This window comes from Taurulus bubalis (assembly GCF_910589615.1).
Source record: "Taurulus bubalis genome assembly, chromosome: 3".
Classification (NCBI taxonomy): Eukaryota; Metazoa; Chordata; class Actinopteri; order Perciformes; family Cottidae; genus Taurulus; species Taurulus bubalis.
Genome location: NC_136591.1, coordinates 32,979,378 through 33,105,177, shown reverse-complemented (window position 1 = coordinate 33,105,177; position 125,800 = coordinate 32,979,378). Strand labels below are relative to the sequence as shown.

At 42.6% G+C, this 125,800-nt stretch overlaps 1 protein-coding gene across 1 annotated transcript; it reads right to left on the bottom strand.

Moving 5' to 3' along the window:
- Positions 1–4,119: 4,119 nt before the first annotated feature.
- On the bottom strand, positions 4,120–116,341 carry man1a1 (mannosidase, alpha, class 1A, member 1; the record flags this gene model as incomplete). Its single annotated transcript, XM_079216299.1, has 12 exons — positions 4,120–4,246; positions 8,047–8,162; positions 8,504–8,676; positions 9,674–9,893; positions 12,775–12,890; positions 16,768–16,861; positions 17,403–17,526; positions 28,575–28,669; positions 60,382–60,462; positions 66,073–66,184; positions 83,689–83,789; positions 115,832–116,341. The coding sequence occupies 12 exons, from the start codon at positions 116,339–116,341 to the stop codon at positions 4,120–4,122; spliced, it is 1,869 nt and encodes a 622-aa protein (XP_079072425.1).
- Between the last annotated feature and the right edge of the window lie 9,459 nt (positions 116,342–125,800).

Sequence of the window (125,800 nt, the reverse complement as noted above, 5' to 3'; positions counted from 1 at the left end):
TTTGAGCTCATGGAAACAGTTGGCATTCCCCTTTAATATTCCCCAATAAACCGGCATTGGAACGCAACAGTTGATCAACACAATATTCAGAAAATCACCAAAAACAATTCAACTGTGTTGGAAACAAAATTAAATTAAATTCTGCATATGGAAATGAGCAGACGCCCAACGTTGCACCCTGAAGCTAAAGCAGATCTCACGCCCACGGGAAAAGAACCAACAATATTCTGCCTTTCCTTCCTATTCAGGTGGAGAAACGACCGCGTCAGCGACAACAACAAGTCGCGTCCTTTTCAGGGACACCAGCAGCTCCAACGGGAGGAAAGCCACCGGACGTCGTGTGAAGACTCCGATTCCCGTGAGGACTTTAAGTCGACGTTACAAGGCACAAACCAGAGTGATGTTTCTAAGCCTGCGCGGTTCCCAAATAGAGGGTTTGTTACTTTAACGTCTTTATAATCCCCAAAGTGCCCTAAAAGTCTAATTTCAAAAAGTAGTTGCTCCAACAAACCTATGCTCTAAAAGGAAAACAACACATATAAACGCCTCCACTACAATCTTTGGAAGATTATAAATAGATTTATCTTTAAATTAAGTTCTGGTTTTCAAACCGCGAAGGAAGGAACACCACCGACCAGGAAGCTGCTCGATGACTTCCACCCACCGAGAATACACTCCATCACCATCACTCCTCCATCACCATCACCACACCATCACTCCTCCATCACCACTCCATCACCCCTGAAGTAGCATTCACTACAGCAGCAGTCTAACTATCTATCATTTTATTATTTAACTTTCCATCTGGACCACAAAACCTTTCTAACGTCCGACTTAAAGGCTAACAACTTCAGGCCTCAATAAAACTTAACGCGGCCCCGGTTGATAACCGGATTTAGATTATTTTCTTTTAGCCTGTGCGATGAACACAGGTGGTTGTACTTTGTTGCTGTATGTCCATGTTTACGTGTCGGAAATGGAAACAATGAAATGTAAGATGTGCCTCATGTGGCGGATTTGGATCGTTTCCCACGTTAACGGCGTGTCGTCTCGGCGGAAACTGAAGACGTTTTTCCGCCTGCGTTCATCGATTCCCCTTTTTGTGCTTTCCAAGATGACAGAAGAAAAATAAGAACAGGCAAAAAATAAGCACAGACATGTGAACACAAGAAGACAAAAAAAAATAAAAATGCATATAAAATATTCTTCACTTCACATTGGATGGTACATTCATTCGATTTCTATCCTCCCGTAATGTTTTTTGACTCCCAGTTCCCTCTTTCTGCCTTTAAACCACATGTTTTTGCTCACACCCTTTAAAAGTACCATGTGTCGCATTTTTTAACACCTATAATTCATTGCCAATAGCGTGGATGTTATATATATATCATTACGATAAGACCATTATGGTAACTTAACATCATTGATGTTAAAAAATGCAAGACCTATAGGACCTTTAAATTCATTTCAGGATGTCTTCTTTTGGTGGACAAATACGCAATTACAACACACAAAGTAACGGGTCTCGTCATGAATCAGTAAACCCACAGCGACCCCTGGGGGTCAGCTCCAAAACCCTCCAAGTCCTATGATGAGTGCTACAGAATAAATTAACAGTCAGCAAAAATCAACCATTACAAGACGACATCACACGGATAATAAATGCCTCTAAACCAACGCCTAAACTAAACAAAAACACAGATTAAACTCGAGGACACCGTAGTCTGTACAGTGGCGTGAAGCGCAGAGGGATTTCCTCACAGCTCAGAATCTCCAAACTATATTAAAGTGGAAGGGACTGATATGTCTGTGTTGGTAGTTTAGCCTTTTACTAAAATATTACAACCAGGTAGAAGTAAACGTTTGTTGGATTTAAAACCAACATTAGCTCAAACGCTTTGTGTTGCTCTTATGATACGTGGGACAAACGTCTTTAAACCTGCAAAAAGGAACCGAATAGATCATTTTTTAAAGACCGAGGGTTGCAGATATTGGATTGAGGGATTCAACCCTTTTTTTAGCACTCTGGGAAATCAAGCACGTGATGCGATAGTTACTGATAAACACGCCACCAACACGTTTGACTGCAGTCATTCAGCCCAGGTCCCATTTGGGCTGTAACAGGAAGATCTCACCACTAGATGGCAGTGTTGTCCAAAAAATGACTGGTGACTGGCACTCCTACTGGTCTCAAACCAGTTCCTGACAGACGTTGGCCTCGGGATAAATCAAATAATTACTATTTAATTATGATATTATTTCAAGTGATCCTCAGATGGCTACTTTCAAGCCAAAGTTACAAAAAGCGGACTTACTTACTTCAAGCTCCATTTAAAACTCAAATCTTTTGTGTTTGTGTGAGCTGCTTTTCCCTCCTGCTCCTCGTGAACAGTGAAGGCACTAGCTTGAAGACTGAACGGGGTTTTATCTGCTACTGTTCTGTGTGGCAAAGAGAAATCTTTCCCATAAAAATCAAACTCAATAACCGACTTTGACGAGCTCTTAACTGTGATGAAAATGTACAACGGGAAGAAGAACACAATGTGTATCGACAGCGACGGAACGGTGAAGCTGTTTTGAGTCAGTATGGCTTCTCGTGCGCGTGAAGGTGAAGCGTACCAGCGGAGACAAGAGTCTCCTCACAGAGGAGAGAAGATCCGACAGGCTGGAGCCGGAGGACGGAGACGGGAAGACGCGGAGAAACACCCACGAGCGGATTGGCTGACGAATGAGGTCCAAACTTTCATTTAGGCATATTAACATTTGCAGAGGAGAATTCTTCTGGAGAATCAAAACTACATTTCTTAATTTCAATGGCAAAAATATGTAAAAAAAAAACAAAATAAAACTAACCAAAGGTCCACTTAATATTTTTCTTTCCAAGGATTCGACTGCATCTTCCAGTCTAACCTTCTTCATGCTCCACTACAGCTGAGAAAACCATTAAAAGTGGACCTGGAGGTCAGATTTCTTTTGTATTTTTGTACTTTCAAAACCCTGTAATCGCTGACTGGGTTGTTTTTATAGCAACGAATGAAATCTCGCGGGGGAAAACTGAAAAAAAAATATACTAGATTTAGAATTGTTTTCATCAGTTTTGTAAAACAAAACAACAACAACCCTGTATCGGTCAATCCCCAGACATATCGGTTGCAAATGGGAGGAAGAGAATAAAATCCAGGACCCAAAAAGCCAGACGAAGATACAGATGAACCAGAGATGAGACGAGCTGAAGGACAGCGACAGCTCTGTGTAAACTGTCAGGTAGAGCGCTGGAGCGGAGGGTCGCTCTGCCCCACACTCGGGAGGAAGGGAGAAGCAGTCGGCTGTTCAAGGTCATGACAGAGCGGGATCAGAGGTCTTTTAAAGTTCTGCGGGTTTATAAAAAGAGGCTTGGGCTGCCCTCCACAGAGACAACCACATGTTTTTAGAAAACAGATACTGCCTCTCTGAAGACTGCAGGCGGAGGTGTTCGGCACCAGCTTTGGGGGCGGGGATAGCGGTGCTTTGTCCAGAAACTGAAGCGGTGCAGCACAAGGAAAAAGAAGCGTTCTGGGCGTCCCTTTAGCTCACTCGGTCGGCCTTGTAATCCTCGGGCGGGAGCCGCAGTCTTTCTGGGTTTTGGCGCCAGGAGCTCAGGTCCAAAATGATCCACGTCTGGTTTCCGATCCGCCAGCGTTCTCCTTTGCAAAAAGCCGTAGCCACTAACAACAAAGCGATGGTCCGAGCGCCACTCTGGATGAGTTTAAAACAACTACAAGTGTAAGAAACAGCCGCGTGATGCAATGACGTCGCCAGAGAGGACCGCTTTCACAATGCGAGCACGTTACCGACTCACGATACCTGTGTGGTGTCACACTCTTGAGTTATTACGTTATCCGGCAGTAAATGTGTTGGTTCAGGTCAGCGGTGACAGAAGCAAAACAAAATAAATAAACTGGATTCTACAGCAAGAATTCAGGTTTGATTTCTGTTTTGATCCCATTTGAAGAAAAAAGAAAGAAAAAAAAAGAGGTGAAATCCCAATCAAGAGGCACCTGGCACCTAAACTGTTGTCAGGCAGACAGCTGGAGGCTCAGGCGTACAGGAGCAGAGGTTCGCGCACTTGTTTGGGGTCCACTACTCCACCTCGTTGGGGATGTCCGTCTTGTCCTTCCTGAGGACGGGCAGAGGGTGAGCCTCGGTGTTGAAGACCCAGTGGTCGAACGGGAGGTGGTCGTCGTCGGAGAAGAGCAGGTAGAGGTACCTGGAGGAGACAGAGGGGTCGGTTACTACAATAGCGGCTGCATTTGGACACGCCCACAACAAAAACCACGACAAACTAGAATGCCTCATCCAAACCAGTCAAGTTACAGTTTACATCCATGTCTGTCCTAAATAACATTCATGTCAAATTGTCAAAATTTGACATGCGAATTTCAAATGCGAATTTTGACAATTTGACATTAATATTATTTAGGTGGAAATTTAATCACAAAGGTCCACCTGGACTCAAGCATGAACTGATTTAGAGGTGTGTATATATATTAAAAACTCAGAAATTCATATGCTAATTTTGACAGTTTCACATAAAAGTTACTTAGGACAGACATCCATCACACACACACACACACACACACACGCACACACACACACACACACACACACACACACACACACACACACACACACACACACCTCTAAATCAGTTCATGCCTGAGTCCAGGTGGACGTTTGTGCCTAATTTGAAGACGTTCCCTCCAGGTGTTCAACCGGTACGTGACCTTAATATTTAAAACACGAGTAGCGTGGCTCTGCAAGCGTGAGACTAATTATGTGGAAGTGTATTAAAGAGTACGGTCTTGGCAAAGACGCATGTGTTTGGAGAAGTCGTGAGCACACGCCTGGGTAACTGAGCCTTGGATTAAACTGCACCGGGCTTGTAAACTGATGTTTTGAAATAGTTTAGCGGTTGTTAAACGCCCCATTGCCATCAAGACTTTTTTACTCTTCTTCTCCGTTCACCGTAGGGGCGCGTTTTAAAAAAACAGTTTTACTCAAGAACTCAAGCGAACACAGAGCGATTGATATACAAAGCATCATTTTGAGGGGGAAGTATTCCCTTAAGTGTCTGAATTGTGTATAAAAAGCATCACTTCCATCACTCCATGAGCGGGAAAAAAGCAGTAACAAGCTTACAAATGATGATGTTACGGAAGGTTCCCACCCGATAAAGTCTAGTTTAATGTTGCTATGACTGAAGAGATGATAACTGAGAAAAACACAAGTGAATAGCTCTGGAGGAAAATGTGTAAGTGGATTTAAAGTTAAGATTTTGTTTTTTTTTGCTGTCAAATTATACTAATAAATAAACAATAAGCTGAAGATGACTCATTTTGGGATCTAAACCGTTCACTGCTCAGTGGTTTTTATAGATTTCGAGATGTTATTTCTGTGCTCAGCTTTTGCAATATTTATCGGCGGTCCTGCCAAAAGAGATATGAAACAGATGTGGAACGGAGAGAGAGAGGGAGAGACGACGGGTGTGGCTCAGACTCAGACCAGCTTATGAAACCTGAAGTGATGAAACGCTGCAGTTCAATGTCATCAGAGCTTATTAAAACAAGGAGTGCTACGAGAGCGCGTAAACAAGGGGAGTGTTTGGACAGTTGAGATTTCATCATGACGAGCGAGATCAATAAGAAGAAAGTTATTGAAGGAGCGTACGTGGAGGGAAAAACTAAATCGGGGCGACATGAGCGTCGTCAGACCGAAGAGGCCCCGCTCTCTCTCTGAGTGATTGAAGGCCGACAGCGGCGTGAGGTACGGCCGTGTCCTTGGCAGCGGCGGTAGAGATGGATACTGGAAGCGGCTCAGCACGATGCCAAGATCCCCGGCTGACATTAGGAGGATTAGACTCGTGGCTCTGCCGCTAAATGGGATTGATATTTCCAGGTCCGTCTACGCCATCGAGGATGTGACTGATGAGGCAATCGCTGCGTCGCTGTGTCCAGGCTGGTGGTCAATTGCCTTCGCATGGATAACATATCATCAAGCAAGCCTATATAAGATATTCAGAGCTCGCTTTTTACTTTTTTATGCTCAGTGGGTTTTCTTTTTCTTTTTCAGAAGACCAAACACTGTGTCTGTGTGTCACCGCCTGATGGACCTCGCGGGAATCCAGACATCTCACTTAGAGCGCTTGTGCGGTGTAATCCAGCGGCCGCTTGTTAAAATGTACTGCCGATGAAAATAAAAAGATGCATTGGATGGCACTCCGCCCCCATCAGGTCCTCCACTAACCTTGACTTCATGTCAACGGCTGTCTGGTGCGGGGGAGGGAATAAAACATGATTGAAGAGGAAGAGGCCGTACGCATTTCGATGATGGCAGAGGGAAACAGAGAGGACGATGAGTTGGGAGGAAGAGCGGAGGGCAGAAGATTTGTTGCTGCATCACAAATGGATTCGATGTAATCCACGGGATCATAAGCTTTTTCTTTTTTCCTTTCATGAGACGCCTGACGATTTATAGTAACGTGCCATAAAAACACCACTTCTGACATGCAGCCGGGTGTGAAAGGAGGTTCGATGTGGCAACAACAGGACGTGGCGGTTAGATGACCAATTAATAATACATTAGAGTCATCAAATAAACTACCTACAAATCTGTTCTGGTTCAAAATGTTAATACTCGCTGGTTTTCTGGAGCCAATTGAATGTGTTTGGGTTTTGGACGGCCAAAAGACGACGTTTGGAGACGTCACCTTTGTGTTCACACTTTTCAAAGTTCATGTAACACAGACTTGTTTCACACTTGTTAAACTGTAGTTACTTGTTTTAGAACAGTCATCTTTGAGGGAAAGCCTTTCGGGCCCCAATATATCACACCATGTTGAAAACAGTCGAGCCAAAACCAAGCACCGGAGCAAACTATTTTTTTCACATATGATCTTTGTCATGTACTGCTGTCAGGATTTAGTGACAGTCTGAGTCTAAGTTATTGTTCTTAAAGTTAGCAACTGTAGCTGTAAAGTCATTTGAAGTCTCGTTTGTCTGATCACCACTGTCTACTGTCGAGTAAAGACTTAATACCCCAAATACTTAAAGCAATGTTTACTAACCCCTGATTTAAAGCTGCCCTTTCCTCTCGTTTCTTGTTTGAATATTATTTTAATAGCATTTTACAAAAACAAAAAGCCAACATGAGAGAAAAGGAAATTAAAATGTTATAATATTGTGAAGCAGAGCTGGAGTTATTTTGCTATTATTTTAACCCTCTTACAACCCCTGAAAAGTCTTTACTTTTCAGGGGTTGTAAGAGGGTTGGGAATCAGTAATTAAGAGTTGATATTTAAAAGTACTGATTCGAACCAGAAACATGAGCAGCTGAAATCCAGAGATTTGCCATGGTGCCGGCAGTGCAGATCCCGTGGCCAGTAGCTCCCCGTGAACATCGCTACATTTTGGTTTTAATTGTCTCTCTTTATTAATGCACCACGTGAGGAGTGCGGCAGCGTTGCACTCATCAACGTCGGAGAAGGAAGAAGCGGTGCAGCGGAATCTGCTCGAACATCGATGGACGATGATTCCCTGGTGCAGAATATTTTGAATGTGAAGATGTCGGCCAGATTTTCTCCCCAGCAGTTGTTTTGTTGCTGCTGTTTACATTCCTCCTGATGCAAGTTCAGAAAATGCCCCGCAGGAATGAACTTCAGTGTTTGTTTTTTTCATGTTTCTTCATGCGTGGCGTGAATAGACGAGGCGACAACTGCACTTTGTTGAGCGAGGATGACAATAAATGATCCTTGAAAAGTCTCTAAGATTCACTCAATGTGTTTGTGTGGGAGAAGCCTTGCCGGTGACCTTAGCAAACTCTCTGAAGCTCAGTCTGAATGAATGACAACACCATCGTACTGAGTGTGTGCGCGTGCGTGCGTGTGTGTGTGTGAGAGACATATCTCTGTCGGTTTGGGGATGCAGGGACCTTGTCCCCCCATGAAGTGCAATGACAGCAAAATCATGAGAGGACATAAGTGAAGGGAGTGTGTGTGTGTGTGTGTCTTACTTGAGCGTCTCGGCCAAGTAGAAGCTCTGCTGCACGTCGTCGTGGTTGGGGGTTGAAGCGTACACGTCTCTGACGCCGCTGTAGCCTCCTTCTACTCTACAGTGCTGCTCTAGCGCCTGAGAGGAGACGGCGGCGCACAGCAGGAGGAGAGAAAGACATCAGTCAAACTCTTCATGTACTTAAAATATCGCTCAACCTCAGGGCGGATATTTGCTAAATATAAAAACAAGTTAAATAAATGGACCTCCTGTAAGCTTCAGTCCCGATTCGTGTGTTTTTTTTTTCATGTGAGAAACTGACAACCCGCTCAATGTTATCTGAAAGGACTTACTTTACTTCACCGACATTACATCTCAAATTAAAAGCCGTGTGTGTGTGAGAGAACATTTCTTTCAACGTTGCCATGCTCTTTGCTAAATGCAATATGCCAAAAAAAGCTAGTAAACAAATGTTTTACCTGAACAGCCTCCCAGCCCCACTCCCTGTACTTGGGGTCGTGCGTGAACCTCCACATGTACATGTACGTCTCTATGACCTCGGGACGGAGGATGAAGTATTTCTCGTTCTGCCGGGTGGCGATGGCCTCAACTCCTCCGTCAAAACGAAAGGCTTCTGGTCCCAGCTTCAAAGCTAGAGAGGCGACATTATGATATGTATGTAAAGCAGCATAAAATCAGATTTTACCCTTATTACATACAGTATAACACTTAAAGTTACTACGAGGAACTTTGAACTGGTTATGAAACAGTCTCTATCTAATACTGATGCCTCTTTATCAACGTGACCATAAGCGAGGAGGATTTTGTCTACTCCTACATATTTAGTCAGTCAGATTCCCACGAAATCAGAAGAAACAATTCACGGCCCGCATCCGAAACTCCTCCAGCTCAGACTCCAGAGAGCTGTGTTTTCATCCAAATAAGAATATTGAATTACAGCGGGTTTTCTTTCTTTTAAAGTTATTGTTTGTACTATTTACATTCATCCATATTTTTACATAACGTTACACTTATGTCAAGGTTCCCTTGAAAAAATAAATTCTCCATTCTCCAGGGCTGCATTTAAATCATGGTCACTTATAATTTGACTTGAGAAAAATACAGTAATTGGGTGAAAAATAAAACAATTGGTATATGGCATTGGATTAAAACGTTATTCTTTTAAATAAGAACGCTTATCTTTGCATTAATGCTTATTTAATGACAAATGTATCCACAGCATTCAAAAACCTGACATCCTTACTTTAGAGGAGAAGATGCTGTCAGTATTATAATATATATATATATATATATATATATATATATATATATATATATATATATATATATATATATATATATAGAACAGGCCAGTATTAAGAAACATATTTAGTTCCAAGTACTTACTCCATGGAGCAACTGTGCATCTGAATATTAATAGGACTTTTAAATTTGCCTAAAACCACCATTTCTGATTTACTCTGTTCATTTATCCTCTGAATAGGATAAAAAAAGAAGAAAATGGGGGCAAACTTGCAACTGCTGCTACTAAATCAAAACAGGCTGTCAAACTTAAAACCAGAGCGACCAATTAAAAGGACAACATGTAACGTTTAAGTGCTCTTTGTCCTCTGTGTCTGCGTATTTACCGGTTCGGGCGTAAGACTCGTGACAGGTCCGGGCGATCTCGGCAGCCTGCTCCATCTGGTGGCCCGTCTTGTCGTTGGGCGCGCCGTCAGCACCCAGAGCGATCATGCCTCCCGCGAAGCAGGTCAGGTGACCCATCTTGTGCTCCAGCAGCCCGCCCTTCCACTCCGCGATGTAGGTCAGCCCGCCGCTCGACTTCCTTATCAGGTTGGTCTCTATCGCCTGGAAGACAAAGAGTGACCGAGGGTTTCATCAGACGTGGGTCAGGTGAATCCTACAAGTGAAGTGATGTGGTAAATCTATTTACATTGGAGAAAATATTTCCATTACATGAAGTGAAGACGAATGCTTTACTATTTAAAAAAAGGCCAGGCTCACGGATGGTTGCTTAAAAAATAAAATAAAACTAATTAAACCTCCTAACCAGACGGCCATTTACACCACGTAGTTTTGAGATATCTGCCAGTGTTAGTCACTGTTAATGCCAGTCAGGTTTTAGTGAATGCATGTGTTTGGGAAGTCGTGCGTATGAGACTTAATGAATTAGACTTGGATTACACTGCACGAGTTGTGTGACAGTTGGTTTGTAAACTTTTCCCCCATTGACTCCAATTCATTAAGACTTGTCGCCGTTTATTTGAGTCTTCTTTCACTGTGAATTCAAGCTCTGGAATTAAAAAGGTCACACAGGGTGAGCAGATGACATACAAATGGTCTTTTTCTGGATCAAGCATTCCTTTCACAGCACTCGGTTTATGGGGCTCAAAGTAAGATTTATTTATTTGTTTTAAATTCCAGAAATTGTGACAGCAGATTAACATTTATAATTATGTGCAAATAAATAAATATGATCGTGCCTGGTGGACTGGGGATGTGTCTAAATCCCAAATCTGCTCATAGTACCTCTACTAGAGGTATTGTGGGTGTACTGACCCTTTAACACAGCCCAGACTATATAGAACCAGCGTAGGTGATCATATAATTTGATCATTTATGACTCAGATAATCACCCTGCTGCTGCTGCTGCTCTCTCGCTTCCCAGGCTTCTCCTTGGCAAATAAATCAAGAAGGCCTATAATCCTTGAAGATCAGGAGGGATTATAGGTAAAGAATCCCTGCATGGTTAATGCTGCGCTTTAGTTGCCATGTAATATATTTGCTCCCCAGAGTGTTACAGAGAAACAATTGGAGCGTCGGCTCTCTCCAGCTGAGACCTGCCGCTTGTCACCACAACTTAAGTTGACAATTTGTTTTCAACAGAGAAAAGCTGTCTGCGGGTCTGCGTAGTCACTTTAGGAGGCTGTTGATTCATCTGCTCCATGTCTCTGCCTTCTCACATTAAAAGTGTTTTTCTCCGTTTCCGCCATCATCTCTCATCTGCTCAAACTCACCATCTGGCTCCCACAGAGAGGATTAAAGAATGGCAGTGGTCGAAGTGATGGAAGCTAAATCACAATATTTCCACTTGAAGCTAAATAAGAAGCCACATGAGTCAAACAGGAACTTCATTTAGCCAAACACCAGTCACAATTTCAGTCGACCCAGAAATTATTTATGGTGATTACGTGTCATCATGTAAATTATTGCTCTTATTATCTCGTGCTTCAGCAGCTTCAAGGTTATTCGGGCGGCTGGATTCCTTTAATATCTCCCCTGCGGCGAGGAATAAATACAACGCTCCACTTTTCAATCTCCGAAGCCGACCTCATGTTTGTTGTCCGCTATTATCATCATTATCAAGCAGCTTTTTATCCTCCACGCAGCCCTGGTCTGTAAACACCATGTTCAAACCCTCCCTTATGATATATATTCATAGTTTTCCAGTGTAATGTTTACATTTTCACATCTTAATCGGTTGATGGTGAAATTGAAATACACGGCGACGTTAGATCTCTTTCAGCCATGCAACAGACTTCTCAGAGGTAGAAGTGCAACAGATTGGAAATTACAGCTCATGGAAATCAGCGCTCCAACATAATGTGATGGTCGGGACAGAGGCGGTGCTTAACACCATTCGCAGATGGTGCGTTTAGGGACCTGCAGACAGGTGACGGATGATTATTTCTCTTCTCAATTGTACTATTACAGCTGTCCCGAGAGAAAACTCACACAGAAGAAGGGTTTTCTCAATCAATACTAAGTAAAAAGCTCTTGAACCTTCTCATGCTCTATATTATTAGTATTCCAGCTGACTGACTTTGTAATATAAAAGGATGGCAACAAAACCCTGATATCCCATTTGCAGAGGAGAAGCTTTCATTAATTTTACGAGACAGGAGAAAATAATAATAAAAAGAAACTTGCTACAGGCATTGAATAATATAATGACATCGTTATTTCAGGGAGGAAGATGCTGTCACTAAAGTATTTAACAAAAAGAAAAGAATATCAATCTCTAGGTACTGGTCACATATTTTGCTAATGTCAGACATCATGTGTCCAGACTTCACATGCGACAATCGCAATTTAGAAAGTGTAGATCAACAGTAACACAAATGTGTTCTCACAAAGGAATATCTAATCTTTCTTTCTTCCCAATCCAGATGAATCGGACACAAAGTCAATGATACTCTGGTGAGGTTGATGTTTGAACAACGAATATGGTACAACTATATATAATACAATAGTGAGAGTACTGGGAACAGGTGAAGTCTTAGGCGCGTTGTAATTGTTTTAAATAGCTTTTTGCGTTGCTCAAGGTGAGCGCCTCACCTTTCCCCCGCTATACGCGCCTCATGTGTTGACGTGTAGGATAACACTTCGAGCTCAACGAAAATTCAACTCGGGGAGGGAAAGCGATTTTATTCCTCATTCCAGCGACTTTGGCTGGATGCCTGGAGCTATACGACAGTACCAACCGTAGTTACCATGATCTGAACAGAAATAGGCTGGAGGCACATTAGTGCGGTACGAGCAAAAAGGTAAATTGTTTTCATGAATTTAAACTGTAGTATTTCAACGAATCGTTGCAGCTCCGGGGAAGTCTGTGACTGAAGGCAAGAATATTTCTGCCTCCAGTTTAATCCTGGAAGGAGTCAAAGTCACCTTGACCCTGAGTGAAGAGATTTCTGTGTGTGTGTGTGTGTGTGTGTGTGTGTGTTACCTGCAGGGCGTCATAATACATCTTCTTGCCCTCTTCGTCAGTCTTGTCAGACATCAGCCAGGCCTTGAGCAGGTACTCATAGAAACTGTCACCGAGGCCCCCCACGGACACGTGATCTGCAACACACCGACAAACAAAGATTATAACACACACACACACACACACACACACACACGTATGCTGCCTTAGATTACAACCGCTGGACCATGCATCGATCACCCTCACAGGGCCAGACATGTGTGTGCAATACAAACAGAGCACACCTGTGCAGCCCGTGACATTATAACGGTGTTATTATGCGTGCGTGCTATCGAGCCTCCAGCCGGCCGAGCGGCGCTTCTGTATTCGCTCCCCTTCTGATCGTCAGTGACGGCTCATCCATATGCATGTGTCATTAACAAGAGTCCAGCCCCGTTTGTGCAGCGCAGAGATTAAATGTCAGCAGTGATCATCTCGAAGGGAAAAGAAATGAGGCAGGTGGCGGAGATGGGCTGGCGCCGGGCCAATAGGAGAACCTGACCTCCTGCGGGTTTAATATTAAAACAATATTGAAACAAGGGCGCCGCGAGATCCGGAGAGACGCACGCACGGTGATTTCAGTGGAAATTCACGCGTAAACGCATTTCTGATGCAAATTTTGAAGCAGGGAGAGGGTGGAAACCATGACTCAGCATGTCTTCACCACACATGGCAACGTAACGGCTGTTTGGCTAAAGCGTATAAAAAAAACCTGAAACATGACTCGGTTTTCCCCGTGTGTGTGCGGCACATGAAAGACACAGCGGCATTTCTGTGAGGCCGTGGTGGAGAGATCTTTTTCAGACAACATTAGGCTGCAAACATCCGTGGGTCATAATTTATTTAACAAATGCATTCCCATCGCTATTGCGTAATGTCTTTGTAGATGAAAAACCCTCTCTGGCTAAGACAAGCATAAAAGAGTTTTTTATTTATTTTTCCTGTTGAAACTCGCTGTTTCTATTCAACATTCCTAACCGGATGTGTCATCATTTGCATAAAGCACTTGGATGAAAACACAGCTACTGGCTGTGGTTAAGAGTGTCAGCTAAATGCCAACAATTATAACCGTGGATGCGCTTTCAGTAGCTTCATCCAACGTTTCATGCATCAGATAATAAAAGCAAGTAGACCAGAGGTGCAGGTCCATATTTAACCATCACAGATATAAACAGCCCACAAATCAAGGGCTGGGTATCAAAAACAACTCGAGACAGAACTCTAATAAACTCTGATGCATATGAATGGATATAAAAGCCTTAATAATAAAAATGGATCAAAAGATTTCTAATTTAATGCCACAACGGGTTCTTTTTGTTGTGGGAATCAAGGGAAATGTGCCCTGATTTTATGTAGAACAGTGACTGGTCTGAAGAAACACAACACCTCGACAAGGTGAAATGGCTATTAAAGCAAATTGAGCAAGAAAAGTTATTAAGTTGCACTCATTTCAAATGACACCTTCGGCTGATTTTCATTTCCTTTTCCACCTCTGCGTGTGTCCTTTCCTATTGATTCAAACACCACAGTCTGACAACTATAAATTACAAAAGAACGTTATGTTTCTCTTCTACTTTGCATGCAAAACACCGCCTCAAACAAAGTCAGTTGAGAATCCATTGTTGGTCTACTTTGCCTCATCTCTGCACTTCTTGGTAGGCGGCAGGAAGGAAGTCGCAGCAGCAATAACTGTTTATCTGATGTTTCGGATGTCGTGTTTAGGTGACAACCCAACCGGTGGAGGCAGAGCCTGGTTCTGCCCGTTTAAAAGGCCACTGTTGCCAAGAGATTGCTCGTGGTCTCTGTGGATTATAAAGAGACGTACGGACCAGACCTGCTCTATATGCAAAGTGCACTGCTATAACTTCGGTTAGGATTTGGCACTATGTAAATAGATTAGCTTGAGGTCCCTGGGGCTCCATCGTTATTGGCCACTATTTGGTCAAAGCCCACAACAGGCCCACCCAGAAATGTGTTCACAAATTTAAATGAAACCTTTATACTTTTAGACATTTTGGGAAACGTGCGACAAAGAAAATCAACAACACTCTCGGCCTCTTGAGAATATCAGTACTACTACTCTTATGTCAGTTGATAAGATGTTAGCATAGCTCAGCATGAAGACTGGAAACAGCGCCTCTAAAGTTGCCAAACTGACATGTTATATATCATTTGTTCTGAACAAAAGCCTAATAATCTGTGGGTTTTGGACTATTTCTCTGCTGTCTCAGGTGACGATGACAAGAGCCAATTGTCTTCTGGCTGAAGCTTCAAAGTAACCGTACAGATAAGAAAGTGGTGTCAATCTTCTCATCCAACTCTCTGCAAGAAAGAATTTCCCAAAAAACTAATCCTTTGAGAACCTGATGATTTGAAATATAAGCTTGTCACTTTGAGTTTGTTCTGAAGTCACATTTTTGCTCTCTAGAGGTCACAAATCACTTTAAGCTGCCTTAAGAATGGGTTGAAAATGGATCTTGATATGCAGCCCTTCTCTTGTCAGTGTCACTTTAATTATATCTACTCAGCTGCAGTTTTCTCCGACGTGTGACAAGTGGATTTTCTTTCCCAAAGTATACCGTATACCTTGTTGAATTATACACCATCTGTCTCTCTTTAACTCCATATGTTCCTCTCCTTTTTCCTGAGCGCTCATCAATTATCATCATTACCCGTTACATGGTTTGAAGAGTCTGATAATCGATTCACGATTGTACCCTATAATCACAATCTGTGAGACAGGTGAGCGGACACGCGAGCTAAAAGATAGAGATCGGCGTGGAGTAGCTTTAATTTAGACCTCAAAAAACAAATGCCACTTTTCAGAGAGACAAGAAATAAATTTAAAAAAAAATTACAGATGTATAAAACTGGGAACGATAGTATGAGAGGGACGAGAGGGACGAGAGCAAGCTAAACAAAATGACATCATTATTATTACATAACTGCAAAAATAAATATCCCAAGTCTGAATATTCAAAAACTAACTAATTAAACTGCTGACTATATGTTTTTAGTATTTATTGTTCTGTCCATTACATTTAATAAAAATAGGGAAACATATATTTGTCAGAAAAGATCACATTTTTTATGATAGAAGTTGAAAAAAAGCAGTTTAAAATTCACACTATAAAAGCTAAAATAGCAAATGTTAGGCTTAAAAAAGACCTGGGGGTAAATTGATCATCAGAATAGTTAGCAATCAAATTTGTATCTACTAACTAATCAATTTATCAACTTATCCTTTCAGCTCGACTCAACAGAGACGGTTCTTAATAAAAAGTAGTCAGTGGATCTGAGAGCTCTAATAAGGAGCTCGAGAAATTACGGCAGGAGATTATGTATGTACAATAATTGGGGTCAACTTCGTCAAAGTTTAAAAGTGTAATAGAGGATCAGGAGCCTGGGAAGTCATTGTAACATCAGAAGGATATTTGCATTTCTGGTCTTCGTCAGAACAAATTACAGGTGTGGAACTTTTCTTTGAAAGAGCAGCATTAAGCACATTGCCGGAATCCAGACAAGTAGTAATTTTCAGGCATTAGTGTCTCAGCGTCATCTTGGGAAAAGAAAGGTCGAACCTCTGTGATATTCTTCAAGAGACAAATGCTAATTTCTATAAATGTTTCTGATAGCCTCAAATTCGAGGTTATGATCAACCCAAAGATTTCATCCTGTTATTTTCATGGTAATCACCATGTATTCATGCACCGCTTTCTCTTTCACCATGAGCCGATCCTGCGTTTGTGTTCTTTTGGCCACACTGATGTGTGTCGCAGTTGAGAGGTGATGTTAAAACACACACATTCAATGTTTACTCTCTCTGCAACCGGTGACGGGCCAAAGAACCGATTTTACTTCCAGTTCATACAGAAGTACACTGTATTAAAAGCAACACTAAGGAGTTTCCCAAAACACGTTGTGGATGAAGAAGAAATTGAGTGGGCTGTGATGAGGATGGTGAAGAGGACTTACGTTGGCCCCACTGGCCGCTGTTGGGGTTCAGGTAGTTGGGGTACAGCCCCTGTGGTTTGTCCAGACGATTCAGTACTTTCCGGATGTTCATCACCTATTGATTAAAGAGAGAGCACAAACGCAACAAGAAACGTTTAAATAGCTCTGCTGCTGCAGATTCCAACTATATTTTAGTTGTTCACATTGTAGCACTATCAAGGAAATAACCGGCTGCATGAGATTGTTTAACCCGCAGGTGTTTAGTCATAGTTTGCTCGTTTTGGGCAGGATGCACAGATCAAGTAGGCTCAACAATCTGATAAATGATATGATGACATGACATTGGATCAGCGAGTAGACTTGCTGACTCGCCATTATCCGATCCAGAATTTTAGGCTGCATGTGGCTGCATTCAGATACTCGTATTTCAAAACATCACAAGCGGAAACGTCTGTAAAAGGTTTGTATGAAGCACTCTAAACAGACAGAAACTGTTTCATATTTGATGTAATCAATATATCTATGGAGCAATAAGGTAAAGGGGTGAACAGTCTGGTTTGAACTGCACTTATTGTTGCTTCCAGGAAACGCCTTCAAAGTGCAAAGTGCGTGGAAAGCCAGCGCCATGCCTCCATGAACTCAAGCGTGTCGGTTACCTTCTGTGCAAATTCAGGATTCCCAGAAAGTTTGCTGAGGTGCATGAACTCCAGATGCAGGGTGCCGTACTCTGCCAGGATGCTGCTGCCGCCTGAAGCCCAGGGCCAGTTTCTGCCAATACCGCTGGACAAAGAGAAAAGAGGAGAGGGTTCTGGTTAAGACACAGCACAACGAGACAACAAGACTGCCGCACAGCTGCTTAACGCGTCACATTTTTCTGTGCAGTTTTGTAAATGATCCGACAGCGATCTTGTGCTCAGCAACAAGCAGACTTGTTTTCACAAGTGTTTATTTCGTAATAATTTGTACTAATTCCCACGAGCGCTTTGATCGCAAAGACACAAGAATCCACTATGAGTCACGCCTGCTCTTCTCGATATGAAACTGACAGCTGAACAGAGGCGGTAAATCCTCAAAAAGTCAGCCTCTCGGTGACTCAGCGGTCATACTTTGAATTGTGAAGACGACTAAAATGTTCTTGTGATTTACACGGCGTTTCAGAAAGACGTCTTTTGCTTGAGTGACATTTATCCTTAAAATGGATACGGACCGACTTACATTAACGACACTACCTCGCTCTCCATCTGTCATATTAATGGGTGCCATTTGTTCACACACACACACACATCCCCTTGCTGTGTCTCTCGGTCAGTCAGTCAGACCCCAACCCTGCCGCTGCCTGTAGTGACGATGAAGCCGCCTGGACCCTCCGACCATATGTGAGAGTTGGCACGTTCAACCAGGACAGAATACCTAGCAACAGGGTGTGTGTGAGTGTGTGTGTGAGCGAGATCATTAGAGCTACTGACGGATCACTTCCAGCCTAAAGATTGATGACTCTGGTGGCGATGCTTCAAGCAACTACTCATGAATACATATTACCAATTCTCGACACTGAAACACACACCAGGATGTGTGCACTGCAACAATTACATGTGGACATGCGCTGGAGACACACACACGGGAGACATCCCCTAAATAAGAAAAAGGAGGAGGAGGAGGAGTGTGAATTAGGAGTAAGTGCCATATATAAAGAGGTGGGTGAACATACTAATTATTCCCCCTTCAACTCATCATGCTGCTCAAGCCATAATTTGTTTCCCATTACACCTTGGATTTAATCAAGTCAACCAGACAGAGAAGACCACCATCAGGCAGTGATCAGATCAGGGTCAGAGCACATAACATGGTGGGGGGAAATCCCATCACTGTGGATCTGATTAAGATTGTGGCTGCGTGTTGGTTGGATTTAGACTGATGCAGTCATTAAAATAGGATAGTAAAGTCCATGACTACCTGCCCAAAAAGTTGAAAAGACAGCTGGATTGCTTTCCGTTTTCCTCAGAGCCTCGTAAACACCGACAACACAGGACACGCCGCATTTTGTTTTGCAGTCACTTTGGTTGGACCCCCATCTGCCAACCCGTCTACTGGGGATAGTAACTGCAAAAAACGCACATGGAAAGCTACCGAGGAAAAGAAAAACGCCAGTATATATATTTTTTAAACAATCTAAACGCCTGTGCTGTTATTATTCCACGCTGCTGGATTGCTGGACCCACTGGAGGGAGGCATGGTAGACCCACAACCAGGACAGAGCGGGTCAGGCGGTCAGACCCTGCTGCAGTAACAGGAGAGGTTTTCTAAAAGGTGCTCAGGAAAACACTCCCACTTTTGCCCACATGGACGGCCAAAATCAACACAAGCTGAAAGTTCTTCGTTGTGCTTTGAATCCAAACTATACAGTGTCTTTTAGTGTTCCAGCTACTTCCCAAAGAGCAGTATTCCTTTGACTCCACAACACCCTCCACTTCCCCTCAGTCAACATGATCTGTCTATCCATCTTTTTCAGTCCTTTTATAAACCCTGTGATGAACGATAAATCCCTTCCCTCGGTAGAGTGGAGGCATGGCGGTAAACACACATCTTTCCAAGTCGCCCCTGTTCAGTCCGATCCCTCCCAAAGCCCCGCTGTGAGGAAAAAACAAAACCGTAAAGGAGAACAAAACAACAGACAGCAGAGAAAAGCTGCTGTGGAAACCAAACACACAAACCAATGAAGGGCAGATAGAAATGAAATCCTCAGAGAGGGATGGATAAGGAGGGTGTGTGAGGAGGAATATTATCAATCTGGCCAGGGGTTCTGCATGTTTAAGAAAGATAAATATGAAACTAATCACAGCTATTGAAATTATTAAACTACTTAAAATATGACACTGAGAATTTGCTTCCAGCAATAATATGTAACTTTTCATAGATATAAAACACTCTTCCTCTTACAAATGACAGTTAAAGCAATAAGATGTACCCTCGAAGGGTTAGAAATAATGAGGAAATACAGATATGACCACTAGCATAAAGTGGCTGACACATAGGGCTTTATAGCTGACATTATTATGTAGTATTAACCTGTAATTGTCACTTGTGACCATCGTTCATCAGAGACAAAAAGTCTTTGTTAAGTAAAGCCGACTGCATATACAGTCTGATAGTTGCTTTCAAATTAACTTGAACTCATTACTTAAAGTGACATCCCACTGACTATGATCCCTGTAATGTATAAACACCACCTATGAGATTAGCGAGCTGTACTCCCATAGTAAACACAACTGACAACAGGAAGAGACAAACCAAATGGACCCAAACCCACAATCACCATTGCTGTTGGAGCGATGGGGAGTGATTTTTATTTGAAATAAAATGCACCGACTCCTCGCTCGCAATAACAGCCCGCAGTAAATGACCCGCGATTGGAAAATTACATTAATGCTGGTAAACCCAATGACATCGTTGGGTCAGCAAGCTGCCGCTGCTCCATTTTGGGTGAAACGTTTCAAGAGCTCCTGAAGGGCACTCGTGCCCGTTTCATGATGGAAACCCTTTGTTGTTCCAGTCACATCCCGTACTATGATTGGAAACTGGCATTCATCCATTGACATACAGCACAACACAACTGTATCGGTCCATCTGATGGGAGTCCACTGCTGTCCTGGTGGCCCACTTTCCAAGGCAACCAGCACGCTCCACATCCCCTTTCTCGGATGGGATGTAATGAGTGTTATTACAAGCTCTGAGCTATAAAACCACTGTTTGGTTTACGTATTATTCTCGCACAACAGACCGTGCCGCAATAAAGTGGTCAACGTTTGAGCTCATCTTTGATCAGCCGACTCAACGGGTGATTCAAACTCATTTGAAGACGTCATCTGGCAAAGATAAAGCGGTGATAGCTCATTCAAAATGCGAATGAATTTTTCCTGTTGACTGTTTTATGATCTCAGTTGGTTTCATTTTTCAGTCAGGGGTATAAAGATTCATATCAAAAGCTAGCTGAATAAAAAGTCCCTGTTTATTCAATGTACTAACAGGAGGCAGATTGGTGTCTCTCTCTGTCCTCATGCTGTATACCAAGCCGTGGCAATGTAATGCGGCACGCTTGAAAAGCACACTGCTATGGTGACCTAGAGGTAGGACTCTCTTCACGAGAATAGAATATGACTAAAATATCAAAGCAGATATTGAGCTTTGATTATAAATCAAGAGATCAGCCGCCATCATCCACCTGTGATCGGACTGATATGATGCATTTTGTTTAGCTAAAAGGATACAGGCCATGCGAAAGCTTTTCATTAATTTGCTTAGCCAACATATAATCCTGTTTCATAACGGTATAAGGACAATGTGAAATCAGGCCAGACAAAATTGAATTAATGATGTTTGAAAAAAATATTTGGGTACAATCTTTTGATTTAAATTTTTAAGCCAAAACGGACATCATCAAAAATAGCTTTGTGCATGTTGGCAGAAGAAGTGGCGTTTTGCCCCAGCCATCCAGACGAGTGAGAACGTATTAAAACTGTTTACAGCATCAACATCGCTGGATGTTGCATGTGTGCGTGTCAGGAACAATAATCCAAAAGCGGGCTTAAATTCTACGGCATTCCGACAGGGTAACAGTGTTTCAGTTTAACGAGTCACCGCGTTAACTGGTGACTTTCAGCCAAATGCGTCCGCCGTCGCTGGTAGAAGTGTTACATAAATGGTTGGCGCAGGTGATAAACACAGATGAGTATGTAGTTAAAATTGATTGGAGCCTTTTTGTGTTTTCAACAGCTGCTGTCATTACAAGCAGCCACAGACACGTTCTGCTAGCACCGTCACTTATTACACCGAAACGCAGATAGCTTCTCGCTATTATTAGCTTTGTCATGGTATTTTAAGCTATGCACCTCATTATTCTACCCACTCACTAATAGCACACATATCTGGAAAGTCTAATTGTTTAGGTTGCGTTGGTGATCTTTGGAGGTTAATACCCCTGCATTGCAGTATGTCTGACCGAGCTGCTGTGAAGAGACCTACAGTAAAGGAATTCTGGGGCACCTGGGAGACATAACTAAAAAGTTAACATTCTTATAATTCTCAGACACATCTGGATCGATGCCATTTTGAATTATAAAGGTTTTGCATGAGAGGACAAAATCTCATCCTCTTGCTGTCTATCTTGTTTGTTCTTTTGGGGCTGTCCAATCTTTTTCTTATTCAACCTGTGAAATGAAAAATCCTAGCCGGCATCTTATATACCCTCCAGTCCATTCTGCAGTGACTACAACAGTGATTTTAATTCGGTGATGCCAAGCGGTAACCTGAAAAAAAAACGAAAAGGCAAATCCATCTCCATAAATTAGCATGTCACACCAGGAAGTGCCCTCTCACGCTCCTCTGGTACTCCTCCAATTAATTTGAAGTCTATATTTAAGCCAACTTTTTGTGTGTCTGTCCTCCTCAAACATGCCATGACCTCTGTTTCCCTCCTGCTCCCCTCAATATCTCTTCCTCTCTTGTCTTAAAATCTATTGTACTTCTCCTCCAGGCGCAAAGAAAATGTGAATTGCGATAGATGCACAGTTAGCAACTTAATTAGAGGCCTTAAATCATGGCTGCCTTCCACTGAGAAGTGTATTTGCTTTCAAAATAAATCAGTGAGACAGTGTTACTACCAATACTGGGATTGTGTGGCTGCTGTTTGTACATGTGTGTACTCAGAACTGTAGCCATGGTGAGAACACCTTTTGGCCGTTGTGTAGAAACGACCTAGAAGCATCCTTAGTTCCCCTAAAAAAGCATATAATTTAAACTTGAAAATTAAGGCCACAAATTACTACTAAAATAACTCATTAGAGCCCTGATTCGTCACCTGATATTATCTGTGATATCATGACTATCGCTGTATATGTCAGGTGATGAGTCATCATTTTGAAACTGTGTCGACATTGAATAGTTAATCCACCAGAGAGCTCCGAAAAACTCTTCACTGTACCTCAGTGCATACTGTATCTCGGTCACAAAATTGAAGGGGTCCTAATGAAAAGTATCAGATTTTTGTTTATGTTAAAGTAAAAACAAAAAATTTGAGATGATTTGTGATCAGACTTTCATGTTAATAAGTTTACAATGGTATCTCTCTGAACATCTGGTTCTAAACACCCTGCCAAAAGCCTTGCAGGACTAAATCTGAACCCATTAATCATCAGAAGCAGAATTAAACAACAGCATTCAGTGCCCGAAGAAGCTTTACTGTACTGCAACGTGTGAAAGTGTATTGCTGGGACACACGCTGTTCCTCTGCAATACATCCTACCACTCTGTTTTGCTCAGGGTGGAGACCACACAAAAACTATCTGGTAACGAAACTTATAACAGAAGGTTTAGTTGTTTACAGGACTAGTGACTGCAGCAGTGGTATTCTGGAAATGAGATCCCGTTACCATGAGGAAATAAACCATCAGAGCCCAATTAGAACTTCAATCGATTTTGTTCATGACGTTTGACATTTTACGACTTCTTCTTCAGCTGCTGCTACGCTCCCTTTTACTTTCCTGTTGTAAACACTAAGCACTAAGGCCATATTCTGCTGTTGCACTTTTTCACGGCTCTAAATAAAAATACAAACCAGCTGCCCTAAATGTTAATAAGCCGACATCAGTTTGTTCTAAGCACAGCAAGTTCATTTCCCCCTCACGGCTAGAATAAAAGGCTTCATGACAGAGAGCCACTTCATAGGGTCACCCAGTGTGACAACCTCCCTAGTCTGTACTAATAGAGCCGTTCTCCATCTACGCCTATTAATCAAACTCCAAGACCCCAATAGTTGAGGATTGATTGCTTTAGCCTCAGAGCCCGTCGCTGAAGGACTAAATCTGTCTCACATTTTTTTTTACATTTCATTCTGTGAGATAAGAAGAAAAAAAAGTTTGCTTTAACAATGCAGCGCCATTCAGATGATGACATCGTCTTAATCCATGCTGAGACTTTATTTGAGTTAAGTACAATCTGTCATGGTAGGTGACGGTGGGCAGCTAACTTACAGTGAGCGTGTGTATGTGTGTGTGTGTGTGTGTGTGTGTGTGTGTGTGTGTGTGTGTGTGTGTGTCGGCTCATCACCGGGATGCCTGTAGAGAAGAATGAACAGTTAATTTCTGGGCGTAGCACAGATCCAGACACCTCCACACAACCCAAAACACCCACCCACACACACACACACACACACACACACCCTCATCATATTAAGGAAAGTCAGTATGCAGTGCAGTGCGAGTGATTTGCAAGAGCTTTATCAGTCTGAATGTTAATAGAAGAGCTATGGGACATACTGGCTGAAGCCGATAACGGCCGGGTAACGAGTGTGTGTGTATCTGTGTGTGTGTTTGTGGGGAAAAGTGAGTGACAGAAAGTGTCAGAGGAAATAGGATAGCAGTTAGTCTGAATCGCAACAACTCAATATTGAAGGAAGCTACATCTGTACGGTACAGAAAGGTACAATTTCTACTTTTACCATGTTTCAATTACTTTATATATGAAGTTTGAGCTATTACATAAGGTTTTTGTTTACTTTAAACTGTTACTTTTAGGGCATCAATTGTATAAGAGCATCCAATTTAATGAATGAGTGAAAATGTTTTGATGAGTTTTGACATGTTCCCCAATAATTGCTGACTTTGCCCAAACCGTTTCTTGTTACTCTAACATTATTCATATTGATTAAATTACTCAAAAGGCAACTGACATTACTCACAGTCTTTCCCAAGGTAAAGAAGTAGCATTTAATTCACTGATATTGATTGGGTATTCTCTGTTGCCTACTTTTGGATTTAATACCAATCATTTAAAACGGATTCACCATTTCATCTGAACTGCAACTTCTTTTGATTGAATGTATTGAATTAAATATACTGTATTTGTGCTCGAAGAATATTCTACTTTCAAAAAATAATAATCCTCGAGTCATTTAGGAATAAATGGAGAGCAGAGAAGACGCAAAAATCGAACAGGAACGTTTTCTCTAATAGTGTTCATTCAACAGAATATTTCACTGAATCTCGACTGTCTCAGAGATGTTAATCTTTGCCTTGGTAATTATTTTACTCCAATTATCAGAGCGAAATTCGGGGGGAAATGTTCCACTGTCTATCTGTCCGCAGAGACAACAGACTTGCTCTGGCGAGGCCGGAGTCTGTGGCAGATCAATTGGGCAACTCAATCGGATCTTAACAGCATTTTATGCTCAGTTAGTGTCAATCAATGGGTTGAAGCACACAGAGAGAGATAGAGAGACAGGGAGAGAGAGAGAAACAGAGCGCGAGAAATAGAAGGAGAGCGAAAGACAGAGAGCGAGAGAAAAAGATAGAGAAAGAGAGCGACACAGAGAAAGAGAGAGAGAGAGGTCTATGAGTTCAGGTCCAGCCTGTGAACCTTTCTGAGGTGATGTCATGATTTGTTAGACCTCACGAGGCCAAGAGGCTGTTTCAAATTTCTTCTGGAGATAAATCAACTCCATCAAGATGAGATTCTCTAATGAATAATTCTGTGGAGATTTTCTATTTTAATTTATTTCCATCCTGACTAATTCAGAGTGCTACCATATATCTATTTATACATATTGTATATATATATATCACCTGGAACTAAGATTCGTTGTGTTTCCGTGAGTTTAGAAGGAGCCGTTTACATCCACATGGTGACGGGTCCTCTTCCACGGAGTCCGGCGTGTTTTCTACAGCGAGCCCACAGCGGAACAAACTGAAACTGGCTCTGCCTTTGACCTTTTTTAAGTTACCTAAAAAGGCAGAGATGCCGCCTGAAACCCGGTCTTAAACAGGGCCCCGGAGCTAAACTATTAAAGACTTGAGTTGAAAACAACTACACCGGTCTAAGCACCTAATGCTGTTAAATGAGTCTTTGAAGATCCTATAGCAAGCTAAAGAGCCGGTAATACGGTGTCAATCACATGGGACACTTGGTTTCCAAAATACTCACAGACAAGTATCTACCCACCTGGCTTGTTACTGGCTTAACTCAACACCTCTCGAAGCAGTCTGGTTTAGGTTATTTCAGATTAAGTTAATGTGGGCTGTGTTTCCAATCAGAAACAAACTAAACTACATGTTTGTCTTTTTGTCCGGACAAAATTGAAGCTCATACAGACAGGGACTTGCTTTAATGACATTTATCTTGTTCTCTGAAATGAGCACAGAGCCGTTGAGCAAACCAGGTTTACTTGGTGTCGAAGCAATAACAGGTTTTAAACTGTGGCCTTGTTTCTCGTCGCCTCTCTTGGTTTTTCTTTTTTTTTTAGCTAGCTAGAGGGCAGAGAGATGAGAAACTGTGGAGAGGGAATACAGCGAACAAGGCCATGGAGTGGACCCACGGCACGATGTCCTGAAAACTGAAGAAGATACTGGGTCACTCGAGGTAAGATGGATGGACTGAGGGAGGACGGAGAGGGAATACAGGAGAGGGATGAGAAAAAGAAGGTTTTTGTTGTTGGAAAATGGAGAAGAAAGGAACTGAGAGTAAAAGAGTGAAAGATAGGGGAGAGATGATAATTGGGCCTCATTTGCAAGTGTGTCTGGGTGTTTTACAGATTTACTCCACTTCAATCTGGGTCAAGGTTGTGTAGCCAGTCTAACAGCTCCTAACTACACGGCTTGAGAAGTCTGTGAGGAACCTTCTAGAAGTCTCTCCTCCATCCCTCTCTATATATATATTCAAACTGGGACACTTAATAAGTGTGTTTAGTTCAACTTGAATTGTTTTACATACGACATAAACTGTTTTCACGTCAATGAAGAAAGCGATAGACAACTTATTGGTCTGTGTCCGCTTGTATTCCTTTAAGTTATAATCACCCCATTTTCCTTAAATTAGCATTTTATTGAGAACTGGTGCTTTGTGATGTGGAGCACTACTGTACGAGCTATGAGTGTGTCACGTTGGTAGCCAGGTGGAAGCCAGCGGGACACACTCAGGACCATCTTGGACATCACTTGCATTTCGCTGTATCGCCGCTCTCTTTCATAGAGCTTGTAAGTCATTGTTCCGGGCGACCATACTGTAAACATACATGTGCAGGGACGCATGTGTAACCGGCAATTTAGGTGAAGGCAAAAGTGCAGTGGGTCTAAATGTTGCTCCCAAAAAAAGCCATTTCCTGGAATAGAAAAACATGCATTTAACCAAATGACTGGTTTGTTCCATCTGTACATGTCACACATAGAAGAAAACTTTCAGCTGGTAACAGGAGTTAAAGTTACCCGGTGCTGCGTGTGTGTGCATGGGAACGCGCGCGCGTGTGTGTGTGTGTGTGTGTGTGTGTGTGTGTGTGTTTCCAAGCTATCATAGCGCATTCATGCAGGTGAAGTCATCATCACCAGCAATCTGTTCAGGACTCCAGGCGATGATGCACACACACACACACACACACACACACACACACACACACACACACACACACACACACACACACACACACACAGTCTCTCCCTGGGGGGTGTTTCTCCCTCCAGAGAGGAGGACAAGAGGGGGTGCAGAGTCCATTCACCCGTACAGACAGAAAGAAAATTAATTTGTCACAGCACGTTTATCGCCATGACAACCTGCCTTTTAATTAAGGTCTGACAAACAGCAGAGTGTCGCGTCTCTCTCCGGGGGAAGACCGATACGAAAGGAAATGGAGGAAGAAAGGAAAAGTGCTCTGCTCATCACCTGTGATTGACAGAGGAAGTGGAGGATGGCGGACCTACGTGCTTCCGCTTTGATACCCGTATTGTGTGTGTGTGTGTGTGTGTGTGTGTGTGTGTGTGTGTGTGTGTGTGTGTGTGTGTTCGTTAAATAGTTCAGAGCATCGCTACGTTCAGCCAACTAAAAAGAAAAAAGAAAAGATTATCGTCACACAGCAGTCATAGTTGGTCGGAGCTTGGCTGCAAATTCTGGTTCCTGCGTCTAGAAAGGAGGCCTTAATGTTAACGGCCTTTGTTTTTGAACGATTTATATTATATATTTTTAAGTGATTGATTAATGTACGTAAAAACTTCTTAATGACAACCGTTCTTGGCTGTACAACTCATAATTTACTCTCAATTTACTACTAAGTTGCCTTTTAGTCTTTTTTATATACTTTGATAAAAAATAAAAAGGAAGGTGAATGAAGTAGTGCAGTGTTTGATAATGTAATCGTGGCCAATGCAAGTAGTCTTGGGTTTACCATCTCTGCATTGTATTGTTGTCCTCCAATGCACCATTTTTTCAACTTGAATGCCATCCTGCAGATAAAAATCTGTTTCCACTTTAATAGGCATACATTTCACAATAAATATATCATCAATCAGGCTGAATCCTATCCAACATCACAAAAGGACAAAGCGGCTTTATATCTCCATTATCAAAATTGCGTGTGTTGCTGCATGTGTGTGTGTGTGTGTGTGCAGCAGTCAAACCCAGCGGCAGCCCCTTGACAGCGTGTCACAGTGCATTAATAAAAGGCCGACTGCGGCCTATAACCCTGTCAGAGTACTCAGAAACTTTCGGTTTGTCTTTTGAGTGGTAGCTGGGTTTCAGAGCCAGCCGCCGGCATTTAGTCCTGGATGAAAAACCAAAGCACTTCTGTCCGACAAGCCCGCTCTGTCATGTAAAACTAAAACATCTCAGCTCGGCCGTGTGAGCGAGGAACAGAGAGAAGCTTGTGCTCATCCGGCTCACAGAAGGACCACACAGCTCTTTAAAGCATCAAACCATAAAAACAGACCTGCTGCCTCAAATACCACCCGAGTGAAAGAGCGTGCGGGTGTGTGTGTGTGTGTGTGTGTGTGTGTGTGTGTGTGTGTGTGTTCCACCTCTTGAGGTTAAGCAGAGCCCAGGGGATGCCGGTGGGCGTTTTGAAGGCTGGCAGCAGCTTTTCACCCAGTTCCACCGCCTTCCTCCGATATACCTGAGAAAGAAAGAAAGACAGACAGACAGCATCTCATTAGAGGAGGCTTTTACTTCTCATTCTCTTGAGCAACCAACTGAGAAAGAAACTGCATCCCACAAAGGAAAAAGAAAAGCCCCGAGCACAGCACACGGCAACATTCAGTATCCGACCCATTACTCAAGATACTTTGGGTTGTTATTTGACCGCGTAGACATACAACATCACTTCGCTCTTAACTCAGGGAAGCCGTGGATTTTTAATCCTTATATGTCTACGAGTATTGATTATCTTCATTATGGATTCATCTGACAACTCATTGCTATCAAAAGGCCTGCGGTCATGTGTCCAGATTACATTTTTTCAACCAGCCCAAACATATTCAGGATATTATTATGTAGGAATTACAACAAAATATTTCGAAATAATCAATTATCAAAATAATTGCTTTTGACTGCTTGTTATAAATCTAAATTGTTACCAACGGCGGCTATAATTATAATCCTTGTTACGTGTCGCTCTGCCACAATCTCACACGCGCTTTTACTTGTAGTTATTTTGGAACTGAAGAAAGTGACAAATACAAAGGAAATTCATCTGGAAAGTGACCTTTTGATAAATAAATTACGTATCTGGCACAGAATGCAAGAAAACAGGAAATTGAAGCATATTTTTTCCATGAAATATTGGCTTCTAGTCTTGCGAAATGTTTTTAAAAGAACTACTAGGAGGAACCAAACCCCAGCATCAAGGACATCTACACAAGTAGAGTCAAAGTTCAGAGCTCCATAAACCTTGATTTCCAATGCCAATATAATACTCTCCTTTTATTGATGTGTACAATACTTTTATAGCTTAGTGTAGCTAAGTCCCCCCTCCTTCATTCCACTCGTTTATCCCTTTATTCCCTCCTTCCTGTCGTCCTTTAATCTTTTGCCAATATCATTCCCTGGATGCCTTGTTGTCTCTTGCAGCTGCATTTATATTTCCCGTCTGTAATTTGAGGACAATAACAGAGATTCCTCATCCCGTTTGGTTTTTGGTAAGGTGCACTCAAGATGACATTTTAAGATACCTTCCAGCAAAAGGGTTTAAAACTCAAAATAACAACGTAAGGAGAAGTTAAGTCTGGAGCTGAAGAAGAAGCGTTTCTGCCACTCACACATGGACCTTTGGTACAATGCAGCAGTTTAACACCAATTTAATGCTCAAACAAAATGGATTTTGGACCAATTCAGCAATGAAAGTAAACACGTCCGGACACGTCATTACCCAAACTTCTTCAGAGTAGGATATACAACTACCTCTATCTCTGCTGCTAACAATGACAATGAATTAAACTAGGATGCTGAATAATTCTCTCCGAGTAAAACAAAACTGAACCTCGCACTTGAGAGTAAAATACAAAACTTCTCCAAAACAAGCAAGCCTTGCATTTGATGTTCTCATTACTTTGCATCTTTCAGAACGGGACAGGCTGAGCTGGTAAACAAGAGCGTGCACATTACAACACTGACGTCAATTTACATTTTTTTGGAGTGGTGAAGTTATTTCTTTTGGAAACAAGAGCAAAACTGAACATATACCTGGATGGAGGGCCTGTATAAAACTAGGTGGTGATTTCCTATAAAAGTGAATAGCTGTAAAATGTGTGCCATGCTTTTTGACTGTTGTCTCATGAGATCTTTTGCATATATATGATTTGTATTGTATTTTCTTGTATATGTGGCACTTTTTTGTCATTTGAGGTACTATTTAGAAGACAAGTAATGCCTGATGCTCATAATCCCACCATTTGACCTTTGGCCAATTGGTGTTAATCTTGTTATTGGTTTCATTCAGTAAGAGTTACTTATTTTAGTTATTGGAAAACCATTTTGGGGGAATTGGCATCCAAGTCTTGGCCTTTGGTTGCCATAGGTGGAAACCACTTTTTAAAATATAAGAAATAACGAGAAAACAGCAAAAGGTACAGCCAAGACTCCTGATCTGTGTGAGAGGGGATCCATCTGTCAGCAGAGATTGGAGGTCATCTCTGAAAGAAGAAATAACAGACAAGCTGATGTTGGTGTCACCTCAGGGACCCACAATAGGAGACTTGGACTTCTGGTATTTTTTTATACCAAGTATTGATGTTGGATAGGTTAACTGCTGTCACTTCAGATTCAAATTCTGTAAGGTATCAGATCAAAAAACAAACTAGAAAACTACAAAAATAGTTTGGCTACTTAATTAAAGCTTTTATGTCCCATTTTCATTATTAAGCTGCCGTGAGAGTAGACTAAAAATGGCAACCATATATTCAGTTTCGGCATCCAAAAGCTGATGCCTGGTCTCCAGCCTGGCAAACACTTTATAAAAGGTAGCAGTGAGCTCGGCTGTTTCTGCTGCAATGGGAAACCACATTTGTTTCCCCTTGAATAACACAATAACTCCATAATCCTGGTTCAAGCTTTTGTGTTTGCATATCTGACCGGACAGCTTTGTAGCTGTTTTAACAGTGGGGTGATGGTGTCTCTTAGGTGTCTGATTTTGTTGGCTGTAAAAGTGAAGTACTTCCATATTTGGCTCCAGGCTCGAGTTTAGTCAAGCAGTTACGATAGAACGGGGTTTGGCCAAAGACGTGATGGACTGTTTGACACCGTTGCCAAGGCTGTTGTCCGCTGACAAGAGCGAGAATGACGTTATGTCCGTTTTAGTTTCTCTGTTAACTACTGCAGTCTACATGTACACGGCCAATTCCTTCATCACTGACCCTTAAAGTAGAGTGGGAGTGCTCCTGTGGCACCAATGTAGTTCACTACAGAGGACAAAGTAAACAACTGAAATGATTTGATGATTTTAGAATAAAAAAAAATGACCAAACCTGTCATCACACAGAAACACACAACAGCACATAACAGCCTGCAAGATAAGATAAGCGTTTTGAAGCTTATCAAAGGAAACAAGTTCACTTGTTCAAGAGAGGACGTCTTCCAGATCCAGTTACACATTTGGAGGAGGCAAAGACTTCTCAATCCAAAATATAAATGCAGGAAACCAAGCAAAACCTCTCAACAGTTTGCTTATTTCGCCAAAAAAAAACAAGAAAACCCCCAAAAACGTTTAAGTCTTTCTTGATTGTCTTTGCAAATCAAACGCAGCACTGATCTGACGCGGCTGAGAAGGCAGCCTTAATCCAAAAACCTGCCGTAACTACGCCGCATTATCTCCCAAAGGGAGCGAGCACCAACCGTTTCTCATTCTCGAATTGTGTTCAATTACACAGGACTATTTTCATTCCATATATACACACACGCTTTAAATATTTAAGTGCCATGCGGCCGCCAGCCTCATAACCAATTCTAAAACTTTCTGCGTGAATATAGTCGATAACGTTTCTCCTTCTTAGTCAAAGCGAGCCGTAACAAACGCACCCATTCAGCTGTTAACTGAAGTCAACAACACTACTCCCCTCTGTGCCTCGTTTCTTATGAGTGCACGCATGCAGTCCTCTCTTTTGTTGCCATCCCTCCATTATTCTTTTCCAATGGTGTAGAAACACCTGTCATATACACACACACAGGCACACAGAGGTGGTGCAGAGGCATTACAATAGCAGTGTCAGCAAGCTGGCAGTTCAGTTCCCAAAGGATCTGCCACACTGAAGGGTGTGAGAGAAGGGCGGCTCGGGAGGCTGCTTGTCAAAACAATATGGCAACTTGACAGCCTTTTGCTTCAAAAGTCTGAGGCAGGGAAAGGTTACCGAGAGCTGGACGAGGAACAGAGGGAAGAGGAATGTGGTATTCGTGTGGAATGAGGATACACGCCCGAAAATGACAGTTTGGAATTTAACATGGTGAGCCAAAAGAAGAAATGTCAAAAAGACCATTTGTTTTAAACTTGTAAAGATGCCAGGACTCATGTTCTCCATGGACTTTGGTAGCTCATTTCACGTCTTCTGCACCTGATGTTAAACAGGGTTCATACACAATTTGACCACTGGATTTCCATGACTTTGAACCAAATTTCCACGACCAAACATTTTGTGAAATCTTGTTGTATACATGAAAAAGTGAGACATTTAAACAAACAATGAGAATTCCAAAGCATACATTATACCAATGAGAGACAATAGTTTGATTTATATAGATGCCTGTATGTATGCCTGCTTATATTTTGAGCGTCTTTCTTTTAAAAGCATATTCATTATTTCAAACTCAGCGTAAATGAACGTCATGAACATATGAATATAACACATTTCAATGACTTTTCCAAAACCTTTGGGATTCATATTCCAGGGTCTCCATGACTGTAAGAACCCTGTTAAAGTCAACTACTTCTTGTGCCGTCACTGGTGGAATTAGAAAGCTAGACGGCAAACTCACGGCTAGCTAGCTAGTTCCGCCATGCTTTAATGTTACACCGTGTTCACACCGGACGCGACGCGAATTTGCGGCGCGACCAGTTTACATGTTAAGTCAATCCACAGACGCGCTGCGGCGCGAATTTGCAGCGAGATAGACGCGTTGGAGGCGGCGCGAACAGAACGTTTGACCTGGGGCGAACAAAGCGAAGGACGCGGCGCGAATTCGCGTGAGTTGAATTATCCCAACTCTGGCGGAGAAATCGCGTGACGCAAAGTTGCGGCAGCCAATAAGCGTTGAGAATCAGCGTTGAGAATCAGTGTTGAGAAGCTCCGCCCGTCACCACCGCCGTCTCCCCGTTGCTGAATGAAACTACTGCTGCTGCTCCGCCTGAACCAGCGCTGGTAGCGGCTTCATTGAGACGCTGTTGTGGGACTACTGATAATATTATGAACCCAGACACCATGGAGTTTGATGTTCCGACATATGTGGAGTTTACACAAAAAGTATGAAGCAGAACTGGTGGTTATTTCCATGGTGGATGACATAATCGGTATCGTTTTACGGAGATACGCAAGACGCAGTTCTTGGAGGAGTCGGTGAAATTCACCGAGCTGTGTGCGACTACGGATGATGCTATGAACCCAAATACGAGGGCGTTTCATGTTCCGACATGTTTGGGACTTCCACAACAAGTATAAAGCAGAACTAGTGGTTGTTTATTCCATGGTCGATAGCGGAAATGAAAGCTTCGTCGCTTGTCTCTCACAGAGGCAAGCAACAGAGCTAAGCCACGCCCCTTTGGTCGCGCCGCGAATTCTCGTTTGGTGTGAACACCCTCTTTCTACTCGCGCGAGTAAACTTCCGCGGTGGACGCGGCGCCGCAAATTCGCGTCGCGTCCGGTGTGAACACGGCATTACACCGGTTACAGAAAAGAAGCTAAACAGCGGGCTGGTGGCCAGCGGCAGGTGTTACTGTCCACGCTGGACGGCTTGTGTCCATGTTTGTGGCAAACAACGATATAACATTAACGACTTAGTTCACCGTGAGGTCAATAGGGCATGCAATAAGTCAAGCTGAAAGCGAATGTTAAAAAGGCCTCCTGCAGGATCACAAGGGACACTACTACAAACAGTCTGTCGCTCATAGACTGTACATTTCAGGTCATTGTAGTTCAAATATTAACTACGTTCAAATGAATGTTGGAAGTTCTGGAAAAGTGACAGCCCTAAAACCTCCCTTACAAAATATCATCTTGGATGTTATGAATTGTTGTGTTGACTTTAATCTCATGAAATGTTGAGGATGAATATATTGAGACGCTCCCTAACACACACACACACACACACACACACACACACACACACACACACACACACACACACACACACACACACACACACACACACACACACACTATCTAATATCATTTCAAAAGGACTTCCAAAAAATAGGGTTTTCAAGGTAAGATTTGTGGCGACACCAAATTACCTCACTGTGTGTGTGTGTGTGTGTGTGTGTGTGTGTGTGTGTGTGTGTGTGTTTCAGGCTCCACTGCGGTAGTGTGGGAGCAGTGTCGTAACAAGGCATCACATCCCATTGATTAATGCCTTTAATAATGCCAGGAGCACACTGAGGGGGAAAATAAGAAACACTTCCAGGGACGCACAGAAGAATAAATTAAACACGCCCTATGTCCAAGGCCATCAAGCAAACTGCCAACAGGCTTTAATGAGCAATTGAATTATACACAAACCGAGGAGAACACACACACAAAGCTTGTGGCTGATATCATTAGTAAAAACTGATTTTAATAATCACATTTCACACTTGGGCACTTGTGACAAAATAGCCGTCAGGAAAATGAACTACCTTAGCGTTGTGTATTTATGCGTAAAATACTTAAGAGAGAGAGAAAGTGTGCATGATTATTACTTTTGGCCTCCGAGTATATCTGTCATGCTACGATCAGGACGGCCGAAGAAGTTTCATAATACGGGAGCAGATGAAGAGAAGTGAAAGCAGGAAGACTTGTGCGCTGTCATCATACGTGCTGAGCAATGAGGAAATGAATGATCAAAACATAACTTTCACTGGAACAATTTGATCTACACCCTTTTAAAAGGTGATATGTGATGCTGCCAAATGACGGATCACTTTCTCCCATTACATTGATATTTGGTTATTTACGGTCACTTTCTGTAGGCTCAATCTTGTTTATGGATGAGATGATACCAGAAATTAAGTAGTCAATACAAATACCAGTCAAATGCTAACGTTAGCTTACTATGCAATTTCAACGAGGACTTTTAGGGAAAAATAGGATACAGGACGCATCAAGAGGGAGTTTACTACGTCCGGTCAGATTTAAGACGCCGCTAGTCTCCAGCGTCTGGTTTAACCGAGGCATACTGCTCAGATTACCTCCAGGCCTGTATGAAAAATAACCCTTCATTTTTTATTTATTTTTTTAGAAACAGCCGAACTAATGGAGATGATTCAGGTCAGAGAATGATCACAAAGACAAAGAGGGACAGGATGGGTTAAAGCTCCCGAGACCAGAGGGGAAAAGAACAAGTAGAACGAGAGGGAGAACGTTTGCTTTGCCTTCCCTCCCCTTGAAGGTTTGGCCATTGTGTTTGCCCTCCAAAAACTCACTTAATCCACAGAGTGAGAAGAACGTGTGTTCTACAGAGATACAGAGACCAAGAGGAAAGGAGAGAGGAAACAGACATAAAAAAACAACGGATGAGTCTATTTACGATTCAGTTACACTCATGCAACTTGTTTTCGTGTTTACTGTGTTTGCATTAATTAGAGACATTTCAGCCTATATTTTCTTGCATTGTCATGCTACTATTTTAGTTTAGGGGTAAACTCTAGATTCAGGATTAGACAGTGAGGTTGTGGTTTCAAGATATTTTCAGAACAAGGAACATAAGAGTCAATCACTCAATATTTTCAATAGAAAACATCAGAATGTAGTGGCTCAGGGGTCAAATATTGGTTTCTAGACTGGAGACACATAATAAAGTACAGTCTCTGGAGTCCAGACAATGTGGGACATTTGCTAAATGAAGTGTAAGCAAGGGATGACGGTTGAGGGAGGGCGAGTACATCAGATAAGCACACAGCTTTTGCACAAACATGACAGGTGTGCTTCCACAGCGTGTAGATCGGTTCTTCTCAACACCGTCAACAATGCGGCCAACTTTCATTGAGGCGTTAAACACAACACATGTATTTACTGACAAATCTGTTTTGTCTTTCCTGTTTGAACGTATTCAAATTTCAGAAAAAGAAAAGCAAGATGGTTCTGGCACTCATTTAACGGTCTCAGAAAGACTCTGAACAAGAGTCAACTGATCTACTGTATATCTATATCCTATAGAAGTACAAAAGCCATGTTTGGACATAATGGAAAATATGTGCTTTTAGCAGCTCAGATAAAAACTACTACTGTAAAGTTTAATCTTATTTTGAGCATTAATGTTTAAGTGGTGAATAACCTACAGGTGGAACCCTGCCCTCCCTCTGCTCCACTTTCATTATGCTACTGAGCACAGATGACAGGTGTCGGTACAAGTGTATGTATTGGCCCCTACGAAGATAAATTACATGAATTAAGGCTTAAATTAGGGTCAAAGTCGTGGATATAATTTGGTTTAGGTCCTGTTTAGAGTGAGGGGATGGACGTGGAAGGTCCCTACAAGGGTATTAACATTTTAACTATGTGGGAACGGGGAGGTTTTTTTAGTGTGTGTGTTCACCCAATCAAGTTTCCAGGTCCAGCTCTCCGACCATAAATGTTGGCAGCGTGTGTGTGTGTGTGTGTGTGTGTGTGTGTTTGATTATGTGATGCAGTCTGCAGAGAGTCGCTTGGACAGCTCCCTAACTAAGATGAATGACCCTGCAGGCCTTGTGGGACACGTGGCCCAGAATACAGCCCCGTCTATGGGGACAGAGCGAGCCCCGCATGCTGACACCTCCTCCACCCCTCCCTTCATCCCTCCTTCCATCCCTCCCTCTCCCTCCTCCCTACTCCTCAACAAGCTGCCCTCTTCTTCCTTCTCCTCCCTCCTCGTTTCATTGACCCCACCTCCTCCTCCTCTCATCACTCCGGGGGCCTCCTGGAACTCTTTCCTCCTCCTCCTCCTCCTCTTTCACACTCTTGCCCTTCAATTCTCACTTGTCCTCACCCATCTATGAAACTTGTCTTTTCTCTCCACTTCCTTTAATGGCCATCCAATTGGAAAATCTATTTATAAGATCCCTACCCAGTTATATTTATATGCACATGGCTAACTGCTATTTTTTCTTCTTCAACTTTAAGATATTTTTTGTTGAATTTTCCAAGGTTCATTCTGGCCTCTCTTCAATATTTTTGTCAATAAAGACTCATGCCTACCGATCTGCTTCTTGAATGCACCCTTTTAAGTGTTCCAGTACCATACAACATGACCTTCATATGGGCTGCCAGCACCGCCAGCACCACCAGTACCACCTAACAGGCATGAACTACATGTTTATATGTTGGCATCATAACCTCATTTATGATTATTATTATTTATTATTATTAAGTACTATCTTTCGCACACTCATAGAAAAATATGCACTCAAGGATGCTTCAAGAAAAGTATCCAAAGATGCTTCCAGGTGCAAAGATACATTAATGACAGGTGCTTTTCCTCTAAACTGAGCACTAAGGGGCACATTGGGTAACTTTGCAGGGGGATAGGGCTGATGTATGACTGTAACTGATTCTAACTCATTATGTATACAGTTTACTTTAATTTTCACTTTCTGGTATGTTATAGTCAGTCAGGACAAGCAATGTGTTTATTATGGTCATGATGAACGGTAGACTGGCTAAAAAACTATATTTTTGAGCTTTCTACCTTCACAGACAACGAGCTCAACAACTGGTCTCTTATCGACCCACTCAAGCACAAACTCAAACACCCACGGCTAACAGCCAAATGCCCTACGTCATGAGCCACAGCCACGCATTTAATTATGTTTATTTCAAGCGCAAATTTGAAAAGGGGTCCAGAAGTTCACTTCCTGAATGAACGAGTCTGTGCAGGAAGAACTGAATGATGAGTGCAGGAGAAAGGTGGAAAGGTTGAGCCAGTGTACGACATCTCGGTGTTGGCTGAATAACCCCACACCACCACCCACACACACCCCCACCCACACACCCACACCCACTAACAGAAGCCTGCTGTTATTTGAATGGTTGCTCTTGTCCTCCTCTCCACTGTCAAAGTCGTTCCCTCACTGTCACTCCGGTGCGTTTAGGTTTGATCATTTGCTTCAGGGAGGGAAAACAAAGGATGAAGGGTGGCAGAACACTGAACATCAATCAATCCTTGGCTTGAGGAGACAAATTAGCAATGATTAAAGCAGAGCATACGGCAAGCGAGGAGAGGAAAGGAGGAGGCAGGAAAGCTAAGGAAAAGAGAGGAAAGGAAAGAAAAGGAGAAAATAAAGTAAAAGGAAGAGGGGAAAAGAGAGGAAACAGGAGAGGAGAGGGAAGCAAAGGACATTAAAGAAAAGAGGGACGAGGAAAGGACGAAAGAGACAGGAGAGGAAAAGAGAAGACAAAAAGCAAGAGGAAGGGAGAGATAGGCAAGCAAGGGGTGAAAAAGACAGGAGAGGAAAGTAGGAAAGACAATGACAAGAAAGGAGAAACTGTTGAACACAGCCAAGGCCTGTATGTATCAATGTTGATTTATATGTTGTCTGATATGTACATTCGAGAAAACCAGTACAAAATGCAGAACAAGGAGCATCATATAACTTACAATAGATTCGTCTTTACATAATTTGTCCAGCAGAAATGATTCATACTCATAACTGCCACTTATAGCAGGAGAGAGGTATGCCGCTATGCAAATGTAAGACGTGACATGCAATATTAAAAAAAATCCCCGGCAGAACGACTCAGTGAGGACCATTCACCAAGGTGACGGCCGGCTTTACATGGAAGCCACATACTTCGGAAGAATATGGAAACGATATCAACCTCAGCATTTGCCTGCTGAGGTTTTTTTCAGAACAGCCGAATGCGTTTCGTTTTTCCTGGGTACCTCACTGCGGTTTTAAAAAGGCCTCCCAAGGGTACATTTTACCGTGCAAAATAATTAAACCCTGACACCCCCTCAACTACCAGAGACTGCAGCAGGTGAAGCCGTTTGATTGCTAATGAGACTGGATGAAAAGAGAGAGAGAGAGAGAGAGAGAGAAAGAGAGATACGGACACGCCATTATAGAGCTGAAAGACAATAAGTTGTCTAATTTTTTATAATTATAATTTGCTGGTTAATGAGTACAATCCAACACAACTACAAAGTGCAGCTTGAAAAACCAAAGTGTTCACGTCATTGTGTTCCCATCATGCATTTGGTCAAGTCACATAAATTGCATCAACTCCGCCTTGTGCTAAACACTCTCGTCCTTGACCCGGCTACGAACTTGTGCTCATTATTTAAGAGCGTAGAACTGCTTCACCTATCCAACGATCCAATATTCAAAGTTATACAGAAATGTATCCCCGTCGAGGTATCGTCAGTCAAACGGCGATAACGCGACGACAGGGATGTCAGAACCTCCAGATCTCCTTTGGAGTTCACGTTGGAAGCATTTCCTCAATTTGACAGTCGTCTGGCTGAGTGAGGAAAAAAACACTCTCTAAGAAAAGGGCAAAAAAAACTTCACGTTTTAATATTAGCAATCCGTGCCTCGCTTTTTGCGTTTGCATATCAATACACACACATGTGCGTGCACACGCGACGATGGGCATCAACTCCCGATATCATTTCCTCGCCTCTCCGGTCGGCGCTGACTCGGCACACTTTTGACAGTCAGCTCTTTTGACGGCGCCGCTATGGAGATGAAGAAGGCCGGGCAAAGCGAATTTACATAGAAAATTGCCGCCTCGGTAGGAAAGTTATAAGGGGAGGAGTGCAGGTGTGGTTGGGCTGGGGAAAAAAGTGCACCGTGGGCAACAAGTAGAGAGTCCATTTTGTCGTAATACACATCAGTTCACCTTAGCATCAGCTCATCGTATCCTTTAGAAAACTACCTTAGCAGTTGGACGTCTGAACCTCAAAGCCACGGGAACTTGCACGTTCTCTTGCAGCGCGAGTGTGCAATTAGGCGTCCGGTCAGGTGGGAGAGTGGGAATCTCTTCAGAGCGAACACCTCATATCCAAATTGTGTCTCGATCCAGCTGAGACAGATTGCAGTTGCACACCTGACATTTAGATGCATCTCAAATGCATCTCGTGTGGCCACTCGTGATTGGATTTTTGTGCTTCCTGGCTCGCCTTTGATTCGATCTTTGTGTGTGTGTGGGAAAAAAATTGGAGAGAAAAAAAAAAGGCTGACAAAACAGAAAACTACACCTGTGCGCTCCGGCCGAGCAGCTCGAGAGGAGGATTGCGGTGGGAATTTGCGTATGGGGAAAAAAGTACGATGGAAAACGATTTTTCCTCCGTGATGAAGAAAATTATTTTGGACGGGAGGCACAGGAGCATTTGAAACCTCACCTGAAACTCCTCCACAGCGCAAGAAAAATGGATGCGTGGCGAAGCTCGCTGGTAATAAGTGTGAGTGGTCAGGAGCCAGAGACGCCGAACTCATGGGCTTGGAAGCAGTTGCGATGGAAACATAATTATCAGACAATGACAAAATGGAAGCCGACACATTCGGGATCAAAGAAAGCTGAAATAATGAAAGGTTTTCCTGCTCAGTACTCCTCAGTTAACCTCCTAGAAACGGTTTGATGATCGGTCGATGAGATGAAACCTCCAGAATAAAAAAGCATTCAGATTACCATATAGTTAGGAACGATGTCTTCAGTCCACTGAAACATTTTAGTTTCAAACAACTCCAAGAAGGCCACTTCTGCCGTCATACTGGGAGTTATCCAGAAGGGTAGAGCCACAAATATAGCCCACAGTCAATGAACTGATGCTAACAATAATGAATATTTCAGGAGAATATACCTCCTGAAACAACGGACTTTAAGTGGAAATGAGAAAGACGAGTGAATGAGTGTACGGTGGAAGGAGAGAGGGAGTGAAGTGCCATTCAAGTGTCCCAGTGGAGAGTCCGTGTTGTCAGACAACAATCCTGAGCTGGAAGGCTTTCAATCTGAAGGAAAATGTCAAATATTCACTTAAATAGTTCAACAAGGCCAAAGACTCCTCCCCCCCACCTGGCAAAGCTAAAACAGACCCAAACCTGCATCACAGCATCGCCCCCGTATCTTATTTGGTGCGTTTCACACGCAGGTTGTGAAGAGCTGGCAGGAGAGGTTAGGTAACCTGGGTTGATGCGCGTTTAAATCAGTTTCGTGACCAATCAGTAACAGACCTCATTTTCAAAAAAAGGCAGGAAATTAATCCAAACTTTAAAAAAGTGACGATTTTGGTTCTAAATGTCAGTCACTGCAAAAGGTCTGTAGATGAGGCCTTCTTGTTAAAGGAAAAAAAAATGTAGCTCTCAAGTCTAAAAGGCCTTTGCAAACCGGGGGCATGACGAATAAACCACACAGAAATGCCTCAAATAAAGAAACGTGTCTTGTTCGTTCATGTTGTACACCACAGCGTACGCTTGGATACGGCGATGGGTTGATGCCTTTATTCGAGGTGTAAACGCTCAGAAAAATCTAACCTGTTCCATACAAAAAGATTCACGACTTTGCCTCGCAATATTCCCATTCTGTGTGAAAGACCAAATAATTGCACAGATTTAAAAAACAAAAACTACGTGTAACTACGGGTCGCCCTTTTAGACATAGTTGATAAAAAGGTGGATGTGTGGGTCATCTCTGCAATGGCTTTTCCAACCAATTTTATAAGTTACTGCATGTGTGTGTGTATTAATATCTCATTGAAATCTACTAAAACAGTCTACACAGCCAGGAAGTTATCACTCGGTGAGTTTTTGCCTTTTTTGTATCTTCAAAACATGTGCCGACAAAAAACACAAGCGGCTTTTATAGAGGAAGAATTTACAAGTGACAGATTGAGTCTAAGAGAACGGTTTTTGTTTGGACGCAGACGACTGGTAAATTTAGACAAAAGGCAACAAAATCAATATGGCTTAAAGAATGTAATGTCTCTGCCTTTGGGCTGTTTTGAAAACACAACAGCTCTGAGGAATTTACTTTCAATTGTCAACACAAGCATGTCAAGCCAAAAAGGATATAATCAGTGTGTGCGCAAGAAAGAGATTTTGTCACAGCTATAACACTTAATTGTTACTTCAACTGACTGATGGGAATGGCGAGGTAGCAACATGCGAGTGAAACTCATGAATAAAACCCTCTGTGTGCAACATAAGAGCAAAGTGGAACGTTCTGAACATTACTGTAAGTTTTGTGTTGCTTTGTTAGTGAATCCAGCACACCTGCTTTGTGTGAAATCTCTTTCAGAAGCATGTCTCCGGTATCAGTCCATTATTACTACAGGTACAAAGAATAAAAAACACAGCAACCGATTCAAATACTTTAAGGCTTTCAGAATTTTGGAAATATATTGTTCATGAGAAAAATAATATTTCTTTATGTGTAAGAATAGGATACATGCTTTCACTCGGAACAGCACGTTATATCATGTGAATAAACTAGGTATATTATTTGTTAACTTTCCAAGCCACTTTGAGGCCGCAGAATGAGCCGTTACCACAACATTACAACAGTATCACCATATAAAGTTAATATGGTGAACTTCTTCACATCAGTTGCCTATTTAGACAAGCAGCAGACGGAGAAAAAACTCAAACAACAATAATGCAGTTGATTGCAAGTGCCTTGAGTCTAGATTAAAAACAGAAACAGAGTGACAGGGAGAGCTTTCCTGATGAATTTAAGAACAGTATTCGCTCTGGTTTCAGCTCGGTTTTGGTCTCCACCACATACCCAAATTATCAGTGTATTTAGCTGCTAAATGTTCCACTATATTTCTCCGGCTCGTCGAGAACTTTGTTTCTCTGTTGCTCGGCGCTGAGCAGGTGGGTACAGTGTGTTTATATAATATTTAACCGCTATCTGCTACCGATAAAAGCACGGTTGATGAGCGCGGCGAGCGTGAACCAGGTCAGGACAACTTGTTACAGGTTTCGTCCACAGTCAGTGAGAATGCAAAGGTGCTTGCACGTTTGCATTTTAATAAATTACAAACGTGCAACACAGACAAGGCGGCAGACAGAGACAATGAAACAGGTACATTTGTTCAAAATAAATGAATAAATAAAGAGAAAAACAAAGAACTATTGTTGTGTGAAAAATTAAAAAACAGGGGCTGTTAGGCAGTCAGACAGACAAGCTGAGTGGAGAACAAAGACCTTTAAGGCGGCGTGCAGCACAAGTGTTAAACAAAGCTACCTGTCACAGTGCTGTCTGCAGGAAGGGAAAAAAAGGACAAAAAAAACTCTCAGATCTCCACAGCTAGATGGCACACACACACACACACACACTTTTCCTTCTCTTTCAAAGCCAGGTTAGACATGTTAGAAAGACGGGCCGCTGTGTCAGCCCTTAAAAGCACCAGTCGGACATCAAAAAGACATAAGGGACTGCAGATGCACATACATACATACGTACACACACACACACACACACACACACACACACACACACACACACACACACACACACACACACACACACACACACACACACAGGCCTGATAACCAATCCTGGCTGATAGCTGATGTAATTGGACTGTAAGTCCCATAGAGCAGTGAGGTGCCTGGTGAGGAGTTTGGAGGCATTCGACGCTGGGCATTAATATTGAGGAGAGAGCCGCGGGGCACGCCGCACTTTCACCCGACCGAATCTAGATTATTTTTGTCTGCCAGGACAGATGTGACATTACGGACACGGTCGGGCCCGACCCATAGAGATCTGCGTCTGGAGCCAGCTGAGTCCATGTGAAAAGGGATGCGAGCAGAGGAAGCGAGGCGGAAAGAGGAGTTGTGGCAACAGACATTTTCACAAAATAAGACACATTTGCCTCGGTGGAGTCATTTCAAAGCAAGCTTCAGTTCAATACGACGTGGGGGGCCACATCTCTCCATCGGGTGTCGGCTGGCTCGGCCCTCCTCACGGGCTGCCGGAAAAGACTTACGCAGAGAATACACCGGTGTATCCTCGCTAAGACCTCCTGAATTCTAGGATGGAACGCTGAGATCGATTTTAGGGTCTCAAGTCGCCGAGCTCAAGGGGCGAGGAGACGGAGGAGGCACAAAATCAATGAGAAGAGCCCCAAAAAGTACTTAGCATTAGTTCGTCTGACACTTTCCCCACTTTCAGCTTTAAACCCAGTCTTCCCTAATGAAGATATTCCTCTTTCGTTAGTTGGGGACTGTTTGTAGTAGAGGTTAATACACATGTGGAGCACTAATTAGCGTTTATGGGAAATACATGGCCACATTTTATGGTAATGAAAGAGCCGTGGCTCACTCATGTGTTTTTAACAATACCCCTGTAGCCTCGCCCAAGGAAACTCTTGGTCTTTTCGTGCCGCTGAGCAGAGCAAAGGACAGCTACATTTGAATGCCACATTTATGGCACGGAAGCTGGAGCTGCAATTTAAAAAAGTACTAAAAGAGTGCGCCACGCCGACATTCATCACATCCAGTCAGTGCAGCGGGGAAAAAAGGGAAGCCGTTTGGGTCGATAGCTTTTTAATCAAAGCATTTGCCGGAACTTTTTTGTCCAAAAGCCTTGAGGCAGACCTACAACACGGGGCTGCGTGGAGTGCACTGGCAAAACACGTTTGTTACCGGCATTGGTTTTCAAAATGGGCATTCAGCGGCCATCAGGACGCCACTGGAGCCACCTTCTTATTTGCAAACTCACTAAACCACAGCCACCTCTGATGCAGTAATGATTCACTCGACAATACATGCCGTCTGCAACTAATCTAATCCCTTTTGTCAGAGGCAAACACACACAAAAAGAAGCACCTTTTCATTATTTTTAGGACAAAATGAAACACAACAAAACAAAACATGTATTCAACGCGCACAAACAGAGGAGAAATGACCGGATTAGAAAATAAGATACAAAAATGTAAAAAAAGACAAAAAATAAAAAAGACAAGAGGATGAATGACAGGCGAACAAGTTCGAGATATGAGCGGAGAGAAAGGCGAACAAAAGGCATGCCAGAGTCAACCGCTAATCTGCGATTAGATAGCAGCGCGGTGACTCAAATGTGAGAGCGGAGGGAGAGACTCTTGTTCTGTCACTCAGAGTGTGTGTGTGTGTGAGTGTGAGAGTATATTAACAAGGCAAATTGCTTATTTGCCTTATCTCCCTTGCAGAGGTGAGATATGGTCCAACGAGAGCGAGGTCTCTGAAGCAGCCTGACTCCCTTCAGGCCAGCTGACAGGAAGAAGGAACAAAGCCAGATGTGAACATTTCAGTGTTTCTAATAATAACCGCTGCCGATCAACACACTCCCTGGACCTATATGCATACACAGTGGGTTTAATAATATCACCCACGGTGTCCCCAGATACTCCAAAAGAGAATGTTCCATGATTTCCACAAATGACGGTCTGTAATGCATTCAAAGAATGTAGTCAAGAAAACAGCGCAGTGTCCCTTTAAGGGCCCTGCCGAGTGTAAAAGACAAAAGGTCATGAATAAATCACAGGAACATAAACACCGACTGCTGGTGCGAAACAGGAAGTGGTCTTACTTCCCGCCACTCGCCCCGAGTGTTGCATCATCGGGATAAAAATACTGCAGCTACGTTTATCTTAAGAATGCAAATGCTATGCTAAAGCAGAGTGCATCATTTTCACACCACGCTGCTGCCTCTTCACCTGCTGCAGCATCGATGCTGGAACAGGATTTCTGTGAAAGACCCTTTTTATGTGTTTTCTCACAAATCTACACACAACTCACAACTACAAGGGAAGATAAGAAGATGGCAAAAACTAACATGGCAGCTTTTTTGTTTTGTTCCAGCCTAAAGCCGCTTTTTCTTTGAGCTCTGAAACTCTTTAATCCTTCACTGCACACGTCTTATTCTGTAGTTGAAAGATATCGTGTGCTGCTTTTAGAAGGACTGAGGCACTCTGATAATATTTCAGATATTAAAACATTTAAATTGTTTTTGCGCACCCCCACCACCTTTGTCTGTCCTGTGGCTCACACACAAAAAAAACGAAATAAATCATCCACCAAACTCAGTGAATAAATGATACCTGGGCTCTGGGTATCCGCCGGTGCGGAGTACTGGACTCAAACCAGAGTTTAATTATTAAGCTGTACTCTTCTGTAGAAGTGATTGGGATTGTTATTGTATGTGGAAGGCAACAACAGACTTGATTTAAAAGTTACTTTCTTGTTGAAAAAACACATTGAAACTAAATAAATACATAGATATATATTTACTGAATTGTTATTTATCAATCAAATACTAAAATCGCATAACAGCGATTTCGTAAATAAAATAAAAAGAATCTTCAAAATGAACAGGAAAAATATATTTTTTTGTAATGTAGCAATTCCGGTGTAATCCATGTACAAAAGAAGAGATGTAAGGCCTCTAAAACATCATCTTCCTGTTACTTTACCACTTTTGGAGCGACAGTTTCAGTCCTGAGTGATAAATGCTGGATCATGAAATTGACATGGCCAGAAATTGTCAGGACGGAGGGGAGGGGCGAACATTTCAATATCATCCTCATGGAGAAGAGTTACTCTTACTTCTGGTGATAAACGTCACCTGTCAACAGTCACATATTACATGCCTACATGTTTAATTGTTAAAAAGACACTAGTTATGGCCGTACAGCTGCTCTTCTTCAGGCTTCTAGCTTTAATCCAGGAGCAAGTTAGCCTTGTTGAGTTTTTATGCTATTCTTCCACTCAAGGAAAGATGTTCAGATACAGATGCAGATATGATGCTGTCAAGTGTGCGGCATGGATGACGTATTTTTGTAAGCCAACCCGGAATAGCGTCGCTCTGGTTCACTCGACAAAACAAAGTTAAATGGAATGCTTCCATTGGATTTTGAATTGATGCACACACACACAAAAAAAAAGCTTTGTGGCAAACACAAGTTTATGATACATGTTTTGTTCAGCAGGATAATCTTAAAAACATGACTTTTGAAGCTTAAATATGAAGAAGTCAGTCAGGCGTACTGCACCACGGTGGCGTTAGTGAGAAGATAAACATAACGAAATTGTAGAAACGGACTTGTGTTCGTTCAGCCACTTGTTAGCAACCGCCTTTCTCTAGACACGTCAAAGCTTCAGAATTCACAAGAGGGGTAGAACAAAACATGAGAATCTCTTCAGCTCCTGTTCACCACAGACCTTATTAACCAAAGCCCCGTTCGAGACCAGGCAACCAGAAGTGCTAAAAACATGGACTCATTTCTGTGTTTTAGGACTCGGCATTCTATTGCAGCCCGAAAGAAGAAGGTCCTGGAGGAGTGTTGTGCTGGACTCGTGAACAAATCCTCTCCTTTGGTGGCCCTGAACACAGCACCGCTTCTTCCCTTCTGTCGTTTTTTGGGGTTTGTTTGCGATTCAAATGGTACACAGCATGAATGACTTATATGTACCAATATGGACTCCTGCCCTGTGTGTGTGTGTGTTTAAAGATACAGGACAAAAGGGGAGAGAGGGGAAAATAAAGCAGAGTGTGCTGTGGCAATTACAGTCTGTCAAAGCAAGGCGGGAGGAACGGCTTGGTTCCTCTTCTGACCGAGTGTGTGTATAGTAGCTACTTAGGAGGGTACAAAGTCTGGAACACACACACACACACACACACACACACACAAAATCGTGATAAAGGCTTTGGTAAGCAACGGGAAAGAAGGAGGGCTCAGCCCATGTGTGACCCTGTTGACCAAACCAATTTTCTCCCTGTCAAGCAGTCTACTGCTGTGGGAGGCGGTGTGTTTCTGGCTGTGCGTGTCTTTGAGACAGAATGTAGTTAAGGAGTGTGTACCAATTATGGACTGCAGGGACAATGCAACCGACTGGTGCGAAGGGAATACCACACATGGCCATAGACGCACAGATAACCAGGATTGAAAGCGGTGTGTGTGTGTGTGTGTGTGTGTGTGTGTGTGTGTGTGTGTGTGTGTGTGTGTGTGTGTGTGTGTGTGTATAACACAACGTGGATTATTACAGGCCCATTTGCGGTCTGCTCAGTAGGCTAATCCCATTACATCATGAACAGGGCCTATGGGCACTGACATGGCCAATGAGATTAGGTGCAACTAGCCAAATTCTATCGAAATGAAAAACTACATTACTGGAAGCCGTACTGCAGCTGCAGAGGGTGGTTTTGTACGTGAGTGAGTGTACATCCTGACTAAAATGTAACTTTGCGTTCAATATCATTTAGCACCACTCGGTACAAACTGGACTGAAAACGCTTTCATTGGACCATTGTGGCAGATGATTCAAGGTATCTGTTTGAAAAGCCATATTGTAGATATTAAAGATGCATATAATGGTAGCTGTCAAAGCCAGCATATTTCAGAGAGAACGTACTGTATCCACCGAAAGCTCTCCAACTACACACAAAGAGACTGAATAAGGAAATCAGGAAATTAATTGTTAATGGGCTGTGTAAAAGCAAGTGGAAGTCTTATGACGCTACTAACCTTGTGCTGAACTCAGATTCATTTGATTTATGCATAACAAAGGAAATACACACAAAAAAAACCTTGGATTTCTTTTTTCTTTAAAAAAAAAGGTCAACTACACTGTTACCCCGTTCAAAAGCTGTTCTAGCGGATAAGAATAGACAGCTCTAACATCGTAATCCTCAAGACTTTATCCGTCATGACACAAATGTTATTACTCTGATAGCATGTGTGCTGTGTGCAGTCTGGATCTCGCTGATTTAAATATGGGCAATTTTGAGATGTTTTTGGAGCAAAAATTGGGAAACAACTGCTTTACAACCACGTCATAAACAATCTGCAAAGCAGTAATACATGAGGATCAGGTTAAGTGTTACAATGAACAATCCACACTACAATCTGGAAATATACTGAAAGGACTCAAATGATCACAACACATCTGGAAATGTATATATACTGTATATATTTGCACAATATATTCGTTGTGTCCGAAGCTGTGCGTGTGTGTTTGGGAGTATAACCGAGGCATCAGCCAATGCATGGAATTGTGCGTTTGAGATAAAAATATTAAATTTAAGCTGATTCCAAGGTGCCTTCAGGGTCAGGGGGTTAACACGTTTCATTACATATGTCCTGCTTATTGTAGTTTAATTGTTTGTTGGTGACATTTTATTCTTGTTTCTCAAAAGGTGCAGAATACAGAATTCAGAGCATATCTATTGCCTCCACATGGCTCTCAACATGGCGGCGGCTGAGTTGTGCTCGCAGCACAAACAGTGTAACTAACGGCAAAAGAGCTGACAGAGGTGGGAACCGTAGGGTGGGTCGGTCGGTACAGCGTCATCATTGTTAACTGTCGTGTGAGTGGCCATTATCCTAATCCAGCCGTATCACAAAATAGTTTAAAAAAAAAAAAACGGTAGAAGAGTGCGACATATTTAAACATACGCACGTTCACATGCAGCAAAATGTCTCTCGCTCCATTTAATTGCTGTTCCCTTTTATGGCCTTGTGTGATCAGTGATCCAATCAATGTAATCTCTGCATGACCTTTCCAATATCAAACCTGTGTGTGTGTGTGTGTGTGTGTGTGTGTGTGTGTGTGTGTGTGTGTGTGTGTGTGTGTGTGTGTGTGTGTGTGTGTGTGTGTGTGTGTCTCTTCCATCTCCGTCTACTGATCCACTGAGCAGAGTTTCTTATCTAAAAGTAGTTTTGGTCAGCCTCAGAAGGAAATACAACCTTGTGGCAGTTTTGCAAGTGCACAGCCTCAAAGCACTGCGTGACCAGTCTACCTTTCACGTATGTCTGAAGTGTGTGACTTATGACACACAACAATTAATTAAAACAGTCTACAACCACTAAACACACACAATGATGGAGATATTTGATAATACACTGCTGTATTTGCATTGCTAAATTACGTCGGTAGCTTTTACAACGTGGTATGTATTGCGTATTCCCAGTTTCCATACAAACTCCCTGACTGTCCCTAGCTTTGTCAGCGTCTTTTTTTCTTTCATTCATATTTAGTTGGTCGTGTTTCAACAGCAGCACAGAATAAACCCCGACAGTGAGTTGTTCATTGCGGCCTCTGCAGACAGACTTTCCCCTGGCTCTAGGAGTACAAAGCTCTATATTAGACTGGATTTACTCTTTGAAGCTACTGTGATATGGGCTTTGTACTGTTGTGGGGACACTACAAACACCAGCCTTTGCTTATTTCAATATTAATAATAATTGAGACACAGGTCACCTTGTACTCCTTTAATTAAACCAGCTGATTTTTTTTATGTTCATCACTTCAATCCACACTATTTAAATGAATTTCATTTCTGGCATGGAAATATAACGGTGGGTGGGTGGTGCCGAAACGATTTATTGATTTCTGGACATTTCTCACTTAAAGTTGAGGATTTTTCCCCTTTCTCCTCCTGCACATCGTGAAACATTTGTTTGTTTTTTTTCCTTCTTTTTTAAAAAACTTCTCAGACCAACCCAGCAATTTGAATACATTATATTGAGCCCTACGGTAGGATAACATCAAGGGCGTATTTCACCATATACTCTGAAAGAAGTGGAACAATAATGCTGTTCATTCAAGTATTTTTTGTAATTTTGTAATCAGTCTAACATTGTTCATTCACTCATGTTTTTCAAGTCATAGGATATGTTTATACCACAGTTCAGTGCATTTTACAGTGAAAAACATCTCTATGAAATTATTATTGTAGGGAAAACCTCCCATCATGCACCGGTACAAGTGACTCGCGAACATGCAGCGACTCCGTTGTTGCTGCCGCTACAGTGTTTTACATCGTGCTCCGCAAAGTTTTCACTACTCGACAATAAACTCAGCAATAAAGGACGGAGTGACTGTGTGCGTCACGTTGGTCAGACCAAACCATTTCCTCCTCTGTCCTCAATCCTTCTCCTTCCATCTGTAGCCCTGCTCCCTTCTCCTCAGAACAGATTAGACCAGTATAAAAAGAGATTAAGATAGATATCCAGAAAATTCATTCTCCACGGCTGGTAAATAACCTTTACTTGGCCGTGTGTGTGTGTAAGGCGCTTTACGCGGGCACTGCAGGAGGATAGCAGAGATGGCCCAGAGGGGCAAAGGGATGGGGGCGGTTGTTTTTCTCTTTTTGTCCCTCCAGCAAAGCCAATTTTCTCACCGACTGAATGGGATTTCCTGCGGATAGCTTTCCGTCGGCTCCGCCCAACGCGCTGCGACATGTGTGTGTGTGCCCGTATTTGTGTGTGTGTATTTGGCTAAGCTTTCAGTGATCAGGAGTGCAGGTCGTTGTGCTGACCTGTGGAGCCAGAGGTCCGAGATGGGATTAGACTCTGGGCGGCTATGTGTCGATGAGTGAGAGAGTGCGTTTGTATCGGAGCCAGGCGTTGATAGAAAGTTGGTTAAATAGCTTCATATAGAGGGACCCATCCATCGCTATCAAATCCATAGAAATTGTGAAATCATCATTTGTAACAGACCGTAGTCGATCCGTACAAAAGGTGTGATATGGGGGGTGACAGTGCACATTTGCAGAGAGTCTCTCGTAGAAAACACTCATTTGGTTGTGCACACAAATAAATAGTTGTGTAACAAATGAAGAGAGAGGGGAGTTCAAAATCTCTGCATACAGCTGGCCAATCGCGGCGTGAAGTGGGCGTTATGTCAGACTGTTGTTTTCCCGGAATAAATTCATCATCATGTATATACTGTATAGTCTGATTGCATCTACATCTCGTTGACAGAGCCGGCATTTAACTATCGACCTCTAGAAGTCAGAGCTTTCTCAACTCGCTGTGAAACCTCGTCGGGAAAAAACCTCAGGCTAATTTTTTCCTGTCGGTCTTTTGAATTACATTCGCACTCCTACGCTCCCATTTTTAGACATCTCAGTGTGGGTATCTGGTGCCTCCTGGGTTTCAACTGCATTGTTCACAAGGTAAAAACTGAAGCAAAGGACGGAAATCTTCCACAGATCCATCTGTCTACAGAGTCCCTTTGTAGTTCTTTTCAGGAACATGGGCGGACTGGAGCCAATCTCTACCCACACTCTCGACAGGTCACCCGTCTATGAACATGGACCAGTGTGCAGTATGTGCACTTTGAAGTCATCGGTTCATCAGAGTCGCATGTTCAACCACTCTGGGAGGAAAACCGAAAACATCCAAAAAGGGAATCCTCAACATGGGGAGGAACTATATTTTGTCGGGATACGTTAAAGCCCTGCGTCCATATTTGTGAACAAGAAACCTTTATGACAGTCATACAAGATTCCACCATTTGGTGGATGCTTTTAGGTCTAAAGTAATCTACAGCTGCGCTTGGCTTGCATGTATTTTTAGCATAACGGGTCCTGACGGAAATCAAACCCCGTTTGTAAGTGCCTTGCTCCATCCTCCGAGAACACAGAATAAATACAACCGAGAACGAACGAAACAAGCAGTTAAATGTCAAGATCTCAGGAGGCGGTCTGGTCTGTCACTGAGGGTTGCTCTTGGCTGCTTCTTTGTTCATGCATGTGTGAGTCCGTTATCTCGAATGTGCTTGTGCGATTCTGCCTGTAGGGGTCCACCCGACATTCAGTTCAAGCTCAGGATTAAGAGGAGCCTCTTGTCTGAGTCCTACCGCGATTAGTATCAGCCTTGCAGAGAGGAAACATATTCATGTACACTGAAAAGTAATGATGAAAATACTTTGAACGCTGGACGTCCGCACCAAAGAAATATTGGTGCTGCATTTCACCTCTAGTCTAACTGTAGTCCACAGTCTACATTTTCTAAATTCTAAAAAAAACAAAAGGGGTCATGTCCAGTTTAAGGTCAAAAGTAAAAAAACAACAGACAACAGCTTTGATGATATAGATAGAGTCAGCATGCCATTCCCTTGCAGCTTCCCGTCTCACTCAATCCTCATCTTGCGAAGTCATTCCTCCTCCCTTCAATGTAAAAAACACTTTCCACGCCAGCCATCCACTTATTGTCGTACACATTGTCTTATCTTGATGCTGTATCTTCCCTTATCTGAGCCACTGGCCCACATTCTTCTTTCTTCATGCCTCTTAGATAATTCCCTCGCACGTCTCATTTGGTGTTCTCAGCACAGCCTCCCGATGCGGTTTGGGATCTCCAGGCACATGTGCATGTAGATTCTGTGTTTTTTTTTTCCTTTATTTGGCGGCTCTGTCTAATTACATTGTGATGCATGTTAATTGAGGACAAATGAGGGCAACCGAGACAGAACAGACAGAATACATTTCAATGTGTCAGAAACCGTTTTCCCTCCTATAATTCCAGCTTGTGCTCTTGGTGCTCTTTGGTGTAGTTGCACAGAGATTTGTATTTTTTGTTGAGTCACGGTCACTCATTACGAGCATTATTATGTAGTTCCAGAGGCGTGCTGGTTATGGGTATTTTTAACACCTCCATATAGAGCCAGAGGTGAACACATATTATAAGCAGTTTGTATCTGTGGTGGTGGACCGAGGAGGCCGGCTCTCAGGGCTTGTCACATTAAGGCTTTTTTTGTTTTAAACCATGGGCTGATTCCCAGGCTGGAGAAAACTCACAGTTAGATAAATCTCATGTTATTCATCACTCATTCACTCAGGGCTAACCGATATGAATGACACGTTAACATTAACGAGAAGAAAGTGTGGACACCACGCAACTTGTTTCCAGTTGTTTTGACGTGAAACATTCAACTGGTTCCATTCTTGCTTCACACTAGTAAACCCAACCCTCCAGGTGAAAGGTCATTCATGTGTACATCACATGCACATGTTGTTGTTGCCAAGTTGGACATAGTGAAGCAAATCTGGCTGTTCCTTACTTTCATGAAATCCTAAGAAAGCACTTGTGGGAAAAGGAAGTAAAGGAGCGAGCAGCTGCTGGAGTTGCCACCCAGTCAGCCATATGGCGCAGCGAGATATCAAAACCCTGAGTGTGTCTCGAGTCCCTGCTGATTCTCAAACTTCCGTGCGAGAACTGTTTACCTGTCTGTCAAACTGTCAGTCACAATCCACCCTCTTGGTTTCTCTGCATTGATCTTTGCTCATCTCTTTGTGCGTTTGATGCTGATTTGTTTTTATCTTAGACTACACTGACTATGAATGCAAGCTATTGACTGGGAGATGCACATCATCATATAATACAAACGCCTTACTTGTCGTAATGAGTCATTATTACGTGGTCGATAATTTGTAGACTCTGGTATCGCGTGTCATCAAGCACTACAGAGGTCAGATCTATCCTATAAAAATAACATCGGGACTGCAGAGAAACACGGATGAACGTGAGAGTGGAAAAACAACACACAAGATCCTCTCAACACGTTGACATACCTGGTTGGCACCTCATCAAAGTCTAATCACATCGGGCTGCAGCAGTAGCAGCAGGATCACTAGTGTCTTTTAATGAGCCTGGAATCATTGGCGAGACTGAATCCTAATCAGTTCTGAACACTTCAAGGACCCCTTTCAAAAGTCCACTCACAGTCCATTTTAAAACCGGATTAGTAATCAGTAATTGTATGATTTTTATCATGAAGGCCAAGTATAACGGCGAAAGATGAATGGTTGCCTGGTTGTGGATCAAGAGTGTGCCACGGTTTGTGAAATACACAACTCGGGAAATACAAGCTCAATGGAAACCAATCAATTAGCCGAAGGGATTGGCGAAGACGTGCGGCGCTGGCATGAGCCTCCTTGTGCCATCTGAGTAATCGCTGACGAATAAAAAGAAAACGAATGAAGGAAGTTCAGCTAATTCCTGTTCTTCGCGCCACGGAAATCCCCGGGACAACCAAAGAGTGCCAAAACTAATCAGTCAAGTGTAGATCTGTCCAGTGGTCCAGTGGCAAGGAAAGCCAGATTCTGTTCCTCCAGACGAATCCAACCGCAATTACAAAGCACGCCGCATAGAGTGGCACTGTCTGCCAACAGCCATTCATTATCTAACTAGACAGCGGACCAGCAGTTAGTGGCAAAGTATATGTTCCCCGTCTTTTTTCATGCACGTCATGATTGATAAATTCCGACATTTCATCTTGCATGTATCATTTCATTAGTAGGAAAGGTCCGAGTTAGCCGTATCACGAGGATGTCTTTGTACAAACTGGAACTAATGAGGTGCTGGCACATCAGATTTAAAAACAATCTAATGCTCATATTGTTCCTGACCGTGGCCGTACCTGCTGTGGGCTGACAGAAGCAGGATCCGTTGTGATTTAAAGTGTTGACACCCTCAGCACTAAAGTCATTCGCTGGAATTTTACCAAAAAGAAAAGCTGTAGCCTCTGTCAAAGCAGACGATGGGATCATTAATAACGTCTGCAGTTCATGCTCCTAATTCTGTCTCCTCCTCAAACCCTTGATTTTTTAAATTCAGATTGAATATCCCTGCAGATCCCTTGTCACCGTGTCTTTGCATTGCTGTGTCTGAAGGAGGTCCATGAGACACCTGAGAATAGAGCCCCTGCTTTGGCTCTCCAGTGACAGGTTTTTCCCTTTAATCTGCGTGGCTCTGAGGCATGAGGCGGGCAGCTGGGACACTCATCCATGCCAGCACCAGATTACTCTGTCAGACACAACTAAAGGAGATTGGGATTAGTTTTCATCACAATCAAGCATCAGCATTGTTGTTCATTATAATCATTCCAGAATTAAGGGTTTGGATGGAGGCTGAAATCCTCCTCTTACAATGAATGACGGGGAATTGTTAATGCAGATCTTCAGTGAGGATCTGTTGGAATTGTACGCATTACAATCCCTTCATGAAGGAATGACTAGAGGGTTTCATTGTGTTTAATGTGACTATACATATATGTTTTATTGCTTCCTGCCTTGATTTCTTCAAATTGACCATTTTGTTCTCTCTCTGTCTCTGAAGCACTGGTTTGACAGGTTGAACTTCAACTCAAACACTCACACAACATTCTGAAATGAATTTGGAGAACGGACGGTGATTTTTTCAAGTGTGCATTTCCAATTGTAGTTTACCTGCCAAGATGGAATAAAATCAATACATATTGATCATATAAAACTATCATCATTTACCAGTTACTATTAATAACATTATTAGGGGATAATCTTAAGTTTACATGCATCACATTTTTACTCTCTACTCGTCTTTTCAATTATGGCCTTTCAAGTTCCCTTTTTATTTAACTCCTTTTTTGCTTAATCCCAAATGTTTATGTTATGTTGAACGTCCTAGCTGTATCCTAAATCCACACCACACACCTATTCTCCGAAGGTTATGACTACATAGTTTGTTCACACTGGATTTTTATTTTAAATATACTCAAAACAGTAAATTCATACTGGCAGCAGATGTAAAAAGTTGCAGTTTTGATTGACGTCGAACAAGTATTATATTGTCACTGCTACTAAAGGACTTACTGCAAAAACCATAGACAATAAAGATTAGTTCCTCTTCAATTCCTTTCCTCCGTCAATCATCACCTTCCTCCATACTTCTTTCAGGTTTCCTCCTTCTCTTCCCAGACAATATCGTCCTTCCTACATCCTTTTCCGTCTTTCTCTCCGTCTGCCGTCTGTCCCGTCTCTGTTCTTTCCCTCCTTGAAGCGCTTCCCTTTGATAGCGAGGGAACTGAAAACCTTTCATTTTATTTATCTCTCCGTACATTGTTTACCTCCCACCTTCTTGCGGTCCGTCTCTTCCTGAGCGGATGAGGTTACATGCTGTGGTCGTTGAAAGCCCGGCAGTGAGGCGCGTACAGCCAGTAGCGGCTGTAAGTTTCATCAAAAAGGCGCGGCTCTCTTTGAGCCAGAGCCACACCAGGGCCGACCCAGAGAGAGACAGTGACGCCTCGACCTGCTCCTCCTGCCCGTCCCAAAACACCCCTTTACCTCGTGATCGCTTATCCTCATTGAACCAGAAACTCCCCGTAGTTCCAACATTCGACTTGTAAACACAACTACTAGAACCAGATGATGCTCGGTGAGACCGAGGACGGTGTGGCGGTAGACTGTGACCTCTCTGGCTATTTCCAGCGTTCACTTCAAATACTTGGAGTGCTTCAACTTCAGCTGACACGTTCAGATGCTTTCAGTGCTTCGAATATAAACCCGTTACTGCCATTCAACAATCAACACTTTTAAGATATTTACCTTTTTGCAGTGTTTGCACCTGCAGTTTTTGGTGTATTCAAGGACACGTCGGCCTTTTGTGGTTGCAATATTTTTATTATTAAGACGTTTAATGTTTTTTTAATCATTTAAGCACTTAATACGTCTGCAGTCTGCATCCATTCTCAATTCAGACAGCAATAGAATGAGGAACAAAGAAAACATTAAGGGGCTGAATAGTTTCTAAGGTCTCATACAATCTGTTCCCTCTCTCCCGTGTGGCCTCTTTGGGTTTGAGGGTCGGGCATCTCAGCAGGTCAGGTACAGTCTCTTCTAAAAGATGAGGCCCACTCCAAAATGCAGAGTTACATAATGCCTGACCAGTGTTCAATTAGTCCATTTTTTTTAAATACCAGGCCACACACAATGTACCTGCAGTAGAGCTTCACTTTACGTGCAAGAGCTTTTATCAGAAGTGTGCTTCCAAAAGCACTGGTTTTACATGTTGAACTTCAGCATGTGAAAGAAGAATAGAAGTTGAGTGCTCATCTGAAAAACAAAATAATGGATTTCACTGGTGTGACTAAGTGCGCACATTCAAATTGTGGTTCACCTGTCATGTAATCAAGACAAGATTCAAGCAAAGAAATAATAACAACATGGATGACGATCATAGAAAACTGAACGATTAGTAAATGGACACAAAATTAATCAGCAACTATTTTGGTAATGGATAATTAATTTATCTTCCAAACACAAATATACCCAGTTCCACCTTTTGATTGGTTGGTGAAAACAAGCGAATTTCAAGTCACTGGACCCAGCAGGCATCGATGGTGTTTGTTCTTTCACCACAAGAAAACCCCTTCAGCGCCGCCCAGCAGCCTTTGAGTCTGAAATCATCGGCCCATCAGAGGCACACCACAGGCAACATTCAGTCATCTTGTCCGCCAACAGCCTCCCGTCCTCCGAGGCCACCAATCAGACATCAATCTACCTCCTCTATCATTCAGGGGACTCTGACCTTCAGCTGAAAGAGAGCGACCTCTCAAGGCTCCAGTGCAATACAGGAGGAGATCTCGAACTGAGTGACTCTCATACAAATAAAAACAATAAAAAGACAGTGAACTCAGAGGGACTGCTGAGAAATAATGAGTCACAGTTGGCCTCCAGCGTTTCACACTCATCAAACACTTCAGATGATCCGCAGGCAGTGTTGTCTTTTTGAACAAGCTGTTGTATTGCCGTTTGCGTTGTATTGCGGTGTTGTATCGCGTTATAAATTGTTCACCGCTCACTTTCTTTTGTCCGCCAAGGAGGCTGTGTTTTCGGTTCGGTTAACCTATTTGTCAGCAGGACTACGGAGAAACTACTCGTCCCGATCGTCTTGAAACTGGGACGGGTGGAGCGCGGCCCAAGGAATCAAGTCATTCAATATTGGAGCGCATTGCCCTCGGCGGAGGTCTCCGGGTGCCCTTCTGGTTTTTAGGCGTGTGATTGGCTGGTTGAGCAAACCAAGCTCGATTGAGACTTCATCACATGGCTAACAATGGAGAAAGCGGAGCCAGTGATCCCCTCACATTGATCTCACAGATGAATCGTAATTTTTCCAATCAAAATGTGCTTCTTTTCTTTCTCTCTTGTCTTTATGTGAGAGTAAACTGGATTTCTTCTGGTTCGTACTTTCAGCCAGACAAAACAACAAACATTATATAAACCAAAATCAATATATTTAAGGCACACTTGAAGATTCGTTTAGGTTTGAAATGATTGTGGAGAGACACAGATATTTGAGTCTATAGGATTTGTTTTACATGGTCTCAACATTGTGACTTTAGGCGTTACTGAAAATCATGACTGAATAATAGACTTCAGCTTAATATTTACTTAATACAATTCTCATTTTACAACTTTTCTTTCGTGAGCGACAACAACTACTGTTCCTGTTAGTGTTATTATCACCGTTGCCAAAATTAAGCCGCAGCCCCAACGTGCAGCCCATGACAAATCAGAAATAATGCTCCTCCAGATTCTCTGCGTGTCGGGAAGCGCTGAAGCGCTCATTGAGGTTGGAGATGGGTTTTGCTGCAGGAGAACTCCCAGTGTGACTCTCACTGCTAATAAAGAAGCACTTAGCATCGCAACTTCTGGTTTGCTCACCGCCACCTTGATGCTATAGATTAGGACACCGTGTTTATCTGTAGCTATCTATCTGTAGCTATCTATCTATCTATCTATCTATCTATCTATCTATCTATCTATCTATCTATCTATCTATCTGTGTGTGTGTGTGTGTGTGTGTGTGTGTGCTACAGCAGTGAAGATGAACGTGAGAAAACAGAAATAGACTCTGAAGATCTTTTCTGTTTTCAAAAAAATACTTTGCAGGTACCAGGTTTTAATTGTAAGAATTCTTTGGTTGGGTCTTATCACATATTAAGAGTCTTTTAGTCGTGTAATTAAAAGACAGAAAGGAGAAGTGAGATTAACAGAAAATCTCTGCAGAGTGGAACGGGATGTGAATGTAACACCCTTGATGAAGTCACGTTCACAGCCTCTTGTCACTAAGTTGATTCACATATGCACTCGCACATTGTGCCAGACTGCCGCTATGAGGAGAGTGAGAAGACCCGCTGAATGTCTCTCTTTCCTGAATACAAAGCAAGCCTGGAAGGAGTATTTTCACACATCAGGACGTAGTCTTACACGCAAAGCCGATGGAGTACCACCTTTCTTTTCCCTTTTACTTCAAAAAAAGAAGTATTTTAATATCCTTCATTTTACCAAAGATCTTGTCAACATGCAAGGACATTCCTGTGGAGGAAAAAAAATTAAAGAAACTGATAGTCTATTGAGTTGTTCCGCCCCCCCGCCCCCATAGATATAAATGTGCATCCACTACATAATTCAGGAACTAAGATAAACAACATTTCAGGGCGGCCGTCTTCAAGTACACACTGTGTGTTCAACCTAATTGGTATCGAACTAAAAAAGAGAGCGTATCTTGGCCCCCGCTAATGGGATACATTAATCTGCGCGAGCTATAAAAAGGGGATATTACGAAAGATGTCGAGTACATGAAAGCACCCATTCGATCACTCAATCTCCAGCACCCTTCCCACTCACGGGGCTTCGGTACGTTTCTTACCTCTTTCCCAGACAGGTAGTAGGCGGACAGCAGACCTCCAACGAACCGGATGTTCACCTCAAACACGGAAACTTCTGCATTCTGCAGCAGGGAACAAAGACAACAAAATATATATATGAGAGGAGGAACACTTACAGAAGCAATGCAAACGAATACAAATTCATCCTCCTACAAAGTGTGGAACAGGAAAGCACAAACTCGATACAGAAATGTTCCGGCGTCCCATTTCACTTCAGCGAGGATTAGATCGACGTGGGCTTTCCACTGTTCAGATGTTTTTGGATTGTAGCAGCAAACCGTTGATACTCGTTGGTTTAGAACCAGGATACACATATTATAAATGTGCATGTGTGCATAGTTTGTGCATGTTTTCACAGTGTATGTGGAGTTTTTAATTCTGCATCCTGGGTGTTTTTGTGATCATCACGACACAGAACGTTACAACTGTTTGATGAATTGCTGTGAAATGCTGCACAAACCGTTCACGACTCCCAAATAATGATTCGTAATCACAGCGGAGACCCCTCGGCGATCCATCCAAAAATGTTGCCGTTCCCGTGACTCAGCTATACTTTGTGTTTCGTGCTAACGAGCAACATACACCAAGGTGATGAACGCGGTAACATTGTAGTTGCTGGGACATCAGCAGGCTAGATGTGTCCTTTAACATTGAGCTCCGAGCACCGCTGTGCCCGAACACTGCCCTCACAGAGCTGCTAGCACGGCTGTAGACACTGAAAAATAGTTATGGATGTATGTGCCAGATTTGGAGTTATTCTGTCGATCAGCAGATATTTTTTAAAGGGTTTATAAAAATAAGAAGTAAATGCTGATGGCCGCTTGTTGGGCACTCTTATTCCAATCTGTCACCGAGCAGTGAAGGGCTTCACGTCCCCCAAAGTACAAAAAATAAAAGAATCCCTCGATACCAAACATTGCCTTAAATGGCAGTGATAAAGTGCGGCGCATCTAAAAATACAATGCCTCTATTTCTAGACAGTTTTTGGCAGAGGGAATGGGACAAATAATGACGGAAAATGTAAGTTTGTAAAGCCATTTGTCTCAGCAACAAAACAATAGAAGCCTCCTCTCTCCCTCTCTGCGTCTTTATGAACAGATTCCTGAGTCAGATGAAGTTTTTGTGCTTGACTGACAGCTCTCATAAGTCACTGCTGTCGACCAGAGATAGGACAATAGAAGCCGTCTGCGGAAAAACAAATTATAAACCAGACAAAATGTGTCCTGTCATCCCCACCCCTCCCCTAAGTCTGGATGACTGATTGAGTAGTTTGATTGTGTTGCTAATTCTTCCTAATTAAAACATAATTATTTCCTCAGCAACGCTCCGAAATGCAAAAGGACACACTTATTTCTACCTGCTATCTACGAGTGCCGTCTAAATGAAGAGTGAAACCGAAACATTTCAGCTTCATTATAACAGTGCAGACTCTGCTTTTGGCGACCCATCAGCGCTTCACAATGACCCTGCAGTCGCATGAGTCAGCAGTTGTGCGACGTTATCTCGTTCCTGCAAGGAGGCTCGACGAAGTTGGCAGGCGAGGAGTCAAGTCTCCTGATGTTGCAACGTTAAATCCATTACAGGAAGCCCAGGAAACTGAATGAGCACAGCCTTTTCCTAACAGAGCTAATTAAGGGGCTACAGCGAGATGAATCGATGAGATAATCGCCCGAGTAGACCTCTTTAGATTAGAGTTTATCTTATGATCTTTTTATTGAGGGGGGGTACTTGTTAAGTGCCACCAGACAAACTGTATTTGCTGATCTTAGAGCTTTAAAAAAAAAAAAAGCAACCTGCACCTATATTTTTCCCAGAAGAGAAAATTCATGCGTTTCCTTTTTTTCCCCCCGAAGCCCCCGCTCTTTGTAGCTTATGATCGCGAGTTGTGTTTCAGAGCGTTTGAGTCTCAGGGGTGATATCAACCTTGTACACTTGCTCTCTCCCTTTAAATAGAGCCAAAAGGTGTTGCATAGCTGCTTGTGTAGGATTAAATGTGAGCGTGACCCGTGTGGATCCTGCAGTGGGACTCTTGAGTGAGGTGTCGGGGCTGCACTCCTATTTTGTTGGATTCGAGATGAAGGGAAAAAACACCGTCTCAGTCATCGGCCCTAGAAGAGCAGAGAGTAACGCTGAAGTCATGTAAGCTACGGTTTTGATGAGTAACTCAGGGGGTGTGTGCAGGTTAACTGATGCGTATCAGGAAGCCAAAGCAGACGGAGATCACTGTAACACCGACGTCTTCCGCCAGCACAGGGTGGGACTCTAGCATCGGCAGCTGAAGCTAATTCTAACTGGGCTCAACTCCTCCTAGTCACTGAAGCCATGTTCCGTTTAAAATTGGCTCTGAATCGCATGCTCACAAATTCATCAATAACCGTTTTTGGATAGGATGTAGATACACATTCCAAACCGTAACAAAACCATTTATTCTTTGATCATCAACATAATAAAGCTGCAACGCCCAGACAGCTGGCTTAAACTCCCCCCCTGGCTCATGCGGAACTGGCAGAGCTCAAAAGTGCCAGATCGATTAAATTTAATTCACAAATTTATCTTAAAGAGCTACTTTTGTGCCTCAATGGTTTCACAATTTACTTGTTTGGCCAGCAGCTCTTTCTTTCCTCCGCTCCTCTTTAATTCCAGTGAGACCCAATCAGTATGTGGTGCGCAGGTTCGTTTTGCATTGCGAATGTACAAACCATTAGTCTTTAGTTCCACAGGAGAAAATGTTCACGCAGCAGTTATGAACGGCACAAAAGTTTGGCGTAGCCATTTCTTCCGCCGTCTACTGCTGTCATGATACTGTATGTTGGTTTGCTTGTGTGTGTGTTTACTGACAATTCAAAGCCATCAAACCGTGTGCACTTTTGCTTCGGGACAGTTGTATTGACGTGGACATGTTGCATAAAGACACCAAGTGAATCTGTATTCTCTCCGTTCTCCATCTGTTACTCATCTTCTGGCAAAGTGTCCAGAGACAAACACTGCTGGCTACTGTCACCACTTCTGTATTCATAAGTCTCAAACAATCCCCCCATTGTTGGTTGAACGAACCTTTTATTTTATTCTGTCACTTTTTTGTGTGTGTGTTTTTTTTTTTTTAATCCCTTTTTTCTGCATCTCCAAATGACTTTAAAAAGGCCCCTTCAACCTCCGGGGCAACGAAAGTGTTCACAACTTTTAAAATCTTTTCTGGGAATGTTTAAAGATTTACTTTCCTGGATCATTTCAATCGAGTCGCAAAAGTTTATAGTTGTTCATAAGACATAACATCAGTTTTGTGATTCCACGTCGTTTGTCACGCTGTCAGACGAGATACAAAATGCTTTTGTCTGTTTGAAATCTTTCAGATAAACCTCCCAAGTAAGTATGGAGGAATGTCTAAATCTATTTTCATCAATATTATATTTATATATATTTGATCAATTTAAATTGTCCTTTCACAATAGGGTGGTTTCACAACAACTGCCTGGCCATTAAAAAGCACTTATCCTAAAGCATATGCAGAAAGTGTGGAGCATCAAAGGTATCTTCACGGCTGAAGCACATGAATGGAGCTGAGGAGAAAACAATGGGCCTCCTGCTGTGACGATGCTGCTTGAGTGACGGGACGACTGCTGGTAAATACCGTCAGTAAGACAGGATTATGCACAGGGGATTGCTGAGGCGTCTCCACATGTGAATGAGTTTAGCATACAGTACAGTAAGGAGGATTAACGGTACCATACATTATGTAACAACTTGCATGTATTAATTGCTTTGTAGGGCTGATGTGTACCAAATGTAACTTAACTTAAAAATGGAGACCTTCCGCCTGTGGATTGATTTCTATGTGTGTAAAAGGACTCTGGACAGGGATACAACGTTTATGGACACTCCAGAGTGCTTTGCCTCTTTTTCAGATCTCCCACAGCGTGTCGCTAAAGTAGCAAAATACCATCTTGAGCGGATAACATGAGCTAGTTGCTCCAGACTCTCATGGATCATCTGGCTAGTAAAGTGGCTAGCTTGCCGTTTGCAAATGATTTCATCAACAAACGGTACAATGACGACAATACTTGATATTTGATGACAACAAGAACTAGAGGCACAAGCAGGTTGCTGTTTTGCCCTCATTGTTCTCCAGTTGTTTATGCGGCGTGAGCACTGCGCCAGACCTTGTTGAAAGCATAGCTTGTGTGTGTGTGTGAGGAGCGAGGAGTGTCCTTGTGATGATCAACAAAATTGATTTAGCTAAAGCCTCGACCCTCTGCCATAGTACAGTCAATACAGACTTGAATAATTGACATCAAGGGTAGAATGGAGCGCCTTGACTGTTCAAGTCCAGGAGCTATTGGACGACTCCATCATGATGCAATCAAAGATATGTGAACAACAACAGATATGGACACAACGTCTGACATCCAAGTATCTGTAGGTGAAATAAAACAAATATTTCAGAAGCTACAACGGTGATTCACATAAAAAGAAGTGCAACTTCAACTCTGTGTTATTCATAGTTTGTCATGTGATGTTGTTCATTAGTCAACATCCTGGACCACATGCTTTCCCACCAGCACTTGAAAGCGACATACAGTTTGGCTTGAATCCCAAAAATCTAAATCACCACCTGTCTGTCTGTCTGAGTTTCTGCCAAATCTATTTGCAACATTTTAAGACAAGGAAGACTAAAAACATAATGTGCTTCCAACTTGCATATAGTTTGAGTCATGTTTGCAGTTTTATTTTGACTTTTTGTGAAGATTTCGTAGCTGTCAAGTGGATGCTCTTATTTGTGATATATTGTCTGAAAATAAATTACGGTCAGCAATTGGATGAAAAAAGGCCTTGATGTTGCTGCACTTAGGCTTCCCCTTTTCGAAGCCGAGTCATTGACATTTGAGTGTGTTACACAACCCCAATTTAAAAGCAACATTTGAAAATGATGAAGCACATTTCAAGTGTAAGAAGTAAACATACGAAAACATTAGCTTCAAATTGTATTTGATCCAGAGACCAAACACCAATCAGATGATTCTTTAACTAGTGTCCATAAAGGCATTATAAGCAGATGATTATTAGTATAATCAAGACATAATGTAATGAGCATAATAAGCTCAAAATTACTGGGCGTTTTAATATTTCATGAGATATATTTTCCTTAATGACATGATATAAAAACGTAATGTAATTTTCTGATGCCGGGATGATTACATTGCAAGAGACAATTATCCAGGCTCCTAATGGGCTCTGCTCCTCAAGGATCACAAGCCACTTCATGTGTTATCAACATTATTGAAACCATTGTTCTGAGATGGTTTAATCAAAACAGTCGCAAAAAAAAAAATGTCATAAATATTTTTCCATATCGTGAGACAATGCACGTCACCCTAGGAATCACATAAGTGTGTGTGTGTGTGTGTGTGTGTGGACAGGAAATGAGAATACTGACTTCGATTGCGTATCCACAAAGCAATAAAATCTAGAGGGACAAAGAGCCAAAACATGTCTAATGGATCCATACAGAAGTCTATTAAGGCTTACTACTTTAATGCACGCACACACCCTGCTGGATGGATAAGTGGGAGAGATCCTCCTCCTCCTCCTGTTTCATTATTCGTCCTTTTTTCATTTCCCACCCATGAAAATGCCAGTATGGATTGCTTAACTTTCACACACTCACACTCACTTACCACATTAAAGTCGAGGTTCTTCTCTACCCAGTCAGTGGCAGCATCAAACTCCTCAAACATATCCATGATGTAGAGGGTATCCAGAGCGTCCACTATTGTCGCTCCCTTTATACTGCCTGCAAGAGGAACAGATTAGAAAGGTTAGAAATAGATTACAGAACTTGTCAATACACATGGTTGTGTTTTCATATCATCTGCCTGAGACACATCTGGGAAGGAAGCTGAATTAAATAAAGAAAACAACAACCTTAAAGTTCGACTTAAAATAGCACAAGCTCCGATGAAGTTCACGCGACTGTTTAAAGCCGTACCACTCCTTTTATGGAGTATGAATGACAACAGGTATCGGCAGCAGCCCCGCTGGGACAAGCGGTGAACAAATAGCAGAAGTTAAGAGTTATGTTTGGAGTTTGAATAACTTATTTGACTCGACAGATGGTGAGAGATCATCGGCACTGATGAAACGTCGGGAGTATTGCTCATCTCCAGCGATTAGCCTCGTAGCAGGAGGGAAGACACACAAAACCAGCGCCGTCATTACCCAAACCCCTTTTCACGAATTCGACACTACCGACGCCTGTGTGTGTGTGTGTGTGTGTATGTGTATGTGTGTGTGTGTGTGTGGAAGCTCAATGAATCATTAAGCATGCTGCTCCGAGTCCTCAGCAAAGCTTTTAGTCCGAACATACTTGTTATAAACACAAGACCTCATCTGTTGGAGCTATCTGACCACTTAAGACGCAAGACAGGAAGAGGCAACAAAAAAAAAAAGAACGTCTTGAAATGGAAGACGTGGAGGTGAAGAAAGAGGAACAAGAACAGGACATTAATACATCAGCGGAGGGTGGGCGGCTCTACGGAGAGAAGGGCAGGGGAGTAGAGGTGGGAAGAAAAACAAGAGGAAAGACCACTGAAATAGTGATAAGGACAGAAAAACAAGACAGAGTTTGAAAATGATGTCTAGATGACAACCGGGGAGCTGCTGCTGCCGGTTTGTTATTGTGTAAATCGGTGGATTTATTTCCTTCTGTAAGTAGTGGGAGGATGCAAAGGCTGCTAAAAGCTTTCCATTACACACAACGCTGAATCATCAGCTGCAGGCAGCGGGCCACTGTTGTCCATCAGAAGGCACTGTGTTCGCTGCGTGTCGGGAAAACATTATTTCTTTAACAACGGCGGTTTTAACCGATGAGAAATGGTGAGAGTTAAGGCACTTAACTTACAGACATGAGAGCGACGCCCATCCCGACGCCCATTGCCGACTAATGCTTTTAGAAGAGGAACGTAGGAATGGCGTGACAATAATAAGAACACAAAAGGGGGAGAATCACGCATACGTGAGCGTGAAACCGTCATCAAAATGTGGCGTTCGAATACCGCAACCGATGTGTGAAATCAATCAGAAATGGACCAAACACGAACAAGTCGAGCCTCAAGCCTTGTGCGTAGAAGAGAGCATGTGACTGGAGGTGTCAGCAGATCCAGTTACTGTTGGAGTCACTTGTCCTTCCTGTTTTCCATCCCCCTCACATTTTCACTCCAGTGAAGCCCCCAGAGCGACGGCGAGAGGACAAGACACTTTCCTCCCGTCCATTGTCTTGTCGCTGTGCTTCCTTCCCCCTCACTGCTAACCCTGTATCAGAGTGTGTGTGTGTGTGTGTGTGTGTGTGTGTGTGTGTGTGTGTGTGTGTGTGTGTGTGTGTGTGTGTGTGTGTGTGTGTGTGTGTGAGATGTGACGGGTACAGATGGTCAAAGACCGACCAGAATACTAATAATAAATAGAAAAAAGAAGACTGTAGAGCGTAAAGGAAAGACTTGTGGAAAGTTTTGTGGCATTTGTCCTTCTGTAAAGGATACACATGAAATACGAAATGCCTTAATTAGTATTGTACATACAGCGGGTTATATACACATTATTATTCCTCTCGGGACCCATTTCTATTGTGATATAATGTGATTCACAGTTCTCATGAGTGGGGAGTAATATGAGTAACAGGACAACGCTCACAGGGAAAAAATATGTGAAAAGTGCTTGTGAGACTTATGCGATCGCTCACGCGTCTGTGAGTGTCCGTGCACCTCGGTGTCTGTCCGCGACTAACCTCTCATTCTGATGCAGCGAACTGCACAATGTTTTGGGTGCCCGGTTATGGCTGCAGGCTCAAGGGCCTCTCGTGGTTCTAGTGACTCCCGCTTTCTCAAAGCACCTTTTATACGGCCATCGGCTGCCTGCTTCCTCTTCAACCACTACTCTGAAGCGCCCGCTGCTGCTCTGTTATTCCGTGCCTTTTGTCTTCTTTTTTTTTTATTATTGGGGGGAATCAACCTCCTGTTTACACGCGGATTGTCGAAAACAAAGACTCAGAGCCTAAATAAACGCTTTGAGTCACGGTTACGCCTGTGAGACTGAGCTGATGCACATACCTGCACAGAGCCGGTGCAGACACCTGAATATATTACATGAGAAGGGTGGGGGGACATTACAGCAGTGGCTGTTGCATTCACACCTGGCATATTTCTACTTTTAAATCGACTATAAAAGATGGAGGGAAAGGAAAGGGAAAACACTGATGTGCTGTCGAATAATCTCTACAAACAGATACCTGCGCATGAATTCAGCGTCCAAATCATATTTTAAGCTAAAATGATAAACATTAGCTTTGTCACATACGGCATTAAATCTAATTGCTCTTTCAGATGACACTGATCACAGAGAATAAAAAATATCCCTGACATTTGTGCGACAGCTTGTTCAGAGCCACCAGGAACCGAGAAATCGGCTAAGATCAGCTCGTCACCAGATCCAGCATTCGTGTCAGTGTTAGACTATAGAAACGGAGACGGGGTTAAAGCGAAGGCCCACGAGGTTGTCAGAGCAGAAATTATCTTGGAGGTGCGGCGCTGCCGAGGAGTTTGTTTCTGTTTGTGACGGAGCGCATGGTGAGGCGGCAGATGGCTCAGCAGAGGGCAGCGTCTATGATGCTTCTCTCAAGCATGAGGGGCAGCGGAGGAAGAGGAAGAGGAGGAGGAGGGAGTCTCGGATGCTTCTATAAAGACAGAGTAGTAGGGAAGGACATGCCGTGTGATACTTGCTGTAGGCGATAGGCTTGTCGCAGCGGGATGATGCTTACATATGGGGAAAAAACAACAACATTCCATTCCAGAAAACCACAAACACCACTGGGATCTCAGTGGTACGTGGTCTCCAGGGTAACGCGCCTCTTCTGCCTGTACATCTTCAGAAAAGAGACGGAGGTCCGATTTGAATATTTTCTCCCTGCCTAGTTTCCTGATGTACCAGCTTCACCACATAAAGAAATACAATTATTTGTGTTCATGAAACTTCTTTTATTTCTTATTATTTATTTGTTAATATATTTGCATTATATATAATAATTTTTTTTTTTTAATTTAAATGATTTTTGTGCCGATCTTTTGTCCTCTGACAGGATTCTTTAGAGAATGCATTTTAAAATGACAAAATAGAAAACAAGGGTTGTGTGACGATCGTCCTTTTCGACGTCGCCAATAAAAGCCGAACACGGGAGGAAAAAGATGCAAGAGATGGATGGGAAGATGAAGAATGAAAGAGCTGGCGTCCTCGGGAAAGACAAGAAGAATCATTACCGTTCTGTTCGCGGGCAGACAATAAGGATGGATGGGAGAGGCACGGCAGGGGAAAAAAAGAAGGTCCAAAAGTCATTAGCTAACAGAAGTCCCTCTATTCCTGTGTGCCTGGAAATACAATCCATTTAGTTGTTGCTCTTCCTACATTCAGCTGCCCTCTATTGAGACGTCCATCCATCGGTTCTCCTTATTCAGTTTCTGTCTTTTCAGAACAATTCTGTCCTTCCTCTCTCCTGCTGTCCCCCTTTATCTCCTTTTCTTTGATTGCTCCTTCCATCCTTGTCCATTTTTCTTCTTTTTTTCTCTTTTCCTTCCTTCCTCAGTTCCTACCTTATGCAGAAAATGAGTGAAGAGGGGAATGATGGATGATTTAAAGCAGAAAGCAAAGCACCACACTGCGCCATGCTTCATTCAGGTGTCCTTCGCGCACGCACGCACGCACCAATAGTATGTCATGTACAAATTGTTATTCCTTTCCATTTTGGTTCTAAAGACACGAGTATTAGCTGATTTAACTATAAGTGTGGATGACGGGTCAATCGCGACATTGATTCACTGTGTGTGTGTGTGTTTGTGTGTCGACGGGAGAATTGTGTGATGCATTGTTTGGTTATTCAGAACAAAATAACCTTTGCTTCACGCAATCAGGCGGTGAAGACAGGGCTGTAATCTGTGACGCTGTGATGTGGGAGTGTGTATAAGTGATTGAAAGCAACTGACAACTGACAACACACACACACACACACACACACACACACACACACACACACACACACACACAGACACACAATGATACTGTTGACAGAGGTCAAATTGCAAACATGAGCTCTACCTACTCATCTCTAAAATCAGGCGGAATAACAGTTTAACCGTGTGCGTTCCTGAGAGGGATTAAGCAATAAGTCCACATTGATCTATTTTGAAATTCATTTAAAATTATGATTTTTATAAATCGGTTCCTTGACAGTATGCCGTATTTTTAAGCAAGCGTTTATGTGTTTAAATGTGTTTTTAGCACATTTTAATTCATTGCTTCCTTTGCTCACCCTGCATACAGATTTGTCGCTCAGCTTTTCTTCACAATGACTTGTATAGAATTAAATATTTGAAGTGGGTGAAAGGCAATACAGTATCTGGATGTGCGGGATGGGTTTATTTGCCTTGGGGAAGATCAAGCCGAAGAACAGCAAATGTCACGTGGACGTCATCGCCCGCACGACTCTAGCGTGCCCTCCGGCTGTGGGTCACACGGAGCTCCTCGGCGAGGCTCGCGCCCGTCTCCCCTTTTGCTTTTCATGCAGCGCTCACGGCCGCTCAACCTCGGGTCACAAGAGCCACGGATTAAGTCACAGCAGCCGGGCGGAGCGTAGCCCCTCAGCCCTGCAACTATAGGTCGCGTGAAAAAAAATAAACATAAAATGTGAATCAATATACTCGGCTGCCCCTCTTCCTGAAGCTTTCTATAGCATCACGCCTTCAAATGCACCCACAGAGTGTTTATTGTGCGTGACTGACTGATGGATTAATCAGTTGTGGTGCTTTTTTCCCAGCTTAAATATTCATTTAATTGCCCATCATAGTTAAGTAAAGACCTGCTGATAGCTACCAGCAGGGCCAGGACCAGGGCCACGGACTCCTCCCCCTCTCTCCTCCACTGCTCTTATCCTCAGTACTAGTCACATATTCTTTCTGCTACTACTGCTATTATTATGATCATTCTATTAAATCCACCATGCCTGTTTGGGCCCCGACTGCCGTCACCACGATTGTTTGAGCATCGCTTTGACACCCCGACCAAACCAGCCATTAAAAAGCAGTGAGGGCCCAGACTTTCCAGCCAGCTAATGAGCACACAGCGTGATAATAATGACGATGATAGTCATGCGATGGCTGAAAATATCAGTTCTATTTCGAGAAAGCAACCTGTTGACCTAGTAATGTGAAAATGCCCAAAATTTATTACAGATCCTTCAGCCTGACAAGGAAATCATAACCTCTCTCTCCAGCTTTACTGTGAGATTAATTATTATTGGCACTGCACCCTGACTCAGCAGCTTTAGCTTAAAACTAGCAGCCTCAGCCTTCAAGAGACTGACAGCAGTCAAAGTGTCACGGATATTAAAAAGAAGAAAGAAAAGAAAAAAACTGTACTTCTCTTAAAAAAATCTCTTCTTGAAGTTCCTCCTCAGCTCACTGCATTTCTCGTCCCAGAAACGTTCTCAAGATAGAAAAACGTCCCCGACGAGTCCCATATCGGGACGCTAACTCAATGCAAACCCCAGGTCTAATCCTTAATCCTGCAATTTGATCCCGGTCTCAACACCCCTCAGCCCCGCTGGTGATCCCATTTAGCCCCAACTGCCGCCTCGACGGTGAGTCTACACTGGATTTTGCGAGAGGTCGCGGACGAGAAAAAGTGATGGCTAAGCCCTCGGCTAATCGTGTCATCGTAGGCAGAAAGCATGCGCAAGCACGAACACACACAAGACACAATCCCAAAGTGTATTAACCTATTGGCTTCCGCTCAGCGTCAACACTTTTTTGTCAAGGTTACAGTAAAAGATTACCACGCTTAAAAAATAAATATTTGACAGTGGTACAGAAAGAAAAAAAAAGGATTTAATGCGAAGCTGTGATAACACACAACACCCAAAGTAGAAAGAGGCCGGTGTGAAACTCTTTGGTTCGGCGGCCTCGTTAAATCAGGCGTGGGAACTTCCAGGGATAGTGCGGACTTCGAGGCGCGGACTTCGAGGCGCGTGCACGAGCGCGTTTGTGTCGATGAGGCGCGTGTTTGTCGTCATCAGGGAGGTGTGCGGTGCTGCTGCAGAGAGTTCTTCCAGGCCTGGGAGTAGATGCTGTGGATGCTGGCTCAAGGCTCTGTAACAAAAGGCTCAGGAGATCTGAGAGTGTGCAACACAGAGTTGCAAGGTATGTGTTTGTGTTGTGTGATGGATACCCCGTTTCAGTTGCTGCAGCGCTTCCCTAGTCTGCATCCCACCCACCTCTCAGCAGAGCGTGATTTACATCATTTCAGACACAACCACACACACACACACACACACACACACACACACACACACACAGTAGGCCGGAGCAGAATTACATCCATTTCAATTACAGAGATTGAGTATCTGATTCAGACACACACAATGCTGTGTGGGAGCTGAGGCTGCAGCCTGGACTCAATGTCAAATTACATAACCAACGAAATGACTTGTCTGGAAATAGAGAGACGCCACAAAACATTTGCCTTCTTGACTGGTGGACGATAACAGTATTTTAGCTCCGCTGGTGAGACCTGACACCTGATGAAGCGGCATTTTTGCAATTCCTGGTTTCCGCATCTCGAAGTTGACGGGTTTTTTTACGTTTTGTTCTATGACATAAAATGACATCAGTGAATTATGAAGCTTTTACGCGTCTTGAAAAGGGGCGGTAAAAAGTGATTAAATGAGAGGACTAAACGTCATCACACTGAACACTGGTCCGCCTTCGGCTTCGTGGTGAAGTCATGTGACCATGGTGTTGTTTGTTTACAGTCCAAGGTTTAGTTTTTTTTTTACCTCTTATGATTTCTTGAAGCTCAAATGCAATCAGCAAAGTGTGAACAAACCGTGAAAGGATCATCAAAGGAATTTATTTTCTTCCTTAATCTCAAATCCAATGGAAAAATCCCACTGGCTTTTCCCCTATTGCTTTTTGGGTTGGCCTACAAAAAATAGGGGTGGGTATGACACAACAATAGGGGTGGGCTCAGGACCGAACACCGCGTCCGGCTTTGATGACTGCGGTGCAACGCGTCTCATCCACCATCCAGTGAGATACAATGAGCCGGGTCAAAAGTGTTTGGTGACTGGTCGTCTGTAGAAGTGATTCATTTCGTTATATAATATATATATATGTATGAGGATTGAGTCCTTTCTCACCATGACTCAAAGTCCTTCAGTCCTGAAGTGGATGCTATTAAAAAGACTTGATTGAAAAAGGCCCGTAACTCTTCCGGTGGCCTCCAGTGCACTTTAGAAATTCTTTCAAACTCTTAAAGTTTGCATGGGTTTTTTTTCTATAAAAAAATAGAAAAAGAAAGGTATTGAATGGACCTGGCCCTATTCTCCCATATTGAACCTTTTAAAAAGGACTCTACATTATTCATACCTAAAGCTGTTTGCTGTGCTGAAGCGCAATAAACATCTGCCCATGCTGTGAATGCCTCGCTCTTATTTTAGAAGATTAAATCAGCCGTGTGAAAGGGACGTGACTAAAAAAATGCATCTCCTCCTTTTGGAATGAGGATCAGGTTCAAGTCATATATTTGCATTATTATTTTCAGTTAGCTCATAGATGACAAGAAATGATGCCACGATGCCGACTTCAGGGCTGAAGGAGAATCTTCTGCAACTAAAGACGTATGCATTCCTTTAAGCTGCAACTCCTCTCTCCTCCTGTCACTGAAGCATGAACACAATGGTAGTGAAAGGGGGAAAAAAGCACCAGAAGGAAAAATAAACCGTAAAAGCTGACGTGGTCCTGCGATCACTGTGCCATCCAAGCTGACGTTAATCCTTGATTACAATGGGGGCGAAACATAAACCGGACATTTTTAAGGTCAAGTGTGACCGTGAAGGAGGAGGCCTCGGCACCTACTTTAATTCTGTCTGGGTATTTGATACCGTCACTCTGCTAAAAGGGATGTGAGGAGCTGCAGCATCGCAGAGCAGAAAAGCCATGGAGAGCTGTGGCACGGAGGGAAGGCCACGGGAGACAGCATGGGAACAACAACATGAAGAAAAAAGAAGAGGTCATCACCGCGAAACCCTGGCGGCATCTGTGGCAAAAGCTGCCATTCAGTCGACGGCCTCCTACAGCACCGCGGGCCGGGCCTGAGGGGATAACCCCCACCACCGCAAAATCTGTGCGTCTCAGGAGAAGCACTTGACTTTCACGCCAACACACTGCCTGCAGCTAAAGATCCATCCAACTGCCCAGCAACTCACCAAAGTCTGCTGAAGAACTACGTGAATTAGCTCACCCTCGAGTAGCATGTGGGTGAACGTGTAAAACATGAGGCTGTTTTTTCCTTCTTTATACTTGATATCATTCTGGAGGCTATATATGATGATAGCTGACCCGCTCATGTTCGATGAGGTAGGCAATAACTGCCCGTCAGTGGAGATATGGAGAACGATGTCATTTACAACATAATAGAAAATGAATCATACTTCTGCTTTCTGAATCCATTTTATTGAGAAACAGAAGACAGAGTAAGTGCCCCGTACCTTCTGAATTCTTTTGTCTTCCAGTGGTAGGGAGAAAGGGCAAAAAAAAAATCTGGGACTATCTGGATCTATTCACATGCGTCAGCGCTGTAGCTGGTCAGCTAAACATGATTTTTTTGTATCTTACTAACTCGCAACCAAAAACGCACAACATGCACTGAAATCCTACGGTTGCGGTATTTCAATCACGCTATAGAATCTTTATCTATAAGAAGCAGTATGCGTCATGTGTTGTTGGGTGTCACATATTAAAGCGATGTGCGGAACTAAAAATGCTCCAGAGAAAGTCAATTTCTTGGCAATTAACGTTGTATTTTTCCTCTGAAAGAAAAAAAAAGACCACAGCTTCGACAAGACAACAAGACAGATGGCATCAGGGTTCTCTCACACACACACACACACACACACACACACACACACACACACACACACACACACACACAAACAAACAATGTTCTCTCATAACACGGTCTAGGTCACACTGGACGGCAGCAGACCTAAACATTCTGCCTCTTCCTCGGCAACAGGAGACATCAGTAGTGACCTTTAATGTGCTGCGGCTCAGTCAAGTGTGTTTATTTTAGACAGAAAAAAGCCCCCACACACACACACACACACTTTTTTTTTTCTTCTTCTTCTTTTTGGTTGGTTGAACACATGAGTGCCTCCCCGTGCCGGCCCTCAGCTAGAACGAGAGGCGAGCCGAGGCTTCAACCTCGAGCTTGTTTGGCAGCTCGAGCAGCACAAGCAGGGGTCTGTCAAAGTATCAATTAAAGAGAGGACGAGCGAGGAAACCGCATGGACGGGGAACACCACCGACAACAGCGCTGCAGAAGATGTATTGTTTTGCCTTTTTGGGAGCCGAGGAGGACTATCCACCGCCCACATTAAAATGATTTTTTCTCTACATATCACAACAACATACAGCACATGGCTCTGTTCCGACTCATGGGCGTAAGCCGCCAATGAGGACGCTGAAATCATGGCCGTGCTAATATATCTGGGCATTTAATGGCATGAAGAGGATTTACATATATTACAAATATTGTTTTTCTTTTTAAAATGGAAGGTTCAGATATTGTTTGAGACTAAATATCTTAAAATCTGATTGCATTTAATCCAGTATTTAACCCTTTGGGGGCGGGTCCCGCTTCGAAGCGGGGGCAGACGTTTAAGTTTTTAATAAAATGATATCTTAGCAATAATACGTCACAGAGATGTGGTTTCAAATCTGGCGGATATGGTTTCCACTTCCGCGTCTGAGCATCTAAACATGGACGTGTCTTACGACGCGTGCAAAGCCTCAGTGTGAGTCAGATGATGTCAAGCAAAGAGTCCTGAGCAAAGCTATATTGGAGAGGACAGATGGACGGCGCAGCTTCAGTGCCTGAAGGATTCGCTAACAAGGAGCTAGCTGGAGCTAACGGGCCAGATAGCTGGCTACAGCGTTTCTGTGAGACTGAACGGTGAGTAATCAATTGTTGTCCCTATCACCGTTAACTGTCTTACAGTGAACTTAGTATGACAAGTAGTGTTGGACCTCCATTGTGTGTTTGTAAGACCGTAACTAACGTTTATTTGTTGACGATAGCTTCGTAGCGTTAGCACGTCACTAGATAGCGCCGTGTTGGATGTCTCTTCCGTGTCTACGACTGAACGGTGCATAATCAACTGTTGTCCCTATCACCGTTAACTTTCTTACAGTGAACTTAGTAAGCCTAGTAGCGTTGGATCTCCGTTAATCGTTACTACAGTAGTGTCTATATCACGTTAGGTGCTGCTAACACGGCGCGAGCTAACGGAGATAGCTGACTACAGCTATGAACTGTTGTCCCTATCACCGTTAACTTTCTTTCAGGGAACTCATACTGACTTGTATCAATGTATTTTACAGAGTGGATTCAGAGCTGTGAGGGTCCAGAGGACAACATGCAGCATCGCTGCAGCAGTCTCTCTGTCCGTCTGCCTGCCAACACAAAACCATAGCAGGCCACAAAGCCAGCCACAGCTCATCATCCCCACCATATAATAATACATTTGGTTTTAGACATTTAATTACATGTGTCTACCATTTTATTCATATATTCCACTGCTTTTGTGAACCTAAGACCTTTGGTAAACCAATTTCCATCACCAAAACCAATATACCACATGAGTAAAGTTATGTTTTCACAACAAATATGAAAAATTTCCAAAATCAAGATTACATTTTCAGCTTTAGGCATATTTTCTCTTCACAATTATGTAAAATCGAGAAAATGACCAGACCCCAGAGTGTTAAGAGTAAATATAATTTTGTTCCTTCCCCGATATCTGAACTAGCGCATCTTCGCATATGAGTTCATTGAAAACTTCTCGCTGTTTCACTGGTGGCAAAATATCGGCAAATTGCCAACTCGGCAAATTGAGTTGGTAACACCGACCCGTTAGCTGCTTTCATCATCGGATTCGTCAGTGGAGAGAGGGCTTTGAAACAACAATTAGACTATACTCAAGTAAATTGTGTTGAGCTGATAAAGAACACTTTTTTTTAGTGTGGGCTGACATTGGACAAGTGACGTGGAAAATGGAATTAATTCCCTATAACGCATTTACTCCTTAAAATAGTAATCCTGCTACTTTATGGATTATTTAAGAGTATAAGTAATTAATTCCATTACTCGTTATATAACCCGGCCTTGCACTGAATCCTCGGAGTGCATCACATTTACTTGTGATGTGAAATGTCACATCGATCACACTTGATCTATGATTTCATATTTTTTGTCACTGATGGCTCAAACCCGCGAAGGAGAAACAGATCCAATGTTAATCCGTTATAGTACCTTCCATCCCGGCATCGGTCCAAACTCAAATTTTCTTTGTTGCAGCTAGAATCTTTCCGGAAAGCAGAGTACAATAAAATAAAATTTAAAAAAAGAGTCTGCATCTGTGCCAAGGAAAGGTTACTGCAAGACACTCACCGCTGAAGTGCATTGCAATGCGATTGATGCGCTCATTGATTTTTAGAAAACAGTCTGCATGTGGTCAGAGTACTATGCGAGAGGACTCTTCTTCTATTACCACTGTGTCTTTGTAAAACAAACAAAGAAAACAAAAAAAACAAGTGGACTCCAGGATAAGGCCTTGGTACAAACTCCACCTCTGGCACATTGCCGTATAATGGAGGCGAGATTAAATTAACTTCTATAATGTCTATCAGGAGTCAGGGCACGGCTTAGGGCTGGGCAGACTATTCACATGTTATTCACACTCCTGTTGATCTGGAGAAACTTAACACGGTAATGATTCATCTTCCAGGTCGCCTGACAAATTCTGGCCGGTGAGATCGGGGCGTGAAAGGCCCCCAGAGGCTGCTCAGTTCAAAAAGACGGCTCGTGTTAAGAGTCGGACGGTTACAAGACTCCAATACGAGCCGGGGGTCTAAATAATTCAGTTACTCCTCAAACCTAAAATATTACAAGAACAGAGACATTTCAGAGAGATGGTAACTCTCTGGATTAAGAAGCGGGGAGGTGTGCCGGGTCCTGCGGGTTAGGGCAGAGCGCTAAGAGACGGAGAGAGGCATTGGAGACGACAGGAGGAGCGAAGGAGGCCATCTTCGCCTCTAGGTGTTTTTAATTTGAGCTATGAAAAAAAAAGTGAACATACAATATTAAGTCTTGCCTTATGAAACACTACCCTCCCAAAAGACAACAACGAAGAAAGCAGATTTGGACAAAGAGGACGAGTTCAGATGAAGTCAAAGCATTACGTCGCCAAACCCTGAAGTCAGGACAGCGGACATTATAATTGAATTAATTAATCAACTTTGCACAATATTATCGACGTTGCATCAGCAAATGCCACTACAAGTCCGCCTCTATATGAGCTGAAGGATCATAAGTGAGCTGCACAAACTGCATTTTATGGAGTCGCAATGACGAGAGGGCGAACGGCGAGCATTCTGGGTGAAATATTGGTTGCAACACCGCGATGAAAAGCGGTTACGGGACTCAAGGAATCAGCTGGTCCATCAGTTACCCAACCAAGGTGCAATTCAATCAACTTTTTGAATCTGTATACAATATGTTATACTGGTATTGAATGTTATTTTTGACATTGAAGCAGGACCTAAGTAGTTGATCCTGTCATTAGTCACCAACACTGATGCGGTAGGAAAGTGGCATCATGAGTTAGATTATCTCCAGTGCCAAATTACTTCATAGATCGCTTTACAATTATATATTATCATCCTGTCGTGTGTATTCATATACTATATAATATAGGAACAAATACATATAAATTACTAAAAATGAATATAAAAAAGTTAGCTTATATGATCTTGAATTCAGACAGCGACCTCTGGCTCTGCAAAGTGAAGCGCATGCGGAAGCGCTTTAACAGTCACTCTCTCTAATGGCCAGCAGGGGGCGACTCTTCAGTGTTTTCGTACTGGAACTTTAACCCTTTCATTCTGCGTTTTCAGTTCATGAACGTTAATTGGAACATTTTGATTGCCTACAAAATGTCTTGTTAAGTGTTGTACTTAGCTCCACCCTCCCGTGTCAAAAACCAAGATGGCGTTGGCCAAAACGTCAGACTTACAGCTTCAAAGTCTTACTCTACAGACGGATGTCATCACGCTGACCACGTATACTTCATATACAGTTACTGGACGAATTGTATTTATGTCACTGAAAAATGTGCTATTAACTTAAAAGTTTAAAAATTAATTATGCAGCAACTCCTCTCCATTAGGACGGTGTGGGTGTGGTTTGATCCGATTTGATCGTCTCTTCCAGTTTGTTTGTTGGCACTGATTTGCTATTATAAATGAGTTACACATCCAGAGTCACTTAATCTGCTTCTTGATCTTTTAAAACAAATTCGTCAAATAGTTAAAAGGACCTGAACACTACCCTCAAACACTTTATTTATATACGAGACTGTCAGTCTCAAGAGTACAAGCAGACTGCGCCTGGCTCATAGCTCTTGCTCTTTACCTTTTAAAGTGTTTGGGTAAAAAAAATTGTTTGATGAAACCCAAATACCCAAATCATGTTTGGATGTCTGCCATTTGTCGGTTGAGAAGATAAACATGGTTGCCTGCCAACATTTCAGGGAGATGTATGGCTGATAGTGTTTGTCAGTTAAAAGTTGGAGTTGAGGTTGAACCTCCCGCCCCAAAAAATAAAGATCATCATATCTGAAAATGATCTTTTGTTGCAAATGTCTAGTTAAAATGACAAAGTCAAGCCGAGAGGTTTTTGCAACACCAAGGTTGAACAATTTCAATTTCCAGATGCATGTCGAAGAACATCCAAATTAAATATAACGAGCAGCTTATAGTTTTTAGTTTTATTCCCATCCCAGTTGTCTATCAAAAGGTACAATGGATGCTAGTAACGGCAACACGCTAGCGGGCATCCTGGAAGTTCCAACTACAGCTAGCAAAGTTTTAGAATTTGAAATTCTCCCATCTAATTTGAACCTACCATCCAGGTTGTTGTGTGTCGGGGAAACAGCCTTCGGTTTGGAAAGCGGCGTCATTGCATAATATTCCAGGTCAGGCTAATATTATCGTCATACATCATGTTCTATAGGAGTTGGAAACGGCTTCGACAAGGCCCTGGGGCCGCGCTGTCTTATTTACTGATGGAAGTGGGTCTGCTGGAGCAGCCAACTGAAACCTATTTACTTTTCTATACAGAGACACCAGGGCCGGATAGAGAGAGAGGGGAACACGAAGAAGGACCAAGCTAATTTCTCATTCAGTATTCACACAGCCGCTTTCCTCTCTTTTCCTACATTCACGTATGATAAATTCCGGTAATGAAACAGTGTCTGGAATTTACACAAAGCTGATTGAATTCCCTCATTAAACATAAGAAGGAAATCATTAAAAATGAGCCTGTAAATCCTCTGCACTGTATAATGGAATCGACTTAGTGGGGGTTTTGGCACTTTCCCCAGGGGCGAAGACTGAAGTTGTGTGTTTCAATCAAAAAGGTACTTCAGTGAAAACTCCTACTTTCAAAACTATAATATACCTGCCAGTACTTTTTTTTAAATGACAGGATACAAGGTGGAAACTTGACACAGATCCAAACAAAAACTCCTCTTGTCTAATAACATGTATTTACCTCAACGTACCAGCAAAATATTGTCTCAAGTTTTTCCAGACGAACACAGGTTAAAAAAAAGAAGAAAAAAAAGAAAAGAGGTGGGTGCTGACAGACAAAGAAATGAGGCTAAATATCAAAAGAGTCATCTTACTGCATAAACTGAACAAAAGACCAGAGTCTGCGTCTTCAAACGTTCTCCGTAACACCCTGCACATATACGCTCAAAGTGCTGTCATCCTGTCACTTCTGTAGGTTGGTGGTGTTACACACACACACACACACACACACACACACACACACACACACACACACACACACACACACACACCTGAAAATCCACCGCTAAGCTATAGTACCTTGACACAAATAATGCAAGCTCCGTGGAACCGATGATGTAAGACACAGAAACACTTTTTAGATGTTCGGAAATAACTCTGCTCTTTGCCTTTTTTTTATGCAGTGGAGGTAAAACTGCATTAGGGATTCGTCTTAAGTACAGACAGAAAACATTAATTATGCTCTGAATAAATTCACACAACTGCAGAGACACTATTAACCAGAGCCAATCACAGAGCTTGGGAGTCAACTCCTGCACATGTTCCTCGTGTACACCTCGGTTACGGTCAGCAGTTTAAAATATGTATTTGCCCAAGTAGACACGACCGCCGTTATTTCTGGGGATTGCGTGTATGTTTTGAAAACTCACAAGTGCGGTGTTCATTTGGGAAGATTATCGCGCTGAACAAAACATTAGAGTATGATGAAAGTTTGTTTGCCGCAGAGCTCATTTTCTGCAATAATCAAAAATAAAGATAAAATAAAAATCCCCACTGGCTTTTTGTCGAGGGAACCAGTGAGATGCAGTGATATTCAAAAATACGTCATCCTGCAGCAATCTAGTGGCCGGAAACACATGTCAGCTGGATGCGTTAATAAACAACTGTTTACTTACATGTCATAACTTTTACGAGGCGATGTGTTTACAGCTCTCCTTTTCCACTGACCCAGAGCTCAAAATAACCATTTTAACCGCTTTCAAAACACCATTCACCCATTTTCACTAATTCCAGGCAGTTTACTTTGCATCGTCTAGAAGGACATATATTGTTGTGACAGAAGAAAAATAAAATACACTGCACCAGGACGTTAAATGGCAAGAATAGAAGAGAAAAAAGAAGAGAAAAAAAACATCAAACCGCATCAAGTACATGAGTGTATTTTGGTGTCAAGAGACCGGTCTTATCAGCAGTGGAGGCACAGCTACCTCTTTCACACATGAATGCCATCTTATCTCGTCAAGAGCTCGAAGTGACACTACTCCAAACTGTCACATACACCACCCACTGACACACACACACACACACACACACACACACACACACACACACACACACACACACACACACACACGCACACACACACACACGCACGCACGCACACGCACACGCACACACGCACACACACACGCACACGCACTCCCCTTATCTGGAGCTAAAAGTATCCAAACAAATATTCTCACGGAGAACGTAATTAGGCCAAGAGAGACAAACGGATCTTGACAAATTAAAAATCCAATTCCCGCTCTTATTAATCCAATCAGTCAGAATGAATTACAGTATTCATTATGTGTACAAACACTTTGAGTACACACACAACACCTGAAAAAAAGAAATACACTGCTCTAACACTCAATAAAGATATATTTTTTTAATACAATATCATTGCTTGTGAGATCATTTCCACCTCTTCTTCAAAGCTCCATCGAGAACAATATCAGTTACTGAGCCGCTTTTGAAATATTAGGCTGTTTTATCTCAATATTTTGAAGCCTTAATCCCTTCACAAAATTACGACGAAAAGCCAAATAAATTGCAGATTAAAAGTGGTTTTAACGAGTCGTATTGATCCTCTGCCATTGGCACACGCGTCGTCGCAACAGATCCGTGGGATCATCTCCTTTTAGCTTCATGTTTACTTTGGCGGCAAATTCTCAGAGTCCAGCTTCTAAGCCAACGATCTCCGCCAACTAAATGAGACCACACGAAGAAACACGTGTGTGTTTGTGTGTGTGAAAAAAAAGAAAGGACTTAAAAAAAGATGCAGTTATTATCCTAGTTTAATTTGGCTTCTGCTGCACACACACACACAGAAAGTGGGGGATCCAAACTTGTCACTGCAGAACAAAGTGCATGTGATATGTATTTTACAACTGCAAGGTAGACGGAGAAGTGAAGTTTTTTTTCGGCGAGAGTTGTGTGAAATGGAGGAAAAACCCGCCCGGACAGAAAGAGCTGCCCCTCACCACGCTCGTTAACAGCACCGACACAAACATCTGGCGTGCTGCACAAACGGAATTTAAATATATGATAAAGTTGACATTTAGAGGCATCCATAGATGGATGACTCCAACTGACGGCCAATTTGGCTGCTAATCTAAAAAGGCCAAGGCAGCTGGTGGCAGGGACAAGAGATCAATCTCTCGTGTGTGTGTGTGTGTGTGTGTGTGTGTGTGTGTGTGTGTGTGTGTGTGTGTGTGTGTGTGTGTGTGTGTGTGTGTGTGTGTGTGTTTGTGTGTGTTTGTGTGTGTGTGTGTGATCTCTCACTCACCAAATAGATTGCTGGAGTGGCCTTGCTTGGAGACGGGCCGGAGCTCATTGGATCCCCAGGCGTAGCGCCTGTAGCTGCCCCACGCATGTTTCATCATCTGATAGGGAGGAGGAAGAGGAGGGGAGAGATGAAGAGAGTTAAAGAGGAAAATGAATCATCTGAGCTGTAATAAAGACAATTAAGTTGCTTTCATACTAAATTGTGGGTCTTGCTTGTAGCCCAAATGATACCTGATTTTCATGGCCGATACCAACATTAAAGCATATCATATTTAAAAAAATACAAACATTTTTGTAAGGATCCATGTAAACACACTTTCTACACTACTCGAATATATATTGGCCATTTATGTGCTTCATGTTACTTATCAGCTGTTCGCGGCACCCCTCCTTGCAAGCTAACAGCGAGCGGTAGTTAGCTTGAGAGTTAAATTATAAATTATAATAATGAAATTATGAAATAGCTATAACTTTGTGATTCTGTTTAGACCAGCAGAGAAGGCTTAGCAGGCCCTGTCTTGCTTGCTCCAAAAGCAAATAAATTATAGTTCTATTCAGCACAAGCCTTAAAAAAAAACTGTCTGCTACTGAGTCATGCTGGCATCGCCTGTACAGATACTTTGAGTGTCCATCTGAAACACTGAAGAACGTCTATAATAGACACAACGTTTATCCCAACGCTACAAGTGATTCATCTCAAACGTAATGCCAGTAAAATAAAGGCTGTTGTCAGCTCTTGACTCCACCCATCACAATGCATTATCCATAGTTTTAATTATCCATAGATGTCTTACAAAAGACCGACATAGGCCTGAGGCTCCAAATCTAACAACACGTCCTCATAGCTAAATGATAGAATACGTTGCCAATGATTCCAAGGACTAATTGAAACAAAACTATGTGGTTAGGTAAAGGAGAAAATAATGGTTTATGTTAAAATAAGGGCATTTGTTATGTACATCCCATTTATACTGTACTATGTTACGCACTAATTTTTTCGGAAGTGGAAATAGTTTTTCCACTTTCTTCCTCTTTTGTCATAAGTACTACGTAATAAACTGCTTGCACAGACAACCTCTACGGGACGTTTTTAAAATGGGAGGACGGTGGAAGTAGGGGATTAATTTGTTTGTACAGTTCGAAACCAAACTGAGATCAATAACAACAAGGAGTACAACATCCGTCAACACATACTCTGCCAGAGGACCTATTCGAACTGCCGGTCAGTCAATTTTGAATGGTGTGGCTGATTGATGCAAGAAAAATAAAACTCAAATATCACTCAATTCCCTGTGAAAAGGAACACTTCCTCCGCTGAGTCCCAATATCTGCTGTCGAAACGACTCAATTTCCCCTCGGCGGGAATCACTGAAGATCATCTCATTTTCATCTGGTGCCGGCTGGGGGCCTGATGGCAGTGTGAACACTAGTTTACAATCTAACACCCCGACGCTCAATTTCAGCCTCGGTTGTGGCTCCGCCTCCAGCTCGGCATTCGCCTTTCTTGCTAATCCGGGTTACATAGCATCGTTCTGGAGCTCCCTAGAACCAATGCGTCTGGATTAGACACGCTAAAACCCCTTATCCTCCACCTTCAGACGGAGGGAGTCTGTTCAAACACACACACACACACACACACACACACACACAAACGAATTATGGTGCTCTTACTGACACTACACTGGAACAGATACTGCATAGTGTGTACATGATGAATGTCAGCTTAGACTTGAAGATAGTAAACCCCAAACACAAGCGTTCAGCGAAGTTGATTGTGAAGCTGATGCACAATCTCTCCGGGGTGAAGGGGGTGGGGGGAATCACATTACTGCACCTGCTCTCAGCACCCACATCCTGTTGCAAGTGTAAACATGCATGTGTGTGTGTGTGTGTGCACAGTTAATTATGTGTACTGCTGCTGACTCACTGTTCATTAGCTCACTCGGGAGGACAAACACTCGCAGAGAGAACAGCGACGCTTCACTGTGGTGTTTTTTGAAAGGCGGCCGCAAATGACCACAGCGGACAGGAAACCTGAGGGTCAACGAGTCGCTCGGTCGGCGTGACCAAAACGAAGCAAGCAAAGTCATCCAGTCAATAAACGAGCGATTTGGTAAACTCTGTCAAGCAGGAAACCAGCACCAGCCATCGCACGCGCATACATGGGAAGAGGGGCTTCAGTGAAGTGCAATAAAATATGGATGAGTTTCTTATACCCACATGGTGAAAGGTTGCACTATATTACAACTACAAAAAGAACATCACAAGAATCCAGTGGAGGCTTTACACACTGTGCAAAGGTAGCTGGTTTCATTTGGCCCCATAAAAAGAAGTGGTGGAGGTAATAGGACGACCACTAACATTGTTTTTTGATTAACTGATTCATAATTTAGCTTATAAAATGTGAGGAAATAAGCAAAAATGCCGCTTTTAAAAAGATCCATGAGCCAAGGTGATGTCTTACAATTGCTTGTTGTGTCCATGCATCTAAAACCCCCTCAAAATTAAACCGACAACTATATGAAAAAGAGAAAAGCAGAAATTATATTTCTCTTGACTTGGAAACTAAAATGTAAGCTTGATAAAAAAAATATATTCAAAAAACTGTTAACTATGGCTTTTTAACGATTAATCGAAGAATCAATTAGTTGTCAACTAATGAATTAATCTGCAACTAAAAAAAGATATTATTAATTTGAATTAATAATTTGTCTCAAATGTCAATATTTTCTGGTTAATTTACTCCTCCTTAAAAGTAAATTGAATATCTAAGAATAAATCTGACATTTTTTGACATTGTATAGACCAAACATCTAATCCAGAAAAGATTGACAGATTTGGTGAGCGTGCCCATTCCAAGGGAGACGAGCCGTAGTCTGCAGAGAGCGGGATGGCTCGTTTAACCAACATTTTTTATTATAAATAATATAATAAAAAAAGAAATGTGGTCACATGTCAGACATAAGGATGTTGAGAAATGGCTGAAACAGGCAGTAAGGGGTGCTTAGTGACAACCATTAACATCATTATTAACATATTGTGAGCATAACTGACAGTGCTTCAATCAAAGATGGTTTTCCCCGTTACATGATGGAGGCTGAAGAGCCCGGTGCATGAATAGGCTCTGATTTCGTGCTCAACAAGTGGTTATTAGATCGCAGTGCATAAAGGGAATATGCTAAACTATGCTAGAGAGGAATAAGGGAAGCATAATCAGCACAGGTACCTCTCAACCCTTGTGCTCCACCTACAGCTGTCACAGTTGTACAAAGACACACACACACACACAGTATAATGGTAAAATGTCCTTCTTTTAAACACATACACGCTCACAAACGCACATAAACACAGAACAAAAGCCACTGCATTTGCATAACAACTCCCACACACACCACCAAAAAACAGCAAGCAAAAGATTTGCTCCATTTAAACCCACTAATTAAAGCCAGCGAGCCTGCTAATTACAGCTCCTATATGCATGTCCCTTTAAAACATCCACTCCAAATACTCTGCAACATAGTGGGAGCGCAGGACGGACGCTGATCAGGGGTCTGTTCAACGATGTCGAGCCGGTTTCCAAAACCCTCCCGGTCTAATGAGCGTAACGAAAGGTGTTTGTTATCCTTTCCGATCAGGTTCAACCGGGGCAACAGGAGGATCAAAGACACGTCAATCCAGCTGGGTCTGTTCTCACCCTTACAATCCTCTAAAGAGATCACGTCAACAGATTGTATGATACCACTTGTCCGTGTACGTCAAGGACCTGCAGCATCTTTCAAGAAGTCAATTGCCTCATGTAGTATGTGGAAACAAAGTACAGTTTGAGGCACTTTGGGGGGATTTAAAAGAAGTTTTGTCATCTCTAAAGTATGCTATATTGATTTGGACACCAAAAAAACAAACGCATTAAGATTGTATTTCCGTGGTGTAACGTTAGCCTACTGCTCCGAGGCGATCCGTGTTTGCCTCCGGTCTTTCCTTTCTTCTGCCTCCAGCGAACACCGCGAGGCAACTCAACTCTATTAAGGTGCACGACAAAAAACATCTAAGGAACATCAGGAATTTAAAAGGTCTGAAGCGCCATGAGAGTTAGTTACATTTTGGAAAATAGCACAAAATCATAGCATATTTATCATGTATCTTTTTAAAAAGGTAGGGCTCTACTACCTTTTTCTATTTACACACTCTAATTCAGTGTGTAAATAGAAGTGTGGCCCACACTGCTGAACATTCCCCGTGTGTTAACTCTTATTGGATTTATTGCTCAGGATCCCTATGTGTTGACTCTAATTGGATTAACTGCTCAGGATTTTCTGGGTTGACCGCCTCTATTAGGATCTGGTGGCAGACTCTCCGTATCTCATTGCAAACTGGCACCGCTTTTGAGATGCAGTGGTTTTTCTAGGGCGCCGACATCAGGTCCAATCCAGCGGGAGGATCTAAAGTACACGCATGCCTCCTCTCATCTCCGGAGCGCGCAGGCACTCGGGCCGAGGACGAGATTTTTTGGTACAGAAAGGCTGCGTGAGAGTTGTTGATAATCACCTCCTCCTCTCGCGCTCTTCAATTCATTCCTATTCTCAGTTGTCCCGCTGCTCCTCCTCTCCTCTCAGCCTATTGATCCGCCTCAGGCACTGAACTAATAACAGTGTTGTCTTCACTGATGATACACAGCACATCTACACACACACACTTGTCCTCCCTTCTCTACAACTGTTTCCTGTCAGCAGGAGAGCTAATTGCGTTACACCATGCTAATGCATTGCAGCAGGGAATAAAAAGAAACAAACATAAGTACACACTGTTGAAAAATTCATACTGATGTTCTTGTAATGAGCATGCAAATTTATAAAAATAAAAAATAACTGAAAAGTAAAAAAAAAAAAAAACTGCCAGAATACCTAGCTTCAATATTAAGGCAAGCTACAGTTTGATTATCAAATATTCAATCAATAGGGCTTCTGAGGAAACATACCGTGTAACTATAACCCTAACATGCTTTAAGGTGCTCATTCTCTACATCAAACTCCACTAACTAACTAAAACGCAAGACAGGAGATGCCGACAAGACCGTTTCTCTTCCGGTCAGAAGGCCTTCAGACATGTTGGTGTCGGATTTGTGTCCTGACATAGTTGATTAAAGTTTGTTAAACTGTGTCAGTTTTATTATTCGGAAAGGAGAAATGGGAAGAGAAACTACATAAATGACGCTAGAAGCATTACAAAAGCAGATGCAGCAAAAATTATGGGAATCATATGCAATGGCCTTCACAGTCACAAAGGCTTAAAAAATAATGGAACCGTTATAGAGCCGACAAGAACAAAATAACTGGAGATGGGAGAAAATGTTGCTTCTGGTAGAGGGGATACATCGGAGAAAACAACAAGGGCATCTGAAAAAAAATGGTATAGCACCCTATCAAATGTGCATTTGGAGTCAACAGCTTAAAAGTAAGCAGAAGCTGCAAATAGCACACTAATGCTGCATTCACATGGAATCAGGCAGACAGACACTTTGTCCACTTATTTACAGTCTATGTCGTTAATACTTGAAAGGGCAGGAGTTTTACTTTGATCTTTTTGCTTACTTCACTTCAGGCTCAGATCTCCACCTAAGTGAACGCATAGGCGAGATATCGGACTGAAGGTTTAACTCCACCGTCTCAAAAACATTCATACTTTCATATGTTCTTGCATTTGAACAACTTCAATATGTCTTAAAATAAATTCATAGCTTGTCAAAAACAGAGTACATGACAAAAAGGGACACCAAGGTCAAGAACTCCCTCGAGTGGGGCGAGACATTTCCCACAAAGCAAATGTTTCGTAGGAGAAATTAGACTTTGGATGACACACCACAGGAGGGGAGCCCTTTCCAGGTCTGACAGGTGCTTCCTGGGCATTGTGACAAACAGCCTTCCGCCGTCATGAAGTCAAATATGTGTTAGCTGCTAACAAGACAACAAGAAGGCCAAACCAAGTGGCACGCCCTCATGGATGAGCACCAAGGTACACAAGACCACCCAGGCCTCAACATTATAACCTAGCATTGATTTAGTGTGTGTGCTCAACGGCGAGGGAATGTGCGTAAAACAGGAAATGCAGGCGGGGGTGGACGAGTGTTCCTCCAGGGGCAGGCGGCTGTGGCGAAACTGAAGCTGGAACTGAATCCTCGGATGGTTTGTCCCGGGGGAACATGCTTGTGAGTAACGCCCTTGTAACAGGTGCACTCAGCGTGAGAGAGAGTGTGTGTGAGACGGAGAGAGAGAAGAGGGGGGTATTTAGGTGACAATGTGGTTGTCGGGCAGATAAGGACTGTCTGCTTCACTCCACCCTGCCGTCTCGATGAGGGGGGATAACATGAGATAGAGTGAGGTACCGATAGAAAAAGGGCCGGGTCTCAAAGAGCAAGGAGGCAGATAGGAAGCAGGAAAGACTACCGACTGGAATAATAATGATGAGAAATATTTCACATTAAAGACATTTCAACATCCATACAAGCCTATTTGTGGAATAATGATGGAACAAATAATACAATCACTGAAAAAAAGATTGAAGACAAGCCAAAGCCAAACCAAATCAAAAAAAGAGAAAGGGAGAAGCGCGTTGTTCTGCCTCTGGGGGAAACAGAATGTTCTCAAACAGGCCTCTGAATTCCACTCAATAGCTCAGCAAACTTCTAAAATATCACTTTGAAGTTCAACCGGTTTCTTGAGCTTCAAAAAAAAAAAAAAGAAAAAGAAAGAAATCCATGAAAAAGTCCTTCAGATTCATTGAATTGAGTTTCAGGTGAATTGGATTTTAGCCATGTGTCACACAGTGAAAAGCAAAGAATAGGCAGTTATGATATTAGTAGAACTTTCGTCTTTATCCTTTGCACACAAGTACAACGTCCTCTCTGATAAAACTACTTCAATAGTTCTCGTCTTGTCAAAGTTTGCAGTGTGATTATGCTTTAATAAAACAGCACATCACTGGTAACATGAGGCGAAATCAAGCCCGCTGATAGCAATCTGTCATATTTACATATGCTATACAGGCACACACGAGCTTAACCATAAAAATAAAAAAAAAGCTTTAATTTCCTCTTCTGTTCATTTCACGGCAGTTATGCAACGCGTGTGATTTCCTGTGTATCTCGTGTAAAGGAAACAGAAGGACGAACAGCTGTTTTTGGATCAGCTACACGTTGGCAGGCGTTTGCCAGAACCAATCTTAAGATTACATCAAATATTACAGGTCGACTCACTGACTCATTCAACTCCATGTTAGCGCCTGCTGATGCTGCCACATGTCCGCCGCCTCTCAAAAAGAGCAGAGAATTCAACAGGAATGTTGAGTTGTGGTGCATTACGACAACACGTGTGATCTTAACCACGCCCCCTTTCACCTTTGCAGGAAAGTTGAGCTGCAAGTGCACGAGTATGTCGGAGAGCTGAGCAAAACCGCAGCAACTCATCGGCAGCTTTTTCAAAAACGGCCACGAGGAAACGATGAAGCGAGAGAACAAAAAGCAGAAAGAGGCATGATTTTGCTTTCGGCCAAAAGGTTCCGATTGATCAAGTTCTTGTGAGTTTTACACTGGTTGAGTTGCTGCGGGGTTGTTTACCGGGCCTGTCTGTGTTTATGCTATCCTAAATTTAATCTCTCCCTCTATATCCACCCCCTCTCTGCAAATAAAAAATAAATATTACTGCATCTCTCTCTCAACCCTATCTCCGGCCAGACAGCTGCTGCTAGCTCACACAAGCACACAAGCTCACACAAGCACACACACACACACACACACACACACACACACACACACACACACAAGCACACACACAAGCACACAAGCGCACACACACACACCTTCCTATGGGAAGAAATTATGTGCATTATACATTCACTTTGATCAACTTGGCGAAAACAAGATAATACAAATAAAAAAATTAATCAAATAAATAAAGCTTCTTGCGTCATGTAAATCATACTTCCCAGATACCACGAATATTTATGTATTTCAGAGACATCGAACAGAATAATTTTTTTGAAATCCTAAGGACGGGACGGAGAGACGGGGAATGCGGAGTCTGACACATTAAACATCATGAAATAGAAATGACATTTTGAAATGTGCCAGACCCCGGGGCTGCATCTATATTAGAGGAGAGAAGGACGTTGAGAGGCTGTACGCACCATTACACCACTTACACAGAGACCCCGCTGAAAGGGCTCGGAAAGTCCTACGTGGAAAACATAATGGAAAAGAGAGAGACGCGAGGGCTAATCAAATCTCACAAGGCAGTGTAGGGGATGTTCCAGATGATGTTACACTTCAGCTAATCGGGTCACTTTAAACCAAAAGTCAGGACTAACACTTCTCCAGCAGACATTTTGGCTTGTCGTAATACAAAAAGCCCAGGTGAAAAACAATAAAACAACCAAGTATTTGGAAGTTAAATAGTTCATAATTACCTCTTTAATATCTAGTGTATATTGCCGTGAAAACATCTTCTTCAAAACAACTGGATTTACTCAAGTTTCTCGGCCAAGAAATATATTTGACAAGATTGCACTTGAACACACCATAATGGCATCATAATTTACCATCGAGCAACAGTTCTTTTTACTGAATAGAGCTTCAACGCATCACGATGAAACTCAATGCAACCTCCGTTAACATTATCCGTTAGCTCCTCGGCACAGCTAGCACTAACCAGCTTTCTTCCCGCCGATTTCAACTCTGATTTGTTGTCCATAATGTAGCCTCATCAAGAAAAATAAATAAAAAAGTACTGCGACCTTTCATATTTTAGACGGCGTTAGTATGCAGCCACCCAGCCAGTACCGACGCTACCTGCGGCACAGTATAAGGTTTTTTTAAGTGTTGGCATGCACTTGGTATTGGTTCTGCTGACATCCCGAAAACAGGCATGTCGAAAAATGGAATGCAGACATTGTAAATGCTACTACTTACTGTCGTCTGTGTCTGTGTGTGTGATTAAAGCCTAGTTTATGGTTCTCCGTCAGGTCGACGGCGTACCTACGCCGTAGCTACGCCGTTGACGCAGACCCCTACGCCGTAGCCTGACGCGCACCTCCAAAAAATCCTAACTACGCGTCGCGTTGACGCGGACCGCAAGCGCTGTGATTGGTCCGCTCAGAACGTAATTTCCGGCAGTTGCTTTTTCCCAGCCTCGACCGGTTTAGTGGTCGTACAGACCACCTCCGCAAACGTCTTCTCTGTCGCCTCCGCTTTAACATTTGCAATATAAGCATTTGCTCTTCAATATTGATGAGCTCCAACTTTAATGCAGCCGCTCCAACTTGGTTGTCATTGTTTACTGTGACCGGAATTCGGCTATAACCCCTGAAACCACACAGCCACACAAGCACACCCCCCTGGCGGCATGGCGGTAATTGCAGGCAACGCGTTCCCTCGACGCAGAACTTCGAATGCACAACGACGGCGTTACGGACGGAGAACCATAAACTAGGCTTAACTGACGTCTGAGATGCAAATGAGCCCAGGTACAAATAATTAGAATTACAAATGTGTGAGAATAATGGCCAGTAACCCAGGTGAAGCAATTTCCTCTGTGAGCCGCGGTTTAATGACAGGGAAATGAAGGAGCCAATTCCTCTCCGGTGGGGAACAGCAACTGAGACACGATTTTGAAGAAGTGAAAAGGCATGAAACGGAGGAGGCAAACAAAAGCCTGCCACAAAGGACGCCTCGCTGAAAGGTAAAGCAGGTGGCCGTAGAGGCAGGCGAGTCAAATGCGAGCGGTTGAGGAAAAGAACTCTCCGTGCCCCAGGTAGTTAGACATTTGCTCCTCAAGTGCTGACGAATCATTTGTATTGTTTTACTCAATCACTATAAATCAGGCATACTTTATATCACTGATCATTTCTCAAACTGCCTGTAGCGTTTTTCCTCCTGCCTCCCATTCAGCCATTTGTTTCCACTTTGGTATAAAAATCAATTTGCAGGAAATGACTTGCGTGATGTAATTCATCAGCGCGAACGTGATGAGGGCTTTTGTTATCGTCATTAAGGTTACACTATGATTGCATGGAAATGCATTTGTGAGTGCAGATTGATTCTGCAGTGTGTTAACGTTCAACTATAAGAGATAACTCGGATGAAATAAGTGGACAGTGTTAAGTGGGTTAACCAGCTAATTTACTTGTAGAACATCCTGCAATTATTTGAAAACAATAGATGCAACTGGCAGAGACAAGTGAAGATATTGTTCTTGTATGCACTGGTCCCTTTTGAAATGTTAGTCTTCTTTCAGACTTGTGGAAAGAATACAAAATACACATTCAGCTGATTATTTTACTACACTTTGTCTATGTGCGTCAAAAGTTAGAGATGCCTGTGCCTCATTTGCATATTTTAAAATAACATTTCAGAAAACTTTCAACACACGAATGAATTATTTGAATGCGAGTAATCAACTGGAGGTTCATGTGGATATATTTTAGTTAAAGTGTTGTATCCTATTCACCTGTAGTGTACATTTTACAATACAGATTTTTTTTTTTCCCGTTTTTTCTCAGACTGAGCCAAAGTAGCTTTTACATACACCAAACATCTATATTCAACGTAGCTTTAGCCGATGTTCAGATTAGTGTTCTGGAAATGTATGCAAATTAGCACATATTCAATAAAATAATCCCTATTTACATAACATATATAATTAAACAGATTGTTTCGAAATCCTGTCTAAATGCATGTTTACTGGCGAAATTTCACTGCAATATAAATTAGTATCATATAGTATAGTAATATATAGATATTAGAGTATGGTTATCTTCTCATCTCATAATACTGACAAACTCGTATGCAATTAGGTCGAAGGAGAAGTGGGCAATGACACAGAGATCAAGCCGTTACTACCAAAACAATACCAGTGTGAAGAAAACCAGTTTTTCTTTTTGTTGCCATAACTCATTCTGTGTTGGGAGAGATCTTTAAAAAAGACTTTATTTCTGACCCATGCTGTTTTCAAATCAACTAATCGCGTTTCCACCTCGTCTCCTCAAATGTTCCCACTTCTCAAGAGACCACATCCACCCCCTCCGCCTTGGGAGCAGTTCTTCAGGGATCAGCGAGGGATTTCCTAAGCGGTTTAGTATTTCAGCAACCATATATGGGTCAGTATTGTACTGCCGGTAGAAAGGATGCAGCCTCCCCGCAGTCTCTTCAGACAGAAAAGTGGGTTTAATACTTTATTTCCGTGACGGCCAGCTGCAGCTGCTACGGCGGCACCAGCCAGCGGTCCGTGCAGCCGTTTGTGAAACCGCCAAGACAAACGGTGAAAAACCTCCAACGAGTACAGCGAGCAGGAGACAAGATATGTTCTGAGTTTTTGTAAGACAAACAAAAAAGGAAAGCTGTGAATAATGAATGACACATTTAGCGTCATCTCGAGCACAGTCTGGCATAGCATCAGGCACCATCTTTATCAAACTTGTTCCCTTTCACGTTTAAAAAGACACACTCCTGCTAATTCTTCCCCGGATGAATGGAAAAGGAGTGCATCTTCTTCCTGACATTTGGGGTCAAATTTACAGTGAGCAACACACTCAATGTGTATTAAAGACTGCGGTTAAAGAAGAACAAAAGGCTTAAGAGTTTATCTAATTGGGCGTTAAGTTTAACATTTTTCTAACAAGCCCTGGAAGCAAAGCTCCAAACGATTCATTCTCTGAAATGCCGCGCGTTCGCAGAGAGACAAGAACCGAGGCTGTTCAACAGAACGGAATAACAAACAAAGAGGACTCCATTCAAAGTTGCATGCCGCTCGTGATCATTCTCTCCGAAGGCTACAATTGATCTTCTTTAAAAGACGACAAACAATGTAATGGTATTCAACACCAGAGAGTGGAGGATGGAGATGGAAATGAGCTGATTTGTTCAGTCCACAAGCCGACATCGAGCCTACGGTTCATTTTTCACGCCCTAACCGGTCTGGTTTTAAACAGACTCTGGTGCATTTGCCTAATTGGTTTGGTTTGCTACGGCTGGTGTATAAGCTGCCCATTGAACTGCCTGGAAAAAGAAGGTCTAGGTCTGCTTACAATCAAACTTTGTAGTAGGGACCACAAAGTAACAGCACACAAAACACTGCAGCACTAAAAAGCAACGATGCGTGGTGGCCGCTGGGTCACGTCATCAGTGAGACCGAGCAAAGAGCGAAGGCCCGGACGGAGGCCACACTGTTGCTTCACATGGAGGTAGCCATTCAATATCATGGCCGGAGCGAGAATACCGAGACGGTCAAATTGTTATCACCCCGTTATTCAACATACGTTTTATGACTTACTTCACTCTCCACCATTGACTAATCGATGATCCAAAGTCCAAGTCAATAAAAATGTCCCATCAGGCCTCGTCTGCGTCTCATGGATCCCAGCGCTCCCAACAAGCCGAGCCTGTGCCAAGACTCGCTGACCTGATTGGGGTCGTAAAAATGCCGTGTTCCCAATAGTCTGATCGGTGCTCAACAGCGCTCAGTGTTGATTACACGGTCAACAGTACAGGCCTACCTGCGATGCAACATTACAAACTAATAGATCAATATTAGCCAACAGGCCTTCTGGGGAGGAGAGGCGAGAATGATGAAACTCGAGGCGGAGGAAGAGGAGGAGGGGTAAAATCTATATCTGCGACTGAATGTTTGGTTCAAAACCTGGTTCTGGCAGCAAAACACTCCAGAGGGAACGCATTTATTGACATTAAAAGATGTCAAAATGAAACACGGAACACTTGGAAGTCATGGTGGTATAATAACTGACATTATCTATTCAGAAATGGAGCAATAACAGCTATGACCCATGTGTTATGAAGGTTTTTTTTGTATATAATTAAATTCTGACAATTGACACATGTCGAACCAAGAGCTGGAATTGAAGAGCCTCTAAAAGTGTTCACAACACGGAAAGTGCTGCGTGTATAATCTTAAGGGTGGATTCAAGTCTCTTCTACACCTCCACTCGACATCTGTTGAAATTCCGCCGTTTTTTTACAGAGGGAAATGTATTGGGTACATTTTGGGCTTTTCATTTAATAAGGTTTACAAAAGGTTTTCAATTTCTATTTAACTTTGACTTTCATGGCACGGGGCGAAGTACTAAACACTTCCTCTCAAACCTCTGGGTGGTGTGTGTGTGTGTGTGTGTGTGTGTGTGTGTATTGGTTTAGCACAACTGTATCAGACCCCACACATTTATTGACTTGACCTTTCTCTTGGTGTGGGAAGCAGCCCAATTTGGTTTGACCCAGCCGCTTGACAAAAGGCAAACTAATAAAGACTTTGTGAAAGGCAGATTGATTTTTTCTCTCCCTCCCTCCATTACACCCGTTGCCTGCTTCGATACAGCAGGGAAGAGAGAAGGCAGACGGCGGCGGTGGCAGCAGAGCTCGAGCTCATCACTCATTTGTTGAACAGTTTGGCAGAGACGAGGACTGAACAGCAGAGAATGCCAGAATGCTGCGCTCCATTCAAATGACTTGGGCCGGAGGAACGGGGATAACCATCGAATACGAAATAGCCGGACTGAGAGGCTAAATGTGGAAACTGCCGATTCTGGCCGTTTGACAGAAACAAATTACTGATTTTCTGTCTCCTCGTCGACATTATTGCGGCGTTCGAACACTTCTGTGACGTCGCCGATGAAAAAAGCGTTGCCAGGATTGGTACCATGGGTTGGGGTGGAAAGAAGCTAGCCAGAAATACAAACTCTATAGTCTCCATAAACCATCTCCTCCTAAACAACAAACAGTTGTTGGTTAATTTTCTGTAGAGCTAAACGATTAAGCGACTGATCTTTTGGGCTCTAATCCATGTCTGTTGAGTTGGATCCCCCGGGTTCATTAATCAGCCAGGAGAATCACTGTTTGCTAATCCAATTGCTTGAACAATGCCAGTAAACGAAGACAATAATCTATAACATTTACATCCCACCCACCCAGCACACCGTCGGGGTTGTCCAATTTTCATAACGCTTCACTTTCACCATCCATTCCAGTCAGACAAAGGATTAAAAGCCCTGGGCTCTTAAACCAGACACATGGTTCCCTCAATTTGAATGTATTTCTTCCTGCTATATTCAGTCTCAAATATTGTCTTGGTAATGATATTTAAACTTGTGATAATGTAATAATTATACCTCTTCTCCACTACAAAGTGAGCCGAATTAGATTCGCTCCACTCCAGAGTAATCAAGCCACACATTAAAAAAAAGGGATAATAAAAGTTGTCATGGCATTTTCTAATCTTCGCAAATTTATAACCTGGATAGTCCCAGACATAATTACTGCACAATTTGCATTATAGTGTTGGCTATGTAATCTGCTCCGAATAAAAGACTGCCTTCTTAAATAGAGTGTCCAACTGAATATCCTATACAAAGTCTGAATAACGTTGAACAGACTCACTGCATCTAGAAAGATATGTTTTGCTTCCTTTATTTACCCGACCATTTAGAGGATCAAGCTTTTAGCTGTTAAACCACAGAAGTGTATGCATTTTATTGTGAATATACTTCATTCAGCGCATTACTTTCACCTGATGAATTTAGTTCAGTGTTTAGAAGTGTATTAAATTAAACAAACAGCATCCATTTGCCCACTTCTAAAAAGATCTTACGCGCTGTGGCTGAATATAAAAACACCTTTTTTTATGTTGCAAATTGTGTGTGGGTGCAAAGGTCCCCCAGTTGTATAGCATTTAAGAGAAAAACAGTGGACTGTGGTCCATTAATTCTTACAAAAGCCTTTTCTCTGAGGCTATTTTTTTGTCCCAGTCATGAAGATCCACTGTAAGTGATATTGTCCTCTGAAGTTCCCAGCTGGAAGCCTCTGAGCCCCTCTCTTTTACCAGCTGGGCAGTCATCCAATGCATCTTCTTTAGCCAGCTAAAACACATTAAGAGTCTAACATTTGTAACTATTAGTGCAGTGGTGGAGAAGCCCAAATCCTTACTTCTTTTTTCCTTTGTGGAACAGATCAGTTGCATCCAAATATTTTCCTCAGAAGGGCAGAAGTGGCTTTGCGAGCCAGCTTCTGGGGGGGATTTCAGCTCCAGTCAGCTTAAGAATTTGATGCATGTGCGGGTTTTGGCGGATCATTTGTCAAATTAAATTCAGATCCTGGTCGTTACCCGTGTCATGCAGTCTCATGAAAGACAAATAATCTCAATGAACTTTGTCCTCTGCAATGCCAAATCATACAAAGACACCAAAAAGTCTAGAGATGGAAACCAAGCAAGCCCTGCGGTGGTACAAACACAGATCAGAGGTTGTGCACACGTCCTGCAGTTCCCGGTGGGTGGTAAATACCCACACTATCTATATGAGCGTTAAAGTAAAGGCACCGCTCAGAGAGGGCAACGCAAGGGCACCGGCTTCAGCGTTTCACCTGTGGGAGGACACGATGCCACTGCCTCGGTATCGTGCAAAAAGAGCAAAGTCTTTATTAATGTTATGAGACGAACACACATTTTTTTCTTGCTATGACAAGATGAAATGTCTGGCATGAGAAAAGTCAATAGCGAAAAAAAAAAAAGACTATTTGGACAGGAAGGTGCTGAGTTTGCTCCGTTTGGCACCACAGGGCTTCAATTGTTGCCGTTTGGTGGACTAGGGGTTCACGTGGGTTAAATCAAGTGAGGAGAGTTTCACCCCCTGGCTATGAAAACGGGTGCCGAGTTCATAATGAGTGTGTGTGTGTGTGTGTGTGTGTGTGTGTGTGTGTGTGTGTGGGGTCATGGCGGCGCTGACATGTTAGTCTGCAGATGATTTTATTTAATAAAATCAGAGTGCTTGACCTCTGATGTGATGGATGAAGGACTGAAGTAATAATCCAATGGTTCTCTATGGCAAGCTGAATTTGATTTTTTTCAGATCATAGACTCTATTTAATGTGTCTCCGCTACGCTTTCAGTAGCAAATTGAGGTGCCCTGTTGAGATCCAAATTCGGTTCCAAAGGCCTTCTTGTCCAAAACAATGAATTGAGGGGCATGAAATTAGTTTGAAAGAAAAATTAACAACCATAATAAGCTTGAGTAAAACAAATAACCTGACAGAGCTCCAAGAACCCATATCGGTAGATAAAGACCTTTTCATCTCACCCTGCGTCCCTCCTTTTGTGCCTCTTCGTGTCTTTATTCTTGACCTTTTCTCTTGTCAACTTAATGAATGCGTGTCTAACACAGTATTTCCAATCAAGCTTACTAAATGTGTGTTTTCATAAAACCTGCATATCAAGTCCGTTTAAATGAATGAGGATCAAAATGTGTATAACTGCTCTCTCCCCCTCTCCCTCGCTCCCTCATCGTCTTCCACCCGTTTGTTAGAGTGGCTGCAGACTGAATAATTTAGCTTGTGTACTTGGCTGGCCTCTCTTCCCGGTAAATTGAACTGGGCACTCAGCAGCTCACAGCCAACACACACACGCGTGTCTGGGAGAAAAGAGGCAAACGAGCCACATCAAAACTGGGTTTTCAAACCACTGGGGGAGGGGGGGGTAAGACGAAAGTATAGTGAAACAATAGTGACAGTGGTGGATGAGTTCTTGAGCAACACAAGAAAAAGCTTCTTGGAAACAGAAACACAGCAGTAATACCAGAGAACTACTTTTATAATGTCAAAGCAAAGAGAGAAGGGAGAGTTATGGCTGTGTCAAATTTTTTTTATATATATATATATATATATTAAAGGACATTTTTTTGTTTCTTTCACAGCTGGAGTCGAATCGTGTTCTTCGTAAATGTTTTGGAATGTAAATTCTTTCATTAAAAATACATTTCTATTTCAGCATCATTGCATGTTAACGTGACTTTGGATCTTGCTGATCTCGCACAAATACCACCACTATAGCGCAACCCTCCGGCTCTCCATCACTTGCAGAGCGGCTCCAGAGGGCAGTCCCATTTGCTGATTGCGTAATTACCTGCAACAGCAGTAAATCCGACGCTAATTGAAGAAAAACTGCAAATGCAACTGAAGGAAACGCCGACCTTTCCTCGAACTTAAGCCGCCGTGTTGCTCAATTTCACTGACAATTTGTAGAACCTTAATCATGTGTCAAACAGACAACATGATGTTGAGTGACCTTTGACGGCAAGTAGCATCCATGAACATACACTTAAAAAGGTTCTTGGCTATAAGAACAGAAAACACTTAATTGCTATGTGAAGATGAAGACAGCGTCGTTGCGATAAAGGAAAGGTAAACACTGTTGCAGTAGTTTGCACCGCTAGCTGAGAGCTGAGCTGTTCATTGTTGAGAGCCGTGTGGAGGCAACAGAAATGCTCTGAAATTAAAATTCGGTACCATTATTTCCGATGGATAAGATGAGAAATATTGATGTAATTTCTTTTTTACATAAACAGTCAGAGAACATGGAACATGTTGGTCGTAAACACTCACACCCTATCAAGAGATTTCCAGGCCCTCAGCTGATACAATATGCAGGGTGGTAGAGCTTGTAGAGTTGAAATGCTAGCCCTCACACAGAAAGAGGAAGGAAGGAAAGGGAGATTGAAAAATAAATGGAGTATGTGATTGACAGCCTATGATTCCGGGCATTAGACTGAATTGGATTAAGGAAAGAATCAGTGGACCGTGACCCCCGCAGCGCTCGAGACACGTTGGTATTGAATATCTAAGAGCGGTTTTCCTCCGTCTCCATCTCTGGGCTACAAGGCCTGGTCACAAAACACTTCAACCCCTCTGGAGGCTCACAGCCGAAAGGGCGAAATCTAGCCAGCTCAAACATTTGTAGGCAATCAGCCTGTTTGTGTCAACACCTAGAAGTTTGTATTTGCCAAGAATAAATTGGCAACTTTTTGGCGCGACGTGAAATGACAAATTGATGTCCGTGGCCTTTGGACGGGCCGTTTATTTTGCATGAACGGCACAGGCGAGCCACTGCAAGTGGAGACAGGTGGGTCAACTTCAAAAGCTAACCGCTGAATGAACAGGAAAACTGAGTATATGGGAACATAACCCTGAATAAGAAAACATGATAGCACGATACACAATGAGCCAAACTACAGATGTGTGCATAATGGCTTGAATTTGGGCTCACATCCCAGGTGATGTCAGCAGGACAAAAAAAATGCCATTTGGGTGCATTTTCATACCCTGTCCCAAAAAGAACACTGCCAACATGAACATAACATGAAAAAAAGTGACACGATTTATTCAGCTTCAGGTTTTTGGGGGGAAATTTGCGTTCATTACTCTTTTTTTTTATTCCCAAGTCTGCATGCAACTGCACTTTAATGTCCCAGAATAACAGTTAGCTGTAAATCCTGTTGCCGTCTTGCGGTGGACTATAAATGTTCAATATGTTCTGCATTTACGGTGCTATTTAAACTGATGTAGAGAAGATCTATCTGCAGTAAACGCGACAATATGCATCACTCAGTATTGAGTATTTATCCCACCCCTAATATGACTTAATGACCTTGAACTGTACTCTAAATCGAGACAAATCAATATCTTATATATCCCCAATTGTGCTCCTCCTCCTCCCACTACCTTTTACTGTGTGCCACATACTCAAATTCTCGCAGGTCTTGTGAAGCGCATCCAGCAACACTGATCGTGTGCGAGAACAGACGATAACAAATTCCTTCACGTTGAGATTGGTTGGCCAAATATGAAAAGGTTGTGCTGCAGCTTGTTGCAGACTGCTGGGATGAAAAAAGAAACACGGTGCGCCAGTGTGCCACAGATAAAAGGTGTGGTCTCTTTACTTGGCTCCGGTCCAGCATAACAGGTCACACCAGGCCAGGTGATACCGACTCTTGTTTTAAGTTCAAGTTGGAGTTTATTTGTCATTCCAACTACTTAATGGATCTAACCAAACACCGTCCCTCCTCCCTCTAGCTTTGATAAAGTGATTAATTGGATGAACCATTGGCCCTGAAGTCCCAGTGAAACTGAAGTCAGAGAGTCCTAAGCTTCTGTGCCGTGACGTGGTCCACGGCAAAACGGAATATTTGAGCGCTGTACAGTCATGAGAGAGATTTAAAATTCAATCGTTTCGCATTTGATTGGGCCGCTAAAAAATGGGCGGGCTTTGGAGTTTAGAGCGAGAGAAGTGTCGGCTCCACACACACCTCCATCACCGGTCGCTGGATCAGTAGGAGGAAGAGGAAGAGAGAGGGATGAAAGACAGGGATTTGGTGTGAAAATACTCCGACACTGATTTGCCATGTACTGTGACAAGAGATGAATGAAAAATGAAAACAGGGACGCAGGATTTAAACTAGAAAATATTGTTTGATTGTATCGGGTCTTCTTCAAACATTGAGTTCACAATGTGATTTACTTAATAAAGTGTCACCACACGTGCAAACGTATTTTGTCACGGGTCTGTTTTCAGCTCCAGATAATCTAATGGTCTTTTTTTTAATGGTTTGTTTAGTTTTAGAAATTAGAGAATTCTACTAAACCTGTGAAGTACATGTTCACTGAACAGCAGCGATTTGTAAGGTTTCAGGAAAAGCACTGCTCTACATCCATGTCGTCAATGACTCAACATCATTTAGATTGGTTGTATGATCACATGACTAAAGCATACCAAGAGAAAAGATTGCGTGACTAAAGTAGTGAGTTACTCCCGGACGGAATTGATATTAAAACGCCTTTACCCAAGACGCTGCTGTGCCGGCCCATTTTAACGCCTCGTTGCTCTTTGCCAACCTCCAACACTCTAAACACCACTCTAAAAACACGCCTGAAGCTAAATGCCAATTTGTCCACCGTGTTTCACTCTCCAATATCACACGTCGTACCCCTGAAGCGATTGTGAATGAAACCAATAACCTCTGGATGCTAATGAGCTAGCAGTGTTAGTTAATGTTAGCTCTGAGCAAGACGAGACAAACTCGCCGAGAAGACGGCGGCTGCTCCAAATGCACAGGGCCTGGTTTATTATAAAGCGATCGATTTTACGTGTGTGTGCGTGTGTGTGCGTGTTCCCCTAAAGTCCCATGAGACTGAGAGGCCGCCCTGCTCAGCATACATCACTGTCTGTAGCATAAGGAATGCTAATAATCCTGCAATCCTACTGCAGACTGCTAATGATCCCAAAAGCTATGCACATGCGTTGTCTGAACCCGGCACTGGCACCTCCTCATTCTTCTCTCTCCCATCCTCTCTCGGATAACGTCCCGGTTGAAAACTGGGATCTGATTATCTCTCCTATAATGGCTCTCACACACTTCCTGCAGATAAAGCCTTGTAGCGAAAGGGGAAAGCAGTTGTGCCCTCTGAGAGGCTGGAAGGGTTTTAACGTGAAACAGATGGAGGGGAAAGAGTAGAGTTTCCATTAACAGCAAACAGCAGCGACAGAGAATTAACGCAGTAAATAGATGCAGGGAACCGGGAGGCTTCTCAGTAAAATACAGTCACATTCGCAAAGTACATGTCTGAAATAATAGCCTGTCTAGAGTAAAAGTGCTTGGCCACTATATGTAGGAGTTCATACTAAGAGCCTAAAAGCATTCTAATAAATGAAGGACACACTAGAAAACAAAATCTACTGTATTTCCAGGATTTTGCGTGTGCCAAGAGAGTAGGCGAGTGAAAGAAAAAAAATTAGAGTGTGAGAGAAAGGGGAAGAGAAACAAATCAGGAAACACTCGTATCTCCCTGGTGCGCCAAATGAAACATGGGCACATAACATTTGTAGAGCTACTGGAATCTGTCAATAGGCAGTTGCCCACAGCAGGAGAAACACTCACACTCACCTGTGGTGTATTGATAGGATTGGGTAAAGAAAAGTGAAGCTCTAAAGCTCCCCATTTGCTGAAAATGTCAGGCTGTTCATGCAGGAGGTCTGAGGGAGGAAACATAATATGAAGCGCCACAAGACTTCCCGTTGCCCAAACCTAAGAAAAATCAATTTCTCTTTGTTTACCTACTTCTAGATTATATTTTGTGATGTTTGGCTCACAGTACAAGCAATACGTCTTTCTTTGGACTTGTTTTTTTTATAGTGTAAGTGCATGTCTACCAGTTTATGTTTGGCTGTTGTCGGGCTACGAGCTCTCCAGAAGCTAAAAAAAAGTTTGTGAAGTAAAAAGAGTGGACTGAACCATCAAACAGAGGCGGTTCAAATGATGCGTGGAGGGAACCGGAGGGGTTATTGGTGATTTCGTTGTCGACAATTAATTTAGCCATTTTACAAAAGGCACTAATTTTATTGAATCCAGTGGGAGTTTGAGGCAGAGCTGCCACTAACAACTAATTTTATATAAATAAACCGATCAAGTTGTTTACCAATTAATCTACTGATCTAAACGATTAATTTTACAAAAAAAATAAATAATTGTATGCCGTTGTATAATGCAGACGAAATGGGCCGCAGCACAGCTGGAGCCAGGCCTATAAACACAAAAGTTTGTCACTGACACAGAGCTGAAGATTTTTTTTTTTTTTTTTTTAAATAAAAAAAATTTAAACATGCATTGGTTTTAAATATTGACGTTCATGCATTTACAGCTTCAAGGTCATCAATTACCCTGCCTGATGACGACGGCTGGCTGGCTCAGTTTTACTTCAATAGAATGATCGAAGGCCCATTTCAGACTCTCACGAGTGCTGTGATTCAAAACAACAGCCTCAAAACATGAGCAACCAATTATGCTCATTTAACTTCTCTGGCACACTTTTAGTACATTAAAAACATTCAATCATCAGGTTTGTTTACCTTCACGCATCACGACACACAAAAATGCTCTTACATTGCTGATGTCTACATGTGAAACGCACGATGCAAGTTTGTCTCAGCTTTTTTTCCCAAATTTTAACGCAACAAGCAATAACTTAGATATGGATTTTAAGGGACTACGAACCCACCTTTATACGACCACTTATCACAAGATAAAACATCTAGAAAAAATAAAGTAAATTCAACCATGACTTTATACTGTATATGTCTACAAAGATAAAGAAATGTCTCCAAAACATTATGATTTCTTGAGATTGGGTTTTAAATACAGTATATTTCTGTCAATGTTTACTTCATCTTTACTCAATATCATGATTCTTTTTTTTAAATGAGTAAAAGGCTTTGCCTTCAGCAAAGTACTGCAGAAACCCCAACGAGACGGTGCATGTATGTCTTTCAGTTGGTATAATATAAATGAAAATGTAAATGATTGGCCCCACGTATTTGCTTAACCCTCATGTCTTGGGGTCATTTTGACCCGAAGACAACAAGTCCCCATCCACACCTAAAGGCTTGCTCGAGCCTTGACCTACAGCACAAACACCAGGAAATGGTGATAACGATCCATCTTATTTGTTTTGCTCCATGGTTTTTCCAAATCAATGTTCAGTGACTATGCATGAGCCGGATCGGAGCTGGGAGGGTAGATCCAGTAACGGCAACGTAGCGCTGTGATGTACCTGAGATTGATACGGCCCGCGGGCAATAAAGCTTAATATTCCACTGTCTCAAGCCTGTGGTGTGTGGGATGCTGGGGCCCGTCTTTTGGTCACAGTCACTCGGGAGTCTATATTCCCTCCCAGCGAGCCAAGAGGCAACAAACACATGACCTGGAACGGGTAGATTCATCCTCAACCTCCCCAGAAACAACCTTGAAACTCAACTACTGGTCCAATCCAGTCGCAGTGACTTTATAGGAGCCGTGCTGTAACAATCCATAATCATTTAAATATCTAAAGCCTTACGGGCTATCCACTAGGACTATATATTTACTGTGACTTTATTACACTATTATAATATACATTATTGTATCTTGTAGCCAGCGCCCTGGCCTACAGGTACAGCAAGATGTGTCTGTCCAGGGAAGATGGTGGACATCAGTGTTCCCTTTAAGCTGCGCGCGTGCATGGCCGCGCAGGCCAGTCGAAGTGGCCGCACAAACGATTTTTTTTCAGGGGTTAAAAATCTTTTTTGCGCCAGTGTTTCTGAGATAGGAGTGAGCCATCTCCGCAATAATAAGATCTTTGATTTGACGTATCGAGTCTTCTTGGCCAATCAGCGTCCCGTTTCTCGACATGCGCTCTCTGTACCTCTGCTAGCGCTCTGCCTCCGTTGGCCCCCCCCAACCCCCGCTGTCCTCCTCCAGGCGCCAGGAGTGAAGCTCGCCTAGAGCGCCACATGAGCCGGCGCTGTTTAGGTTCCTCTTGGCGGGCCCTGCTCCAGCAGCTATAGGCTACCATGGCGAAAAGAAAGGCAGAGCAGGTGCCTCAGAAAAAGGTCTGCCTAACGTTCAAACATGAGTGGCTAGATGAAATAGTCCAAACAGACACAGGTAGGATGAAACTTTCAGACGTATTTAAATATGAAGAATATGAAGTTATTAAATTGTTTATATAGGCTACCTTTAGGAAAAATGTCATTTTACCATGTCAATTTAATAGGCTTATAATTATTGTTAAGCACTGCATTAGCATTTTTCTCTCAATGAAGTTCCACTTAAATGTTGTACCTGCTGAGAAATGACTAAACACCTTTGATACTTTTATTTTTTTATATATATCATTATCAGTCATAACCAGTGAACCAGTCATAACCTCCCCTTATTGAAGTTCAACAAAGATCCTTTAAGTTCAACTAAACTGACTGGTAAAACACCATCATTAAAATGTTCCCAAAGTCCAGCCATTATAAAGGATATTGAATAAATATCAACCATGTATACATATTGATGCATTTGCTGTCATCTCTTTGAATCCCCTATGGCTAACGCAGGCTTGTGGTCATTTTCGGCAGGTCGCGTGGTTGCGAATTGCTCACAGTGCTGAAATGTGCGCTCAGAAAAAAATGTATTTGCTCAGTGCTGAAAAAGAATTAGAGGGAACATTGGTGGACATCCTGATTTATTACATTAGCCAACAATCTCTGGGCGAGTCGTGGTTAGACGCTGTGCAACAGTGATACTGGATACTGGGACGTTGCAGTTGACTTACACTGCAATCTGTAGGTTTCCTCTCTGACGTTGCTTCTTTTGGTTTTTCTAAAAATCAGGTAACGGTTATGCAGCGAGTGCAGTTAGTGACAGTGTGGGCTCCATGGTAGCTCTTCTATTTTTCGAACAGAGCGCACATTCGGCCATTTGAGTTCATCAAAAAAAAAACGTTGCATCTGTTCTTGCAGTATCATTTGATTAAAACCGTTCTGCAGAGAAAAAGGAAACTGGCATCTGGTTCTTTTCCAAATCGACACAATCTGCCACTGCACCGGTCAGGAGCGGAAGCCGGCACGCTCTGTTACGTTAAAGCTGCGTGGTTTCTACTATATGGAAAGAACGTGCTTTAGCACCACTGGTTGGGGTGCAAGATATTAGCTTGTTTTCCAGTTTGAGTTGTACATACTAATTCCAAAAGACCTCCAAAAGATTAGTGGCACAAAAGGTTCGACACAAACGCAGCAACTGATGACTTCGACAACTTTACTAAAAATTAACATTGAACATTTTGAAGACTTCCACTGAATGAAAGGAGTTCCCAGTCTACAGTAACCCTCACACAGTACATTGATGCACATAACAAACATGTGCAGGAGCAGGAGTGCTGGTCATCAGCCACAGCTATTATAGCCATTAGAAAATTAAAGAAAGCACGCACACACACACACACAGACGCACACACACAGAAAGAACAGAAGCGGGACCAGGGAACCAGAGGCAATTAGTTCAAACGGTCGATACCAAAATAGGACTTATAGGCTGCCAAGTTAACCCGAAAAAGGTTAGGGAGGGTTAAAAAACTGAACTGTAGCCTGAAGACGAAAGGGCGAGGAAATGAAATGACAGGCATGTAGAAATGCGAGAGGGCGGGGGAGGAAGAATTGATGTTTCATCTTTGCTCGACAGTTGGCTTTGGACCGAGAGGAGAAACCTTTACAAACGACCAGCCTCTAATCCACGGCTCTCTGAACAGTGTGTGTGTGTGTGTGTGTGTGTGTGTGTGTGTGTGTGTGTGTGTGTGTGTGTGTGTGTGTGTGTGTGTGTGTGTGTGTGGTTGCTTACAGATCCCTCTTTGTAAGTGTGTTTGTGCATTTCAAAGAAGAAGAGTTGCTGACAGAGGTAACGGGCTTTAAGATGGTGAGCTGAAAGGAGTAAATACTGCAAACACACTGTCCTTATGGCCAGTCAAATGCTCATTTGCATCTCATCTGCATACTTAAGGCAACAAGCTCCAACTTCACACGCACACACACAGCTTAGAGCATAAAAGTTGAGTCTGTGTGTATTAATTAGCAACACGTATTTCATTCTACTTTTTTAAAGAAAAATGCTGCCACAAAGATAAGATCTCTCAGCAGGGGTTCTTAAAGCAAATTCCAGGTTTTCCAAAGGGTCCTTGAGGGAGTTTTCAGGGGCACCCCACGCAGAATACAGTGTAAGAGATTACCTGTGTGATTTTAGATTGGAAGACGAATCAGTGAAGACGCAGCTGTCTGTTGGCCTTAATTACAGTGGTAGAGAAGGAATTGATTTCAAGTCAAATTGCTTTTTTAAAATTTGACTGTGGAAACCATTTAGATCATTTTTATTCAAGGTAACTTTGGGGGAATGGTATTGGTGAAACTAAATCCTGAGATCTTGCAGCAAACTACAACTTAATGACTAAAACACCAAATGGCATGATGGCACCGACAAAGAATCTGCTTTCAATGTAGGTTTGTTTTGCCAGGAGTGGGGTAATTTAACAACCTTTAGATATGGATTGCGAGGACACGGGGAACAGTCAAGTGTTTAAAATACAGTGTGTGAAAATGAGGGCAGGTAATGCGTGTTCAGGAGACACACTTTAATGTCTGCTGTAAATGGCCTACTCTGCGATTGGACATTTCACAACTTTCCATAACTGAAAGGACAAACACCAAAGTATAACGGTTTGTCAATTCCTTGGTCGTCGGTCTGTAACTCCAGCACTGATACACCTTTTCATACAGGGAGTGTGAACATGACGCACACAGAAGAAACCCACAGGTTCATCTCTGCTCGTCGGCGTTCAAAGAAACTCCAGTCAGCAATGGTAAATCCACGAGTTTACTACTAAACCACAGAATTACACAGCATTTTATGACATAAAAAGGGTCGGATAAATGCCGCTCAATCGTCGACATTGTTAAATTGGGTTTAAATCTGGAAGAGGTGTCTTTTCGAACCAAAGCTGCGCAGTGTCTGACCTGTAGTTCAGCTTGGTCGGGAGGAGGGTCACGCATACAGGTTGCCCCTCTTTCAGACTGACTGCTAACACGGGTTAAATGGGTGAAAGTGTCAGAAAAACACGCATTTCACTGATTTACGTCATGCTACTTGTGAAAAGAATATTTTGCAGAGAATTCTGTCCCATTGTCGACACATCTCCCGAATTCCCCGATGGGAAAACATTGCTCGATATGTCATAATATTCCAGGGGTGCGACGGCGGTGGCAATCCTGAGACGCAATCTACTTTAAGCTGGTAAGAAACATGTTACTACCGGAGGGGAAAGTAGTTTACTGTGTCAAATAACGCAGGTGTTCTAGCATCCAGCATCGACCGACCCCATCAACCTTGATTTTCCCTGTTTATCAGCCGAGGGGTTTTCATTATCCCCGCCACCCTGCGCCGCCAAGCGAAAGCCCAGTCCTCTAGACTGCGAGGAGAGGGGCTCTCCAGAGGGCCTTTGATTTGAAGCAGACAAACAGATTTGGCTGATTGCGGGATTGTGGCGGTCACTCACAACAAGTCGTTAGTCTATCCTTTACTGAGTGGCTGCCGCAGCCCATCTCTGTGCTCGTCACAAACACAACGCTCAGACCACCACTGAGACCGCAACGCACCGATATCCCTGGATAACTGGGTCAGAAGGTGGCGATGTTTGAGTGAGAGGCGCCTGCCACAGAGCGTCGTCTTCAAATAATTCAAGAAGCTTCCACTAAATAACACCAGGCCACCTGAGGCGCAGGGGATCATGTCGGAGCATGTTGGTGTGGCTGCGTCTTGGTGAACAGAGTTATGGGCTTTACAGAGCTGAAAATGTCCAAGAAAAAGTAGGCAGGGATAAAAACAGCATGTTGTCAGATGCATGTTTTTCTAAATATTGCGAATATATATGTTCCTTGTCACATATCTTATGACTGCAAATGATGTTAGCCTACTTGCACTTTGAATTTTTTGTGCACAAACTAACCACATCCTATTTTGATCCGGGTGTATTCAGGAGAAAGAACCTGAGACAACTGATCCCAGTTACATTAAAAGATCACACTAACATTATACACTGCTTTAATTGGATCTGAAGTGTCGTTTCAAGTAGGGCTGCAACAAGGAATCAATAAAATTGATAAAAATCGATTATCAAAAGTGTTGGCAACGAAATTTCATTATCGATTCGTTGTGTCGCGCGATTATTACACCAGTCAATAAGTCGCGGAGAAAAGAAGAAAAGAGCGGAGCAACTGCCATCGTGTCTGAGATTGGAGTGAGACACAGAGAAAAGCTGAGGTTGTGATCTTCGCAAAAATAGGACATCTTTGATGTGACGTGTCGAGTCTTGGCCAATCAGTGTTAAGATGTCGACAGCGTCTTCATTTCCCTCAAACTTATTTTTAATGGAAGCTAGTCGGCTTGCTATCACGTTAGCTAACGTGTTTGGGTTGTGTATTGCCGTTAAAGTTACTTTATGTTCCGTAACGTAACATAACGTGATGAAACATGCCGTAACCGGTTCAGTTCACGCTGTCACTCGTTAACATTAAACCAGCACACCGGCGGATCTGACTGAAGGTTTTTTCACTTAGCCAACAAAGTGATGTCGTGGTCATAAGAGACCCAGAATGAAATAGTTTAAGGAAGAGGACGCTCTATATGTAGCACAGCCTGATGTAGTGGTCAAAACAGACGTGAAAGGAGCAGTACAGCTTCCCACTGTCCCAGTATTTCATACATAGTGATAAAGCAGGGCATGCTAAATGCAGCCTCTACTCTAAGTAGATCAATTACAGTAAAAAGGACTCACATTTGGCAGATGTAAAGCATACATGTGTATGTTTTTAGTGTTAATCCATTTTTTTTTTATTAACAACTCAGGGATGTTCAAGGAGCAACCTGTTTGTGCACTTTCTGAACATGTTTTGCACTGTCAGTTCTGTTTTTGAATAAAGGGTTGGAAATTAATGTTTTTTTTTTTTTTATCCGATTCATCGGTTAATCGAAAAAACAATCAACCTATAATCGATTATTAAAATAATCGGGAGCTGCAGCCCTAGTTCCAAGTGAACTAACTGAAGCCCAACAACTTGAAATCCTAAAAAAGAAATACACTTCACTTAAAACCGCAACTAAGCCATGGCTCAAGTTGTGACCAGGGATAAGGGGAAATGAAAAACTCCCATATGCTGACATTTGTCATAACTGCTGCTTAATCATACGAGACAAATCCAACACGGTTTGGTTATTCATCCCAACTGTGAAGCTGAACAGGGTTTGTTAAATCCACTTAGCGGTTTCCTTGTTGGAAATATTCTAATGGAAGCTCCCGTATTATAATACCAGGAACAGACGTGTCTTGGATGTTAATGGAGGAGTGATATCTGTTGACACGGAAGCCAACGTTTACTTAAACATCCCCGTGTCAAATGTGCTTCACCGCTGATATGATGTGGTTTGCTGAGAACGTATCCATTTCAAATTTGATCAAAACTACGCTGTTTTACAGGAATGAGTTCCATCCATCCATTCATCCATTATCAGCCGCTTATCCGGGGTCGGGTCGCGATGGCAGGAGGCCCAGTAGGCCGCGTTAGGGTGTTGTTCTGCTTTTACAGTATTAAAAAAGATCATCTTCCGTTTATTATATTTTTAAGGATGTTACACACCAGGGCGTTTTTTCGTTTTTGTCAAGATTAATTTGCACGTCAATATATTTTCCCGAACCGTTGTTTTTGTCATGAATACTTTCACACAGAATGCTGTTATTACCGTGCAAAAATGGGAAGCAATTTGTTTTTCCCGGAACGAGGCATCAACCAAAAACGTGTGGAACTGACGTATTCAAAATGTACACCATAGTGTAAAACAGGGAGGCTCTGGAAATCTGTATTACTCCTTTCAACCTTTACAAAGACCAGGTAGCAGGTCCACTCCTTCTGTTCTTACCTTTCACAATAAAAGCCCGAGACATGTGTATCGCGCAGAGGTTTACCAGAGGGAACTCAAAATCACTCGGATCAGTTTACTAAAAAGGAAGCTCAATAAAATAGTTTGTACCACTACAATTTACCTCGGACAGACTCCCAGAGTTGTTGTGTCTGACACGCCACGTGCACTACTCTCTCTCCCCCCAACTTGTTCATTAGCTGCTTCATTAGGTTGAGAGTTTTGCCAGACGTTTGCTTTTGTTTTCCTGTCATAGAATATTGCACTGTCATGGACCATTTCTGCAACACTTTGGGTGTACTTTGAACCAACAGAGATTAAGATGCAGCTAGTTACAGATGGACACTCTTGTCCTTTCCTCTCTGCGACAAACTGCAACCCTCACAATCCAAGCAGCTGTTGTACAGAAAAGGTGACTGGACGATGTCAGACAGTATTTTTGGGTGGTAATCATTATCCTGACGTGATTGGCTTGATGCTGTTAACGTGGATGCCACTTTAACTAACCTCTCAGTGCCCTTCAAGTGTCAACGATTTTCATGCAGCACCCAATTGGTGAAAATCAACGTTTGTATTGTATATATTATTGTACAAATTCTTACATTGACACTATTGTCAAGGAATCAGCAGACGATCTCCAGCTAACAGCTGTTTATTTTACTGTTTAAAGCACTGTGTGTTTTTACTGCTAATGTCAACCACAGATCACCAGCTGATGAACACAAGTAGCAGGCGAACAACATGTATCGACCTGAATGCTGGAGCTGCGAACATTTTCAAAATGCAGCATCAGTGCAATTTGTGGAAATATTCAGTCTGACGCCTTTGGCACCAGAGGTACTTTTTTTCCCCCAGATTTAAATTAATTTAATATCTGGCCATTTTAAAGAAAACAGCCCAGAGCGAGGCAATCTGTGTTTCCACTGCACTTTATAAACACAGATTGCTGCCTTGACAAAATAAAGAAACCTTCAAAACCGTTGCTTTTTCAGTGGGGGGGCGATGCTGTGTTGACTTTTCTCCCGGCTCGCCGTTGTTGTTTGCAAAGTAACAAAGTTCACATTTTAACTTCAAAAGACCGAACAGAGAGCTGGGAGGGACGAGATTTGGGATTAGGGGTTGTACTAGAGTTTAAATTAGATTAACAAGTATCTTATTTCACCTTAAACACTGATATTAACACCTTCGGGGCTCAATAGAAAGTATATTGTAATGAATGCTTAAGTCGTCATACCTTGGGATTGTGCGTTTGTACTACCTTCGCTAAAATGACAAATACGTTAGATTTGTGATATAGCCTGTGATGACAAACAGTTGGCAGGAGCATGCACACTATCGGTAAACTGTAATTTCTGCTTTGTATAGCTATTCGTTGACACAGTGTCTTTCGACAGCATGACCTTTTAGTGGCAGACGATGTCATCTTAAGGTCAGAAACGTGGCCCAATCAGTATTTCTAACTGTGTATCTTTAATACCAAACACAAGGAATGCTCCACCAGCACATCAGCTCTGGGAAATACTGACCTGCAATTATCTTATTTTTCAAATGATTTTTAATGAAAAGGCAAATATCAGTCCATCTGAATGCCTAGCACCAGCCACATGTTCTCAGTCAGGACACCCAACCCTTATCTGCTCACACACTCAATGGTCCTCTTCGTGAGTCTAGCACTTAACCACCTGAATGAGTAAATGGAAATCACCTCACTGAGCAGATCTACGGCAACTGCTCTTCAAAAGCGCCATGGGAAATCTCCTTTTTTTTAATTTTTAGAAAACTTAAAATATTAATGCCATCGCCATCTAGATTTGGTTGGAATTCATAGTGAGGATATTTTTCGTGTCAGAGAGTTTGAGATCACAACGCCACAGATCATGCAGCAGTGTGATTTAGCACCCTCTGCAGCAACCTGAAACCCCCTGTGATACCTCACCACTGGGCTTCTCACTTATTTCCTCCTCACACCCACACACGGTGCAGTGAAACAGAAAACTGCAGGACATGCTACCTGTTGGTGTTTTTTTTTTCCCCCCCCTCACTCTGCTGCAGGCTACAAGGCTTCAATTTGGCTTTCACCGGTGTGGAATGATGGGACATCATGGGGCCACACAGGCTATTGAATGAAAGCAATATGGGCCTGTGACACCATCTCAGTGAATAAATATGAGGCTGAATTATGACTCAAATTAGTGACTATATTAATCAGAATAAGCATGAATTCGCAGGTTTTATTAAAACACACAATCTTCAGGTTAGCAACTGTGGAGTTCACTTTGAACCCAAGTAATTTATTGAGATCTGTGAGAAGCTGATCTCCATCTTCCACATCGGCACCGTTCCCCTACGTGTTGCCTGATCAGAGCAGGTTTTGAACCGGCCCCGCATTGTCCTGACACGGGGAAACTTGAAAGACAGGTATAGCAGCCCGGAGGAGGGTCGGTGGATCCTGCACGCATTCCTCCCTTTTCCACGGGAACCGACTGCTGTTCAATTTCGTGGAAATAAAAACGCCACGCCGAACTCCGTTGAAAAAGCAGTCAAGTCAATGTGTCAAATTCCCCGGCAGGTGTACGTAGGGGAATCCCAACATGGCGCAAGACCCTCAGCTAAGCCCTGCTAGATGTTTTGCACATTTCGGCTACTGCAAGTGCTCTGCTGTGGTCCGCGTGTATTCAGGAACAAGACAAGTTGTATACTTGGTGCACGTTTATTGCCGCCGCTCTCCGCGAGGTATATCGGCGGGGAGGACTTTCCAGATAACAAGCAAACATTATGTAAAAGTTCAAATTGCATTCGCGTTAGTGCTCCTTGGTGGACTATATATGCGCCGAATTGTAAAGAGGGTATTGGGGATCGTGTAAACTGTTGAGTTATGTTTTACCATGTCTCTCAACTGCCATAAGCCCGAGGAACATTTTTAAAATGCCTGATTTTGAGGGGGAGTTTGGCGGGACGTTTTCCTCCATAGAACGAAGAGTGCGCGAGCTCAACAGATCCTTACCTCTTTGATCTTAGCCCGCCTCTCCTTGGCTTCGGGGTCCTCGGGCTCGTGTCCGGTCGCTCCGGGCGGGCGGTGATACTCAACGAAAGGTAAATTATTGACATCGTTCCCACCTTTACCCAGACTGTCCTTCGCAACTTTATCCTTATCGTTTAAAATGTCTTGTTTTATCTCGTCGGGCCGTTTTTGTAGAGTATCCTTCGCCTCTAACAGAGCTTTTTCGTGGTCTTTTCTGATTTTGGCCAGGACTCTCTCGTCGTTTCCAGCCGAACCGGGGTCGCTGCTGTCCGGACCGGTGCGGGTGTTGGTCTCCACCGCGGAGGAATGAAAGAAAACTCCGCTAAGCAGCTTGGACGAGTCCGGGAGGAAGAAAATGGCCCCGAAACACAGGGTTATAAAAGCGCTAAACACTAATAACAAAATGAATTTCTCTGTCAACCTGAAAGAGGTCGGGCTGGCAGACTTCCGATTCGGGGTCGCGGTAAAAGGCAGAAGAGTTGCAACTGGCATTTTCCCCTCTTCCTTCAACAACTCGAACAACAAAAAAAATGAATTCAAACGGTCGAATACGCTCGCGACGGACTCACTTTCGGGTTATTCCATTCAGAAATCCATTTTCAGGTGATATAAACCGTGTCAAATGTAACGTAGGTTAACTGTTGTAAAAAAAAAACCTCCGTTTAAAAGTTGAGGAGTGAGGCGCCTGCCCATACCGGAGACTCTCTGCAGACAGACCGAGTCCACTGGCTCACACAGGAAGCAACGGCAGATAGGCGTGACTGACAGGCGCGATGAGCTAATCACGTTCTGCCCTGTGAGTGGTGGAAAATCAGGGGGCGTGGCTTCCCAAAGGCTGGGTATAAAGCCTCTGACAGCCGCGGTCACGGCTCCATGTTTCACAAACATCAGGAGAAGGCACAACACGTCTGAGTTTGGACGGAGTTATGTCTTTTAAAGAGTTTTTTTTGTTTGTTATGTTATTGTCAAAATCATATAAACAAAAAATAAATAGTAAACCAAAACCAACAATGAAGTGAGCTTACTTATTCGCTGCTTTTTTGCCTTTTACTCAAAGAGCTGCATCCTTGGTTAAACATGTTTAGCAGGAATCATGTTTGCCATGTTCACCATCCCAATTCCTCATTATAACGTGCTAACGTTAGCTAATTATCCATAAAAGCCAGTTAAGTACAACATAGTAGACCTAAGTGCTAAACTTAAATAAACTACAGTTTTGAAGTACTTGCTTTACTTGAGTATTTCTATTTCATGTCAGTTCCATCCATCCATCCATTATCAGCCGCTTATCCGGGGTCGGGTCGCGGTGGCAGCAGGTTCAGCAGGCCGACCCAGGCTTCCCTCTCACCCGCAACACTTTCCAGCTCATTCTGGGGGATCCCGAGGCGTTCCAAGGCCAGCCGGGAGATATAATCCCTCCAGCGTGTCCTCGGTCTTCCCCGGGGTCTCCTACCTGTCAGTTATACCTCTAATTCACTATAGTTTGGAAGGAAATAATGAACTTTTTACTTCACTATATTTATCTAAATTCTAGTCACTAGTTTTCTAATTAAGATTTTTCAAACAATACGTAGGCACTTGATTATGAAATATGTTTCATACTGTGGTATTAGTACTTCCTTCAGTGAATTAGACTTCTTACATCACTGCTAAATTCAAAGTAAAGCTGGAGTCACTGGGAATGTCATTATTTTTGCAGGTTTTTGGTCTTAAACCAAAGTATTGGACCATTGGAACATTGATTGAGATTCCTCCACTGGGCCCATGGATGTGTCTACCACATTTCATGGCAATGCATGTTATTGAGATATTTCAGTCTGGAACCAAAGTGGTGGACCAACCGACATTGATGAAATGAACATGGGCATTGTAGTTTATTTTGAGTCTATCCCAGATTCAACTACTTCCTGGCACACAGTATAAAGATTTGCAGCACATTCACGGCAGATAATAGTCCACACCAAACTGTTACCTCCTGTTTGAGTAAAGTTAAGCTAATTACCACAGTGTATGTATTTGTGACCAGTTTTTTTTTTTTGTTTTTTTAATTACACCTTCAGGAAATAATAGGCTTGGGGCTGAAATCCATTGACTGGCTGGAAAGTATTGAGAGACATAATAATGCTTACATAATAACACGTTGTTGGTTTTCAGTCATTTCACAGGGATTTATTGACACTAAGTAAAATATCATGCGCGAGGAGAGACAGTTAACTGTGTCGTTTAGCCACGACATTCCTCATCGGCTTTCCTTCTGACCATGTCATGTGTCTGGTCACATGAAAGAATCGGGGCGGGGGGCTTCAACCAAGCGACTGAGTACGGAGCAAATCATGTTGAAAAAGGACCTGAACCATGAGAAATACAACAGAGTTAACCTACTCATCTCGTGGCATCATGTACTCTATGTCAAATTAATTGCTTATTCACAATTCTAAAGAAAACAACCTTAAACTTGCTCATTAAGAGGTGTAGCAAGCTGCCCTCCTCACAATACACAGTTGACTATCATTGAAAATCTCCTCTATTACTTTGTGCGGGATGCTTATTATTATTCATGGTCTTAACAAATGGACAAAAACCCCAACCGCACTACGCACAAATGCATGAATGCACATGTAGCCTTACTGATGAGATCCATGATCTTTGTTAGTCTGTGTGTGAATGCGAGAGATAAATGGCAATCATTTTGATTGTCTCTGTTGGTGACTAATAACGGTGTGAGGAACCAGTCAGTTATACGCATGAAACATGCAATTTCTACTTAAATAGAGGTTGGAATTACTTCACTAATACTAGAGTTTTATCAGAGAGAGAAGGAAGAAGAAAAATCAATCTTGCACTTGGTCTGTGCTATTACAGATACTGATGAGTGCGTGCCCTCTGTTTTCAAGCCGAATCTTCTCGCTGTGATTTTAATGTGGAAACTTAATTTGTTGGCTGTTGAACATTTACATATACATACTATACATCACTGACCATATTGTTTATGACAAATAGCTGCCAGGGATGTACAAATCACCGACGTGACAGACAGAAAAAACAATTCAGACTGAATGCTTTGTTAGCTGCATAATGTACTCCACCTATACTTCACCTGCTGGATGAGATCCGCAGTGATGGAAAGTCTAATCTGGGGATGACAGATGCGTGCAGCCATATTGAAATTGTAATTCTGCGATGACAACGAGGTCTAAATGATGACACGCATCCGTATGATTACTTTCTCACTCTGCGATTCACGGCGAAAATTAAATCTTGGATGAAATGTGTGGCGTCTCAAAAATTGAACGATAAGTCTCTCGCGGCAACAGATTTTTGACGACAGGCGTTCTTTCCTGCGTCATTTCATCAAAGTTGGCTTTTGCGGCGCGATTTGTTGTCAACCTGAGAAGCTGTTGATAATGTATGTATCAAAATAAAAGGACATTTCCCCAATGGTGTCATGGTTTTCTTGGTGTGGAGGAATAAACAATTCCTTGTTGTAAAGCTGGTAAAAACCTGCAGAGAGGCAGCGGAGGGTAGACTTACTTTTAAGGCTCAGACAGAGAAAAGGAAAATCCCCTTTGTATCCTCCAAAGTTATTAGATCCTAAATCAAGTCATTTCAGAAATGAAGAGTTGTATTTGTGTTGTTGTACACGCCCTTTAACGTAAAACTGTCCAAATCAGACTTTATGTAGCAATTAAAAGTTGGACAGTGGACTTTTTTGTCCTCATAAACTATTATGACAGAGGGCCGAGCCAGAAGGCAAACCCTCCACTAAATCTACCGATGTCAGCAGTCCCAGGTAGGTATCAGTCATCATCCATACTCATGCAACTCTGCTGAAAGTGAGAACTTCCATGTATACATAATGTACGGTTGATTTTACATTCATAAGCTACTTTGGATGTTGCTGTTGAAAGCGAATAAACACGCGCAGCTTTCAAAGCGGTGGCAACAAAGTGTCCTTCTTATCAAGTTGCAATGGATTCTGCTCTTCTGCAGCCACTGTGTGGTGGGAGAATCGGTCCGCCGGCCTCCTCTGTTCTCCCCGTACGATTGATTAAATTCTTGGTGCAGGACGGCATTCGGGGAAAGAAGTAGTGCTGGCTCTTTGATTGCTCTAAAACCTGATGGTTATAACCAATGTTGCAAATCAAAAGAAGACTTTCAAACTCCAAAATAGCAGCACTGTAATATCAATATCTAGATGTGATGCCATGTACTTTGTATGGAGGGAAGTTATCAGTCGAACTAATGTACCACATACCAAAATGAAGTCAGAAATAGATGGCCCAGAAAATCTCCAATAGCTAATTTTAGCATTATTGGTGTGTTTAAAGTCAAAGCACCTTTACTCGTATGGCATCTTTCAGCAACGACAAGCTAATTTAAAGCTGGATTAATCCTTTTTTGGCCACCAGGGCGCAGAAGAACTGCCAGCTCTGACATATTACACTCATTTGACAAGTTGGCAAACATGTCAGGCCCTCATCCAGCAGTCATGTCGCAACATTAACATACATCTGAAGTCGTGAACATATGTCCAATACTCACTCTTCTTTTAGCAATGTTTTGGTTGCCACCAAGTACACATCTGACTCTTTGGCTGTAAGGTATTTGTATTTCTACATCAGCCAGTGGCAAACGTTGCCAGTTGGGGGGTTGAGTGTGTCTGCTGAAAACAGCTGTCGGCTGCTTTTGGAGGAGAAAAAAAATGTGGATGGGAGCGATGGGACTGGAATATACATTAATGAAACCTAAACAATTAGCTTAAAGAGGCTAAAAAGGTTAGTAGACCGTGGAGCTTGTTCTCTGTTCATTCACATGATTATGTATTTAAGCAGAACCACAGGATTTGATGTCTCCCCCTTTGGACCTGTTGGATTTTCTCTCCACCGTGTTATCCACCATGAATGGTTTATTGGTTTATTTATCTGTTGATCCTAACTAAATCTGTGACAGTATTTAAACACATGAGGCAGAGTTTGGTACACGTACCAGAGGGTGAACGCTGTGGTTGAATCTGGTCTCAGTCCGGAGAAGGGCTCTCTGATCCAGCTCAAACGCGTGGTTTGAGTTTTTCCAAGTCCTCCGCAATCCCTCCTGGAAATGCCCACTTATTGTTCTTAATGACTCACTGCACCTCACATCGTTACGTAAGTCTGAGTCATGGAAGTTGGCAAGGCGATGCTGTGGTTTCCAGGTGACACTTCAAAGCATCTTTCAATGCCGAGGGAAGAAGACGGAGATAGTGAAGGAATAACATCTAAAAGGAGAACTGAACCATTTTTATTCTGTATTCTATTGAAAACAAGCCTGCAAAGATGACCCACCCCCTCTTTCCCAAACAGCAGTCCCACAATGAAAACGTCATGACACTCATGATTATTTAGGTCGTTGACTTAAACAGCGCTTTATTAGCTCCAAGCTCAGCCTTTATTGATGACCTGAAGTCTAAAGCATGCAAGCAGTGTCAACTGATGGGAGGGATGAGTTTCAGGCCTTTGGAGGCGTAAAAGCATGAATTCATGTTTATTTTCCGTTTATATGGATAATTCTGGCTGAAGGTCACAGATCAATCTCCAGTTTTTCCCACAATCTCATCATCGCACTTCACTGTTATTATTATCCGTGTCAGCTTCAAATGAGTTTGAGATTTTTATTAAACTAATATTGCTAATATTGTCAGCTCAATGTGCCCTGGGAATCCACTTTCAGCCAATTTGCTGATGTAAAATAGGCCATGCAGTCATCACCCAGCTGTTTGATGCTTCTCTCTCTCTCTCTCTCTCTCTCTCTCTCTCTCTCTCTCGCCACAGTCCAAATATAACCTCGCCCCTATCTGATTTAACCACCGTTGTCTCATCCCCGGGGCGAAATGGACTCATTTGTGCGGAGAGAGAAAAGGAGAGAAACAGAAGAGAGGAGAGAAGTGGGAGAATAGAAAGTCCGGCGGAGAAGAAAAGAAGAGGATAGAAGGGTGGAGGGGTATGAAGGGTGGTAGTGAATAGAAAGTGTGATGAAGAGAAGAGAGGAGGAGGGGGGGGTAAGGGGGGGGCGAGATGTGCTCAGTGAACAAGGTCACTAATTGGGTTGAGACTTGTAGCTGCTCCGTTGCAATCCATTCCTCTCGTTCCTGGCAGAAATCAAATTATTTAGAAATTCTTTAATAAGAGCAAGAAAAATATGTTAATTTCGAGCTGCAGGAGGCTGAAAGAAAGGGGGACCATTACTGGAAGAAAATAACAAGAGGCCGGTATTAGGACGTTTATCAACACTTTGGGCTACAGTCATACTCTTTGATCCTTTGACTGCTTTTTTTGTCTTAACACTTTCTCTTTTATTTACAAAGGTTAGGATTAGAAAAGAGATAAGATGACACATATTCCATATTGACTGCTGGGGCGATGCTAACTATAGCTGCTGGTAACTCTGTTATCCCTGATCCTATTGGCTGACTCCGATCCTAGTCACATAATTGTCCTGCTGGAACTTCATGTCCAGGAACGAAGACAACAATATAGACACAATATCTGTTTTCCGAAAAGGAAGGAAGGTAAATCTGACGATGCCAACAGGAACACAGTAGAGTGGGCTTTGATCTGGACGTTTGCAAATAAAGTACACACTCAATTATCAGAAAGGAACATGCAATAATGCTTATGTACTTCTTGTATTTATCATTTTAATACCCTCATCTGTTTTAGTTTTTTATTGTGCTGCATAAAAATGATAAAGCGTTATTGATTTTTTTTTTTTAACCACCTCATTGTGCAACAAGCTGTAAAGAAAAATGGACATAGTTGCGCCTCGAAGGTTGAACATGTGAGCAAACAGCTGCTATAAATTACATTTATGTGTCAAGTGCATTGGCAGTAAACAGGAAAGAAGCTCAAAACAGGATTTTCAGGCCCTTTTATGTTCTCTTTCGCATTTGATCGAGGCGTTAAACCTCTCTATTTTTTTGGGGTTGATGTGATGAAATTATTGGTAAACAGTTGCTTGTTTACTCATCCAGCTGAAACGGCGCAACATTACCATGGAGCCAAAGTCGTGCTTTTCCCAGCTGGTGAAAGTAATTCCTATAATCACTTCCCTTTTAGCTCTTGTTTGGTCTCCACCAACACTTGTCTCTCATTATGATGTCATCACTGTGCGCACAAGTAACATTGTCTGTTTTTTTAGGCTGGGACGGGTAACGTATCCAGTGGGTCTCTCAAAGCCAATGAGGCCAGTCAAACCAAAGCAATGAGTTGAAAGTGAAACTGCAGTCTGGTGATACTTCTCTGCGATCCCTCATAGTCATTTGATCCATTGTTAATATTAGAAATATATACTGTGCATATATATATATATATATATATATATATATATATATATATATATATATATATATATATATATATACACTGTTAGTGAATAGATGGATGTGAATAATGTTCGCTATCAGCAGAATCAAACCACCAATATCTGTATCAGCCCTTCTCGTCATATACAACTCTTTGTAGCTGGCGGCCATTAATCCCAGTTGAGCCGGGGAAAGCTCCAACAAGAATCTCAGATGGAGCAAATATCACTTTCAGCGGGAGCTTTTATCAGATATCTGTGTCTCTATTCTACCTGGTCATATCTGATTGACATTTCCTGGCCGAGAGCAGATCTCTATAATAATACATGGTCTTAACATGTGAATTCAGGGGTTTTATGGAAGATGAATATTGGCCTTTATGCAACTAAACACAACAGTCTTCAGCCATGAAAAGAATAAAATACGTTTGAGTGAAATCATATGATATGTTTGTTTATTGGACTAAAACAGAGGAGCTCTGTGTCCCAAACAATAGGTAGCAAAAGTCATCCAGGTTGCAGGAAGTGGAAGTTTTGAACAGTTGCCTCTCCAGGGGGAAGAGGTGAGGAAACTGCAGCTGTGCGAGCAGCAGGTTGAGAGTTGAGCGGTCCTTGACAATCAAACAAGAGTGTTGTGGAACACTGAGTCCTGCCTGGGCTTCAGGGATAGCTCCTCTGTATTCTCCTGTCATTTATAAAATAAACTATATCGCACGTCTTGTCCTGAGGCGACTTAATTTTACACTCGAAGGCCATGACAAGCGAGCGAGTACATCTGCAACAGTGGAACACATTCGCGGTGAAAGCCCCGAGATGGGAATTTTACTTTCACTTAACAGGGAGGATAATCCATTTCTGCGGTGGTGCGAATCAAACATTCATTTCATTTCAGCCTTGTCTCCTGAAATTTTATGAAAACAATATGATGCATGTTTATTTAGTTTTATTTCAACAGAAGAAATCAGACGGCAAAATTTGAGACCAAAGGCAGATCAGTGCAATTAAAAAGAAAAAGCCATATTGGATGATTACATACAACATTACACTGAGTTTGGTAACGGCCTGCTGAGGCGGCCGTTATACTTGTGTGACGTTCAGCCAATTAAAAAAAATATTGATGAAGCACGGTCAATGGTTTAGATCACTGGTTTACCAGCTCAGTGGTTTTGGAGTGTGACTCCTTAAATGAGCTATATATGACTCTTAGAACGTACATAAAGCAGCATCCAACTATTTTCTATGTAAAGATATAGTGGCATAATTGCGCCACTCTGCCTCACTATCCTTTCATTTAATTGCTTGATCTGCATCATTTTACAATCTGTTTGTTGCTTTATTCTGCCTTAAATAAGAGTGATCGATGTTTATGATTCTTTGTTTTACAATAGTTGTATTCAGAAGATAATTGACATCTTGTATTTTCATAAAATTGTTTAATTGTTGGTTCTTATTGTATGTCAATTAGTTGTATGGTTTCATCTACTGTTTCATCTTTACTTTTTACCGCAGTTTGTCTTGCTTTAGTTCCAACTCACTGTTACATTGCCTTGCTGTTGCTTTGCAACAGTTAGTTCTCACAAAAGTCTATTTCTAGCCTCCAACCTTTAATTAATACTGTGGTTGTATTTGTTAACTTCTAATGGATCCTTTCTCAATGAAATAATTGTGTGTCATACATGTTTTGGTTTCATATCCTGTTCATCATCTTGCAACAACTCAGAATGGGAACCCTCTCGTGTCATTCAGGGGGATTTGTTTGTTCTCACCACGGCAAAGCATTTTTTTCACAGGAAACACACACTCCATTTTCATTTGTCACACCAACATTTACACTGACCCAAAGTATGTTTCAGCCCTGTTCCAGCCTCACTGTGTGCGATTCAAATTGGGTTTACTTATAAGCGAGTATAGCTTTAAGGCAAACTCTATATATAAGTGACCTTACTTTTCTGTGGTGAGATTCTTTCGCTTCCCCAGCCTCAGTCTTTTCCTCGAATGGAAAGGAAAACCCCTGATAAGCAAGTCTTTGAAAGATTTAGGTGGAATAAATCTTCTGTGCTAAGTGGAAGTGTCGTTCTCATCAGTTTTATGGCGCTTCACTCTGCGGGATGACAACTCTTACGTTCGGGGGGGGTAAAACCAGGGCTGACAATGAAGTGAAAATGACAATGGAAGAACAAAGGAGAAATAGCAGGAATCCTTTTCCTTCCGAGCCCTGAAACAGCGACTGAACCAGTGTGTGTGCCACTTCCCATAAGAGAGTAGATTAGCCGAGCTTCCCTCAGCGGTCTGCACAGCTAGCCGCGTGCAGATCTTTGCATGGTGGGCTGCTTCTGTATGAGCTCTGTTTCAATGGCTCTCCCATGTGACTGCCTTACAAGTGAGTGTGTGTGTCTGTGTGTGTGTGTGTGTGTCCCCTAAGGCTCCAGTTATTCCCCTCCATCTCACATATTCTCACATGCTTGAATTCGGCATGCAAGTCTTCCTATAGCAGTCATATTGAAGCATGTGTGCAAATCCTTTATCCACGCAAGTGTGTGCCTTTCAGTCATGGGTGGACTGTATGTGTGTGTGCGTGTGTAACACCAGCAGGAAATCACACACTCGCTCACCAAC